The following is a 144,179-nucleotide window of genomic DNA, read 5'->3' on the forward strand; positions in this document are numbered from 1 at the left end:
GCGTCCGACCTTAGCTAGATCCTCCTGCTGTTGTCAGAGTGTGTGTTGTTGGTACCGTCAATCTCAGTCCAGCCTTTTACAGGTAGACCCGTGCTGCACTCTGCGCGTACTAAAATGGTCGCCCACCAGCTCCAGCCGCACGGCCTCCAGAGACTGCAGTTGTCACATAGAGGTCTTTTGAGGGCTGAGTGCATGGATGACAGTTCGTGGATACAGCCACAGTGGGTTGGGGTCGTGTATGTGCGGGAATTGGTACCTGTGCCAGCGTGATCTCACTTGATTCGTTTGTTTTCCCCCCTTGGTTAAAATGGCGGTGCACCCTCTTGGCAGCGTCTTCAAGAGTTGGTCAGGAGGCGAAGCGCCGTGAGCTGGCAAGCGGTTCTTGCTCGACCCCCCGGAACCAGCAATGACAGGGGAGGCCCTTCGCATGTGCCTCCGTTAGCCTCCGGTATTCTCCCACTCTGGTGCCTCACTTTGAATCAAATCAAATCAAATCAAACAAATTTGTAAAGCGCGCTACTCGCCCGCTAGGATCTCAAGGCGCTGGAATCAGCACGTGCAGTGAGGTATTGCACGATTTTAGTACAGCGCTCTCCGGATGCAATTTTTCTCTGACCGGCTGTTACCTGGCGCAGTCCTTACTTTCCTCGTCCGCTCCGCAGGCGCTCACCTCATGGGGATGCAGCAGTATTTCTGTGGTAGTGCAGAGTAGCAGGCCATTGCACCCCTCTCGTCCGGAGGGCCCGTGCGACCACGGACTGTCCCAGTTTCTGTAGCCGCCGTTCCGCACCAGGCCTGAGCAGCAGTCGTTCACACAAGAATTCACCAGCCTCTCATTTCAAAGTGGTCTGCTCCCTTTGCCTGAAAAACACATCGCTGTCAACCTGTCCACCCGAACCCTAACACCCGAGGAGGAATCGCTATTAAAACTGGGTCTGTCATTTTGTCCAACTATTAATATGAACTATTTGAATATGAGAATAGATCTATTCCTCTATGTAAAAAAATTGAAACAATTGAAGATACACAAAGTGAAGAGATATCATGGCAATGTCGGTAGAAAAATTGTATCAAATATGTCAACTGAAACATCCACTGACTTTACTTTGCAGGATATTGGTTCCATTCTAACAATCCATGAATTAGAACTGGACCAAAGGCTTGCTGCTAGCAACAATGTGAGTGAAATGTTAAGGGCTCTGGGTTTATGTCTGATATGACACAAAGTATTGGTTTGAAACCCACATCTAGTTGTAATCCCAATGTGTCTTTTGACAATATTTTGGCTTTCCATACAATCATGATGTAGGAATTGTTGAAACTATGTAACGAGCACAACTATAAAGTTAGAGATAACTTAACTAAAGAACAAAGGACTGCTCTTACAAATTTAGTGAATGATCCCACCCTAGTCATAAAGCCCTAGGACAAAGGAGGCAACAAATTCCATATGAATTTCAATGATTATAAAATGGAGGCTATACGGTAATTGCATGATTCTGTCTGCTATGAAGTGATTAATTGGGAAACTTATGGATCATCGATACATAAGTACAATTGAATGTTGAAAGGTTAAGTGTTGGCCTGTTAGATGAGGATGATTAACAATGTCTCAGAACAGACAATCCACGGATACCCTGTTTGTACCTTTTACTGAAGGTACACAAACTTCCCACTAGAACCCCAGGGAGACCGATTGTATCTGCCAATGGTGGTCAATTGGAAAACACTTCTATCATTCTTGATCATTTTCTAGCTCAGACTGTCACAAATCTGAGATTGTACTATTTTGACAGCACAGATTTCCCAAGAGGGATGATATAAAATGGGAAAGTACCTTTTGTATGATATCTCTGGATGTCTGTTCTTTTTACATGAGCACTAATTAGAGAAAGGGAGTGGACGCGTGCATGTAGTTCTTTCAGAACAGACCCATATCAATGTTGGATCACACAAACATGTTGAAATCAATGATGTTATATTGTTTCGAACAAAACATTTTCCTCTTTGATAAGACAGTGTATCGAAAAGATCAGGAACAGCAATGGGTACCTCCTTCACCCCCAGCCTGGCAAATGTGTTTCTGGGTTGATCGGAGAAGCAGGTGGTCTGGGTTTAAGCCAATGAAAAAAATACTGAACACATATCTTTATGGTTTCAAAACATAGATAAGTTTTTCTCATTTTGGATAGGCAAGAACATCTGGCTCTTGAATGTATCAAAACTCTACCACAATGACGTGAATCTCAATTTTACACATAAGATCAGTGAAACATATTACAGATATCTGGATGTTGCAATTACTATCAAAAACAACAAACTGACTACCTCATTATTTAGCTGCCGCAGCCCGTGCAGGTAAGTGCGGTGGGGATGGGGGGGGGGGATTTCGATGGACGATGACGAGGGAAAATGATATAAATAATTAATTTACCCTTGTCATCATTCGTTGATTTCCCACCCAGCCGGCCCCACCACTCTTACCTGCACGGTTGATTTAGAAAAGAGACTGTGGGTAATAGCACATTGTATGCCCACAGCCATCACCCCACCTCACTCATTCACAGCATACCATATGGTGAGCCTTTGAGAGCACAACAGAATTGCAGTATGGAGGAGGGTTTTGCTGATGAACAGAACATCATAGCACAGAGGTTCCAGGAAAGAGGATATTTTAATAAGGTTCTATCTCAGCCTAAGTTCAAACTGAAAAGCACAAAACAGGAAGATGTTCTGTTAAAAAATGTCCTTACCCATATGAATAAACAAACAGACTCAGTACCCAGATTGATTACTACATATAATAAGAAGTCCTACAAATTAAGAACCATTCTGAAGCAACACTGGGGTCTAACTAAAGCATATCCAGTGATAGGCACAAGCATAGACAATTCACCCTTGGTTACATACAGGAGAACCAAGTCAATCAAGAGAAGCTTGTTCATAGTTTTCAGGAGACCCCCCACTCACACCACTTGGTTGGGATCACATGCAATTCTTGTAAAGCATGCAAACAAAGACATAGCTGCAAGGATTTTCTGACTTATGATGGCAGAATGACACATATCAGAATGTTTATTAGCTGCACCACAGACTTTGTGGTATATGTCTGGAGTGCCCTTGTGGCCTCAGATACAAAGGCAGTACCAACCTACCACTAAGGAGAAGAATGCTTGAGCATCAATGGGCTATAACCAATCGGGACTTCAATTATCCTGTGGCAAGGCCCTTTCATAGCACACACAGTTGCAACAATATACTAATGTCTTTTTTTGGCATAAATCATATTATGAAAAACACCAGGGGAGACGGGAAAAGCAAGTGTGCATCTTTGAGTCACGCTACATAATTGACTTGAATACTAAGATACCTAATGGCATGAACAGTGAAGAAGAATTAGCAACACACACCGGGGTATAGCATCACCTGCTCTCTTAAGTCATTGTCCTGTTAACCATTTACTGCCACATATATTTTAAATCTCACTGTACATTTTAATTTTCACAGATTGTCACAATTTGGAGTGTATAAATTATGAAGATTTATGAGGGAGGTTTTATGGTGCATATTGTTCACGGTATTGAATATTTATGAATGGGCCATTGCCCTTCTATTAATACAGCTTAAAATTATGACTGTTTTGTGGCCAATTGGCCTAGACCAGGATAAAGTGTTTGGCATATGATAAATATAGAGTGGTTCAAAGGACGTTTTCTTATTGTATAGACAACAAAGTGTTTCAATCACTATATGGAGAGTTGCTTCTATTTCCGCCCATTTTCTCAATGAGATGATGTTTTACACCCCTTTAAATAGATGGAAGGATTAAATAGTTAAAGAATGGGCACTTGCACACAATGTTATAAAATATACCTCCTCCTTATCATATGTACCTCTATCATGTGGGTGGATTTGTGCTTACGCTCACCTTGAATTAAAGTCGTGTGGTTTTCTTAAACATCTCACATAGTATGCACTTTTATATTGGGGTGATGAAGATGGAATGGAAGTTGCTCCCATTTGCCGCACTTAATCAATTATATGGATATATAGGATTTAAAGTTCTCCATGTAATGATCAAGATGACTACTACATTTTACAAGGATATAGTGAGTGAGTGATATATGCTTTATTTCGATACATAAATATCTTAAAAGCAGTACATACATTAAAAAATACATTCTCAAGGCCAAGAATAAAATACATTGTAATTTAAAAAGAATAAAACAATCGAAATCTATTACAATAAATATTTAAAAAAGAATTAAATTGAAATGGAAAAACTTTTTTAACGGATCACCCATGCCCATTTTAAAAATTTTGTAACACCACAGACAATGGGGGAGGAAGTATCAGTCAGTAAGATACGGAGGGCCACCAAATGCTGGCGTGTACCTAAAAGTCTACACAATGGTATGAGCCAGCACCTCCTTGGAACACAATAGTCCGGGCATTCAAAAAGAATGTGCGCCACCGTCTCCACCCGTGTCGAACACAAAGCACAGAAGGGCGAGGACTGGGAGGATGATTTCCACCTGGACACCAGGTTGCCTAGAGGTAAGGTACCCACTCTGAGCTTAAAGTAGAGAGCCCTGTCCAGTGGGATAGAGATAAGGTCCAGATAAGGCTCATATGCAACCACATCTTTGATTCTTAGGAATGCTGCGGTCGAATTGCAGTGTCGAGGATTGCCAATGAGTTTGGAAGATACCCAATCCCAGTATAGTTTCTTCAGGGTGGCTTTGGGAGGAGCAGAACGAGTAGCCCAAGAGTCATCCAGACCCAGCTCCCCCAATAGACTCTTAACATCCCTTAGCCATTTTATTCGGTGCCATCCCTCCATTGCGATCACCTCAGACAGGCCTGCTGCATATGAGGCTAGCTCTGGGACCCTCCACAAGCGAGCCCACAAGAGCAAAGGCCGGAGTCGCGCCTGGTCCGCAATTGGTCTGCAGCCCAAGTCGAGAAGCACTGGGACTGTGGGTGTGCTCAATGAAAGAGCAATAAGTTCTTTCAGGAATTTACTTTCCGCTTTTGCTAATACCTCAAGGTTTGAGGTGCCCCACAACTCCGCCCCATACAGGGCGGCAGTAACCCCTCTAGCTTTGTAGATGTCTATTACCGGGGAAATGCAATGTTTAGAGCATGAGCGATGTTCCCTGTGTAGGACGCCAGTCACCCTTTTGTGGCTGAGCAGCATCTTTTGAATGTGTGGGGTCCAGCTCATAGAATTACTAAGGCGGATCCCCAAATAATCAAAATCGCAGACCCTCTCCAGGGGAACAGTATTTAGAACCGGGGAGGGCCCTAGCTTTTTAGGAGGGTTCATGGTCAGGAATTTGGTCTTGTCTACATTGATCGTCAAGCCCCTGAGAGAGCAAAACTCCTGGAAGCGGTTGAGGAGCTTTTGGAGACCCTGGGGTGTCTTTGCAATGAGAAGGGTATCGTCGGCAAAGAGCCGGGTGGGGATCCGAGTGCCCACCAGGGACGGAGCATCTGCTGGTTCTTTGAGCAGGTGCTCTACCACACCATTCACATACAATGAGAATAGTGTGGGAGCTAACACACATCCCTGGCGGACGCCCCTACACACCGGGATCCTATTGGTTTTCTCCCCATTCGTGCCCCACCGCACCTGTGCATAATTGTCTGTATGAAGTTTAATCAAAAGCAACAGGATGTAGGGGGGCAGCCCCAGCCCCTGCAGAACCCTTCATAGCTCCTCCCTAGGTACTAGGTCAAAGGCAGTCTTCAGGTCAATGAAGACCCTCTTTAACATTTATGTGGCCCCACTTGCCAGACTAGTAAAAGCTCAGGGGATGGAGGTGGTGTCATACGCCGATTACACCCAGATCATGGTGTCCCTCTCCCACTCGGTGAGTACCTCAGCGCTCAGCTTCAGGAATTGCATGCAAGCTGTCTCCGACTGGATGATTTTAAACGCCCTGAAGCTGAACTGAGAGAAAACAGAGGTCTTGATCTTTGGAAAAGATCAAAACAGCTGGTCCAATGAATGGTGGCCTCCCTCTCTCGGAGCTTGTCCCGTACCGTCAAATTCCGCCCGGAATCTTGGCGTAATTTTTGACACCTCTCTAGACATGTCACTACAGGTCAATAGAACTGTTTCTACCTGTTGGGGAGTGATCAAAGTACTTAGAAAAATCGCCCACTATCTTTCCCCTCAAGCTCGCAAACAGACCGTGGTGGCCTTAGTTACATCACGGCTGGACTATTGTAACGCCCTGTATGCAGGCATCAATAAAGGCCTCATCCAATGGCTCCAGTCCATCCAGAACGCGGCTGCCAGATTTGTTCTGGACCTCCCTAACACCGCTTCTGTCTCTCTTGCAAGGAAGAGTCTTCACTGGCTCTCGATTCAGTCTAGAGTCTCTTTTAAAATCCTATGCCTAGTTTTCAGTGCCCTATCCGACGGCAGCTCTGAGGCCATAAGTTCCCTTCTGAATTCCTACGCCCCCAGCAGAAACCTTCGCTCTGCCAATAAGAACCTTCTCACCGTCCCTCGGACAAACAAGGTCAGATGGGGCGGAAGAGCTTTTTCATTTGTGGCCCCTAATTTATGGAATGCCCTCCCCTCTGAGATCAAATCTCAACCCACCATGGTTCTCTTTAAGAAGGCTTTAAAGACGTGGTGTTTCATCAAGGCCTATCATTAATCATGCTCTCTGACCGTATCATTTTATTTGGTTAGGCGCCTTGATGCCCTCTGGGGCTAAGTTGCGCGATATAAATCTTGTTTCATTCATAAAGACTGCCCCTGCCCAGCACCACCACCTTCCAATACAGGAGCATCAGCCTGAAGGCCTGTTCGATCGTCCCAGTACCTGAACGGAATCCCGCCTGAAAGTCAGACAGTATCTTGTGGTCATCAGCCCATTGGAGGACCCTCCCTAAATACACCTTCCCAGCCACCTTTTGGGAAGAGTCGATGAGACTAATGGGCCTGTAATTAGCGGGGTTGTCCCGACACCCCTTTTTGAATATCGGGACAACCTCTGCCCCCTTCCAGGAATCAGGTACTAATGCGCCCCTCACTATTGCATTTAGTAATGTCGCAACCTATTGTCCCCATTCCTTGGGATCGGCTCGTAGCAAGTCACCTGGTATCCCATCCGGCCCAGCTGCTTTTAATGGGACCAGGGACTTAATTACGGCCTCCACCTCCCTCGTGGTAAAGCCATCAATGCCACTAACAATTACATCATCCTCCAAGGAAAAAGACTCACTAAGGTCCCCTTCAGGTTGAGAATACAGGGCCTCGAAGAGGGTGTACCAGATCTGGGCGGGGATGTTACACATAACCAGCGATACATCTGGCCTATTCCTAGTTCTAACCAAACTCCAAAAGCCCCTTTCATCCTTTCCTTTGCTTGCTACCAAAAGGTCTTCCCAAAACTTCTCCTCCCACTCCTTTTTCGCTGCCCTTAAGGTGTGGGAGTACTCCTTCCTTGCTGTCCTAATTGCTAGTTGGGACTTGGATTTGACTGCCCCTATCAAGGCTTTTTTCATGGTCCTGCATTTTGTCGTAAACCATCCCTGTCTATTCATGGGTTTAGTCCTGTTAGTCGCACCAGAGGAACTACTAGGTGAGATGAAAAGCTTACTTAGGTCCCTAGTTAGGTCACAAAAAATCTGCGTGGCCTCCTCAGGCGCATGAGACAATGAGCCTAGATTGCTCTGAGCTGCAGCCATCAGTGCCCCTATGGCTGTGACTTTCTCAACAGACAAGACGAGCTTGGCCCACTTCAGTCGCCTCCCACAGTTAGATACACTAGCCATCTGAGAGTTGGATGCCGACGGTGGTTGTAATTCAGCCTTGCCCTTGAGCCACTCAGGAGATAAGACAAGAGAGAGAAGATTGTGGTAACTCTCAATGGTCTGAATAATTTCAATGTCACTCAGGGTGCTCCATAAACATACGTCGAGAAGAATATAATCTATTCTAGACGTATGTTTGGGCCTGTTGTAAGTGTGTGCACCAATCAAATCAGATTTGGACCTCCCATTGACCGCCCTCAGATCAAATTCCATATTGAGTGCGTTGATCTGCAACGCCACTTGTGACCACCTTTTAATGGGGGGCAGAGCCAGGGGCGGAATCCCCTTTCTCGAATCCTCCTCTTCTATGCCTAGCATGTCATCGAGGCCTAGGGGCTCGAACGTACAATTTAAATCACCCGCCACCAAAATGCACGATTTGTTTGGCCGCTGCCTAAGGAGGTCTTCCAAAAGAGCAATGGTGGCCGATTGTACGCCTCCCCTAGTACCTCTAGCATAGATGTTGAAGATGTCTAGGAGCAGACATCCCAGAGAATCCTTTAGCGTGATGTTGAGGATATCAGGTGAGTTTGTGGGGTGCTCCTCCACCCTACAATCTAGGGAGACAGCAACCCAAATAAGGAGACCACCCGAAGGGCGACCCCTCCCTGACAAAGGGGGGACAGCTGGAACAAAGTGGGATGAATATCCCACCTTATGACAGGGCTCCCTACCCCACGTCTCCTGGAATATACAGATGGAATATCCCTCAACAAGAGCGTTCCAGTCAGGCAACCCCAACTTCCTATCGATTCCTGCGATGTTCCAGCTGAAAATCCTGAGGACTGGATCCGACACAGCTGGGTCACCGCCAGAGTCGAGGCCTCCTCCACCCTCCAACAGGTCCTGGGTTGTTAGGCTGCCAACCCCACCTTGCCTCCCAGGAAGCTGATTACTCTCTTGTATAGGGGTGGGGACTACTATACTAAGGGGGAGTGTGCCATAATCAATGGTCAGCCCACTCAGCTCAGTGACATCACCTGAGTTACCGACTCCGAGGACCACCCCAACGATGCCGTTGGTTCAATATCCCGGTGGTTTCCACCCAGGCGATGGCCAGACTGCCTGAGGGTGGAATTGTGGATTAGCAGGAAATTCAGAATAGGCAGAGCTATTCCTCCAAACCATGCCGAATTCTCGGCCAATCGGGGTAGTGACTGATCTTGGGTAAAAAAGGTTAGGTCCACCATGCCAATTTCCGGCCCCCCGGGATTAGGTTTATAATTGCAAATGGTTTGTGCTACTCTACTATCCCTGAAATTGACCATCACGCAGTCTCCTTCCAAATGCTTGTGACCATAACCCACCCATCCCACCCTTCTGACTCCTATAATTGATCCATCAAGGCCCCTAGGAAGGGGTCTGTTGGACTCTAGCCAGTGCAACATTTTATTTTTTAAGGCTTGAGGGGATTCATTTTGATCAGCCTTCAGGGTGGGTACATTTATAAGGACAGCAACATACAGATGACAGTCTGGGGGCAAGTTCACAGGAGGAGATATTGGAGCAACTTTGGATGATGAAACTTTTGGGGCAGCTTTTGTTAATAGTGTTTGTGGGTGGATAAGAGCAGGATTATTATTTGAAGTTTTGGCTGAACAAGCCTGACTAGTAACTTTACCTTTACCCATCCCCTTTGGAGTTCCCTTTGGTTTAGCAGGACCACTCCCCCCCTGCAACTCAACCCGGCCCGGCTTCGTACCCGGGCCTTTGGGGGACTTGGGGATACTTGAAAGGACTTGCGCTTTTTGGCCAATGCTCCCGGAAGTAGCCACAAGCGGCACTAAGGGAACTTTGGGCCCGATTCACAGGACAAACTTAAGACTCAATCCTAAACTTACTACTGTTTTGGTATTCACAGATTGCACTTACTACTTTTGGTATTCACAGAATGAACTTACTACTTTTGGCATTCACAGAATGCACTTACTACTTTTGGCATTCACAGAATGAATTTACTCATTTCGGTATTCACAGAGGTTAGGACTCTTAACTTAAGGACTCCTAAATGCCTTCTGTGAATACCGAAAGGCTTAAAATTAGGATTTTTCTCAATTTAGTAGTAGTAAAGTTACGACTCCTAACTTTAGGACTCCTAAATGCCTTCTGTGAATACCGAAAGTCCTAAAATTACGATTTTTCTCAATTTAGTAGTAGTAAAGTTAGGACTACTAACTTTAGGACTCCTAAATGCCTTCTGTGAATTCCGAAAGTCTTAAAATTAGTATTTTTCTCAATTTAGTAGTAGTAAAGTTAGGACTCCTAACTTTAGGACTCCTAAATGCCTTCTGTGAATACCGAAAGTCTTAAAATTAGGATTTTTCTCAATTTAGTAGTAGTAAAGTTAGGACTCCTAACTTTACTACTACTAAATTGAGAAAAATCCTAATTTTAAGACTTTCGGAATTCACAGAAGGCATTTAGGCGTCCCAAAGTTAGTAGTCCTAACTTTACTACTACTAAATTGAGAAAAATCGTAATTTTAGGACTTTCGGTATTCACAGAAGGCATATAGGAGTCCTAAAGTTAGGAGTCCTAACTTCTGTGAATACCGAAATGAGTATGTTCATTCTGTAAATACCAAAAGTAGTAAGTGCATTCTGTGAATGCCAAAAGTAGTAAGTTCATTCTGTGAATACCAAAATTAGTAAGTGCAATCTGTGAATACCAAAACAGTAGTAAGTTTAGGATTGAGTCTTAAGTTCATTCTTTGAATCGGGCCCATTGTCAGTCAACTGAGGAGTTACCAAAATAGCCGCAGTGGGTACAACAGGCAGAGCCTGCTGGGGCTCCGTTGTTTTCCTGTTTTCAGTGGGCCCTACTTGACCCTCCTCACTTAACCTAGAGTGCAGTTTAATGAGTGCTTTCAACAGGAAAAAGCTATCTAGGGTTGATTGTTCAAACCTGTCTAGGCTATCACCCAGCCCTGTTACTCTGACAACAATCGGGGACAACAGTGTTTTCAACAACTCCTCGATTTGTGCAATAAGAACAGGGACACAGAAAACTGGTGGTTGATGGCTGGGAAGGGAGCTGCACCTACTTTTTCTAAGATGGGACCACTCCCCTTGGTAGAAGAAGAGGAATTTATCGTGCCCAAGCCCTCACCCGTTTTGGTACCTATGCCCTTGGTCCCCTGTTTCCTTGGTTTCTTAAACAGTTTCAAGGAACTTCCTTTACGCGGGCTAGCAATCCTTTTCCTTTTAGTGATTACAGGGATCTTAGGAGCCGACAGAGTGGTGCCCAATGTCTTAGGATTTTCCACTGTGGGGGGGGGGGGGGGGGGGGGGGGGGTGGCAGACAGGGCCTGCTATGGAAACAGGGGATACAGTAGGAGACAAGGCCGGATTGCCACCATCCTCAGAAGGAGGTATGGATGATGCAGCCAGGCTCTCCAATCTAACGATACTAGCCCTCAAAGATGCAACCCGCAATTCGTCAGACACATGAGGTGTGGCTAAAAGGGGAACAGGGTTACATACAGGTGACACTGCCTGACCTAAGAGGCCCATGGATGATCTTTTAGACGGGTGATGTTCCTGCGAAAGACGCCGCTCCGTCATTACAATTTCCTTCTCTATGACGGCTGCAACCCGTGTGATAAATTTGTCCATAGTACCTATAACACTACTAGGTCCCACCTCGCCCCCTCCCCTCAAGCTCTTCCCCGAGCGGGTAGACTTTGGCACAGACTGTTAAGAGAGAGCAGGTACCCTTACTAGCGTTAATTTGTCCACCGGGTCTGGAGTATCGGATAACGATGACAGAAAGCGTTGCGGGCGGGGGGGAGTGGTTTCAAGGGGGCGCGGCCAAGATCTCCGGGGCTTTGCAGGGACTCCTGGACAAGCGAGGCCCTACCTCGCACCGCCCTTCACGTTGATCGCCGAATGCTCCTCCTCTCCCCCGTGGCCCGCCACAGGAGCAACACCAAAGCACTCGCTTCAGCCCGCGAAGCGGCACCCGCGGACTCCTAACTTTACTACTACTAAATTTAGAAAAATCCTAATTTTAAGACTTTCGGAATTCACAGAAGGCATTTAGGTGTCCTAAAGTTAGTAGTCCTAACTTTACTACTACTAAATTGAGAAAAATCGTAATTTTAGGACTTTCGGTATTCACAGAAGGCATATAGGAGTCCTAAAGTTAGGAGTCCTAACTTCTGTGAATACCGAAATGAGTAAGTTCATTCTGTAAATACCAAAAGTAGTAAGTGCATTCTGTGAATGCCAAAAGTAGTAAGTTCATTCTGTGAATACAAAAAGTAGTAAGTGCAATCTGTGAATACCAAAACAGTAGTAAGTTTAGGATTGAGTCTTAAGTTCATTCTGTGAATCGGGCCCATTGTCAGTCAACTGAGGAGTTACCAAAATAGCCGCAGTGGGTACAACAGGCAAAGCCTGCTGGGGCTCCGTTGTTTTCCTGTTGTCAGTGGGCCCTACTTGACCCTCCTCCCTTAACCAGAGTGCAGTTTAATGAGTGCTTTCAACGAGAAAAAGCTATCTAGGGTTGATTGTTCAAACCTGTCTAGCCTATCACCCAGCCCTGTTACTCTGTCAACAATCGGGGACAACAGTGTTTTCAACAACTCCTCGATTTGTGCAATAGTAACAGGGACACAGAAAACTGGTGGTTGATGGCTGGGAAGGGAGCTGCATCTACTTTTTCTAAGATGGGACCACTCCCCTTGGTAGAAGAAGAGGAATTTATCGTGCCCAAGCCCTCACCCGTTTTGGTACCTATGCCCTTGGTCCCCTGTTTTCTTGGTTTCTTAAACAGTTTCAAGGAACTTCCTTTACGCGGGCTAGCAATCCTTTTCCTTTTAGTAATTACAGGGATCTTAGGAGCCGACAGAGTGGTGCCCAATGTCTTAGGATTTTCCACTGGGGGGGGGGGGGGAGGGGGGTGGCAGACAGGGCTTGCTATGGAAACAGGGGATACAGTAGGAGACAAGGCCGGATTGCCACCATCCTCAGAAGGAGGTATGGATGATGCAGCCAGGCTCTCCAATCTAACGATACTAGCCCTCAGAGATGCAACCCGCAATTCGTCAGACACATGAGGTGTGGCTAAAAGGGGAACAGGGTTACATACAGGTGACACTGCCTGAACTAAGGGGCCCAGGGATGATCTTTTAGACGGGTGATGTCCCTGCGAAAGACGCCGCTCCGTCATTACAATTTCCTTCTCTATGACGGCTGCAACCCGTGTGATAAATTTGTCCATAGTACCTATAACACTACTAGGTCCCACCTCGCCCCCTCCCCTCAAGCTCTTCCCCGAGCGGGTAGACATTGGCACAGACTTTTAAGAGAGAGCAGGTACCATTACTAGCGTTAATTTGTCCACCGGGTCTGGAGTATCGGATAACAATGACAGAAAGCGTTGCGGGCGGGGGGGCGTGGTTTCAAGGGGGCGCGGCCAAGATCTCCGGGGCTTTGCAGGGTCTCCTGGACAAGCGAGGCCCTACCTCGCACCGCCCTTCACGTTGATCGCCGAATGCTCCTCCTCACCCCCGTGGCCCGCCACAGGAGCAACACCAAAGCCCCTCGCTTCAGCCCGCGAAGCAGCACCCGCGGAGCGGGTACGGCGAGAAGTTGCGGGAGTCGCGGTATCCCTCTGGGGTGAGGGATAAAGGGCAGCCCAAGTCTCCAAGCGGTACACAATCCTCATGGGTCCTCACCAGGTAAGCTGTCCCACCTGTGTCCTGGCGTCACGGGCCTTGAACTATCAGCCGGGCGGGGGGGTGTGGTTTCAAGGGGGCGTGGCCAAGATCTCCGGGGCTTTGCAGGGACTCCTGGACAAGCGAGTCCCTACCTCGCACCGCCCTTCACGTTGATCGCCGAATAATCCTCCTCTCCCCCGTGGTCTGCTGCAGGAGCAACACCAAAGCCCCTCGCTTCAGCCCGCGAAGCGGCACCCGCGGAGCGGCACCCGCGGAGCGGGTGCGGCGAGAAGTTGCGGGAGTAGCGGTATGCCTCTGAGGTGAGGGATAAAGGGCAGCCCAAGTCTCCAAGCGGTACACAATCCTCACGGGTCCTCACCAGGTAAGCTGTCCCCTCCATTTTACAAGGATATAATGAATTTGAATTTATAATCACGGCCTAGATAGTGTGTCTACTATGTTCTTTGGAAAATAATTTAATTTAAACTGATTGTTGCCTTTAACATGATCAAGGATTTATTATTTTATTTAGATGTGTTTATCTCTTAAAAGAACATTTATAGGTTTTCAATTGTTTGAAATCTTTTCACTTTGGAGGAATACTTATGTCTATGATATTTGCACTGAATTTCTAGAGTGCGTGAATCACTTTGTGTAACTTGCCAAAGGCTGTCTCGGCCGAAACGCACTGTTTTGTGCACAATAAACACTCATGCATCGGCTTGGCTGTGCTGTTTCCTTATGTCCTTTGGACTGGATTATTGTTTGAATATATATATACATGTATATATAAACACACACACAAAGATATATACTTACATTATCAATACTCACCAGGCATGATATAGACGTCGGTGTGGTACAGGCATGCGCAGTATAGGCATATGTGTGGTACAGGCATGTGTTGTATTGGCATTGCTTGGCAAAGGCTTTGTAGTACAAGCTATTTCCTGTTATGTGCCTGGGTTAGGCCCAAGTAACGGAGCTAAACATTTTTCTTACATTGTCCTAATTTTGCACAATACAATTTCTGCTGTAACCTTTTGCACATATTTGGGTGTGTGACAATGTTGGATTAGTTTCTCTGAAACTACTTTGTTTACACATCTAGCTTCCCATTACATTCATGATGCCTTGAACATCATTTACAAGGCCTCTTGACGCACTATGTACAAATGTTGTTCTATCTTCATCCGCGGGGTGACGGCTATCTACATATCCATAACATTTCCAATCTATACGCACATCACAAGGATGCTTTCTATTATAAATAATCAGCATCCCAAAACATTAGCAGAGGTGGCACTTCATCTGACACCAAAGGTCCCTGCGTGCTGAGACATCACCATGCAGCAGCCTGACATGTCCCTGAGGGGGTGTACAGTTTGTGACCAAGACGGGCCCCTACACTCTCTCTTGCCAGGTAATCGGGTGGATCGTCCCTTGAGGGATTCTTGGCTTCACACCCACGCATTCTCTAGGTACACGTAGAGTTTTCATAGTAGGAGTTTGCCTTATTACTGCCTTGTTTATATGCCTGCATATATAAACTGTTTTAAGTACTGTGGTAGAACTACTATTCACTCTTTTGGTGCTTGTAATCACTTTCTTCTGCATCTGTCTACTGACTATCGCAGCCATGTATTATATACAAGAATACCATTGGATCAATAAATATATTGAAATCATACCACTGGGTATTCTGTATATTTCTCTGAGCACAAGTAAGCATGAGTGACTGAGCAAAAGGTTCTCATCTGTTTCCACGATCCCCGAGTGGTCAGGGTTGTCATGTTCAGCGGCTGCCAGAAACCATTCGCTTCCTGGTAAGGTTAGGTTGGCTTTTGGTGGCACTATGAGCAAGCTGGTCTCTAGGCCAGCATATCCTGCGAGGGTGCCTGGATTCAGTCTAGGCACCTCACTCAAAGTTTATGTTGTCCAACAAACGTGCAGGTCCTATGGATTAGTGGTTACTACACAACATTCCCCTGGAAAATATACCAGCAATGGGACTGAGACCCAAATATACAGGCTCTCATATAACATAATAGTTAACCCACAACACAATGTTACCAACTAGACATGACAACCTTAGGGTATAATAAACAGATTACTTCTGGGTAACTGGTAACCTTGATTACTCTGAGTCTGGCCCTCATCATCACCATCCTTAAGCTTGAGGTGAATTCTCAAATAGGAAATATGCAAGTCTCTTGGTTCTGCACAATTTTTTTTTATATATACTCCACCTGCTTCACTCTGGTATAATGACATGCAGGCCTATGATTACACCCTATAGTCCCTAAGCAAGTGAACCAAGGAGGTAACAGCTGAGGAGGAGAGAAATGAACAGAAATTGACGAGGCAGGCTAGACACCAGGTATTGAAGAGTATTAGTAAGTAATTAGGATAGCACCACCTGGTCCAATTCCTTGTCACAAAAGTGGGGCAGAATCCTAAATAGTGAAATATACCAAGCAATACAAAAAGACCCAAGAGCAGCAACCATCCCCTCAACACAACAGATTACCCCATAAGGAGGAAGAAATAACCCATGGAGACATAAAACCAAAATCCATAAAATCCATTAGACCACAAGCGGACCCCTGTACAAAAAGGTAAGGAGAAACCCCCTGGAACAAAGGAAAGTACCAACGTGGGGGCAAAAGAGAATAGACAGAGTCATAGCTTTTTTTTAGCTAAGAGAGTGAGTAAAGTTTTGTACAAACAGTATTGCTACATGTGTGCACTGATTGGTGGTTCCATCTGGTGTTTCTATTGGATTAGGGTTTGTGTTCTCATTGGTTGGGTATTTGAGGGTACTAATTGGTTCCTGGGTCAGTGATTCTATTGATGTAGAGCTTAGGGCCAGTGATCTGATTGGTGGATAGGTTTAGGGCTAGTGTTGTGACTGGTTAGGGCTAGGGTTCCCATTCGCGGAAGGGGTCACCTGATTGCTAACGCTATTTAAGGCCAGGGTTAAGGGAGTCGAGGCAAAGGGTAGAGAGAACAAGGGCAATTGCCTGATGTAGCCTGTTTGAGACTGGTCGGACTAGGTGTCATGAACTGCCTGGCTGCACGTAAAACGCCTACATGATTTACACGTTCTGAAGCAGGAAACATTGCCAAAACACGTAGTGGACCACATACTCCATACTGCATAGCGATTGGGAGGAGTTTGGACAGTTACTTAGGTGGCCATTTCCGGGTTGCACGTTGTACGTGATTTTGATACCCGAACGTGAAACTGGTTCCGATCCTTGTTCGAGTGTTCTGATGTTTTTATTCAGCGGCTGCTGAACCCCCGAGTTTCCTGAGGAAGCGTTGTGTCCTGGCTGTAACATAAAGGAGCTGTGACATTTTGATTTGTTTCCTGGCGTCAGGCGGCTGCCGAGCGGCGGAAAAATCTCGCCCGTGTTTTTCTGTTGACACGAGAGAGAGTGTTTGGATTTCCTTGTGAAAGAGACTTGCGTTCAGGTGGCTGCCGAATGCACATTTTGGAATTGCTTCTTTCCTTCGGACAAAAGAAAAAAGAGCGGAAGGTTCTCAGCTGAGACTTTTTGTTTACTGGAGGAAAACGGAGTCCCAGTGGTTTGTTAACCTTGTGGTCTGTTTTGACGGAAATACATCACTTCGTGAGTACAAGCGCTAATGGATGAGATGTGTTAAAGACTTAAGTTGCCTAAATCAGGATTAAGATAACCCACAACACAGAACTTGGCTTTTGTAGTAATTGGAACTATATTGAGGGAAATGAATTGACTGTCAGAGGATAAAGACTTATTTGTTCCTCATTTCGGATTGGATTAGTTTGGCAAGACTGTTGGTCAGCATTGGATTAATATCAGAACTATTTTTTGTTCCATTTTTGAACTTTGGTTATTCACAGGTATTTTCTCCATCAAAAAAGGGAAGGCTGGAAGGTATGAATGATTCTGTCGAGAGGTGAATGTTGGGACATGTTGTGAGATCTTCATGGTTGATCATTTCTTTGGTTTATGTATTTCAGAATTGGTTGCTAGGGTATAGAGACGTTTATCTGATACCTGCCACGAAAGAGGAGGAGAGCAATCCACAGTTAGATAAAAGTGGTAGGTGGTGTTCTAGCGAGAATTGAATGAGCGTAGTCAGTTAATTCTTGTATTTACCTTTATGTGTGTTCTTCTTTTCTCGTTTCAGCCTCCCTTCCCGTTCCGGTCCCTTCCTTACCTTTTCCCTCGCCTGATTTCCTTTATGCTCTGTGTAATTATTACAGTCGGAGTATAGGGCAATCTGGAGGTGGACCCCTTTTAAGCATCACCTGATCCTGAGGAAGTGTGGTCGTGACAGAATCACGTACCCAAGTATTACTTCCTCCCGGTCAGGGGTGATTAAGAGATGGCTACCATGGATGATGTACTTCACGCCTTAGGCTTAGTGCAACAAGAGCTAGAAGCGTCGAGGGCGGAAACGGCAGCGCTGAAAGAACGCATTGGATAGGCAAGGGAGAAATCCTTTTGATGCAACAGCCAGTGGTTCCCCTATACAGGTCACTGTGTCCCCTCCTGTACCGCTAGCCAGTCCAGAGCGTTATGCTGGTGATCCTAGTAAGATTCAGACATTCTTAACACAGATAGCGTTGCACTTCTCATGCCGGCCAGCCTCTTTTCCTACTAATATATCCAGAGTGGCCTTTGGTGATCTTGGTGCGTAACGACGATCCTTTACTGACAGACTGGGATGACTTTCGCAAAGAATTTGAAAGAGTTTTTGACAGGCGCGCTACCACGCTGAGTGCAGATAGGGAGCTGTTGGGGTTGCGACAGGGTAAGAAAGAACTTGTTTCTTATATGACGGCATTTAACCGGTTGGTGGCTGAAACATCGTGGCCCGAAGAAAAGAGAATGGCCTTGTATTATCAGGGATTAAACGATGATATTAAGGATGTTTTGGCGCAGATAGATCCTCAGCCCACCACTTGTACAGCCTTGATAAATCTCACTCTGAGATTAGATCATCGCATGTCAGAAAGATGAGGGGAGCGTAGGAAGGGTGATAGAGCGGGAGGAGGTTTGGATACGGCAGGACGCGCAGGACAGAAAGATGTGGGTCCTGAGCCTATGGAGATAGGGGCCGTTAGACCTCCCTTAACAAAGGCCGAAAGAGAGAGCAGAAGGGCTCAGGGCCTTTGTATGTATTGCGGCAAAAAGGGGCATTATGTTAGGGACTGCACCATGAGGCCTAAGAAGAGTACTCCTTTTGTTCCTGGTAAAAGAATAGCAGTAATGAAGGCCACTGACGTCCCTGTATGTCAGCAAGACAGTACAGATAAACTGACAGTTCTTCCGTCCTCTCATGAGTGGAAAATCCCCTCCTTGGAGGTGTCTACCTGTAAGAAGACGGAAACACACATAGTGTTGTCCATGTGGTTGTGCACCACACAGAGTACTTTCCCTGTGTCGACAATGATCGATTCCGGTGCCACAGGGAATTTTATAGATCAGGGTTTAGTGGACAGACTAGAGTTGGTGAGAGTGCCCACTCTGGTACCTGAGGCAGTATTGGCAGTGGATGGCACGCCGCTGAAATCTGGACCTATTGTAGCTCATACTGAGGAACTGGATCTCGTATTGCCTGGGGGGACCACTGATCATAGGGAAAGGATTGTGTTGAACATTATTGCTGCTCCTCAATATGAATTGATTTTGGGCATGCCGTGGTTGTGTCAACACAACCCTTCTATGGACTCGAAGAACAAATCCATTGCATTCGAGTCTGAGTGGTGTATGGGTCATTGTCTGCAGTCTTCTGTTTCGCACGTTTTCTCTCTGGCCCAGGTTTTTACCGCTGCCACTGCAGCGGAAAAAATGGTTGAATTGCCTTCGGCATACGCTGGACATCTGGATGTGTTCAGTGAGGTCATGGCAGAAGGCCTTCCCCCGCATAGGGAATATGACTGCCGGATTGATTTGGTGGAGGGGGCAGTGGTGCCTTCTTGTAAGGTGTATGCCTTGTCGGTTTCGGAAACTGCACATTTGAAGTCATACCTAGAGCATTTCTGTTCAATAGGGTTCATACGTCCCTCGCGTTCTCCTGCTGCATCGCCGCTTTTTTTCATTTCGAAAGCGAATGGAGAATTGCGGGCTTGCATTGATTATAGGCAGCTCAACAAAGTTACCATCCGTAATCGTTACCCGCTTCCACTCATCCCTGTTCTGTTGGATCAGGTTCGGCAGGCAGTTATTTACACCCGACTGGACCTGAGAGGCGCCTACCACCTGGTCCGTATCAGGGCGGGCGATGAGTGGAAGACGGCGTTTAAGACCTGTTTTGGACTCTATGAGTATTTGGTTATGCCGTTTGGGCTGTGCAATGCCCCGGCGGCATTCCAATTCTTTTTGAATGATATTATGAAGGAGTATCTGGACCGTTTTGTTGTCATTTATATTGACGACTTGTTGATATATTCTGAGTCCCCAGCACAACATGTTAGTCATGTACTCCTAATCCTGCAGAAGTTACAGGAAAACAGCTTGTATTACAAATTGAGCAAGTGCGAGTTTGACGTGAGTAAGGTAGAGTCCTTGGGAGTGATTCTCAACCCGAGAGGTTTCAGAATGGCGGAGAGAAAGGTGTTGGCGGTCCTGGAGTGGCCAGTGTGAAAGACGTCCAGTGCTTCCTGGGGTTTTCGAATTATTACAGGAGGTTCATTCCTCATTTTTCGCAACTTGCTTCTCCAATCACTCGCTTGTTGCGTAATCCCTGTCTTTTGATGTCCCTGATGTCCTGCCTTGGTGGCAGGACATCAGGGACATCAAAAGACTGTTCATGCGTTGAGACGTCACTTTTGGTGGGAAGGCATGGTCAAAGACGTGCATTCATGGGTGAACCAATGTGAGACGTGTGCACGAGCGAAGAATGTTCAATCAAAGGCTTCGGGTCTGCTCATGCCACTTCCTACTCCCTCCCGGCCATGGCAGGCCATCGGCTTGGACTTCGTGTTGGGGTTGCCTCTGGATGCGGGTAATAATGCCATCTTGGTGGTAGTGGATAGCTTTACAAAGATGGGTCACTTCATCCCCTGTAAAAATCTCCCGACAGCTTCCCAAACCGCTCAGCTGCTGTTAACTCAGGTGGTTCGTCTTCATGGTCTCCCTCAGGTTATTATATCGGACAGGGGTCCACAGTTCATTGCCAGGTTTTGGCGTACCTGGTGTAAGGCATTGAATATATCTGCTGCCCTTTCAACAAGTTTTCATCCACAATCTGATGGTCAGACTGAGAGGTTGAACCAAACCTTGAAGAAGTACCTGCGTTGCTACGCAGACGAAGCGGCTGACTCATGGGTTTCCCTGTTGTGGCTGGCGGAACTGTCATATATGAACCATCCCACGGTGGCTGGCCAAGTGAAGGCTCTCCTGAAAATACACAGGAAGGTTCAGTAACATCTGGAGAAGGCCAAGGTGTTGTATAAGACATGGGAAGACAAGCATAGGAGGGAAGGTCCTGTGTATCAGGTGGGAGATCGAGTGTGGCTTTCCACCAGGAACATTCGATTCCGTATTCGAAGTATTTTCCATCCTCGTTTCATCGGGCCATATGTGGTGCTGCGCAGGGTGAATCCGGTTGCGTATAAACTCAAGCTCCCTGCGACATTGCGGATCCATCCGGTGTTCCATTGTAGCCTGTTGAAACCGGCTCGATCGGCGCGCAGGAAGGCGGTGCCTCCGGTTCTCCGTGATGGGAACCTGGAATATGAGGTCCGTCGGATTCTGGATTCCCGGTTTCCGCAGGGGCGCCTGTGGTTTCTGGTGTCGTGGAAAGGGTATACTGCAGAGGATAATTCGTGGGAGCCGAGCTCGGGGGTCCATGCCTCTCTTGCAGTACGCAGGTTTTACGCCAGACATCTGGAGAAGCCTGGTGCTAGGAGGCGCTAGGGAGAGGGACGTACCGTCATGAACTGCCTGGCTGCACGTAAAGCACCTACATGATTTACACGTTCTGAAGCAGGAAACATTGCCAAAACACGTAGTGGACCACATACTCCATACTGCATAGCGATTGGGAGGAGTTTGGACAGTTACTTAGGTGGCCATTTCCGGGTTGCACGTTGTACGTGATTTTGATACCCGAACGTGAAACTGGTTCTGATCCTTGTTCGAGTGTTCTGATGTTTTCATTCAGTGGCTGCTGAAACCCCCGAGTTTCCCGAGGAAGCGTTGTGTCCTGGCTGTAACATAAAGGAGCTGTGACATTTTGATTTGTTTCCTGGCGTCAGGCGGCTGACGAGCGTCGGAAAAATCCCGCCCGTGTTTTTCTGTTGACACGAGAGAGAGTGTTTGGATTTCCTTGTGAAAGAGACTTGCGTTCAGGCGGCTGCCGAATGCACATTTTGGAATTGTTTCTTTCCTTCGGACAAAAGAAAAAAGAGCGGAAGGTTCTCGGCTGTGACTTTTTGTTTACTGGAGGAAAACGGAGTCCCAGGGGTTTGTTAACCTTGTGGTCTGTTTTGACGGAAATACATCACTTCGTGAGTACACGCGCTAATGGATGAGATGTGTTAAAGACTTAAGTTGCCTAAATCAGGATTAAGATATCTCACAACACAGAACTTGGCTTTTGTAGTAATTGGAACTATATTGAGGGAAATGAATTGACTGTCAGAGGATAAAGACTTATTTGTTCCTCATTTCGGATTGGATTAGTTGGGCAAGACTGTTGGTCAGCATTGGATTAATATCAGAACTATTTTTTGTTCAATTTTAAACTTTGGTTATTCACAGGGATTTTCTCCGTCAAAAAAGGGAAGGCTGGAAGGTATGAATGGTTCTGTTGAGAGGTGAATGTTGGGACATGTTGTGAGATCTTTATGGTTGATCATTTCTTTGGTTTATGTATTTCAGAATTGGTTGCTAGGGTATAGAGACGTTTATCTGATACCTGCCACGAAAGAGGAGGAGAGCAATCCACAGTTAGATAAAAGTGGTAGGTGGTGTTCTAGCGAGAATTGAATGAGCGTAGTCAGTTAATTCTTGTATTTACCTTTATGTGTGTTCTTCTTTTCTCGTTTCAGCCTCCCTTCCCGTTCCGGTCCCTTCCTTACCTTTTCCCTCGCCTGATTTCCTTTATGCTCTGTGTAATTATTACAGTTGGAGTATCAGGCAATCTGGAGGTGGACCCCTTTTAAGCATCACCTGATCCTGAGGAAGCGTGGTCGTGACACTAGGGCCAGAAATGCTGACCATTTTCATATAAAACAACACCCACTCTACCACATCTACACTAGAGTGACACACTCACAGCACATGTACTCTGTTCATTCACTACAGACTAACCCAAGACAAAGTTCAGTGTCCCAGCAACCACTACAAAACTCCAGAAATCAAAGCTATACATCCTTCTATCCCAGATACTGCATATTTCCACCATCACATACAAACAGTACACAACTCTATCTTATGAATGAATGAATGAATGAAACGAGATTTATATCGCGCAACTTAGCCCCAGAGGGCATCAAGGCGCCACTAACCAATCCACTCATCACTCACACAACCCAAATCCACACCATATTTAACTACATTGCATCCAGACACACACTCCCTGCTCAAATTACTCCCAACAAACCACTTTTTGTCACTAACAACCCTATACTCAGCCTTCCATAATTTCAGCAACCAACACCCTACTCTTCTTTCTACCACAGAAACACAATAACACAACCGCACAACACTCACATTCCACTGCACCGCACATATTACCTTTTGCAGCAATCAAGTCAACGACAAACACTCTTTACTCTACTTCATCCTCTATTACACACACCATACACTCTACTCACAAACACATTACCACCCCCTTTACCTTACAACCCCCCCTCACAAACAATACTAGCAAATCCATCTCACAAAACAAATACATTATCACCCCTATTCACTACTCCTCAAAAACAAAATATAACATCATAACATACACACCAGCACAACAAAACTTCTCAAGCGCAACACGTCATAAAACTTTCCATCACAAACTACAAACATATACACACCTTCCAGACTACACAAATCAACAAACTCCCATCCCACGTTTTTCTCTCTTCAGCCACACTTAACACATATACAGCAAAACAGCAACTCTCTTTTGACCGTCTCTCATCCATTAGATCATTTTGAACCCTTATACATGACTCACATGCTGCACCACCACCCTTAACTCATACACCTTCCGCCTTATACAGACCAAACAAAATAAGCAACGTGCAACACTGCAAAATTTTACTTCTGTCTATTGCACAAGGTTTCACTACAAAAATAACACAGCACATCAATTCACTCTCAACCACTGTCTCCACCACCTACACACACAGACCCATCAAAATGCCTTTTTAGCCTGCTGGACGAGGAACACGATACAGAACAGCCACAAGATTGCCATCCTCATACAGCTAATACCAACACTAAGGACACACCTGCTGAAAGCCCACAAAATACTGCTCACTCTTCAACACAACAAATTCACACTATCGTCAAAGAATATTCTCTAAACTGCCCACTAATAAATGCTGATCGCTCTCTAAGAACAGACATCAGGACTACAACCTTGTCACTGACACAAAACCTAACTATCTCTTCAAAACTGCATCATAGTTGAGAGATGACATGGCTTCAGTCCTGTAGGCTATCAAACTATCACCTAAAATCCTATAGAGAAAAAAGGAGGTGGCCTAGCTTCTGTGTTCAGTCAAACATTACATATCATTAAAGCTGACGACATCTCCATAAAAGATTTGTGAGGCCCTTTTCACCAGATGCATCCTACACCGTCTTCCTCCTGTAAGGTCCTGCTCTTTTACAGACCTCCACCTAGCAATGCAACATTCCCAGACACACTTCTAGACACAGTTTCAAACCTGGCAACACTACACTCCAACCTATGTATTCAGGGTGACCTCAACATTTGATTTGACACACCAAATATGCTCCATCCTAAAACAATCATCGCCAGCCTAAATGCACTGAACCTACATCAGATCATCAACAAACCCACACACATCACTGGACACATCCTAGATGTCATTTTTGCAACTACACAACTAGTTACCTTTCAAAGAATGACTGCAGTCACATGGTCAGACTACCATTTGCTTGCTTTCTAACATAAAACAGCACTAAACAATGCACCAAAAACCACCTTACATGCATCCACCTATCAACCGTGGAACAAACTCATTTCATTTTCATTTCATAAAGCTTTATTCAGTTCATATAAAAACGACCATAAAAGCACATAAGACATAATACATAATGGTACAAATTTGAAAAGCCTAGTACAGGGTTAATCATCTATTATAAACCACAATTAAAATGTCATACTTTTTCTGGCATTAATGGTTTCAAGTAAAAAAGTAGCCGTAAAAAAGCAGATATCAGGATCTTGCATATTAAAAAGCAGCTTCATCGCTGCATCCACAGTAAAAATACCATATTTTAAAAACATAGGTTTTAGGTAGACAATGCGGAAATTCATATAGAGATTGCAGATGAGGAGAAAGTGCAATGTGCTTTGTTTGGTTTGGCCATCACAAGGGCATGGACCTACCGGGTGCTTTTTAGGATGTGGAAAAGCCACCAGGTGATGCGTCAGCCCAAGACTTAGTCTGGTAAGAACATATCTATGTGAGGTTCTTGTCACCTGGCTCAGATAAACCTGGTAGCCTTCACAGTCTAGATATCTATCATAAAACAAACACGTGATTAATTGCCCGCTGTAGTTCGACCGCTTCTTTACTCTGTATAACATGAACATATTTCTCATCACTATTTTGGGCATCTCTACTACGGCGTGAGGATCATCCAGAATATTTCAATCATAAATTTCTTTAAAACTATGTATGATATATTTTAGCCATGGTATCCTAAGATAGTTGTCCAGATCAAGGCAATCTTTAATTATTAGTCTATTAAAAGCAGTCTTCTCTTTTTGCCAAATGGATCGCCAAATCATTAGAGGCCTTAAAGATATCAAATCTGACAGATAGTTAATCCCGACTTCTCTATGGATTAATTTTGTTGGTGCTGAAGTTGGTAGGCAGAGCAGTTTTTTGAAGAAATTATTTTCCTCAGTTTGTAAGCTGCTATCGGGATAATATCCCCATACCCCAGCCCCATATAATGCGACCGGAATGCATCTATTTTTTTTTTTTATTTGTTTTTATTGCAGAATTAGAAACCATTGCATACAATAAATCAACCAGCACACTCATGGTGTCCCCCCGCATGGATAAAATAAACCATAGATCGTACACAGCCATTCAGCCCGTATCCCGGAGGCCGGGCGGCGTGGTAATCCAAACTTCCAGCAAGAACATCACAGTGAGCATCCCTGAGGGACAATTGGTCAATAATCGCTTTGTGTATCTGCATTTTACCCCCCTAAACACCTAACCCTCCCCCAACACCATCTAGCAGTCACTAACATTCCAGTTACGCAGGCGATACTCATAATCCTGAACCCCAGTCCATTCGATGGTGGGCCCCTATCATGTCAGTCTCATGTGTCCCTGTCCCTTCCCCAACGCCTATCCGGGCTCTCCCGTCCCGCTGGGGGCAATTCAAACCCCGGGAATAACTGCTGCCTCCTGACCTGGGCCTCGGTGCCTAACCCCCCCCCCCCCCAACAACCCCAAAACAACCACTCCCCCCCCCCTGCTACCGCTAACGATGTGGGCCATGTTCCTAACGCTACTATGGGTCTCGCTACAGATCGATTGATACCTTTATACTCATAAGCCTCATGGTGCCCGCACACACAAATAATTCAGTCTTCGTCCTCCACCATGGAATCACGCAACGCCTGGACTATCATCTCCCACGCTCTCGCCATTTCTAGGCTTTTTTCATTGTCAATCTTGACTGCCTGTCTCATACGGAGCACACTCTCACATTCAGACCATCTCAACAGTTCATTCACCCATCTCCTTACTGACGGTACCTCCCTGGACTTCCAATGCCAAGTAATTTCCCTCTGCGCCAGTATAAGCCCCAGATCAATGAATTTACTCGTCACCTTTGTATTCTTCGTGTGTGGGAACCAGAGCAACAAACATGCCGCCATGTCAAAATCCACCTCCCGATCGGTCACTGCATTTAGGAGTTCCCCAACCTCCACCCAGTAAGTCTCCAGCTTCGGACAGCCCCATAACAAGTGATCTATATCAGCCTCCAGTGCCAGGCACCTCGGACATCGCGCCTCCTGCACCTGGAAATACCGTTTAATCTTCTCCGGGGTCAGGTAAGCCCTGTGCAGGATGTAAAAGTGTACCTGCTGAAAGCGTGCATTCCTTGTTCCCTTCCACGTGCGCTTCAGGATATGACCCCACACCGTGTCCGGAATGGGCCTACCTATGCTAAGTTCCCATTTCGATTTCAGACCTAGGAGCGGGTCCAACCCCTCATGCAACATCCTATTATGGAGGCAGGTCACCGCTTTAAATGTACCTGCGGCCATCACAACATACTGGCAAGCCATAGTCGTTTCCGGTTCAAGGAGCCCCCCTTTCCAGTGCTTCTGCATTGCTGCTACCACAGCCGCATGCAAGAGGAAGCTCCCCTCCGGCAGCCCAAACTGTTCCTGCAGCGTCTGGAAGGGGACCAACGTTCCATCACTATACAGATCACCCACCACTTGCAATCCCAGCTCCTCCCATTCCAGTAGCGGAGACCAATCGCCCCCGTGCGGCAGCGCAGTCAACATTCCCAACGGTATCTCCGGCGCATAAGGTCGGGACGCCTTCGCTCTCTTCAAACTCCTATGCCAACACAACCTGAGCGTCGTCTCCTCCATAGTGAGGCCTCGTAACTCCAGTTTTTGCTGCATAATAATGTAAGCCAGGACATGACGTTGTATACCGTGCCCTCGTTCGTGTTCCGGCCCTCTGAATACCCTAGCCACGTGCTGCGTGAGAACCTGAAGCTGCGCAGCCAAGTAGTACAGCTCAAAGTCGGGGACTGCCATACCCCCTCAAGCTTGGGTCGAAGCAAGGTATTCAACGCCACTCTACGTCGACCATGCCCCCAGAGGAAGTCGATTATCATCGTCCGCAGGCCCTTAAAGATCCTCTGAGGGATCCAAAGGGGCAGCGTGCGGAAATAATAAAGTAATCGTGGGAGCGCCACCATCTTCAGTAGAGCTACTCTACCCAATACTGACAAAGGGAGGGAAGCCCAAAAGGACATACAGCCTCTCAGTGCTCTTATACATCGCCCAATATTACCCTCCAACAGATTCGCGACCTCGTGGTAGATGCGGACTCCTAAATAAGTGAAGCAAGATGGCTCCCAGACCACCCCTATAGCACGAGGGGGGCACGGTGTGTCGCCCTAAGCGGAAAAATGCAAGTCTTCGTCCAATTAACCATGAGGCCCGACAACCGACCAAACTCGGACAACATATCCATCGCCCCCTCCAGAGCCTGCTCCGCATCCGCCATATACAGCAGCAAATCGTCTGCATATAGAGATATATAGTGCGATTGCTCACCTCTTTCGATCCCCGCGTACATGACTCCTGACCTGGCGCGCGCTGCTAACGGTTCCATCACCAGTGCAAACAGCAATGGGGATAGCGAACACCCCTGTCTCGTCCTTCTACAAACCGGATAATCCACGGATACCAGAGTGCCCAGGCGTACCCTCGCTGTGGCCGAAGAATACAACACCTTCGTCCATCTACGAAACCCCTCGCCAAGGCCAAACTTCATCAGGACTTCTTCTAAGTAGACCCACTCCAGGCTATCAAAGGCTTTCTCGATATCCACAGATAACATCGCCGGGTCACCGTCTGCGTCCGTCGTGCCGTCCAATATCCCAATTAGACGGCGAATATTAAGCGCTGTGTTCCTCGTAGGGATAAACCCCGCTTGGTCCCTGTGCACCAACCTGGTCATATGTGGGGCCAACCTGGTGGCTAGAATACGGCTCAATATCTTGTAGTCTACTGTCAACATGGACAGCGGCCTATATGACCGTACATCTGACGCTTCTCTGCCGGGTTTCAGCAATGGCACTATCAACGCCTCCCTCATCGAACTGGGTAGACTCCCCAACCTGTTAGCCTCCCCGTACACCACCAGTAATCTAGGCGCCAAACTGTCTACATACTTCTGATAGAATTCAATCGGCAGGCCATCCACCCCGGGCGTTTTGTTCCTCGCCATATGTTTAATGGCCGCCCTGACCTCGGCAAGCGTGATAGGCCCTCCCAAGTCCTTCGCATCGTCGTCATCCAGCACAGGAAGCTGCATCGGTTCCAAGTAATCACTGATCTCCCAGGCCTCCACCCCCAGTTGGCACTCATACAACTTCGCATAATAGGTCCGAAAACATTCCATCACCGCTGTCTGTGAATAAACCATCTCCCCGATGCATTTTTTATGCTCAGGATTGGGCAGCCTCTGATTTCAGGATTAGCGAGCCTGGCCAGGAGCGTGCCTACCTTATCCCTTTCAGCATGTGCTTTGATGGCGTATTGTCTATAATCATAGCTCCGCAGCCGTTCCGTTTCGGTCGCCACTACCTCCTTGGCTTCCAATAACCGGGCTTGTAAGTCCGGTCGGTCCAGTCTACGCTGTTCCAGAACCCTCAGCCTCTCTTCCGCTCTACCAAGCGCATTCAACACCGACGTTCGGGCATTCGAAAACCTACCCATGCACACTCCTCTCACCACCACTTTCATTGTATCCCATTCAGTGGACCTACTATTAGCTGTTCCCTCATTTTCGTCAAAATATTGGTCTATGCCCTGTTGGACCGCGTCACTAAACAACGAATCTTCCAAGGTGTCGGGCCGAAGCCGCCATATTGGAATCGCGGATCTCGCACGTTGCCATTGTACGTGCACCAACAAAGGATTATGATCCGAGATGGTCCTGGTCAGGTACTCCGTATGGGTGACCATTGTAGCTAGGGAACCACTGCACAGGACCGAATCGATCCTGACGTGTAGAGCATGGAGGGCCGAGGAAAAGGAATAATCCCTACTATCTTGATGTTGCTCTCGCCACACATCCAGCAGTCCCCACCTTTCCTGCCAATCCTTCCTGTGTGCAGCTAGTCTACGTACTGGGGAATCAACCAGTGGAGGGTGCGACCTATCCAATGCCACGTCAGTGATTGAGTTAAAGTCCCCTCCCAGAAGCACAGGACCCGTTAAGAAAGAGGCCAGTGAGCACGATAGGCCATCAAAGAAGCGAGCCTGGTCAACATTCGGGGCATATACACAGCACAAAACCACATCCCGGCCATATAACCTTCCCTCCACCGCCACGTATCTACCCTCAGGATCTACCAACTGATTCAACATCTGGAACGGTACTCCCGCTCGAACCCATATCAGGACCCCTCTAGCGAACGCGGAATAAGTAGTTCCAAAGACCTGACCTCGCCATCTCTTCTGTAGCGCAGTGCATTCCTGTTTAGGTAAATGAGTCTCCTGCAACATTGCAATCTGAACACCCCGCCTCACCAAATAAGCATGCACTTTGTGGCGTTTGACCATAGTGCGCAGTCCTCGGACATTCCATGTTAGGCATTTCAAGTTAGGTAACGTCCCCATGCCAATCCATAATGATCCAGTTCAGGTGCAGCCAATCATTACCCACATCGTAGCAGTTGCCCCCCCCCAAAAGAATTGCAGAAAAAACTCCCCAAACCCCACTCCCCAGGACAGAGCTTAAAAACCCAGTTTCAGCCCTGATCCAAACCTTAAACTTAACACACATCAGTCTAATCTGTGGTCGCCACCACAGAAGGCCTTAAGGGCCCCGAGGAGGTGGATTATCGCCGACCCCGGGCAGGAGTAGCCCGCGCCCCGCGCCTTCCATCCCGCAGTGCTAATGCCACACCCTACCTGCCAGCCCTTCTAGTACCAACTGAATATGTCTCTGCGAGAAGTACAGTGTCACAAGTCCCATATACGAGTCAGCCATTAAAGATCCCGTCAGACGTCTGTGGGGTGACCGTCGGGCCCTTCGAGCTCTCCGCCTCCGATAGTTCTTCTACGGTCCTGCCTCCGTCCTCACCAGAGTCCGATACAACCAGGTCACTCTCCTGTTGCGTCCGTGTGATGCTCGCCGTCGCTGCCAGTGCCCCTCTTTTGTCTGCAGCCATTTGAGCTTCCCGTTTCGCTCTTTGAAGCTTGTTGCGTGAGCGGATCCGTTGGGATTTCCGGACCTGAAGCGGTTTAGGCCTCTCTCGCTGACTTTTGCCAGTCCTGTCCGTGCCGGCACGATACAATTCTAGCCACGGCCATGCTTCATCAGGAGTCTAGAAAAATTGAGTGTTCCCATCCAGGATTACTCGCAGCCTAGCCGGGAAGAGCAATGAGTACTGGATGCCCTCCTCCCTCAGCTCCTTTTTCACTGCCAGGAAGGAAGCCCTGTTCTTTTGAACTTCCTGCGTATAGTCCGGGAAGATCGTGACTCGGCTATTCTCCACCTCAAATGGGCCCGATGCTCGAGCCTTCTGGATTAACAGGTCCCGATTTTTATAATGTAGGAGCTTCACCACCATCGGTCTAGGAGGGCGGCCGAGCGCCGGTGGGCGAGCTGGCACCCTATGTGCCCGTTCCAACGAGAAGAAGGATGAGAGGCCCTCCGGTGCCACCACCGTCCGGAACCAGTTCTCTATGTAAGCCACTGCATCATCCCCTTCGATTCTCTCCGGCAGACCTACGACCCGTACGTTGTTCCGTCGATTACGGCTATCCGCATCCTCCGTTCGTCTCTCCAGTGTGTCCAAACGGTTGAGGATGTCCGTAATTTTATGTTCCGCGGTCACCACCGCCGGTTTCAGGTCTAGAAGCAGCTGCTCATGGTCCTTTACTTTGTCCGCCAGCTTAGCATGATCCGCCCTCAGGAGACCCAGCCCCGTGGCGACCTGCGCAATGTCCTGTTGCAATGCCTCCTTAGTCGAGGTTATGGCCTCTAGAATAGTATCCAGGCGCTGGTTCAACCTCTGCTCCTGGTCCATTATCAGCGGGGAAGCTCGGGCCTCACCGATCTGAGATAGCGCAGTTGTGTCCTCCCGGCCCTGCTCCGTAATGGCTGCCCCACCCGCAGCCGCCATCTTAGGTGCCTCTGGCATCGTCACACGGACACTCCCGGTCTTCTCCAAATCCCGATATCCTCTGCCCGGGGAACGTGCGCACTAACAGTTATCGTGGTGGAGTACCTCTGCCGCGCCGGCAACTCAAATAACTAGGAGTGCCAGGGCCGCCCGCTCCACTATCACCAGGGCCGGGTCGGGGGGGGGAGGGGGGAGGTATAAACGGGTGCGTACAAATTGTACACCAGTCCAACACTGACCTCCAGACCCCCAGCTTCACCCCACAGGTCCGTGCGGGCACGCCCCCGTAACACCAATCTCGCTGAAGGCGGGTCACCCCGCAGGCCGATGCCAGTCCACCTCGGCTTCGGCTCAGAGACCACCGTCCCACTCCGCCGCCATTTTCTTCTCACTCCGGGCAACACCTCAGGCTTCGTCTTTTAGGGTCACGGCGGCACAAGCGGTCTCCCAAGAGCTCTCAGCCGCTTTCCGATGGTTCCCCAATGCCTCGCAGACAAGTTGCACCGATCAGGGGTCTCCCCGGGTGTAGTTTTCAGGAGAAATAGCGGGACCCTGCGCGGAGCTGCAAGCTCACGCCGCCATCCCGATCGGCGTCCAAGCCACGCCCCCACCGGAATGCATCTAGACTGGTAGATCTGCGTCATGCCCCTAATGCGTCTATCGCCTAATTTAGCTGCAAATCTGAAGACTCCATGGGCACTTTTAGCCATTTTTGCCCTAACGTTTATTATTTCGTGCAACCACGTTCTGTCTCTGGCAAAGGTAACCCCTAAATAGCAAAAGGTATCCACTTGTTGGACTTTCTGTCCATCAATAAAAAAGGAATAGGGTTTATTACGACTGCTACCACAAACCATTGTATAGGTTTTACTCTTGTTAATCTGCAATTTCCTATTAGTTATAAAATCGGCAAACCTATCTATTAGTCGCTGGAGGCCAATTGGGGTCCTAGACAATAACACAGCGTCATCTGCATAAAGCGGTACCGGTACATCTATCCCTCTTGCCTGGGGGGCATCTGATTTTACTGACTGTAATGCTGCGTCCACCTCATTAATTAAAAGGGTGAAAAGGAGAGGGGCGAGGACACAGCCTTGTCTGATGCCACATTTAACATTAAATTTAGGCGTACACTCCCCGCGCACCCCATATTGGACAGAAGTTTGTAATCTTTCGTACAGCCGCACTAGAAAATAAATTATTCCCTCTGGGGCCCCAAGCTCTAGTAGCGTTCGCCAAAGGATTGAATGATCCACTATGTCAAACGCACTACTCAAGTCCGCAAAGCAAAGATAAGGAGAACCTTGTTTGGCATAAGTATATTTCCCAATTAGCAAGTCTAGGTTTATGCACTGTTCAAGCGTTCCACGCCCTTTCCTAAAACCATACTGAGTATTAGCTAAAATCCCGTTGGCCTCCGCCCACTCTTCTAGCCTAACTAACAAAATCCTACTCATTATTTTGACGGAGGAATCTAATAGTGAAATTGGACAGTAGTTTTTAGCGTCCGATTTATCCCCCTTCTTATAAATAGGGATAATGATAGATTCTCCCCAAGTGGGTGGGACTCCGTTAATTACAGCGGCATTAAAAACAATTGTTAGTAAGGGGCCCCATAGCGATGGGACGGCTTTGTAAACATCAATTGGAACCCCGTCCGGCCCCTGAGCCTTTCCCCCCTTACTTGCTTTAATGCCTTGTTCAACTTCATCTAGAGTAAAATTTAACTGTACCACTGACTGCGGATGCACCACTGGAGTGCCCTCATGTGCCAGCATGCATGGTTGCTCAACAGTATGCAGGAAGCCAACAGGCCGAGCAGGCACAAGACCTTCAGGACTGGAACAGCTGTTCCATCTTGAAACATTGGAATCATAGCCTGGATGCCTATGATCCTCTGAAAAGGCGGAAAGCACGACTCACAATACTGTCCAGTACTGTCCCTATGAACTGGTTGCACTGAGAGGGCACCAGGTGAGATTTGAGTACATTTATCGAAAAGCTCAAGTCGAACAATAGCTGAGTTGTCACATGGAGATGATACAGCATCATCACTGGTGACTTCACTTTGAGCAGCCAGTCATCCACATAGGGGAAAACAGGAATCCCCGACCTCCTGAGATGTGCAGCTACCACCACCATCACCTTTGTGAAAACCTGTGGTGCAGATGTAAGACCGAACGGAAAGAAAGCAAATTGGTAATGTTGGGATCCCACTGTAAAATGGAGATTTTTTCGATGCGAATTCAGGATGGGAATGTGAAAATATGCATCCTGTAAATCGATCAACACCATCCAGTCTTCCTGCTGCAGCACCAGAAGAACCTGAGCTAGGGTCAACATCTTGAATTTCTCCTGTTTGAGGTAAAAATTCAAGATCCTGAGGTTTAGGATCTGTCTCAACCACCCATCTTTTTTGGGGATCTGGAAATACCGGAAGTAGCATTCCTGACCTCTTTCCTTCTCCGGAATTACCTCTATCGCACCTTTCTGTAGCAAAGATAGAACTTCCTGCTGCAGAAGCAACAGATGGTCCTCCTAACACCAACCCTGACAAGGGGGAAAAGGAGGGTGAAACTCCTGAAAAGGAAAGTCGTATCGATTTTCTATGAGATCCAAACCCAGGGATCTGATGTAAAACATTTCCAATTTCATAGAAAATGGGACACCAGACCTCCTACGAGCTGCTTCCCAGTGCGGAACCAGTTGGGGGAATAGGAAAGGAGGAGGAGGAAACTTGTTGGCGAACTGAGCCTTGCAGGAGACCTTTACCTTTCCCTCTGTATGTTCTATACAGAGGGTTCATCTGCTGTTGTTGCTACTGTTGCTGATGTCAGGCTCAAAATGGATTAGCCTTTCTAAAGCCTCGAAATCTTCGGTAGCCAAAGCCCCTAAGTTGAAACTGCAGGCCTAGGGATCTAGCGATGGCTCTACTGTCTTTAAAGCGCTGTAGCGCAGAGTCCACCTTGGATCCAAAAAGTCTAGAGCCATCGAAAGGTAAATACAAAAGGGTGGACTGAACATTCGGAGAAAAGCCCTACCCCCTCAGCCAGGCGTGCCTCCTAGTGGCCACTGAGGAACCCATCACTCTAGCAACAGAGTCAGCCATGTCAAGCCCAGATTGAATAACCTGACGGGCCGCAGCTTGAGTTTGAGTGTCCAACAGCATCTCTGCAAAATGGCCCTGGACATCCTCTGGGAACTTAGGGATCACCTCTTTAGCTGAATCCATCAATGCATGGATGTAGCTTCCCAGTAGGCACGTAGCATTTGTCGACTTTTAAGCCATACTGGTAGATGAACACACCTTTTTCACGGACTGCTCCATCTTTTTTGAATCCCTATCTCCAAGTGTGGAAGGGAAAGAGCCAGAAGATTGATTCGAAGAGCATGATGCCTGAACCACCAAGCTCTCAGGAGACAGGTGTGTAGATAAAAAGCTGGATCCCCAAGCGCAGCTTTGTACCGCCTTGACAGCAATTTGGACACAGCTGGGGCAGACATAGGCTTTTGCCATACTTCTCAAATGAGCTCTGTCAAAGACTCATTAAATTGGAGCAGTGGCTCAATCACTGATGAAGGAGAGTGAAGAACCTCTGTTACGATGTTTGATTTAGTCTCCGCAGTAAGCAACTGCAAATCTAAACGATCAGCCGCCTTCCTGGTGACTGAGTAGTGGAGGAGACCTCCTGTGAAGGAAGGAAGGAAGACTTAGTAGAAGGAAGTTCGCACTCTGGCAAAGTGTCCAGCCCACTAACTTCCTGAAGCCCTTCAAACTGGGCATGCAATCTACCTTTCCCCCTTTCTTAGCCTCTTCCTGCTGCTCCTGAACTGTGCCATCTTTCTTAACCTTATCTTGGATATCGGCGGCGGCAGACAAGGCACCGGTGACTTCAGAGACGGCATCAATGGAGGCCCTTCAGGAATGGCTGGAGGAGCTGCGTGGACTCGAGACAGCAGAGGACCAGAGCCCGACTGCACCAGAGAATAATCCATCCTACCGTTCTGGGATGTATCAGCGTTGAGAACCTCGGCATCGGGAGAGGCTAATTCAGGGTCATTGGCATAAATGGCATAAAAGGTGCCTGGGCATAATGAGGTGGTAAGCCCATGTTGCATGACAGCAGCCCCACGGGGTCAACAGGTGCACTCGAAAAAGTAAGCCGCCCTGGCAAACATGCCATACATCGCATTTAAAAAAGGTGAAGGATCCGTACCTGGAGCTGGAAAAGGTGGGTACGGATCCGGAACTGCCTGCCCAGGAACAGCCAGAGGTCATAAGGTGGGGTCTGGCTGTGGCGCCAGAGACACCGGAGCAGGGAGAAGAGTGGTCAAAGATGAAAGAGTCGCTTCCCTGGGCGCCGGAGAGTCCCTCGGAGTTAGAGAATGAGCCGGAGTCATCTGAGGTGAAGGGCAAGGCAAGACTTCATCCTTCCTGTGACGAAGTAAAGATGGGGACCCCGACTTCAGTGACTTGTCCTTAGAAGAGCAACGTCTGGAGCCATGACGCCGCTTCTTCTTGTGCTTCCTCAACAACTTTGAGGTGTGTGGAGACGGTGGCTTTGACTTCAATCTTATTCTTCTCCAGACCCTCTTCTGCTTCTTTGCCCTGGCCATGAACAGTTTTGCTTCCCTCTCCTTGAAGGACTTCGGATTCATCCGGCTACACGAAGAACATCCCTCGACGTCATGGTCGGACAACAGGCACCAAAGACAATCATCATGGGGCCCTTGATGGACATATGACCCCTGCTTTCCCAACAAGGTTTAAACAGAGGCGCAGAAAAAAGGTTACTGACGCCAGCACGCCGACGAGGTCTTCTTGGGGCTCCGATGATGTCATGTGGAGTCACGAGCGGAGCAGTTCCATTGTGACGTCCTTGTCGATGTGGGAGAGCTATGAAAAAAGTTTAAGTGAAATGGTGGCAAGGGTTAATTCCAAAGGTGAGGAATTCACAGGCAGATGTATCCATCAGAAGAATCAGTTTCACCTCACATGCTATACCTATGCAAATGACACAGAAATGCTCCTTCAACTGGAATCCCCCAAAGACATTGGAAACTCGCCAATTTTTCTGTTGTCTCAGAACTGTGGATCAATGGATGAAGTTGAGCCATCTCAAATTAAAGGCTTCCAATATAGAAATACTCACGTGTGGTGATTGGAAACATTAAGACCTGATCGCTGCGTGGCCTGATGATCTGGGAACATCGCCTAAAGTATTTAAGGAAGTAAGAAACCTCGCAATGAAAATGGACTCCAAGCTGTCGATGAATGCCCAAGTGAACAAACTAGCAAGATCAAACTATGTTATTGGATTTGTATAGCGCATGGTTGCCCCAGCGACGGGGCGTCCCAGCGCTGGATCCACAGATTACCAGACCAAAGTGAGAAGGAACCACGGAGAATTATTCAGAATCTTCCCCCATTTGGGATTTCCACGCAAGGGCCAGGCCACCATTTCCCTTGATCTGTCCAAACTCGATTATGCCAATAACCTCTACCACTGATCACCTTTAACAACCATGAAAAGACTACAGCAGATTCAGAACTTGGCTGCCAGACCACTCTTACATATAAACCCGCAAGACCACATCTCCGTTGCCTTGAAAGGTCTGCATTGGTTACTGGTTGCCAGATGATCCACCTTCAAGCTGCTTTGTATCACCCACAAAGCGATACATGGAACGGGACCGCTCTTCATCAGGAATAAAATCACCAAATAAAGGAATCTCCGCTCTAGAATGGCACCTCCACTCTAAATCCCAACGTACAAGAAAAAAACCAGGGGTGGCACAAACTTCTCTGTTCAAAGAGTCAAACTATGGCGCTCTTTACCCCCAACATGAGATCCACGGCTAACCACCTTATTTTCAGAAAACTACTCAAGAATTGGCTCTTACCCATATAACCACCATACACAAACAGAAATATACAGCATATCCCTCTGTATATAAGCATTTGTTTGTACCATAATTATGTACCTATATACGTATATTGCTTGGTTTAAACATGTAGAATAATTATGTTTAAAAAAATATAGACATTCATTAGTTCTCCTTAACAAATGCACATTTGATTTTTGATTTGATTTTATGTTTTCTTAAGCGCGCAGCTACCCTGGGGCATCCCGGCGCTGAAAAAGACTACGGAACTGAGGGAAGGAAAGGTCAGGAGGTGAACTCAGGGGAACAGTAGAGTTTTTAGGCGTTTCCTAAACCTGAGGTAGTTGTGTTCTTGCCTCAGGGAAAGGGGGAGGGCGTTCCACAATCTAGGAGCATTATAGGAGAACAGGCGACCGCCTGATCTGGCCTTCCTGATTCTGGGGACATTGGCGAGGGAAAGAGAGTTGGACCTCAGATGGCGACTCGACTGTTGTTGGGTCACCAGTGTCCTGAGTATGGGAGGGCCCTCATTGTGCAGAATTCTGTGGGTGATGCACAGGGTCTTAAAATTGACCCTCTCCTTCACTGGCAGCCAGTGCAGACTTCTGAGAGCTGGTTTAGCTGAGTTCCTCGTAGAAGTTCCTGTGAGGATTCTCGCCGCTGCGTTCTGAGCGCATTGGAGTCTATGGGTCACCGATGCTGGGGCTCCCAGATACAGGACGTTTCCGTAGTCCAGTCTGGAGTTCACGAGCCCTTGCAGCAAGAGTTTCCTGGACTGGAGTGGCAGTAAATGTAAGATCTTCCGAGCCATCTTTATCAGGCCGAAGCAGGTTCCCGCCGTTTTTCTCGCCTGAGTTTTAAAGCTTAGATCCTGATCAAGCCAAATCCCTAAGCTCTTGACTTCGGATTTGGGGATGGGTGGTGTTCCCATGCACGGAGGCCAAGGAAGGGAAGTGGGAATTTTGTTAGCCTTGATTCGCACATCCATTGATGCACCCCCTCTAGACAGCTGCTCAGGTTGGACAGGGCGTTGTCCGCCTGGTTAAGGGAGACGATCAGCTGGGTGTCATCAGCATACATTATTGATTTAATGCCATACGGCTTTACCACATCCTCAAGGGGAGCCATATAAGCGTTAAAGAGTGTGGGGCTCAGGGAAGATCCCTGAGGCACACCACACCCGAGAGGCTGAGCAGGGGAGACGGAGTACCCGTCCGCTACTTGGAAAGACCTGTTTTTGAGGAAGGATGATATCCAGGCCAGGGCGGAGTCGGCCACTCCCATTAGGCCAAGGCGCTGGACAAGGGTTGCATGGTCCACCGTGTCGAAGGCGGCACTCAGGTCGAGGAGGATCACTGCCACTGATCCTCCTGCGTCCAGTATGCCTCTGGCTTCCTCGACAACGGCTAACAAAGTGGTGTCAGTCCCCTGTCCTGGTCTAAAGCCTGTCTGGGACATGCGAAGAAGATGGTTGGACTCTAAAAAATCCGAAAGTTGCCGATTTGCTACTCGTTCGGCTATTTTACTCATAGCTGGAAGCAACGAGATTGGTCTGAAATTGGAGGGGTCTGAGGGATCCAAGTGTGGTTTCTTTATGAGGGCCTTGACCGTGGCTTTTTTCCAGTTCTCCGGGACTATGCCATTTTCAAAGGAAGCATTGATCAGTTTAGTAAATAGGGGAGCAATAGTGGAAGCAACTAGCTTCAATTTACTAATTGGGGCTGGGTCTGATGGGGAGCCACTTTTGACTTTCTGTAAAACGTTAAGGAACGTTTCGATGGAGATTTGGGAGAAAGAGGTTAGTCTCGGGGTGTCTTGGAGAGGGGAGGGGCCTGGCAGTGCTTGGATTGTCAATGGGGTTGGAAGGGAGGTTAGGATTTTGGTAATTTTTGCCGAGAAGAACTCTGCCATTTTATTGCAATTTGCACCGTCCACGTCAGGGGAGGATGGAGGGTCTTGTATTTTGGTGAGGAGTTTCACAATTCTATAGGTCTCTCTCGCGGAGTTAGCGGCTGAAGCTATTTTCTCCTCAAAGAAGTTGGCCTGTGCAGTTTTTAATGCGTTTTTGTACTGTCTAATATGAGTTCTATAGTCGCTTTTATCGTTTGTATTCCAGTTTTTTCTCCAACGGCGCTCGAGCTTTTTTCCCTTTCTTCTTAGTTCGCGAAGTTCCTCTGTGAACCAAGGCAGTTTGGACGATTTCCTACTGGATGGGAGAGTTTTAAGAGGTAAGACTGAGTCGAGGGAGTCTTTTATCCAGTTATGAAGTTGGATTTCAGCTGACGAGGGGTTAGGGTCTACTAAGGGGGTCGTAGCCGTCAGTGCTTGATCCCATAAGGTTGTGTCCAGTTTTTTCCAGGGCCGAGAAGGGGCTCGGGGAAGGGGAATGTCAGGCAATTTGCCTGGAAGTTGCAGTTTGAAAGGAACCAGGAAGTGGTCTGACCAAGGGAGGGGAAGAGGAGTTTGTACAGTAAGAGTGGAGAGGTTGGAAAAGATTGGGTCAAGTAGTCGACCTTTCGTATGGGTGGGTTCTTTGTTAAGGAGGTGAAGATTGAGGGAAGCCAGATCGGCTTTTAGGTCAGTTGCAAGTTTGTTGCTTTGATCGTTGAAGTGGAGATTTAAGTCTCCAAGGATTGTAAAATTAGGGGTAACGCAAGCCCGAGAGGAGATGGCGTCTGTGAGTGAGTCTATGAAACCCCCTACCTGTCCCGGAGGGCGGTAGATTAGGGCACCAGAGAGTGTCGTAGATGGTGGCAGGTGAAGGGAAAACAGAGTGTTTTCACTATCCAGAATGAGGCGATCTTTAAGTTGGCATGAAAGATTATCCCGGTAGATGATCGCAATCCCTCCACCAATACCCTTCGGTCTATTTAGAGATTTGATAAGGTATCCGGGGGGGAGTGCTTGAATGATGTCTGGATCTGTACTAGGGGAAAGCCACGTTTCTGATTCATATTACGAAGAGTTACATCAGTCTATGTTTTTAACATTTAGATAAGTGACTGCATAAATAAGTAAATCTTTAATCATAACTATTTATCTACAATTGCTTCACTATTGAAATACAAAAAATATATAAATAAATAAATAAAATTAATTTAAAGCACAACACTTGAAAGTCAGAGTTTATTTAATGCATCTTTAATCAACATATACTACTTTCCTTTATGCATCTATATACCTTCCATGTACTTATGGATCTATATATTTATTACTTTTATTCTAATTCAGCATATCTAATGCACTACACTATTTCTCACCCTACACCACTCTCAATATATCCTCTACCTCAAATTTCTGACTCAACTCAAACCGCTTTCTACTACTCTTTCCAATGCACTACCCTATTACTCACACTACACCTCTATCAATATATCCTCTACCTCCAATCTCTCATTCATCCCAACCCCCATACCACTACTATGATACCCCAAATAACCCTTTCTAGACTCTTCCCTACTCTGCCCCTCCTTGCATCATCTGATACCTCTTTTACTATTTCGATCCCCCAAATAAGCCTTTCTAAACCCTTCCCTCTGAATCTTCCTCTTCCACCTCCCTTTAACTCTTCCCAAGCCTCCTCCTACTGCTTTGAGCTCTGAAACATCCCTCCACTATCCTTTGCAATCCAAATAACATACTAACATGTCCACCACCGAAATTAATTTCATGTTTCACTATACTAATTCACCACTAATCCTTTATGCGTTCGGGAATAGCGTGCTACTTGCTGAAAAAGAGTTTTAACGCCTCATTTGGTGTTACACAAATGTGGTCTATAAGGTTGCTAGCACATACATAATTTTCAGGAAAACAATCTTAACACATCAACAGTAAAGTGTGCACAATGGAAAGAAAACACTATGTCCCCTCGATAGTGTAAAGTAAATCAGAGACAATTCCCTGATATACAAAAAACATGTATTGGATGTCCAGAACACCACCAATTAAATTGTAAATATGCCATCAATTGGACAGGTCCATAATTGTAAGACAGACAAGAGATCGATGATTCCATTCGTTTTAATGAGTTATTCCATTTCCTTACAGAGTTCAGTTTGAACAACAGCCAACACATGTTTAGTCCTATTCTACGACTTTTTCAAGGCTCCAATAAGTAGTCAATGTACAAATGGTTAAATCCGTGGAAATGAAAGATTCAAATCCTAGTCCTTCGAGACCCGAGGACCACAAGTAAGAACACTCTGTGAAAATATTACTTCCCACACAAAATTTCACAGTTAATATCCACGCAATGATATCCAATGAGAATCATATAGTTTATCACACAAAAGAAAAGTCAATAGCAAAAATATATATATGAGTCTGTTCCAGCAAGAGCCCTAATAAGCCCGAGTCTTTGTAATGGTGGACGGGGTAGTAAGCACTATATAAATGCAATTACAATACCATAGCAAACCATTGGACATAGAGGTACCAAAACCAATTTCAACACCCCCAATTTGTAAACAAAACAAGTTGAAGACGTACAGGATTAGAGGCACTGGAATGCAAATCTATATTATATGGAAACTGGCAGATAGAACATGATCCAAGGTAGCAGGGTCAGTGGCCAAAAATCACCAGCCCAAGAACCAAAGTCAATAGAAAAGCCAGGCCCAAAATTCAGAGGAAAGTGCTAGACAGCATAGAAAACAAAGCTTAAGCTAGCACTTACCTGACAATGGCACAAAGAGACACCCAGGGGCTTATTTACAAGCCCCTTGTGCTGCCAGTACATCACTTTTTCCCATAATAAAAAGGATGAACCGGCTGCGCAAGGGGCTTGTAAATAAGCCTCCTGTCTCTAAAGGAGGTAGAAAAATTGGAGGTGATAATAAGCTAACATGACATTATCAAACATTCAAAAGATGATGAGAGGAATGGCAGCAAATAGTCTAACCACTGGCATTCACTAGGGGTAGCATTTTAACTCACTGTTATTTTTTCCACTATGTCACCTCAGATTAGACTCAGTCATTTGCAAATCAACCTTGCTCCAATTGGAACAATCCAGCTCGAACTGCCAAGCCAGATCCTCTCTGAACCAGAAAAAAAGGAGCCCAGGACCAGTTTTGGCCTTGTTGTATCTCTTCAGTTGGGCCCACTGGGAGGTGTGGCTCACTGGTTAGAGGCGGCAGGCCCGGAGGCTGAGAACGGCCCGGGACCAGGGTTCGATTCCCGACGCGGCAGGGTCGAGGACCAGGGTCAGCGGACTGATAATTCTCGCCTCGGTGCCCACTTTGGGCAGTGATCACACTCGGTAACTCTGGGCATTAAGCTTGCCTCATCTCTACAACGGCCCCCCACAGACGCCGGGGATGCCTGGCTTCACCTTGGAGATACCCAGCATGGGACCATCTGACAGGGAAAGCCAGGACGGGTTCCCCAGCGGTCATTCGCGCCAGGATACTCCGGTAGTAATTGAGCGCGCTACAAAACACCTTACATTTACATTTACATTTACATGTTCAGGCCTTTTTCTGGAGTGGCACAATGGGCAAAAAATGCTGTGTTGGAATGCTACCCAGAGTGGTTGTCAGCAGTTAGACTATTTACAAGCATTATGCTCACTGTAACATAAGATCCAAGCAATAACTCACTCATGAGGCCTAACAAGGCTGAAATTGGTTTTGGTCCCTTCTGGAAGGGGATTCGCCTCACAGTTCTGAAAGTACTGTTCCCATGAAAACAGGATCAGTACCGATTTGCATAAGGCAGTCATTTGACTAGAGTGGTACAATAGGTTAAAAATGATGGTTTGGAATGCTATTATAATGTTCTTTTCCTTGAAAACCCAATAAAAATAATTTGAAAATAAAAACAAATGATGTTCTGAAATGTAAGTAATTGCAAGTTATACCCCAAAAAATGGCGGTGTTAAAAAAACAAAAAATAGTTTAGAGTGCAAGAAAATATTCATACCTTCATGTTGAAATATCATCTCTTACACAAGGAGACGTGATAATTTATTCCTGTGAACCCCCATTCAATTTTTTTTTTCCAACCACCTTTTGAAAATCAAGAGGGAGTGACTGGTGAACAACGAGACATCTACGGAGGGAACAGAGTATCTATGTAAACAATGTTAGTAGATGTTTTATGGCTACTAGTTCAGCTACTGAGTCTATATTCCAATGAATACGGAATTTGGATGGAGGGTCCCAAAATAACATAATAAATCCAAAGCTATACTCAACTGTAGATCTTCAAAAGTAACTGGACTAGCATTACAGTCCTGCCAATATTTGTTAGCACATGAATTGAGAGAAGACCAAATTACCCTTTTGTATGTGTATCCCTCTCAGAAAACCTGTTATAGCAGTGTGAAATAATGATTTGTTGTTGGGACATATGACATTCCTAATGCAAAATACACAAATATATTGTTTCAATAGATACCGCCATGCCTTCAGAAGATCACCCCTAAGCAGCAAAAAAGTGTTTATCCGTGTGATGCTCATCCATCCCTAAGATTTAATAACTTAGGGCTCGAATTACTAACTGATTGTGCAGTTGTAAAGGCAGGAACATTCAAAATCATAGGTTGTGTAAGTGCAGAACTCCAACTCGCTATGTTCCAAAGGCAGATTGCAAGTCAGCTATGAGTATGCAATTGTCCCTTGTGAATCATTGTAATTCAGAAGGAGGTGAGGGCATGGAAAAAGTCCTCCTTCCGAATAGCGATGCTATGTTTTGAGGTTTTCCAACTGTAGTTGTAAATTATTGTTTGGATACTGATACCCAAAAGGACATGGCACCCATTTGCAAAGTGGAAGCTGTCCAATAGCAAAAACATATTAGTGATTTGTTCTTTATACTTATATAATTTAAAGTCTGTTATGGCTAGCTACACTACACCTAATTGTTGTATTGTGTAAAAGAAGTCAAGGTAACCGCAGAGTAGGTTTGTAGATTATTTTATTAAATTTAGTCACAAGGTAACTTCCAGGTAAGTGAGTAGATGATAGTAGATAACCCCAACAGGTGCAGCCTCCCTGCTGCTCAGCCTGCACACTCCAAATGACACTCAGCACATCACCAGGCACTAATGCATTCTATGAAACCACCACACATTCAGCATTCCTCTCATCAACAAGCACTCCAGCACTCACACTGGCTGAGCAGTAGGGAAGGTAAGCCAAGGAAAAGGTATGGCAACACTTAAGTCACAACACTAATGCTCCACCAAGACCACTCAAATGGCATCATATGAGACTAATAAGAATGAGTGATATCCCATATGAAACCACCCTTGGCGTCCTTGGTTACAGCATCAATGCGACATTCCATGTGCAGATTAAAAGGCTGCAGTTCCACTGACATCGAACATTTTATCTTAGACATTCCGGAGAGAATAGGGGTTTCTCTTCATCTCACAGCCAACAGATGTCCTCACAGAGTTTCAAAGGAGATTATATGTTGTGGTTCGTCTGATAATTGACAGACAGGCTACACTGTCATTCCTAGACATTATTTGAAAGCATTAGGCTGCAGTTTCACTGACTCCCACCAGATGTCCTCACAGACATCTCACCAAGAAAAAAAGTGAGTTAAGGAAAATCATAGTGTCTGTTTCCACTGACAGTCAACAGTACCGTCACCAGTGATATATATGCTAAAGAAATGCCGCAAGACTCCCAAAAGGGTTTCCTTCAAAAATTGTTACCACCAGGCCCCAAAAGCAATTAATATCAGCTCCTCCACAATGGCGGAGGAGGGTTGTCCACTGCCTGGCTCAGAGCCAGCAAATGTAAAATAAAACACTGTTGTTGCTTCGTTTTGATTTACATTTGCCCAGCTCTTAGCCTGCGGTGTTAGTAGGGACGGGGCTGAGGCATGGGAGGGGGAGGAGGAGTACTAGTGCACTCCACTCCCTAAGTGCTCATATGTGTTTGGCCGGCTGTCTCAGGTCAACCAAAACACACATGCGCACTTAGGTTTTCTCCAGCCAAGCTGCATAGAGCAGCCGGGCTGGAGAAACCCCACAGACTCCCGAACAGGGTGTTTTTCCGGCCTGCTCAGACCAATCCCCACCCTGTTCTGCAGCGCAGGGATTGGACAGGGAGTCTGTCCCAGGGGCTGCTGGGACCAGCAGTCAGGTAGAGGAGAGGGGAGGCGGCGCGACGAGAAGCGACGTGGAGCAACCGGACGCACAGGGTAAGTTTCATTTTTTTTATATTGTATTTCCCCCCGCCTGACACCTCCCATGCGACTCTATCCGCCCCACCACCCTTCGTTTAGGCGGCCACTGATGGAAGCATCACTGCATTAACACTAACATCACAATCATTAAGCATGATGATATACCTGTGAGATGTTGTTCCATGCTATATTCCCATAAAGTGTCATCATAGACAAATACAATTGAATTACATACCACAGCAGTTAATGCACATGCTTATATATCCAATCATATGTGAGACGAACAAGTTACTTGCCTTCAGTAGCACTTTATCTGGTAGAGACTGTAGGAGAGTGGGGTCTGCAATCCTATGGTCACCCCCGATTTTTGCTTTTTGCTTCACTGGTTTACGACTTTCCCTGGCTGTGGGCCTGCTAATCAGACCCACAGCCTAGCTGTTCTCTCTCAAAATTGACAAGCATGTACCTTAGGTGCATTTACCAATTGGTACTGGGCCACCTTATCAGTCCCTCTACAGCATACCTTAGGTATCCAGGGCATAGGTGTACTCAGGGCCTACCAGGGGCTGCAGCATGTATTATGCCACCCCTGGCTGGCCGTCCGAATCTGACACAACTGCTGCACGACAGCTGGGGCAAGGTGGTGTAATCACCCTTTGCTTTAGATATAGTATTCCTATATCTAACCCTAAAATGGACACATATATTCCTATCAGTCACTCCTATGGCAGGCCTTATCAATCCTGAAGGCAGAGTGCTTGGAATTATGTGAGATGGTGCTCTGGCATGAGCTGAGCCCGTTTGCAGCTTGCGGAACAAAGTCCTAATAGCTGTTCTATGATAACGCTATACCATATACTCTTAAGTGCATTATGAACCTCGCGGTCAAATGCTAACTTTGGTATAACATTATCAAAACATGTCGAGTAAGGTGTCATACGAATTGGAATACTAACCCCTCGCCAATTCTGGCGACGGGGTTAGCATTCCACCCTTCTAGAGGGACACGACATGTATGTAACTGTGAACCCCGGTTAAAGTTAACTCGAGCCTCAGCATCACAAAATGGATGCTGCCACCACAGACACAAGTCTGACCTCCTGCTGCTGGGAGTCCTTCCAGCGAGGGAGGCTGAGACAAAGGGTTTCCTGCCTTGGAAGGTGCTAGCACCACCCCAGACAGGATTTTGTGTATTAGGTAGGACAGGGCTCAAAGGAATGAGACATGCCTGGGGCACACAAGGTGCCCCGTGCATACACCGGTCAGAACCAGTTCCTGGGGCACTCCAGCCCCAGAGCTGGCGCAAGACCGGACAAAGGAAAGGGGTGTAACCACCCCCCTTCCTGGTCCCACCCAGAGGAGGGACCTAGTCGTAGTGCAGCCCCCTTTAGCCGAATAAAGGTAGGAGCTGGTCCCATTCCAAATCAGATTATCTTGAACAACTTCCCAAGAAGAAACTCTGGACTTCGACGTTCTGCTCCCCAGAAGACTGAAGATATCTCCCTTGTGGGCAAGGAGTGTCCACCCTGCACCAGCAGGCACCATCAGCGTACAGAGGCTTCCCTTTGTCGTTTTCCTGCAAGGATCCAGACTTCATAGCCCAACGAGACCCGGATTCCCAGACCTCTCCGACCTCTACCCACATCTGCAGCACAGCTGAGACCCGTGGGTGCGACGAGACACGTGGGACCGGCCATCTTGGAAGAAGAAGCACTTCGCTCCAGCACGACTTTAGAGGCATCCTCGTCCAAGTGCTTTGGGGACTGAGAAGCCCCGACCCCGAGCAGCTCCTGCATCAAAGATCAGCCCTCCAGCATCCACGAGATCTGCGTGGGGCCCTTCTGCCTGGTTGCTGCTCGACGCATTGTCTGGTCACTTGCCGGCTGGCTGGTGACCTCCTAGACGACGAACTCCGACAACTTTGCTGCTGGTCTGGTTGCTCCCGACTGTCCCTTGCTCCCTTCCAAAAGAGGAGCACCCCGGACCCTCCTGGTCCACTCCAGACGCCGTTTCCACTCACCGCGTGGGTTGCCTTTGCCAAGGCCTGTTGAACCCGAATCCGGAGACGACACCGTCGACAGCGAGAGCCTGCGTGGGACAGCTCGTGCCTCCATCCTGGTTGTCGAAGACACCACCTGGTCCACGTGGCTGCAGAGACAAGCGTCCACCTTCACCTGATCGCGACGACGACATCTGGTTCCACTCCAGTCACTGGCTAGTGACTTTGAACATTGTCCCCTCTGCTTTCAGGTTCTCCTCTTCACTGATCCACCCTTGGATCACACCGGACATCTTCCTCCTGATCGCCTGCAGCATCTTTTCCTCCAGGCTCCATAGACTTCAACGCCGGAACCCGACACGACTTGGCACCTAGGCACCCGCAGCCTGTGGGTGAGGTAACACGAGCATTTCGGTGCTCAAGGCTAGCTTGACTCTCCTAGTGTCCAGTTCCACAGTCGTTTTAGTCCTATCTAGTCAGGGACGTCCGTACTCACCTTTTCTTTAAACTGTACTGTCCATAGACGATTGTACGCATCTCGTGTGTGAGTTCACACTCTGCACACGCGCTCCGTGGGCCTCCTATTACTTACCTCCAGTTAGGGTAGTGTGGTCCCAGCGATCCTACAGCCTCTGGACAGCTCCATTCCTTTGATTGACTTTCGCATTCCATTTATTTAGTATATGGTTTGTTGCGCCCCTCAGGCGTTCTTGTAAATACTGTGCGAACTCGTATTTCCTTTTGAGTATTGTCATGTGCTTAGCCCTCTGACCTCATAAAGAGTTCAGAGGTGTATGTTAGTTAATAAATATCTGTTTATTTTCATAACAACCTGTGTGGTGTCCTTTCACTTGGTATTCAAGGGGTTATATGTGGTAAAACAGCTGGCTTCACATGCCATGCAGAGTTTAGCCTAAAGACTGCTTTTGTCCACGCTACTAGGATAGCTGGTCTATAAGGTTGACTTACAACCAATCACCATAAGGGTTGTTTGGACTGATACAAGGTGATCACTAGAATTAGTGAGCATCATATATCAGGCCAACTTCTCACAGAGACTCTATCTAGTCATAGATTCCATACCTTAGAATTTTCCCCAGGTGTTATACTGGATGTGGAATTTTTTAGTGAGCAGTACTGGTAGTTTTGCTCAATGTGGCATCATCCGGGCTGAAAGTGAAGTGTGTGGTGCCTATATAGGCGCCAACCCTGTGTGCTGACGTCAGTGGCTTTTTGCAACTTTCCACGACAGGAGTGTGGAGCCACGAAGAACACTGACCACTTGTATGTGGAACTAGGGCTCTGAAAAGGGAGTAGCCCCTTAACTATAAATCCATTCACCGAGTGAGGAGGAGGAGTGGGTTGGTTAGGAATTTGTAGCTAGATAGAGTCTCTCCTAGATAAGGCATTAACTAAGGTACGAAACTTGCTCATCTGATATAGACTTCTGGCACAGATTCCTTCCCCTAACATAGATACCCAAGTAATACCTGTCTGGAGGTGGTTCTGCGAACTTGATTTAGACTAGGACATCCTGCAGGACTGAATGGACAAAGTGCCCGTCCCAATGGACCTGAATGTCCAGGCAGAGGTGCTTGGTGAACTTATGCAGTGAGGCTAAAGTTGCTGCCTGACAGATGTCCGGGACCGGAACTCCGCATACTAATGCAGTGGTCTCAGCCTTTGATCTGGTGGAATGAGCACACACTCTGAGGGTTGCGTCTTGGCCAATTCATAGCAGATCTTAATGCAGAGTACGATCCATCAAGAGATGGTTTGTTTCCGCATGGCCTTCCCTTTTTTGGTCTCGACTTATCCCATGAAGAGTTGATTGTCCACCTGGACGGTTTTGTGCTAAGGACCAGTTTGTCTTGGAAGAAAGAGGTACTTGGAGGTTGGAGTGAAAGCGTCTGCAGTTCACTGACCCTCTGGGTAGATGTAATTGTCACCAAAAAAACTGTCTTGATGATGAGAAACCTAAGAGTACAACTATGAAGCGGCTTAGAGGGAGCACACATTAGACAAGTAAGAACCAAATTAAGGTCCCATTGAGGAATCACGAAGGGAGCTGGAGGAAATAAGTGTTGTAAAGCTTTAAGGAACCTATTTACAATAGGAGGCGTGATGAGTGAAGGCTGATCTGTCAGCCGCAGGAAGACAGAGATGGCAGATAAATAACCCTTCAACTTGCCCAATGCAAAGCCCTACTGGGCTAGAGTAAGGATCAACAAAATAACTTGGAAAGGGGTGCAGATATAGGGTCATCCTGTTTAGCGCCGTACACCATGTTACAAACTTGCTCCAACGGCCGACGTATACCTTCCTGGTGGAGGAACACTGAGCTGCCAAGATAAGAGAATGAAAAGGAGAATGTCAGAAAAGGGAGGCAGACAAAAGGTCGATAGACCGTTCTGTACAATATTGACAACATTTTTGCCATAGCAAGCATATATTGATTTAGTAGAGGGACGCCTGGCTGCCAGAATAACATGGCATACTTCAGGAGGAAGGTTGAATATTCTCAGTTGTCGCTGCTTAGTCTCCACGCAAGAAGGCGGGCAGTTGACATGTTCAGGTGGAGAACCCTCTCCTGCTGCTGTAAGAGAAAGATCTTCCTGAAGGGGCAGCCTGATAGGAGGAACACTGGCCATGCTGAACAGCTTGGGATTCCAGACTCTCCAAGTCCAGTCTGGAACCACAAGGATGACTTGGGCCCGGTCATTCCTGATCGTCTTGAGAACTCTGGGCAGGCGTAGTATGGGCGGAAAAGCATATACGAGGCCGGAGCTCCACTTGAGACAAAAAGCGTCTCTGAGCTAGAGCCGCCTTGGAAACTCCAGTGTACAGAACTGCTGACATTGCTCATTTGCGGCGGTGGAGAACAGATGTAAACAAGACTAAATCCACTGCTGAAAGAGACCCTGTAACACCTCTAGATGGAGATCCCATGTGTGAACCGCTAGGCATCTTCAGCTGAGTTTATCCGCTTTGGCATTCAGAGATCCCAACAGGTATTAACCACCAAGGAAATGCCCTGACATTCCAGCCATGTTCAGAGGCATAAGACCTCTTGACAAAGGGTCTATCCCCCCTTGCCGCCCTGTCTGATGCCGTACCAAGGGGCGATAGTGTTGTACATGAACATCTGCACTAGCCTTGCCTTGATGGAGGGTAGAAAAACTTTTACTGCCAGTCGGATCTCTTGGAGCTCCGACAGGTTGATGTGGAGTCCGGATTCTGTCAGAGATCAGAGGCCTCTGATCTCACCCTCTCCCAGATGGCCACCCCAGTCAAAGAGTGATACATCTGTCAACACTGTCAGATTTAGCTGGGAAAGGGAAAGGGGTCTGCTGCTGACCCAATCGCAGTTTGTTAACCACCACTGTAGATCTTTTGCAGCGCCCTCCAAGATCTGGACAATTTTAGAGAGATTCCCCTGATTCTGCGTCCACTGGAAATTCAGGCCCTACTGCCAAGCCTATATATGCCAGTAGACATGTTTCACAAGCAGGATGCAGGAGGCCAAGAGCCAAAGAGTCAATTTTACCTAAATCCAGAATAGAGACTGAAATGTCGGTATCATAGCTTGAATATCCTGGACTCGCCATTCAGGTGGATAAGCCCAAAACTGCACTATGTCCAGAACAGCTCTGATGAAAGGGAGTGTCTTAGAAGGGGTCATGTGCAGATTTGGCATGTTGATAGTGAACCCAAGCAAGTGAAGGAGGTCCCCCGTAGTTTGGAGTTCGGAGATTACCACCTGGGTGAGCACACCTTCAACTGCCAATCATCGAGATAGGGGAAGACTGGCACCCCTGATCTCCTCATATAAACTGCAACTATCGCCTTGGGGAACACCCGAGAGGCACTGGTAAGCCCAAAGGGTACCACTGCGAATTTATTGTGCTGGTGGCTTACCGTGAACCGGAGGTAACATCTGTGGGCAGGCAGGACAGTGATGTGGAAGCATGCGTCCTGTAAGTCCAACGCTATCATTCAGTCTCCCGGGTCCAGGGCAGACAAGACAGGAAGAGGGTGCAGGTCTATTATAGGACAAAGGCCTCTGTACTTCTTGGGCACCAGAAAGCAGCAGGAATAGCAACCAAGACCTACGTCTGATGCCGGCACCAACTCTATGGCTCCCTTGACCAAGGGAGCTGCCATTTCATGGTGGAGCAAGGATGTGGTCCACTGTCAGCATGTCGCAAGTGGGTAGTATGGTTGGAGGGCTAGTCATGAAGGGGAGGGAGTAGCCTCTTTGGACAATCTGGAGGACCCAGCTGTAGGATATTATCGGCCTCCAGTGGTGCAGGTGATTGGCATATCCAGTCTCCCATTGAATGCCTATGAGGGTTGGAGGGCAAACTAAAGAGGCTTGGAGGCTGTGACTGCCAGGGGGTGGTGGACTAGTCCAACCTCCGGCTACCTGACCCATGAGGTCTGTGAGCACCGCATCCTCAGACACGCAGGGGCTGCGAAGCTTGCATGCTGTGGTGGCTGGGAGGGTAGCGACATGGCTGGAATTCCCATCTGTGGCTGCAAAAGGTGGACTCGGGTCGGCGAGGAGCCATGGAAAGGACCTGTCCATAGCTCTACTGTTGTTGAAGAGTTCTAGCGCTGAGTCCACCTTGTCTCCAATGAGGGAGCCATCAAAGGGCATGTTCATGAGTGAGGACTGGACAACCCCCAGAAGCCAGTGGTTCTCAACCAGGTGCGACACCTAAAGACCACCAATGATGAGATTGCTTTTCCTAGTGAGTCAGTGTTATCCAACCCACAGCATATGGCAAACTCAGCTGCACCACTTTCATCAGCAAAGGTTTGGAAGACTATGGCTTGTGCCTCCTTAGAGACCATAGGCAGCTACTGCACAACCAAGTCCCAGAGCGAATAGTAGTATCGGCCCAAAAGGCATGTGGTGTTCACTGACTGCAGTGCCAGGCTGGCGGAAGAAAACACCTTTTTTCCCAAGGTACACAACCATGTCTCTACCCTCCCAGCCACCAAAGCTTGCAAGATTCCCAGCCCCTGCGTCCTATTAACACCAGCCCCTATGCAGGGCTTGTACCAGGCACCTAGTATGATGTCCATGAGGGCTTCATTAAACGTTAGAAGGGGGTCGTAAAGGATGACTCACAGCTGAAGGAACTCCATCAAGATGTTTGTCTTGACAGCCACGGAGGGCAGCTGAAGGTCCAGGACCTCGGCCACCCTCCTCACCACTATAGCAAATTAGTCTCCCTCCTCCAGAGCCATGGTAGGAGGATGGACTAAGCCAGTATGTGAGGAGGAGTCTGTTCCACTGGCATTGGCCAAATCCTCACATCAGCATTCCTCAGTGTTATCTAGGGACTGGTATTCTTCAGGGTCTAGTGGCCCCACACATTTATCCCCAAGTATAGGGTATAGGCTCTGGCCTGGAGGGAATGACACTAGTCGGTGCAGAGTATTCTTCTGACGACAAGGCCCATCCAGCTCTGAGTTGAAGTCAAGGAGAATGGGGATGGCACTGCCAGTGGGTGCTGGGGATGTCAGCAATGGGGCAGGCGCAGGCTAGGTCGGGGTGACTCGACTGGCTCCAGTCCAGATCCGTCCATAGATCCAAGGGTCCTGACTGGTGCGGGGAGCGAACCCGCAGGTGGAATACCAATAGAGGCCACTCCCGAACCCGCGGGACCCAAAGGCACTCCAGTGGGGACCGGCTGTCCAAATACTATGCTAGGTGCTACTATTGCTGAAAAAGCCAGGTCTTCAGCTGTTTCCTAAATTCCAGAAGAGAAGGAATTTTTCTGAGAAGCAAAGGAAGAGCATTCTATTCTCTAATAGTGTGAACAGTAGGACTTCTCCCCCCTCAATTCATTTTCTTTACCCTGATTGCCCGCATCAAATATGCATTGGCTGAACGTAGAGGTCTGTTTGGTGAGTACCAATTGAACAGTTCCTCTAAAAATGTTGGTCCTTCTTTATGTAGCGCCTTGAAGGCCAGACAGAGAGTCTTAAACTTTATCCGCTGACATACTGGCAGCCAGTGAAGTTCTTGCAATGCTGATCTTACGACTGATATTTTGGAATATCCAAAACCAGTCTCGCAGCCGCATTTTGCACTGCCTGTAGCTTCCTCAGAAGGTTGGCATGCACCTTAATGTAAAGTCTGTTACAATAGTCGATTTTTGACAAAACTAAGGAAGTTACTACTGACTTTCTGCATGTTTTTGGAATAAAAGGTAACATTTTCCTAATCATCTTAATCATAAGGAACGAAGAGGAAACCACCTTGGAGACTTGAGCTTTGAAGCTGAGCTTTCCATCTATCATGCCGCCTAGGTTTTTAGCTTTTTCGACCGGGGTGGGAGCGGGCCGAGGATATCTGGCCACCAAGCTGGTGACCAAGGCGGAAAAAGATTACTGAACAAAATCACTTCTGTTTTGCTTGAGTTCAGTTTCAATCAATGCATGCTCATCTAGGGCCAGATGTAGGTAAATCGATTTTACCGAGTCTAAAATACCGAATTTTACCGAATCAGTATTTTAGAATCGGAAAATGGTATGTAGGAAAAAAATCGGTAAAAAATATCGATTCAGTAAAATTCGGTATTGGACAATCGGAACTTACCGAATCGGTATTTACCGAATCGGTATCTACCGAATCGGTATTTACAGAATCGGGATTTACCGAATCGGTATTCCCTATTCATTCCTATGGGCCAAAAGGCCCATAGGAATGAATAGAATACCAATTCGGAAAGCAAACAAAAGTGAAACTCAAGTAGGCAGCCAATCAGGTGCTACCACCCTCCCCATCCCTACCAGGAAGTGGCTACACAGGCAGCTGCAACTAATTAGAAGCTTCTGGAAAGGCAGTTGGAGCTGAGTAGAGTGCAGGGGCAGCAGAAAGGGGTTTGAGCACTTTTAAAAGTGAAAAATGACAAGCAGCCAAGAAAAAGAGCAGCCTGAGAGGAGGAGGAAACTGAATTTCAGCAGCATGGAGCTGCAGGTCCGTGTGGAGGAGGTGGTGAAGGTGCACCACAAATTGTTTGGCAGGCAGTCCCTCACTGTGGGTGAATCAGCCAAAAGAAAAATCTGGCTGGTCATTAAGGAGAAAGTAAATGCCGTTTGGGTGACCACCAGGGACACAGAGGACCTTAAAAAACGTTTTCATGACCTGAAGAGCCAAACCAAAAAGAAAATGGCAGAACATCCCAAGCAGGCATCAAAAACAGACGGAGGCAAGAACCCAGCACCCCCCTTGACTGACCTGAATGAGATGGTGGCCTCAACCATAGAACCAAACAGCATCTGCGGACTAGGAGAAGTAGACAGCTCGGCCAGAGCTGCAAGCAAAAAAGGTAAGACAAATGCACTGCATTCCCCCCAATACCAACACCCCTACCTGTACCCTTAGTGGGAAAGTGAACCCAAGTCCAGTACTGCTAGCAATATACAGGGCCAATGCATGATGCGATATGTAGACAGGAAATGTAAGGACATGTCATACAGCACACCAACCAACTAGTTCATGTAATGACTACATACAGAACATGGCCAATGTGATAATTATTTAATTGTAGTGACTTTGAGACAGTAGCACTTAGCTAATGTACGCTCATATGTCCACAGGTGAAACATCTCGCAGGCGTTCGCAGGAGGCTGAAGGGGCACCACCTGAGAGGGAGGAGAGTCAGGATGCAGGACAAAGTACCCCCAACGTACCACAGGACAAAGCTGCATCAAGTAGCCATCCACCTGCCCAAGACACAGCAATAGCCCAAGAGTTGTTGGCGTCCCCTAGCAGATCTCAGTCCCCTCTCCTGCTGTCATCACCAGAAATGCCAGCATCACAGCATGACGTGATACCCCTATCACAACCAGGCAGGAGGCATGTCGAGGGTCCACTCCCCGATTTGGAGTCCGTAGCAGCTGACATGGAGGGTGACGGACCACAGAACTTGCCTGTAGCAGTGAGCTCTGGCACAACACACTCCAGTGCAGGGATGGGCCATAGTACTACAAGACGCTGCAGAGTGCAGGAAAGGCCAGCAGATGCACCAGTTGAGGGTCTAAGTGTGTTCCTTGGTCTGGAGGGGAGCATGGTGCGCATACAAAGGATGCAGGGAAAAGCCATCTAGGCATGCCAACGACAGCTGAGGTCCCTGAATAGTAACATGGGAGAGATAGGAAAGGGCATCAGTGAGTTGGTACAGGTCAATAAGGAGATGGCAGCAGGGATGCGGGAATCAATAACTCGGTGCAGCTACTATGCACAAAACTAGACAATGATTTTGCTGCAAGGCACAAGGATAGGCATCGTGCACATGTCCAAAGTACAGCCATCAACCGCCTGGCCACTGCCACATCCCTGTTATGCAGGAGAAGCAACAACATGGAGGAGGCCATGACACAAAACACAAATTAGGTCACTAGGGGCATGGCCAGGATGACCAGTGCTCTTGAGGTGCTGTTGAATGCACAAACTGCACACACAACTGCTCTGGATGTGCCTGTAAGTGAAGAGATTCAGAAAAGGGGGTGGCCCGGCTTGCTTGAATCCTGATGGTGCAGTGAGCAAGGGACTCACATCTGAGCATACCCTTCCACGCCGGGCCGAAGACGGCTGTAATGCCAGAAACCGGTCTACGGAAGCTTGTTTCCTTTCCAGTAAAAGAATTGGCCTGGTAGTTTGGTCTGCCCTGTTCCCATGATGCACTGGGCCAGGGACAGACTAATTTGCATGTAGCCAGGTTCTGAGCTGGGATGGTGCAGTGAGCTAAAAAACGGTGATGGATCAAGCCCTGATCTGTTGACTGGGTATGAGTGTTCTGCTTAGTTCAGATACTCTGTCCATCACTACGCCCCTTTTCTGAATGTAAGTGAGGAGAGCACGAGCAGGAGCAGCATTGGAAGCACCCTTGTACCTGAAACTAGGAGGAGCAGGCGCCATGCTGAGGCCACAGGCCAACAAGAGAGTGATCAGGTTGAACCACCTACTAGTGTTACTGGGAAGCGAGCACGGAAATAACTTTCACAGTTCATGGTGAAGTTAACCAGAACTGAGAGCATTGCAGTTATATGCTTTTTGTTGCACTTTTGTGCTTTAAAAAAACAACGTCATTACAAAATGAAACTAGTGTTGTAGCATACTACGCCTGTCTTTGTCTCCTTACTTATAGTTGCGTGTTACCTCTTCCCATCTGTGTCTGCCAACAGTTGATGTTGCTCCTCCAGATGTGTGTGGTTCAGGCACTGCTTCCTCGTCGTCATGGTCCTCGTGATCTGAGATTTCCACTTCTGTACCCTTCTTGACCGCCAGGTTGTGCAGCATTGCACAGGTTGCAATCATTTTGCAGCAGGTGATTGGTGTGTACTGGCGGGCCCCTCCACTTTTATGGAGGCAGCGAAACCTGCTCTTCCACATGCCAAAGGTGCGCTCCACAATGTTTCTAGTTGTTTTGTGTGCCCTGTTGTATCTCCTCTGACTTGGTGTTGTTGGGTTGAGGTAGGGTGTGAGGATGAAGGACCGGAGGGCATATGCACTGTCCCCTATTGGTAAGAAGAAATTAACATTAATGACATGCTCACACACATCCACCTGTAATACGATTCAAGTGATTCTAACACAGTGTCTCACCTAGCAAGTATCCTTCACCGAATTCCCCAGCAGTCAGGCGTGTGTAAATCCCACAGTTTTGGAAGATGTAGGAGTGGTGGGTACTCCCTGGGAATTTGGCTACTATGTCAGTGATCACGTATTTTGCATCACAGATCACCTGTACATTTATGGTGTGGGTGGATTTACGGGTTCCGATAAATGTACTCTGTGGCAGCAGGTGGGCATATTGGTATGTGGGTACCATCAATGCAGCCAATGATGGGAACTGCGCCATCTGATAGAAGTCTGTCTTTGTCCTTAGTAGTTCTGAATGCGTTGCTGGGAAGCTAATGTAGTGCTGCATTCTCTTCAACATGGCATCAAGGAATTTTTGAAAGAAACGGGACAGACAGCTCTGGGACACCCCACTTACCTCAGCAACCACACTCTGGTAGCTTCCAGATGCAAGCAGGTGTAGGCTGCACAGCACCTGCACATGGGGTGGGATGGCGTGCGCCCTTGGGGTAGGATGGTCCAAAAGTGGGTGTAGGTCCCTCATGAGGTCCAGGATTGTTTGTGGGGCCAGCCTGTACCTCTGTAGAATCTCAGGCTCAGTGAGCTGGAATAGTGTGATCCTCTGCCTATACACCTGCTCCTCCCTCCTCCAGACACTCTCTCCTTCTGCCTGGAGCCGTAGCCGCCTCGCAATGACATAGAACACTGCCATTCTGGTGTAAGTGGTGCATTTTGGGGCTTTTTTTATAGCCTCCACCTGGTTACCACCTGATTTCAATCCATGGTAAATACCGACTCTTAAATACCGAATTTCATGCAAATTCGGTATTTAAAAGGGGACCTACATCTCGAAATTCATTTTTACCATTTCTTATTAACCGATTCGGTAACTTTACTGATTCTGTAACTTTACTGATTCAGATACTTTACCGAATCGGAAAATATACCGAATTGGTAAAGTTTCCGATTCGGTAACTTTACCGATTCGGTAAATTTACTGATTCTTTTACCGATTCAGCTACTTTTTGGTCCCCTACATCCCGAATGACCAATACCGGTCGGTAATGGCCGAAATTACCAAATTTCGGCCGTTACCGACCGGTATTGGGCCACCTACATATGGCCCCTAATGACTTAAGGAGAGCATACAGTCATAAAGCTTAGATGCGTGATTAATGTCCTTATCCACTGCCGAGTACACCAGCTGGGTGTCGTCGGCATAGGAAGTTGGGATCAAATGAAAACTTCTTATTAGTGGTGCTAGTTCCGCTACATAGATATTAAAAAGTGTAGGGCTCAGCGACGAGCCCTGCGGAACACCACATGGAAGGGAAAAAGGTGCTGACTTAAATTTGCCCAGATGGACTGATTGAGTCCTCTCTCCTAAAAACGATGTCAGCAAAAACAGGGCTTTACCTCCTATCCCAGCTTCTTGTAGATGACAAATCAGTAGCCTATGACCTACCGTATCAAATGCAGAGGATAGGTCAAGCAGCACCAAGGCTGCTGACCCACCACTGTCTAATGAACTACGGATTTCCTCTGTGGTCTTAATTAGAGCCGCTTCTGTACTATGATTATCTCTAAAACCGAACTGGCTGTGGTCTAAGATGTGAATGGTTGCAACAAAATTAGAAAGTTCTATATTCATGGTTTTCTCAATTATCTTTGCCGGAAGTGGAATTCTCGAAATCGGTCGATAGTTAGCTGTATCTGAAGCATCCAAATTATTCTTTTTAAGCAGAGGCAAAATGCAGGCCTGCTTCCAGACAGTGGGAAAGCTTCCTTGTTCAATCATCTGGTTGAAAATCTTTGATAGATGGGGTCCTACAAGATGGGAAATACTTTGTAAAATTTTTGGGGGACAAGGGTCTTCAGGCGAGCCAGACTTAGCCAGAGAAATCAGCTTAGTGATTTGCAAAGGGGACGTCAGAGAAAAATTGAGTAACTGAGGTTTTTCGCCAATAACTTGTTTAGTTTGATTAACTTTTGGTGTCGAATGAGTAAATTGATCATAAATTTGCTCTATCTTTGTTCTAAGGGAAAAGGCTAGGGCATCTCAAAATTCTTAATTAAGATTTTAGGATTCATCTTTTTTAATAGTGGTTAGATTTTTTACAGTACGGAATAGTTATTTACTAGCACCACCAGCATTTTCTATCTTTGCTGTAAAATACTGAGTTTTCTCTCAAATCAGCTTCTTTTTAAAATCAGAGAGCATGGATTTATATCTGTTCTGTTCTAGAAGATTGTAGTTTTTACGCCAAATCCTTTCTTGCCTTCTGCAAGCTTTTTTATCTATTCTCAAGGCTTCGGAGAACCAGGGAGCTGATGGAGCTTTCCTATTTTTATTGATCTGCGTACTAGGAACTAAGATTGCAAAATTAGACTCAAGCCAGATGGTATATTTTTGGGCTGAGATTTCTACCACCTTCTCTACCTCCCCTTCGCTGTTTGCCAACTGGTTGACCAAGGTTATGCGATTGATTTTTTGCCATGCTCTACCCAAGGTTTTTAAATTTACATTTTTACAAATATTCATATGTGGGAATTTATATTTAAAAAGAATTATATGATGGTCCGACCAAACTAGAGGGAGAGTAGTTGGATTAGATATGGCCGGGTTATTAGTAAACAGGCGGTCCAACATGTGACCTGCCGTGCGCATAGCACCCTGGATCCTCTGACTGAGACCGTACTTTGAAATTATATCTAACATTTCCTCAGTATCTCTATTATTAGTTGATTCCAAGTGGAAGTTCATATCACCCAGTAGCGTAAAAAAATTAGAGTGAAGACTAGGCTCCAATGGAGAATGAAGGTTGGCTAAGAAGTCAGCCCTAGGGCCTGGGGGCGATAAATCAGTAGACCTTTAAAGGAGTCTTGGTCACCAGAAGTGATTTTAAAGGACAAGGCTTCACAGTCAGGTGTATGTGTCATGCACATCCATGCCACACCCGGAGACAATGTCTCAAAAAATCTTTGACAAAAAGTTGAAAAAAGGTCAGTCAAAAACTGACTGGGGTAGCTCTTATCCGGATCTGTGCTGACAGGCGCAGAAAGAAGAAAACTCCAGTTAGGGTGCTCGGATGGCACCTATATAGGCACCACGCATGCCAATTCTGTGTGGATGAAACCATGCAGAGCAGAACGACACCACTTACCAGCATGCAGAGATACTGCTCATGAAAAAAATTCCAGATTTAATCTGACGCCTAGGGATAATTCTAAGGTAAGGAATCTGCGGCTAGAAGTCTCCATCAGATAGTGTTATTCATATTCATAGCACTTCAGTGATGGCATTGGTGATGCAATTGGTGTTGTTATATGCGATGTTCCCGATGATGTTATCAATGATGTCATTTATGAAGTCCTCTGTGATATAATTAGAGATAAGTTAAATCAACTAGAGAGTGAGGGTATGAGTGGACACTCCTATACCCCTATCAGTATATAATAAACAACTAAGGAGTGATCCAGTGACAAAATAAAAAAGAACAAGGGGAAAGAAAAGGGGAGATTATTTCTGTGTGTTTTGTTTATATCCCTAAAAGCAAACCATAGTTAGGAAATACCTAGAAAAGGCAACCTTAGCCCTAGTGCAATTATAAGAAAGGGAAAGACAAGTCTTTCTCTTTTTAAAAGGACCCTCACTCACCACTAGTTGGTGACATGCTTCATCATAGGGTGCCCGCTGGGGCGGCCGAATGCCTCCCCAGCGTGCTACAACGCCTGAATTACAGCGGAGCGGGATGGTGGTGTGTGCAACAGTGCCCTAAACAATATGTGAGTGCAACTGTGAGTGTAAGGTTAAAAAATACACGGTTGAAACCTGTATAAAATGTTAATAAAGGACAACCCGTATTAAGTTAAAGTCGGTGCTAAGCGGACAAACTCGGTTCTGTATTAGGAAACCTGTGTCCTTTAATTAGATGGTCAACATGTTTCTGCTGCTAATAACGCAAAGTCGCTCAGCATTCATCAGGATCTAAAGTAATTTAATATTAGTCCTCCGGTGGAATGCGCGCGCAAAGGCGCACCCTCCCGTGAGGCTCTTAGTGTGAAAAGCTTACTTTGCTTTAAAGTGTTACGGTTGATAGCTGTGGCAGCTCACTGCAATTCACAGGAGCAAAAAAACTGTGAAAGTAAAGGGAAAAGACAAAACACAAAGACATTTAATGACAAACACTGACACATAGTTAGCTTCTCACTCATGTCAAATAGCCCATAGCGACCTGACTTGATAAATACCAAATATATAGATAAATATATGTAGCATGCAAAAGCCAGTGCTCTGTGTCAGTATCCTGGTATTCGAATTGCCCAGTGGTAGTGTCCTGGTAGCAATATTTTAATTGTCCAGTGCAAGAATGTAACCCACCTAGATTTGAAAATAATCAGAAGGAGGGGTGCATTAACGCTATATTCAAGCGACTGTGCATTATCAAGGCAAAATATCATAGAGACTTTCTATAATAGTCCCATCATTGTGGTGCCCCAAATAAAACCAGCGTAGCAGTAGCAATCAAATGTCAATATTAGTGGTCAGTATTTTTACGCTTAGTGACCAAGCCTCCATCGTCTAGACTCAGTTTACACCCAAAGGAGGAGAGACACTCACGTATTGAGAGACGAGTACTCTCTTCATGGGTAGAACGGCGTGGGATATCTTCACGGGGTGTCAATTCTATGTAAAAAGTCATGTCAAAACCAGTTTAGCCGTCTGGCATAATCCATGCCGAGGATTTGTAAAATTACGATCATTCGATCGTCTTAGTGTGGAATAGCTACTTACTTCAGCACACGCGACTCCCCGCAACAAACCTGCATTCGGGTCTGCCGTCCGCCCGGAAATGAGAAGGGCCCGCGGGAAACCCTGATCATGAATCTCTCTTCCTATAATCTCAGTGCAACAGAAAAAGATGTCCTAGAGAAAGGCCTGGGTTTTATACCTACCCCTTGCCTAGACCTGTTCAAATTGCAATGTGAATTGAGCGAATTCTTCAGAAAACTACGAAAGCTTCATTTGTAAAGCAATAAGTACCTCTTGCACCGCCCATTGCTGTGCAGTCATTGCTGCAGTCAGCTCAGCCAGATACTGTAACAACACAACTCACCATCACACTCCTACAAGTGTAACAATTCTGACTATTCTACACCCTGAAAGCTATAAGAATGGCTTTGTCGACTGGTGTTTGTAATTTTTAATGTATATTGAATTAATAAACAACTATTGTTGTGCTAGTCTCTAAATTAGGCAAACAGTGCCACGAGAGAGAGACTTCCGGGAGAGTGAGAGAGAGACATGGCGGCGGCAGGCTAACGGCTGTCGCGGAGCTCCCTGCCCGAACGCACCGGAAAATCAGTTTTAGATGTTCCCGCGGAGAGAATGGGTGATAAGGGAAACCGCAAGGCAGTAACGCGGTAAAAACAAGTTTTCTCTCTTTTTCTTTTTGATAAAACGAGCGTAGTAGCGGCGGGGACGGAGACGGCGCTAGGACCCGGGGGGAGATGGTAAATCTGAACTCGCGCCTGGAGGACGAGGCGGGGTTGATTCGTGTCAGGAGAGACGCTGGTTTGGAAGCGGCCCTAGGAGCAGCAGCCGAAGTGTTGGTGTCGGGCGCTTCGGTTTCCCCAAATCAGACACAGACAGAGAAGATAAGTCCGAGATCTGGGATTGTGGTTTGGGGTTTGGGCGCTGTCAATTGGAAGTGGGAAGCGTGGCAATGCACAAAAGGAGCGTTTTCGCATCATTTTAGAGGCCCTGTGTGCTGGGGGCACTTTTCTGCTACTAAATACTTAACCCCAGTCAAAGGAAGTGTTCGTATGGAGGCAGCTCTGCCAGTAGGAGCTCCAGTTTTGTTTAGCCAGCATCAAGCAAGCTCTGATACCTTGGCACCAGTAGAGACAAATCCGGTAACAGTGATTTCAGAGATAGTGGAGAAAGAACAGACTGGTATTAAGCAAACTAAAAGTAGAGGGGAGGTGGTTAGAAATAGATACCAACTGAGGTCGAAGCAAGAACTAAAACAGCAGGGGGTTTGGGACTCAGCAGAATTGGGTGAAAAAGTGAGACCTTCGCCACTTACACCACACAAGAGTAAGAGGAAGTGGTGTGCTAAGAAGAGTGTTAGTAGTAAACCCTCCCAGCAGGTTTCAACACAAAAGAACACCCCCTCCCTTAAAAGTTATTTTAAAGTGATGGAGAAAATGAATTCCATAAAGGAGGGAGTAAGTGTAGAAGTGGATACACAGTCAACCCAGATAACTCAGACCTTTTCTCAATCTGCTTTAGTCTTGGAGAACAGGTACTCCCCTATCGCGGAAATACAAGCTTAGGAGGTGTTAAGAGGATCTAGAGAGTCCGGTTAGTCTAGACAAAGACATTTTGATGAGCAGCAGCAATAGTGTGACTGGAAACACTTCAACCCATCAAGATTCTACGATCACACTGATGTCAGAAGGTGCAGTGTGTAATCACCCTGATACCACAATGACCTTAACTTCTCAAACTTACGCTAGATCTGAAAAGGATACAGCTCAGTCTCCTACTTCCCCCCCCCCCGAGCTTGATAAAATAGGGCTTTTATTCCATTCATTGAGGAGTGATTTGCTTGAAAAGTTTGAAGTCTCCGAGGCAAATCAGAGAAGATTACACAATAGGTTTGACCTTTTGGAAGCCAAATTGGAAGGAATGGAGGCTCGGACGACCACACTTGAAAAGAAGGTCCCTACCCTGTCAGTCACTACGGCAGAGAACTCCATGGATCTCTGTGTGTTAAAAAGGCAAAATAGGGCTCTAATGATGGACATGGAAAGGTTGGAGACTCACTCACGGTGGAACAATCTTCGCATATTGAAGATGCCCGAGGGGGAAGAGGTGGGGGATATTAAAGCCTTTGTCTGCAGACTCCTGAGGGAGGGTGTTTTGAAAGATCGTTTAGATATAGATCTAGAAGCAGAAATACAGAGAGTCCATAGAGACCCTTTCAGACTACACCCAGTCCGTAAGGGACCCAGGAAAATTCTGGTATATTTCCAGACCTATAATGTTAAGGAGCTGATACTTAACAGATCATTAGCGAGCGCCTCTCTCCATTATCGGGCCAATCCATACCAAATTAGGTCTGATATAGGAGGAAGAACGGCCCAGAGACAATGGGAACTAGGTTCGAGAATGCCTGAACTCAGATCATTGGGGGCGCGAGTACAGATGAAGTTTCCAGCTATGCTTAAAGTTATGTGGAATAATAAAATGTACACTTGCAACCAGCCAGAAGAAGTAGATGAGCTGTTATTGAATATGAGGGAGTAGGCTAGTTTGGTTATTTCTAGCCTTCACTACTGCCCATATATTTAAACCTAGCTTTTGCTAGCACCTGATGTTTATATGAATAATGAACATGGTATATCGGAGATACGGATCAGTTCTTTTGGAGAAAAAAAAGGGGGGATAACACATTACACTTACAAAAAAAATAAAAAAGGAAACAAAAAAAAAAACTTTGTAAATACACCAAATCACACATATAGTAGATGGAAGGGATATGATTTAGGGTGCTGAAAGACGGGGAGTTTCACAGGGGCGAGACAACGCCCAAGATGAAGGGGGGGTTCCTCAGGGAGGGAATGGGTAGGGTGGGGAGGGAAGGGGAAAAAAAGAACAAAAAGTCCTCATTTGACCACAGAAATACAATACACAGCTACTCAGATGCTGCATTTTTTCCGGAGGGTTGTTGGCTGGGTAACATTTGGTTATGGCTATAAATTTACATATGAGTAGTAAGATCATTTCCTGGAACCTTAATGGAATAGGAAGTTTCAAGAAACAGCAGAGAGTTTGCGATTTTTTAAAGAACCTGGAGGCTAATATACATTTGCTGCAGGAGAACCATCTTGAGGCAAAAGTGTGTAAGCAGGTTTTTGAGGGAAAACGCTGGGTACAGGATGTTTTATGCTCTAGGCAGAAGGGAATTACTAGGGCAAACAAGGGAATTAGTGTACAGAGTTGGGACACTGACCAGTCAGGGAGGTGGTTGGTGGCGGTCCTTCTGATCGCTGGTTCACCTTACACATTTGCCCAAACGAAGATAATGAAACTTTTCTTCGTAATCTCGAGAGGATTCTAATCTTGAGTAAAACACCTCTTATTCTCGGGGGTGATTTCAATCTTGTTTTAGATTGTCAGCTAGACCGCACCTCTAGAGCAAAATATGTTTCGCCCAAGAGGTCTCTCTCAGTTCTTAAGAACATAATAAGGGATTTCAACTTGTTGGACGCTTGGAGAGCCAAGAATGGTTACTTAAGAGAATACTCTTTCTATAGTAAAAAGTACAAACAATTCTCAAGAATTGACTTGTCACTGGTAGACCACACCTTCGAGTCTGCTCTGACCTCAGTTGCCCATATTCCAGCGGGCCTTTCAGACCACTCAGTTGTAGAATTAAACATTAATTTCAAAAATATTGTCTATGAACGCAGATGGACTCTAGATAGAACTATCCTACTAGATGATAGTATTGGAGTTAAAATTAAGAGCAGTATAGTGGAGTTTTTCTTATTCAATATGGGTTCGACCACAGAACAAACTGTCATTCAAGGCTTTTCTTAGAGGCTTTTTGGGATACCAGATGAGACAAAAAAGAAAAGAGATAAAAGAAAGAGAAGCTATAGATTTGGACTCTATTAAGAAGAAAGAACAGGAATTACAGCAGGCAGCACTAGGGGAAAGAGAGAAGATCCCAGAACTAGAAAAGGAACTTCTAGAGCTACAATCGAGTTTTAAAGCTAAAGCAGATAAGCTGATCCATGATAGATAGGAGACCCGCAAACTTAAAATCTTTGAATATGGGGAAAAGTGTGGGGCACTCCTAGCGTGGAAAGCTAGATCAGATAGGACCAGGAATAACATCAATACCCTTTCCCAACGAAATTCGGGAAAACAGTTGACTAAGGACGAAGAGATTAGGGCTGAAGCCAGAGGTTTCATGGAAGAGCTATATCAGGAAAATATATACATTGGGACAGAAGAATTGGAGAAGAGGTGGAGCCTAAGGGTACTACCTCAATTGAGTGAGGCAGATATCGGGTGAGATTACTGAAGGGGAAATCAGGGTACAGTTAAAAAAGATGAGTAGGAGTAAGGCCCCAGGTCCAGATGGCCTACCAACGGAGATCTATAAGGTTAATGTGGAAGAGATTCTTCCCTACTTGCTGTCTCTCTTTAGCAATATATACCAGCAAGGAGGGGGTATTCCACCTTCATGGTTTGAGGCTACTATTACTTTAATAGCTAAACCTAATAAAGATCCCATGAAAATAGAGTCTTATAGACCTATCTCTCTTCTGAATTCCGACCTTAAAATATTCTCTGGAATTCTGGCTGAGAGACTATCTAAAGTTATTCAAACCATTATCCATCCCGATCAAAGGGGTTTTGTGCCAGGTCAACAATTAAATGAGTTGACTTTTCAGGTCATCGGAGCAATAGATTTTGCAGAAGAAAAAGGACTGCCATTGGCCATCGTGGCAATTGATGCCGCAAAGGCCTTTGATCAGGTCAATTGAATGTTCCTTTGGGACACACTGATCAGGTTTGGCTTTCCATCATCCTTTATTCAGGCTGTTAAAATATTGTACGGGAACCCACGAGCAAAAGTCTTGATTATTGGTGCCTGACGGACTGGTTTGCAATATCGAGAGGGACGAGACAGGGTTGTCCGCTGTCTCCTCTACTTTTCGATCTGTATATCGAGCCCTTTGTTTCATTGTTGAGATCAGATCCAACAATCATTCCTTTTAAAATGGGTGGGCTGGAGCTAAAGACTGCATTATATGCTGACGATTTGTTGCTGTATACCATCAATCCATTAGAGGCTATTCCTAAATTATTTCAACTTGCAGAGGAATATGGAGCAGTCTCGGGATACAGCATTAATAAGAGCAAAACAGATATAATGAGTTGGAATAGTCCTGCCCCCATACCAGGCGTGAAAACTAAGATCAGGTATCTGGGTATTTACATTACGCAAAAATTGATGGATGTCTCCAAAATAAGCTGGCAAACAGTGGTTAAAGATATAACTAAACTTTTACAAAGATGGTCCGGTCTACCTCTTAGTATATACAGTAGAGTCAATGTAATCAAAATGGTAGTATTGCCTAAAGTGACTTTTCTATTTAACAGTATTCCACTGACCTTCCATAACAAAGACATCTCCAGCCTTCAGGGCAAGATAGGCTCATTTATTTGGGCTACTAAGTCACTAAGAATTGCTTGGAGGAAGTTGAGAAGAGGGTTGAAAATAGGTGGCCTGGCCCTCCCCGACTTACTTTTTTACAGTTATGCGTTCCAGTTAAAAAATTTCAGACTCTTGGCTAACAAGTTGGATTCATCTTCACATGGCCGTCTATTCCAAGCAATGCTATCCGACCTTCCCCAGGGTCTTGAATTTTTCTTGTTTAAATTCGGTGCCCAGAAATTTTACAAGAAAGTCCGCCTAAAAATCCTACTTACAGCTTGTGGAGCGGGATTTAGGGCGGGCCGGAATAACAGGCGTGGAGGCCGTATGAAGTGCGCTATGATTAGCGAAAACTTTATTGTTCACATAAACGAAACATAGGTCGTGGAATGAAAGGGTCCGGGGTCGTAGAGATGAGGTATCCCTGGTCCGGGAGGGTTCCGTGGGGATGGTTACGGCTGGGCTGTGGTCGTCTTTTCGTCGTCGTGTAGAAGTGGTGCGTTCCTCGGAGGAAAAAGAGAACGAAAACAGGGCGGTTAGTTCAGAGGTAACAAAACTTCTCTCAGTTCTATCACCAGCACCTGGGTCGTGAATGGAAGGGATTGGATAGGACGTGACGGGTTGGGGTTGCGGGAAGAGGTGAAAGGGTAGGGGTGAGCGTAGGCGTGAACGAGACGGGAAATAGTGCGAAGTACTATACAGGGTCGGTGCACGTTTATACAGTGAAAGTGCTTCAGGGCGCTATTTACACTATGTACACCTCTACCAGTGGAAATAGGGGAAAATGGTAACGAGTTACTCACATGCCCCGCCGTAACTCTCCTATGAGTTACGGCCGCTCTCCAGCCACCTCCTGAGGACGCCACCAGTCCTCACACCAAACGTCTTCCTCGTCTGCTTCTTCGTTCCGGTCCTTCGGTCCTTCCGCTGCTGGTTCTCCGGGGTCTGCTAACTCCTGCCACGAGCTCGCTGTTGGGAACCCCGAGTCGTTTGGGTCGTCGGCTTTTCTACTCTCTTGCCTGTATCCGGTTGAAGGACTTCCGGGGTTAGGCGGGTTCACTTCCGGTCCTTCGCTAGTGACCCAACTTCCGGGGTCATGGAGGGACGTTTCCAATCTGTCCCGATTCGGAGTTATCGGTGGAGCCTGTGGGAAGACAGAGAGAGGAGTAGTTCCGGAGGGGTAAGAGTCCATAGCGCTCCGTTGTGCCCCCGATGTAGGGACCAACTCTTCACACAGCTCTTAAGTTGTGGCAAGCAGTCTGTAAAATCTGGAAAATTCCTTACTACAACTCCCTAGCACCAATTTGGGACTCCCCCGGAACACCGGAATGCTTATTAGATCGCCTTTCTTCCTCATTGAGAGAGGCAGGCTTTGTAAGATGGGGAGACCTGCATGACAATCTAGTTCTCCTAGACTGGACATCCTTATCTAATATGACAGGAAGATCCTTTACAAGATTTAAATATGATCAATTATCATCTTGGTGGGGAAGCCAAAACTGGGCACTAGAAGAAGAGGGAAGTGAATTTCTAGAATTAGCCAGTAGACAAAAAGGATGGAAGGGGGAGGCCTCTTGGTACATTTTACTAATAGGGGCAAAAGATAGACAGGAGGAAGAAATCTCTAAACTCTGAGGGGACTTATTGGTAGATAGTACTGAAAAGAAGCTGGAGGTTTGGATATATTCATTTATAATATCCCAAAAAACAATACAACCTGCTAATCTCAGAAGGAACCACCTCTACACAGCACACAGGATCTACTGGACCCCCTCCAAATTGTCAAAAATATCTGGAGAATCATATTTCTGTCCTAGATGTAAGCTTTTAGCTGCAGATGACTTACACATTTTTGTAGACTGCCCAGAAATTAAAAATTATTGGCAACAGGTCTGCAGCTTCTTGGAGGTGGTATTGTCAAGACCAGTTACCTAGCGCCAAGAAACCGTCAGGTGCACGCCGCGCTCTACAAATGTTTTAAATTAGAAATTAGAATTAGAATTACCTGCAGCCCAAGACTGATTTTTTTGGGTTTACCATTTGATTACAATATTAGAGACAGTATCATTCAGTTTATATTTTATGTGATTGTCATCGCTAGGAGGGAGGTGTGCAGAGAATGGAAATCTCCAACCCCCCCAAGGTTTGCAGACTGCCTAAGAAATATCATGGCCATAAGTAAATTAGACCTGATGTGTAGTGGAGAGGGTGCGGCGAAGATCTGGGCTCCGTTGATAAAATGGTCGGACAGATAGACGATGAAAAGTCCAATGATTATGCCAGCGGTTTGTGGTCTGGTCCTCCCTGGGGCAAGGTTTACTGACATTGAATATGGGAGTTGGACTAGTAGACAGCCTACCTCTGGGAGATCTTTTAACCGCCAAGCACAAAATTCCATGGCGCACAGTAATGTTTAGTGCCGGCGTATTTGAGAGATCCCATCTAGAGTCATACCATCTGGTGGCATATATGAGGACAAAAAAACAAAACAGTGCCACGATTTCGCATACTGTCATAAGTGCCCATGTTGACAATTAGGTGCCGGTGTCGAATACCGGAAACCACAGGCTAAAATGAAGCACTGGGCGTAAGTAATCCTAATAGGGTAACTTTATTGTCTTGGGATTTAAAATTATAACGTCTATAAAAGAGTACGCTTTTTTGCAGGGGATTTCTCTATCTTTTTTTTTACTTTCATTTGTCTGAGATTTGTTGAAATCTATACCATCCTTTTGTTTCAGGAATTTTTTGTGTGACTTTATTGGGTTTTCTTTCGATTAACTTGTCCATCGCCTACAGAACTCCTGGGACAATCACTGAGCACAGGGCCCTACCTTGACATGGCCCAGTTCTCCGTGCCACCGTCCACAACACATGGTATGCAGTGCCCACACCTACAATGCCCCCTGGGCATGGTTAGTGAATGGGCCAATCTAGAACTGTGGTGACTGTCCATAGGGCAATTGCCTGCACCCATACCCAGTGGACACTTGGAGTAAGTCGTGTCTCTGGACCCGATTCACAGAACTAACTTAAGACAAAATTCTAAACTTACTACCATTTTGGTATTCACAGAAGGCACTTACTCATTTTGGGATTCACAGAAGGCACTTAGGGCCAGATGTAGGAGCCTTAATACCGGTCAGAAACGGCCGATTTCGGCCGTTTCCGACCGGTATTTGGCTTTTGAGATGTAGGGGGCATCTGATTTACAGAATCGGTAAATTTACCGATTCGGTAAATATACAGAATCGGTAAAATACTGAATCTGTAAATTTACCAATTCTGTAAATCAATGTGTAGATGGCACTTCACAGAGTGCCACAGGCCCTTTAGGAGTCGGTATTTACCACCCAATCCTATTGGGTGGTAAAATACCGAATTCAGGTGTGCATGCACATCTGTGCATGCACACCTGTGCCATGTGACACACAGACATGCCCTTAGGGCATATATGTGTGCCACATGTCACACAAGCCTGTACTTGGGGTGCTAGAGGGTGTCAAAGTGACACCCCCTGCACCCTTGCAGGATTCGGTATTAACCGATTCGGTAAATAACGAATCAGTATTTCCCATTGGGATCTATGATGTTACAACGCGTTATTTTACAGCGCAGGCTGTAACATCGCAACTTTTACAACGCAGGTTCCATTACATCGGATGCCATTACAACGCAGGACATTACATAGCAGATGCTATTACAACGCATACCATTACATCGTAAGTATAGGTAAGTATATCTTTTTTAAAAAAAGGAAATTAAGTTAATTTAATTAATTTAATTTAACAAATATAATGAAATTAATTTTAAAATTGTAAATAATTTAATTTATTTAATTTAGTTTAAATAAATTTAAAAATTGAATTAATGTAATTTAATTAATTTAATATAATTTTATTATTTTAATTTAATAAATTTTATAATTGTAATTATTTTAATTTAATTAATTTAATTTAATTAATATAATTGAATTAATCTTAAAATTGTAATTAATATAATTTAATAAATGTAACTACATTTAATTAATTAAATTAATTTATTTAATTAAAGTCGTACTTTAAAAAAAATAAACCCTAAAAATACGCCTGTACCCCAAAACCCAAACCCAGCCCTGAAACCTAAAAATACCCCTGTACCCCAAAACTCAAACCCAGCCCTAAAACCTAAAAATACCCCTGTACCCCAAAACTCAAACCCAGCCCTAAAACCTAAAAATACCCCTGTACCCCAAAACCCAAACCCAGCCCTAAAACCACCCCTGTACCCCAAAACCCAAACCCAGCCCTAAAACCTAAAAATTCCCCTGTACCCCAAAACCCAAACCCAGCCCTAAAACCTAAAAATACCCCTGTACCCCAAAACCCAAACCCAGCCCTAAAACCTAAAAATACCCCTGTACCCCAAAACCCAAACCCAGCCCTAAAACCTAAAAATACCCCTGTACCCCAAAACCCAAACCCAGCCCTAAAACCTAAAAATACCCCTGTACCCCAAAACCCAAACCCAGTCCTAAAACCTAAAAATACCTCTGTACCCCAAAACCCAAACCCAGCCCTAAAACCTAAAAATACCCATGTACCTCAAAACCCAAACCCAGCCCTAAAACCTAAAAATACCCCTGTACCCCAAAACCCAAACCCAGCCCTAAAACCTAAAAATACCCCTGTACCCTAAAACACAAACCCAGCCCTAAAACATAAAAATACCCAAACACCCCAAAACATATACCTCAGTACCCCAAAACATATAGTCCTATACTCATACTTATTTTAAAAAGTACTTAAATTAATATATTTAATTTATAATATTAAAAAACATAAATAAATATATTTATTTATAATTAATATTAATTAAATTAATTAAATAATATTAAATAAAATAAAAATAAAATTATATACTTACCAATACTTACGATGTAATGGCATGCGTTGTAATAGCATCTGCTATGTAATGTACTGCGTTGTAATGGCATACGATGTAATGGAACCAGCGTTGTAAAAGTTGCGTTGTAACAGCATTCCGATGTAAAAGTTGCGATGTAACAGTAACATACCTTCCCATTGATTCCTATGGGCTTCAAGGCCCATAGGAATCAATGGGCAATACCGATTCGGTATTTACCGAATCGGTAAATACCGAATCTTACAGACTCGGTAATTGTGTTTTAAAAATTACCTACTTCTGCCTTCTTCTAATTTACTGATTCATAAATACCGAATTGGTAAAATTCGGTATTTATGAATCGGTAAATTAGATTTACCTACATCTAGCCCTTACTCATTTCGGTATTTACGGAAGTTAGGAGCCCTAACTTTAGGACTCCTAAATGCCTTTTGTGAATACCGAAAGTCTTAAAGTTAGGATTTTTCTCAGTTTAGGAGTAGTAAAGTTAGGACTCCTAACTTTAGGACTCCTAAACTGAGAAAAATCCTAAATGTAAGACTTTCGGTATTCACAGAAGGCATTTAGGAGCCCAAAAGTCCGGAGTCCTAACTTTACTACTCCTAAACTGAGAAAAATCCTAACTTTAAGACTTTCAGTATTCACCTAAGGCATTTAGGAGCCCTAAAGTCCAGAGTCCTAACTTTACTACTCCTACACTGAGAAAAATCCTAACTTTAAGACTTTCGGTATTCACAGAACGCATTTAGGAGTCCTAAAGTTCGGACTCCTAACTTCTGTAAATACCGAAATGAGTAAGTGCCTTCTGTGAATACCAAAATGATAGTAGGTTTAGGATTTTGTCTTAAATTAGTTCTGTGAATCGGGCCCTACGTGCCCAGATCCATGCTTCCTGCATGTGCTGTGCACAGGGCAGTGACTTCATCCACAGACTCTGCTTAGTACTCCTGTCCAGAGTGCCCACTGGTAGGGCCTGCAGTTGTACGCAGTAGGCACAGAGTAGAGTACCTTGAGTAGCCAGGTTATGCTCTTCACCTACAGCATTTAGTGTAATCGCTCAAACACACAAACACACACACAAATACATGAGTATATACTATGCACTGTACCTCTGTTATGCCACTGAGTGACTCTGGTAACAAACATGACAAAAAAAACACGAGGCCGGAGGCTCAAACGCGAGATACGGTAATAGTAGAATTATAAAGGGAGACGGACTCTTTCACTTGGAAAAACACATAAGTGTGTAAGTTCCCTAGAGCCAGGCAGACTGCATCCTGTGACAAAAAGGGATCGATCGACTGACAGCCCCGAACAAGTCAGTAATTTTCCCCTGCATACCTTGAGGATCCATTGAATCGAGCCAGGTGTTGTTGACATGACCTTTGTCCCGCCGTGACATTGTGCTGGCGCACACTAAAGCATATACAGCTTTTGCCCTGCGCTGGGACGTTCTGTCCCCTCTGAGCCCGGGATGGGCTGCGGAGGGATCGTCTGCAGCACCTGGACCATTTGCGAAATCACAATTGAAAATATGAAATTTCCACAATCAGGAACAACCCGCGAAACCTGGCTGGTGGCCAATCTGCTGCTTCAGCATGCAGGTGAGTAGACAGGTCACAGCCGCCATCCCCTCCTTAGAGACTTCCGAGTCCCTGCTGAGGGTTCATAATTCACTTGGGCACCTAATTAATTCGGTTTAAATAATCTCCGTGAAGTATATGCCTTTCGGCGCTTTAATGACTACTCAGTTCAGGATACTACTAGTGGTGTAAAATGGCGCTAAGAAGAGGTAGTTGATACACAGTGCGCAGAAGACGCACATAGACAATAACTGCAAGATTTCAGACTCATCTTCGGCGATCTCCACACCCAGGGGCCAGCCGAAAAAAATCTAACACTTACTGTGAAGACAAGGCGAAGCTCGGACATCTGCCAAGCGTAAAATGAGAACTACTCTCTCAAGGAGCAGAAGACTACTCTTTCAGAGAGGGGGTTAGAGTATTGTTCCTGAATAAAATAATGAAAGACAAAAATTGAAAGGTAAGTATCTATAGATGTTCTACACCTAACTCCACATCTATGTACCTTGAAGGTATACAAATATCTTGAAGGTACATAGATGTTCAGAATAGTAAATCTATACCTCTTCTGAGCTCTTACCTTTCAATATTTTGTGATATTTTGCCCACGATTTTAGTGTGCCATGATATTCTTGTACTCAATAATCAAGAGTACAATCGTAGATTGGGGTTCGACTGTCGAGGCGCTTGTCTACGTTGCATACAATTTGGATTACTTCTCGTGGATGGACAGGGAGCGAGTGCTTTGAGTTGGGCTTTTACTTCATAGATAATCACGAAGAAGGCCTCTGAATTTATGGCACTTGAGCTATGGAGTTAGGAGGCGGTATGCATAAGGGTCTCCAACCTTTTCTGTGCTGAGAGCGTTGGCATTGAGAGCTACTAATAATATTAGTGTTGTATAATTGCAATTTTTGTAAATGTAGAATAATTCAACCAAGCAAAAGCTTTCTAATTTAATAAGCTGGGCTGCACACAGGTGAGCAACTCAGAGGTAGCTGGGGAGCTACAGTAGCTCAGGAGCTACTGGTTGGAGATCCACAAATGCAGCCTTCGAGGAAACCAGCTATGCCTGGGATTCTAACTTTTTGGGGGGTTCAAATTAAGTGTTTTTCAGTATTCCACCAAAATATTTATTTTTAAAAATATTGGCACTCATTTACACCGATAGCAGATTATCGGCTGCTATCATGCTGTCAAGATAAGTAGGCGTGGAGATAAAACATAACATCTATACTTCCTTATGTATGCTCACTTTGGTGATATGCTGGTAATCAATAATATGGCATGTACAGAAGTGCGGCACGAGATTACTGACCTATAGTGCTTGACACAAAACTGTGCTTTACTTGGCCTTGATTACAAGAGCCCTTATGTCGGTGTGATATTTAGTGTCCCCCAAAAATAACGATACACTGGAGACAGGTATTTATGGAATGCAGTATAACTATTGTAAATTATATATTTTCCCTGTTAAATTGGAAAAAAAACATGCAGCTTTTGATGCCTTCCGCGTCAAAATCTGCGTGTCCCAGTAGTTTCTGTCCCCACCCTCGGTAAATATCAGCGGATTTGACCTTCTATTATCTAATCATTCCGTCATCTCTGCAAACAGGGGATTGCACGGGATCTGGAATTAACGGAGACATTTGTAATATAGGCCTTACTGTCACTGCGTGGAAGCCGTGCAGAATTTGACAGATCTACATTTTTTATTTTTCACGGTAAGATTTTCATTGAAGTGCTTGGTGAAGGAGCACGTGAACAGAAAAAACAAGCATTTGCAATGCAATAGGGCTCGCATTAGTAAAGTTAGAGGTATTAGTATTGTAAATGACACATTTTTTATTTATGTTTTTGTTTTGAAAATAGCGAAATTAATAACTTTGTCATTTACAATGCCAATAGTGTTAACTTTTGCAAACGTGACACCATTAGCATTTGTAATGCAATATGTGTTGTATTTACATGACTTAGATGTATTAATATTAAAAATAACAATGGGTTGTATTTTTTTCAATATTTCATACTTAAATAAAAGTTATTGTAATTTATAATGGCAATAGCTTAAACTTTTGCAAATAACTTTTTGGAAGATTATGTTTAGTGTATTTTATTCTGATGAAAATACAAGAACAGAAGTGAAATATTAACTTTTTTGTGACATTTGTAATAAAGTTTGAAACATTGAGAGAACATATTTGAATCAGTTGTTGTTGAATGGTTGCACAGATTGATGCTGTGGTGGCTCTGAATGATGTTGTGGCGGCAATGAGTGATGCTATGGCGTTCAGTGATGCTCTGGTAGCGCATAGTGATGTTGTGATGCCGCTGAGTGATGCTGTGGTGATGCGATGGATAGTGAGGGCGATAGATAGATAGAGGGAGGGCGAAAGATAGATAGAGGGAGTGCGAGAGATAGAGGCAGGGTGAGAGATAGAGGCAGGGCAAGAGGGCGAAAGATGGAGTGTGGGCGAGGGATGGAGTGTGGGCGAGGGATGGAGGGTGGGCCGGGGGAGGGATGGAGTGTGGTGCGGGGGAGGGATGGAGTGTGGGGTGGGGGAGGGATGGAGTGTGGGCGGGGAAGGCTGGATGGAGTAGGGTGAATGGATGGATGGATGGATGGAGTGCGGGGATGGATGGATGGAGTGGGTGGGATGGATGGATGGAGTGGGGGGATGGATGGATGGATGGATGGAGTGGGATGGATGGATGGATGGAGTGGGATGGATGAGTGGGATGGATGGATAGATGGAGTGGGGGGATGGATGGATGGAGTGGGGGGATGGATGGATGGAGTGGGACGGATGGATGGAGTGGGATGGATGGAGATGGATGGATGTAGTGGGATGGATGGATGGATGGAGTGGGATGGATGAATGGATGGAGTGGGACGGATGGATGGATGGAGTGGGATGGATGGAAATGGATGGATGGAGTGGGATGGCTGGATCGATGGAGTGGGACGGATGGATGGATGGATGGAGTGGGACGGATGGATGGATGGAGTGGGATGGATGGAGTGGGATGGATGGAGATGGATGGATGGAGTGGGATGGATGGATCTATGGAGTGGGATGGATGGATGGAGTGGGGGGATGGATGGATGGATGGAGTGGGACGGATGGATGGATGGAGTGGGATGGATGGAGTGGGATGGATGGATGGATGGAGTGGGGGGATGGATGGATGGAGTGGGATGGATGGATGGAGTGGGGGGAGTAGGGGGATGGATGGATGGAGTGGGGGGATGAATGGATGGAGTGGGGGGATGGATGTATGGAGGGGATGGATGGATGGATGGAGGGGATGGATGGATGGATGGAGTGGGGGGATGGATGGATGGATAAATGGAGTGGGATGGATGATTGGAGTGGGATGGATGGATGGATGGGGTGGGGGATGGATGGATGGAGTGGGGGGGTGGATGGATGGAGTGGGATGGATGGATGGAGTGGGGGATGGATGGATGGGAATTTACGAGAGAAGCCGGGGGACAGCGCATAACAATGTGACTAACAGATCTGAGACATTCTCATGTGTTTTTGCGGTATGATTAAGCATCAAATGAAAAGAGCCTATGGAGCGCTACAGTAGACTTCACGTTAGTTCGAGATAGAGACTGGGAAGGAAGGAAAAAGCACCAATTAAAATCAGGTGCATGGGGTCTCTGTGAGAAAGCTAGGCAGCGTAGAGTAAAGGGGCACTTACCTGGAAGGCTGAATTAAAATGCCAGTATCTTGAAAAACAGCTATATTGTTCGGGTTTGAAACTCAGAGCCGATTAATCTATTAAAGGCAAGTGAAAAAGGATCAGGTGGGCTCAAGTGTTCGGAGCCACACTTGTAGCAGAGGCGGCAGATTTGCTTAATATTTTAGGATGAACCCAGGTCACTGAATGAAGGCCCAGGAACGGAGAGTGGAGCGTTTGCTGCTGCTACGGCTGCCTGCGCTGAGTGCGAGGAGGAGCCAGTGTGGGGGAAGTTAATTAAGGCAATTACAGATGGAGGGGCAATCAGAATCTCACGGGCCGTGACATATCATAGCACTGCTCTGCCCACACTGACGAGGGAGGGATCTAGGGCAGAGGTAGCAGCGCCATTACAATGGTAAGGGAGTGACCCTCATGGGTATACCCAACAGACAGGAATGCCCCAGCAGTTCGCAGAAGGTGAGGAAATGTCCAGAAAGATGGACACTGATGGCCAAGAGTGGAGTGGAGTGGAGCATGAACACAAATTGCGTGTGCGTTCACCAAGGAAATCCACACAGGATATCACACAGATCCTGCGCCAGGTACACTCACATGGATGGTACGTCCCAGCCATCTGACTGCAGTGCAGAGCCGAACTACCTGTCATGAGCAGTGAGTAGCTGCGAGCAGTCAGAAAATAGGATGCAGACCGCTGCTGAAGATTGCCAGCCAGCCAGAATTTTATTATTTCTTCTATTATTTCTTCAATTGTATTTGAAGCCGTCTTATATGAAGTTGAATTAAAGCCAGTAGATGGCGATGTTGCTACACAGTCGACAAGGTTACAGTTGAACAATGGAAGTGTGAAACAGCAGGGATTAATTAAATGTAATTAGCGCGCACTGGGGTGAATGCCTGAGGCCCAGCTGCCTGATGCAAGGAGGCTGGGAAGCAAATGGAAAGCTCGTGCATGAGCACATGCACTCTTGAAAATCCGGCCGATGGTTTGACGGCTATACTCTCGTCCTATTATCCCTTGCAGGATTAATAGGACCAGCCCTAAAAACGGGAGATGGTGACAGACCTACCTGAGGGATTATGGGTGTGAGTTTACCCTTAACGTTGTGAATGATCCAGGAGTGTATCCCTCTTTGGATCACAACTGAACGTGTCCATGATAACGCTCTATTATTTCTTTTTTTAACATGTGCGCTACAGTGGCCCTGTGCACGTGGTGAGCGTATGGTGTTCACCTTAGAATGACCCCCCCCCCGCAGCCAATGCTTGGCTGAAAGACCTACAGTAGTTCACCAGTAACCGTTAGGCATGTCCCTCTCATGAACTCTAGCACTTATTCGAAACCCCCACACCCGTTCACACGCACCTTCACCTCCCAATCACTTGGTTGCTATGCCACGCTGCTGACGCCACCTGTGCACTTCCACTAGCAGAAGGGCGACAGTGAGGTGCGCTCTGGGACTGAGGAGGGGTGGGATGACACAGAAAGAAACATAGGAGGAAGCACGTGGGAGAAAAGTGAGGAGCCCATGGGCGGGTAACATGAGTGAGATCAGGGCTTTAAGTGGGATGAAAAAACTGGGGGGAGGGGTGGCCTGTCAAAGGGGAGTGGCCAATGTAATTTAGGGCGTGGCTTGAAAACACCTACGCGATAAAATCTGTGCCTACCATAGGATGCCTCCCGACTGGTATTTTGCTGTTTCTGTAATTGCATCCAGATATGTGATACAACAGGTAACATCATACCTACAACAAGTCAGGCCTGTCGGATTTGTCAATGGTTGTTAGTTGCATGAGATAAAATAAACTATCGGTTCGTTGTACATAATACTGAAAGTTCTACCGTTCTGAAATGAGACTGAAAAAACTAAAACCAGCCTCTTTGAAGTTACATCAAAGGCAGTGAAGGGTGACACGGCTGCAGAGGTGAGATTTTTTTTCACCCTGAGGGTAAAAATAGAGAGGCCTATAGGGAACCATCTCCGCATTTGCATTTAGGAACTGCCAGCACTGGCAGGACCCAACCCACTTAAAGCCATTGGCAACACCACAACGATGTGCTGCTCCTGAGTGTCAAAAAGAGAAGATAAATCCAACAATAAAATGACTCTCTTTAAAGGATTTCCCTTTCCCTACAAGGCTCACCTGGCATGACGTCATGCAGTAACTTCTCCATTAGTGAGCAGTGTGAGCATGCGCACATCGATGTGCCTGCTGTCCGGAAAAAAACGAACCGCCTGTGCCAGGGCACAAAACAGAGCCCGATAGGGACCCGTTTCGAGGCCCCCTTTTAAAAACTGCTGGGTTTGAACAGCAGCGAAAGTGGAAAAACTTCAAAGACTGACAAAGTAATGTGACAACGTGCACATACATGTCCAAGACCAAGGTTGTAGCTAGAAAACGAAAATCCTTCCACTTTAAACCAAAGCGCTAATGGTTCCATGCAAGCGAAGCAATGAGCCTGACCCTGCCTAAAAGAGCTTCCTTAACTCTTTCATCAAAGCATCTATCCGTTCACCCTTTCACAAACTTATCCACCAGCTGATATCCAGCATTTCACCTTTCTTTTCTGTCATCCATTCATTCTTTCAACCATCCTTCAATCTTTCACAATACCATCAATCCATGGGCATGTCCATCCATCATCTGTGCATGTACCTATCCCAACATACATACATTCATCCTTTAACTTTTCCATCCATCAATAAATCCATCTAACCATCATTTGATCCTTTTGCTCATCCATCTATTCACCCTCACCTTTCCATTTACTCTGGAATTATATATGCGTTGAAAAGGGTGGTGGCTGAGCGATGAACCTTGAGGGACTCCGCAGATGAGTTTGTGGGCTTCCACGGAGTATGCTGCCACGCTGACAGCTTGTGTTCTAACTGTTATGAAGGAACAGATCCAGTGGACAGCAATTTGTTTGATGCCAATCCTGTGCAGGTTAGAAGGGGTGGATGACCCAATATACCCTTGCGGGCTCGGGCAAGCAATATATATTAAAAAAGGTACCAGCAAGGGTTTTATTTTGAAATTCAAAACTTTCAGCATGATAGGGTCTGTATTACTAGAACTCCTAAACTGACATAATCAGTCACTGTCGTAATTCTTGGCACAGTTTAAGACCTCAAAGGAGCTACCACACTAGCCCTGAGGAAATCAAACAATTTAGAAATGACAATTCTGTTCACCAAATGAAATTCAAAAAAGAGGAAGAATAATGAAAAGCAACACAGGAATTATATTTCAAAGAAACTTATTGTTTATATCTTCAAATCAAATTCATATCTTACAAGGGTACATAATCAAATTAATTGCAAGTAAATCTTAGGTATAAGGAAGCAACAAAATCATTCCATAAATACACAAGATTGATAATCCAGTCTGTATACTAAATGAAGAAATGACTCCTTGTTGGAATAACCAGAAAGTCAGATGTCGAATGTAGACATGGACTTGTGTGTCGACGTTTCGGTCTTATGCGGTTTTATCCTAAGACCATCATCAGGACAGAGAATTTAGTGCAGTACGGATGACCCTTATATTAAAAAAACACAGATTGCACTGCGAGCATTCAGTAGTGCAGTTCAGTATGTAAATTCATACCCTTAGGGATTCATAAATTTGTCCCTTTGATGGCGTTCAAATAATGATTTAAGCCAGGTTGTGTTTCACGATGCTTAGAACCGGAAACGTTCTTGATCGGGAGAGAATGGAAGCAAACAGCCGCACGCGTCGGGTCACCTTTCACCCATCGCGTGCGGCTGTTTGCTTCCATTCTCTCCCGATCAAGAACGTTTCCGGCTTAAATCATTATTTGAACCGCATAAGACCGAAACTTGCAATTAATTTGATTATGTACCCTTGTAAGATATGAATTTGATTTGAAGATATAAACAATAAGTTTCTTTGAAATATAATTCCTGTGTTGCTTTTCATTATTCTTCCTCTTTTTTGAATTTCATTTGGTGAACAGAATTGTCATTTCTAAATGGTTTGATTTCCTCAGGGCTAGTGTGGTAGCTCCTTTGAGGTCTTAAACTGTGCCAAGAATGACGACAGTGACTGATTATTTCAGTTTAGGAGTTCTAGTAATACAGACCCTATCAAGCTGAAAGTTTTGAATTTCAAAATAAATCCCTTACCGGTACCTATTTTAATATATAATCCTGTGCAGGTGCATGATGAGGATGGGTGTCAGACCGTGTCAAATGCTGCTGAGAGGTCAAGGAGAATAAGGGCTGCAGTATCTCCTCTGTTAAGGATCGTGCAGATGTCATCTGTCGCTGCAATGAGTGCGGTTTCTGTACTGTGGTTGGCATGGATTCAGACTGCGTGGCATTGAAGGGCTGGTGGTTGCTGAGGTGGTCGGTGAGGTGTCAGTTGATTAGTTTCCGCAAGACCTTTGCCGGGCATGGTAGGAGGAAGATGAGCCTGTAGTTGGGAAGCGTAGCTGGGTCAGTGGATGGATTCTTGAGCAGGGGCATGACGATGGCATGTTTCCCGGTGTCCAGGATGTGGTTGAGTCGATGGGAGGCATTCAAGATGGGTGTTAGTGCTTCACTGATTGGTAGGATCCCTTTGGTAAAGGAGTGGTGGCGCAAGAGTCAGATGAAGCCACAAGTGGATGGTCTCATAGTAGCAGCGATTTCAACAGTGGTGACGGCAGGACATGAGTTTGAGGTTCATTCATCGGCCGTGATGGGCAGATGAGATTCAAAGGTAACTGGGTCCGATTGAGGGTCAAAGTTGCTGTATATGGAGGTGATTTTGTTACAGAAGAATTCCAAGAGCTTGTTGCAAAGGTCTTGTGAGGGGGTGATGTTGCTGGAGGCTGCAGGAAGCGTGGTGAAATCTTTGATGATCACAAAGACTTCCTTGCTGCTATTAGTGCTGAAGTCGATGTGATCTGCAAAAGCTGTGTGCTTGGTGTTCTGTATCTGCATCTGGTAGCGCATTAGGACTGATTTGAAGATGTCTTCAACTATGATGTCTTGACTTGTTCTCCATTTGTGCTCCAGTTGGTTGCAGTGGTGTATCATCACCCTGAGCTCCTCTTTATACCTGCTGGCCTTTGTTCGGACTCTAGCCTTTGGGTTGCTTTTTGAGGGGAGACAAGGTATCGGCACATGTGGTGATCCAGCTGTTGAGGTCTTTGATGGCTCTCAGCAAGACTCATTGTGCTTGGACCAATGCTCAGGGAGGGTGGAAGCCCACTACTCTTCTAAGATGCTTTTCCAGCTCCATTGGGCAGTTCATGTGGTGGCAGGTCTGTGATGATGTGGAGTTAGTACACTGAAACTAACAAGGGCGTGGTCTGTCCTAGTCATAGTTGTTGGCTTGTCGACTGCAATGTTACTAATTTAGCAGAAACAGGGTTCCGCCCAATGATAAGTTGACTCTGATATGTATTTTGAATGTGAGGTGGCCCATGTAGCTGGTGGAGGTGTCTATGTTGGTGGTGCAGCGATGTCACTTCCTGTGCAGATGGATGATTGGACACTGAACGGTCAAATTCCTGGACAAGTGAAGCATCACATGTGGAGTCCTCTTGAAGAAAGTGACATAGATAATGAGATGGCCATCTTGAAATATATTTTGAAACATAAAATAGTTCCTAGCCGTCCAGATTGTCCATAAGTTCACTGGAAAACAAATTAGCGGAACTTTAGCTTTAAATGGGATCAATGTTTGCAGGGAACAAGAAAGAACAATGAAAGTGCAAAGAGGAAAAGGGCTAATTAGATTGTCTGCCTAAAATATATATTCATGGACGAACCATAGTTATCCACAGTTTTTAAATGTTCAAGTACGCATTACAATGTTTAATGTGTTTTTGACCATATGTTTGACTGGGGATATCAGAGGGGTTCAACCCAACTAGAGAAGGAAGCAAGATGGAAGGGGATGAAAACATATGTTGGATGCCTAGGGGGGGTGCTGAGACAGAATATCGAGTCAGGAATGTCGACTTACACAAATATTGAGTTTGGAAATATCGTGATTCAGAAATATCGACAGCAAGAATATCGTGGTAAAAAAATTTAGTTTAAGGTAAGAAATATCGCTTTTAAAAATATAGAAGTCATTAATATTGTTTGCAAAAATATAGATGTATAAAATATCGATTTTTTAATTAGTGTTATGTATTTTAGTTTATATTTTAAATGTATGTGATGTATGTGTTTTTGTTTAAGTATTGTTGAACAAGTTACTTACTTTAGGTAACGCATTATCTGGTAAAGACTCTATCTAGCTGCAGATTCCTTACCTTTGAATCTCCCAGGCGTCAAATAGGATCCGGAAACGTATGCTGAGCAACACCCCTTTCGTGCAATGTCGGGTGGCTCCATTCGGCTCTGCGTGACGTTGATGGCATCAGTAGAGTCGGTTATGACATCACAGTGCCTACATAGGCACCACCCAGGCGCGCGGACGTCAGTACTTTTCATATTTCCACGCCATAAGCGCAGAGCCACGAAGTAACTGACGTAGACGTGTGCAAAACCAGAGCCCTGAAAAGGGGGTAACCCTAGACCTAGAACATCAGTCCGCAAAGCGGGGAGGCATTAGTGGGGCTGTAAGGAATCTGCAGCTAGATAGAGTCTCTACCAGATAATGCGTTACCGAAGGTAAGTAACTTGTTCATCTGATAGAGACTTCTAGCTGCCGATTCCTTACCTTTGAATCAGATACCTGAGCCATACCATCCCGGCGGTGGGTTGTGGACTCATGGACTAAACTAAAAAGTCTTGCAGGACTGAGCGGGCAAAGTGCCTGTCCCTGCGCACTTGATCATCATAGCAATATTGTTTTGCAAACGTGTGCAATGATGCCCATGTCTTGAACTAGGACAACCCAAGCCAAGGCCGTAGTTGCAGCTTTTCTCCTGGTGGAATGGGCGCCTAATCCCTCAAGGGGCTGCTTCTTCGCCCAGGTGTAACAGATTTTAATGCAGAGAACAACCCAGTGAGGGATGGTTCTTTTCTGCACTGCCTTTCCCTTCTTTGCTCCCACATACACCACAAAGAGTTGATCATCCACCCGGAACTCTGTTGTGCGGTCAAGGTAGAACGACAACACTCTTTTTGGGTCTAGTCAGTGGAGACGCTTCTCTTCCTTAGAAGGATGTGGGGGAGCAAAGAAGGTGGGCAAAGTAATGTACTGACCCAGTTGGAATGGGGTCACCACCTTTGGCAAAAATTATGCCCTGGTGCGAAGCACCACTTTGTCCGGAAAGGACATAAGATAAGGAGGCAAGCTGGATAACGCCTACAACTCACTCACCCTCTGGGCCGATGTAATCGCCATTAAGAAAGCTGTTTTGATGGTCTACAGGCGGAGGGAACAATTGTGCACAAGTGCGAAAGGAGCGCACATCAGGTAAGTGAGGACCAAATTAAGGTCCCATTGTGGCATAATAAAGTGCGTGGGTGGAAACCAGCCCTTTAAGAAATCTATTTACAATAGGAGATTTAAAGAGAAAAGGCTGATCAGGCAGCCACAAAAAAGCAGACAGAGCAGAAAGCTAACTCTTGAGAGTTCCCAAGGCAGAGCCCTGCTGGGCATGGGTCAAAATGAACAAAAGGACAGTAGAAAGAGGGTCAATAGAACTTTCTGTACAGTATAATACACATTTTCGGCAGGCGCATACCGACTTAGTGGAGGGCCGCCTGGTCTCCAAAATAACATTACAGACTTCGGGACAAAGGTCAAAAGCCATGAACTGCCGCCCCTCAATCTCCACGCATGGAGGTGCAGAGTTGACAGGTTTGGGTGGAGAATACTCCCCTGCTGATGCAACAGAAGATCCTCCCGAAGGGGCAGCCTGATCGGAGGATCAACACTCATGCTCAGAAGCTCTGGATACCAGACTCTCCTTGCCACAGGATGACTTGGGTCCGGTCGCTCCTGATCTTCTTCAAAACCCTGGGCAGGTGTGGTATGGGCGGAAAGGCGTACAACAGGCCTGAGCTCCACTCACGACGAAATGCGTCGCCAAGCGATAGCTGCCTTGGAAACTCCAGTGCGCAATACTGCTGACATTGTACGTTCTCTTCGGAGGCGAACAAATCTAACCAAGGTTCTCCCCCCTGCTGAAAGAGACCTTGCACCACCTACGACTGGAGATGCCATTTGTGATCCGCTAGGCATCGACGGCTGAGATTGTCTGCCCTGGTGTTCAGAGAACCTGCCAGCTGGACTGCTGTCCCAGCCATGTCCAGAGTTGCAGGGCCTCTCGACAAAGGGTCCAAGACCCCACCCGCCTTGCTTGTTGCAGTACCACATAGCGGTGGTGTTGTCCATGAACACCTGCAGTAACCTCCCCTTGACAGAGGGAAGAAATGCTTTCAATGCCAAGCGAATTGCTCGAAGCTCCAACAAGTTTATGTGGAACCCCGTGACCACTGATCTCCATCTCCCCCAAGTGGCTGCCCCACCCCAGCAGTGACACATCCTTCACAATTGTGATATCTGGTTGGGGAAGGAGAGAGGTCTGCCTTTGACCTAAACTCGGTTGTTAACCACCACTGCAGATCCTTCGCAGTTCCTTCCGAAATCTGAACCACATCAGTGAGATTTCCCTGTTGCTCTGCCCATTGGAACTTCAAGTCCCACTGCAGAGCCCGCATACGCCATCTTGCGTATCTTACCAACAGGATGCAGGAGCCCACGATGCCCAACAGACTCAGAGTCAACCTCACCGAAATTCAGGATAGAGATTGAAATATCAGCATCACAACCTGAATATCCTGGACTCGCAGCTCGGGCAGATAAGCCTGAAACTGCACTGTGCCCCGAACAGCTCAGATGAAAGGAAGTGTCTGAGAAGGTGTGTCAGTCAAACCACTTTAATCGGTTAATAAAAACAGTAAAAATACCATACAATAAATCGCAATACAATACATATAACACATACGAGATACAATAAAAACACATACTTTACACAGAAAAATGTCATAACCAAATCATCAAAGATAGGGCACCTTAAGAACATTTTTGAGGAAAAAAAAACAATTCATGAAGTTCATAGAATCTTGAATGTGATTAAAACGATGTAAAAAAACAATTCATCAATATATTACAGGAAATATTTACTAAAACAGGCAAGTATTAAAAAAAAACACTAACATGAGCTTCATCGGTGCTCTTAAATTAACGATGAGAGCCAAATTTTTCTCAGCCTTACGGCTGCAACAAGGAAGCTCACAATATTAAAAATCTCAGGTGTGACTTTGGCACGTTTATAGAGAACCCCAGCGAATGCAGGAGGTCCACCATAGTCAGAAGGTGGGAGACGACTGTCTGGGGCGAGGACACATTCAACAGCCAGTCGTCGAGGTAGGGGAAGACTGAAACCCCTAACCTGCGTGGATGAGCTGCAACCACCGCCATCACCTTGGTGAACACCCGAGGGGCACTGGTAAAGCCCAAGGGGAGCACCATAAACTGAAAGTGCTCATGACCTACCTTGAATTGCAGGTAACGCCTGTGGCCCGGCATGATGGGAATGTGAAAATACGCATCCTGCAGGTCCAACACCACCAACCAGTCTCCTTGGTCTAAGGCAGATAAGACCTGAGACAAAGTGAGCATCTTGAATTGCTCCTTTTTGAGGAAGAGTTTGACGGTGCAAAGATCCAAGATGGGCCGAAGCCCCTTGTTCTTGGGAATCAGAAAGTAGCGTGAATAACAGCCACTGCCTACTTCTGAAACTGGAACCCTTTCTATAGCGCTGTTGGCCAAAAGAGCTGTAACTTCCACTTGGAGCAGCTTTAAGTGATCCTCCACCAGCCGTTCCTGACTTGGCGGAATAGTAGGTGGAAAAGAAAAGAAAGGAAGAGAATAGCCCTTCTGGACGATCTGCAAAACCCACTTGTCTGATGTTATAGATCTCCAGCGGGGAGATGGTGACGAATTCTCCCACCCACTGGAGTAGTGTGGTCCTGCACAATCATCCTAGGAGTGCTTGGAGGTTGGGGCTGCCGGGGGGACAGTGTGGTAGACAACTTATGTCCTCCATTGTGAGGGTGGAATGTACTGCGTTCACGTCCATGTACGGCTTGGGCAGTCTGTGCGAGACAATGGCTAGGATAGGGCTGATGCGGCTGGAAACCCTTTCCGCTGCCACGAAAAGGGCGAAAGGAAGACTGGCCACGAGGAGTGGAGGAGAGGCCAAGGATCTGGCCCTAGCTCGAGAGTCCTTGAACCTGACCAGGACCAGGTCTGCCTTTTCCCCAAAAAGGTGGGTTCCATCAAAGGGCATGTCCATCAAATTGGCCTGGACATCTCCAGAGAAGCCAGTTGTGCGAAGCAAGGCGTGGAGCCTCAAGGACACTGTCATTGAAATAGATCTGCCCAGCGAATCGGTCGTATCCAAACCACACCGTATGGTGAATTTTGCCACATCTCTCACATCCTTGACAGCTTGGAAGAGCACAGCCCGGGCCTCCTCCGGGAGTTGTGGCAGCACCTGCGCAACCGTCTCCCAAAGAGAGTGGTAGAAACGGCCAAAAAAGCATGCAGTATTCACCGACCACAATGCCAGACTGGAGGAAGAAAACATCTTCTTCCCAAATAAGTCCAGTCTCTTGGATTCCCTATCCGGAGGGGCAGAAGGGAATGCGCCCTGGGAAGTTGAGGCCTGCACCACCAAACTTTCTGGGGTGGAGTGTTGACTGAGAGACTTTCGGTCGCCCGGTGCTGGGCGATGATGGCGTGCAATGGTTCTGTTCATAGGAGCCCCTGTGCTAGGCTTGGACCAAGTTCCTAGAAGGACGTCTGTAAGTACCTCATTAAAGGGCAAAAGGAGTTCAGAGGTGGAAGCCCCAGGTTGAAGTACTTTGGCCAACAGATTAGTCCTGACCTGCACTGAGGGCAGTTCCAGTCCAAGGATCTCAGCTGCCCTCTTAACCACCATAGCATAGGACACCCCCTCCTCTGTAGCTACTGTAGGTGGAGAGAGCCTGCCTGAGTCTGGGGAAGTTTCCAGACCACTGTCTTCCCCAAGTTCCCTATACCAGTCCATAGTCTCCTCTGAGACATCCTTGTTCTCTAATGGGTCTCCAGAATCCTCCCATCCCTCTCTTAAGCCTAGCACATCCACAAAGTGCTCAGACGACAACATAGAACCCCTGTGTACTGTTGACGTCGGCATTGGCGTCGCACGACGCCGTTCTGGCTCCGTGTCATCAGGGATGAGGATGGGGCTTGCGCCACCTACAGCCACCAGCGACGTCGAAGGCACCCTGACTTCAGGTTCAACACCGAGGAAGGTCGTGTTGACACAACCGGCGTCTAACAGGATACAAGATCGGATCCCTGAGGCCCCACCGGCACCGTGGCCGAAGCTGATTGCATCGAACCCGATGGGGCTCCATCTGACCCCCCGGGGCTCACCAATGGGGTGGCTCCGCTCAATTACACAGCGCATGACCTCGTAAAAATCCTTGATTTGAGCTGGAGTCGCTCCGGCTCCAGGAAATGGAGGGAGGTGCAAAGTCGGCTCTGACTCTGGATCTGCAGAACCGTGCCTAGAGCGTCGGTGTTCCTTACCTCTTTCGACGACGGACGCCAGTTGGACTGCCTCTTCCCCGAGTGTTCAGATGACCTCGAATGGGAGGAAGAGGACTTACGGCTCCGTGAGCAATCCTGTGACCTCGGAGTCTCGCTAAACAGTGTCAACTGCCAGGCCGTGAGTAATTTCATCGCCCGCACCCTCAAGGTCAAATTTTATATTTTGTGCAACTATATTTTTTACATAGATATTTTTTCTCTCAATATTTTTGTACTTACCTGTTTAAGTATAGGGAGTTGATATTTTTGCATTCTACATTTTTACATCAATATTTTTTACTTCTATATTTTTACCTCAATACTTTGTCAGTGAACTGCCTTGGGGGACCAGAGTTAAGTCTGGATAGTGGTGGAGTAAAGCCTTGCCACCAAGACAATGCAAGAGCACAAGGTCTTAAAGAGCAATTCTAACGTCGCTTCTGGGATATACAGTTTCAATTGCTTTAGTAAAGAGAGTCAATACCAAGAACTCTTGGTTTTATTGGTGATATGTCCCTGGTGAATGAGTTTGGAGTCAAAGGAAAATTGCCATTTGTCAATAGTTGGTGTTTAAATCTGTCCAGATCCATGTCAGAGAGCCAGGGTTGGACTGTTTTTTGCTTCATGGCGAACAGGAGAAATTTGGTTTTGGTGTTCAGGTAAGTGTTGGACATCTGAATGTGGAGCAGGAATTCTTTCAGGTGTTAGATGTCTAGAATGGTGGAGGTTTTCATGTAGAGCATAATTTGCAGCCAGTTTGATAGTCATACAGGAGATGGTTGATAGTGATGCGATCTTGGAGCTGAGCTTAGACTTGTTTTTCAATGATCTTACTTATGAAACCTAGGTGGGTTATGGACTGAGTAGAGTCTAGAGTGGGTTTCTTAAAGAAAGAGAGTATCCAAACTGGCCTATCATGAGAGCGCCTGCAAAGAACCCTTGAATGAGGGAGGCATTGATGATGGTGCATATGAATGAGAGAGCTTCTCTAGAGAGGGATTTGATGATGGATGAAGGGGCAGACATCAACTTCATAGGAGATGGTTTTGAGGGAATAACGTTTATTGGGTAATTCTACAAGAGGTAGGGGTTTGAAGGATAACCATTGTACAATGTAGCGTGGATCAGTAGGCATAAGAAGAGAAGGAGAACTGAAGCATTATTTAGAGTTTGGCAGGCAGAATACTCCATCACAAAGGTGAAAGATATACTATCTACCTTACTACAAATGTATGGCACTGGAATATGGCAGGTAGGATATCCGTCACATCTGTTTTGTCAAACTCTTGGTAGTTTGGATGTGCTATCAGTGCTTCTGCTTTATCATTGAACATAAGGTTTATAGCAATACACTTTTCTGTAGAATGTGGGACTGGAGGGTCATTGAGGGAGATGATGCAACGCTTGAGAGCCTTAAAGAGCATTATGTTTCTGTTGACTTCTTCACTGGAGGAGTTGGCTTGCTAATGGGATGAGCTGTCTGTATTGAAGCACTTATGAAGTGTGGTAGTGCAAGGTCATTGGCAGTTCAGCTTTTCTTCAATTTTCTTAACTGCCTGCATGTGCAATGTTTGTTGTCACCAAGGTCTTTTGAGTACCAGGATGCTAAGGGGTGCGACTCGCCCGTACATATTTTAGTTAGAATGTTAGTGAACGTGCATTTTCTCTGGAAAGAGTTGAAGTCTTTTAGAAGGGAGTTAATGTTGGATGTTAGGGGGTCGTGTCATGTGTGCATATTTTTTATGTAAGTTTGATAACGCTATATGTGTCATAGACTTTGGCACATATTAATATGTCTAGTTTGTGCACTGAAAGGTTTTCTTTTTAACTATGTTCACTGAAATTTCACATGGACGAAAAATCACGGCACAGTACATATGCATTGTCTCAATTATGTCAAACATGTTGCAGCTACCACAGAGCAGTGAAAAACATGTCACACATAGTGCAGAGGATTTCACAGCGGCATTGAGTCTCCATTTGGAGGGAGCGACCCATCAATCCCGAAGCGGGCGAGGTAGGTGGCAGTGACCCAGTGTTGCGCGGCATATAGAGACAAAATGGTGCCCAACATATTGATGACTGTCTCAACATATTGTTCCGACATGTTCTGACTGTAAGCAGCATCGCATAACCATCCACTCAGAGATGGCACCCCCCTTCTGCATTCATCTCATGTCCACACATATTTTGACTAGAACAAGAAGAATGGGCAGGTTGGTGGTATAAGGGGGAGGAACATGGAAGTATCTGCCAGTAAAGCTGTCTGAGGAGAGAGGTCAACTGGAGACTCCACAATCTCAGAGAGCTCCAAGAAGGCACCCGCCAATACGCGGCAAGTCCAGGACAGCTCCAAGCTATGGGAAGAAAGTTTGCATTAGGAAGATCACATCTAACACATTTGATTTCTGTGCCCCCACTAAATTTAGTAGTGCGCTCAGAGGTGTTGTAGAATTGATGCATATTTTTAAATTGTATGAGTTTATGCTTGTAGGAGAGCAGTGTGTTTTTTACTTGTGTACAGAAGTATTCTCATGTTTAATCAGACAGCAGATGCCCAAAGAGGTCTCCCATTTAAGTTTAGCTTGTGGTAGCTTATCCACCGCAACTGCTAGGAATGCAGATAGAGATACAAGATTGAGTGTCCTGCTTCAACCCCATCTATGTATGTTGTGAGGAGCTGCATGTGGGGCAGTGGTGCAGAGTATGTGGAGAGGTTAGCTCTAGCCGATGACTGGAGCCTCAGATAGCAGTAGGATGTCAACAAAGTTGAATGAGAGTGGGCCCAAAAATTACTATAGGAGATAAATGCGTCATTTTCAAACAAGTCGCCAATGGTGTGTATATCTGCCCTCTGCAGTAGACCATTGACAGCCTTCTTACTAGTAGAAGGCAATAGGGGATTATCCGGAGCTGGGAGCTTTGAAGAATAGGGAATATCATAATGCACTTTTCAGGCAAGCTCCCACCATGCCTTGATTGTCAAGGCAAGCACATCTATATCTTGCTGTGCCACTTGAGGTGGTACACAGATATGGCCAGCAAGGAGTGTGTTCGAGCTAGCACTTGTGCAGCCCTGACATGCATGGGTGTGTCATTAGTTAATGCCCAAAATTTTAGGTAATGGGCCTGCTCTACCAGATAATATATATATAAAAAGTTGGGTAACCCAAGCCTTCCTCTCTGCATAGAGGCATGGCCATGGCCTAGACGTAAAAGTCTACTTATTGAAAAGCCAAGTTTTTAATTGTTTCCTAAATGACAATAAAGTAGGACTGGCTTTGATCTGAGAGGGAAGAGAGTTCTTTAGCTTAGCAGTTACAACCACAAAGCTTCTGTCACCCCAGTTAGTTCCGTAAGTTCTTGGGACAGCAAGCAGGTTAGCACTTGACTAACGCAATGGTCTGTTGGGAGTGTATAACTACAGTGAATTCTTCAGAAACTCTGGCCCTATATTGTGGATCACCTTATAGGCAATATACAATGCTTTGAATTTTTTTCTGCTTCTTATAGGCAACCAATGAAGTTGTCTAACCACTTTGGAGACCAAGTGAAATTTCGGTTCGCCGAAAGCATCCTGGCGGCTGCGTTCTGTACCAGCTGTAAATTATTTAAAACCATTTCCTGTACATTCATCAATAAACTGTTGCAATGATCAACTTTGGACATAACCAAAACGGATATTATCTTTTTCCCTGCATCATCCGGGATGAAAGGGACATTTCTTCACCATTCGGCGCACATAAAAGCAAGAGGAGACCACTGATTTGGCATGACATTTAAAAAACAACTTGTCATCTAGGATGACACCCAAGTTCTTGGTTTTAGTAACCAGTTACCAGGATGAGGGTGGTCCCAGTTTATCTGGCCACCAGCCAGAAGACCAGACAGGAGATAGATTTCCTAAGACAATAACCTCTGTCTTGGAAGAGTTTAATTTGAGGCAATGTCTAGACATCCAAGCGCTGATGGCCAGCATTCCATCATGAAAGTTGACCGACACAGTGTCCCCGTTCCTATGAACAGACATCATTATTTGGGTGTCATCGGCATATGACATGAGCGCAAGGCCAAAAGATTTGATCACCCGTGCTAATAAACGTTAACGTGGGGCTAATAGTAGAGCCCTGCGGAACTCCACAAGGGAGTGAAAAAAGGGGAGTCCAAGTCGTCCAAGCTGACTAGTTGAGTGCAGTTCGATAAAAAAAGATAGGTAGGTAACGGGAGATGCACACTTGGTCGATAGTTATTAGTGTCCGTTGCATCCAGATTAGGTTTTTTTAGTGGTGGAAGAGTAGAGGCCTTTTTTAATTGAGAGGGGTAGATGCCTGAGCTGAACATAGAGTTAAAAAATACTGGCCAGGTTAATACCAATAAGGTCTGGAATCCGTTTCAGAACAGAAGGAGGGCACGGATGAAATGGTGAGCCGGATTTTGCAATACTCACCAGATCAGTTATCAGATGGCACTAATTCCCTAAAGGAAAACATATTTGATAGCTCAATGTTCGAGTCCAACTGACTTGTGGCAGCAACAGGGGCATTAAAGTTAGAGTAAATTTGATCCACTTTAGCCTGAAAGCTAAGGGCTATGGAGTCGCAAAATGCTTGAGTTGCTACGTGAGCATGGCTACTCGAAGGCGCCGCCAGTTTGGACACCACCTGAAACAGTTGTTTAGTAGAGTCTTGAGCAGATTGTATTCCCGTGTATAGTAGCTGCTCTTCTCTTTTATTAAGAGGCGTTTATAGTTAGCCAATGATAACTTATAAAGAGATTTCTCCTGGCTGTCATACTCTTGACGCCAAAGCCTCTCTTGTTTCCTGCACCATTGTTTCTTCAGCCTCAGAGCTACAGAAAACCAAGGGGCTGAAGGAGTTTTTTTCTTTTTGGAGGCTGTTTTGTAAGGGACTAGTTTAGCAAAAGAATCTTGAAGCCGGTCCGTATAACTCGTAATGGCCTGCTCTGGATCTGGAGAAAGTACTGGCTGAGTGATGGACAAATGCTGTCTAAGAAAAGCATGATCTAAACTACTCCAGGATCTAAATTACTTAGGGGGTTCAGGCCTGGTGTACAGAGAAATTTGTTTCAAAATACAAATATCAAATAGTACTGCGTGGCAATCAGACCAGGCCAATGGGAGGACCTCTTTATAATAATCTGCTCATTATTAGTAAATAGACCAGTGAGAGGGAGTACCTCCGATTTCGACCAATGATATATAACCCAAAGTAACTCCCAGAGCAAATTATTTCTTGGACAATACATGCTAGATTGATCTCCGGCTTCTGCATATACAGGATGACATGGTGAGCGTATAAGGAGATTATCAGTAACGTATTGCCTAGGGAAAGTCTGCAATGGGAATGCAACTTCTGTATGAAGCAGGCTAATGATTCTATAGGCAATGCAAAGATAAGAGGGGAACACCCTTGTCTAGTGCCCCTGCTAATTGCAAACAAATTAGAGTGTAAGTTGTTAATACACACGCTCTCAGCTGGGGTTGTATATAAGTTGATAAGTGATAAGAATTATCACAAAACATCCAATCTGCAAAGTGCCTCCCTTAAAAAAGATCAGTCTAGCGAATCGGACGCTTTCTCAGCATTTAGAAGTACAGGGGTTAAGGGGAGCTGACGCTCTACTCTATGTAATATAGCCATTAGGGAACGGAGGGTGAATGCAGTAGGTCATTGTGGGGTGAAGCCTGACTGGTCGGAAAGGACTAAAAATTACATTAATGGTTGCAGTTTCTGAGAGAGAATTTTGGCAAAGATCTTGTTGTCTGCATTAAGCAGGGACAAGGGCTGATAGGAGGAACACTGAGTGGGGTCTTTGTTGGGTTTAGGCAATAGTGATTGATTGATTGAAACAAGCTTTATTTCGATATATAGTACATATCTTAAAAAGCATTACAAAAGCACATATATATTAAAAACACAATACAATGTTAAAACGTTTCATTTCATTATTTACATGGAGACGATGTGGACGTAGGTACGGGGTAGGCAGCTAGCTATTGGGGTACTATAGGTAGCTTCAATGATCGGATCCGCCATGCCCAAGCCAAGAATTTAGCGAGGCAGATAGCAAACAGAGGGCGGGGGTCAGATCTTAAAATTCGTAGAGCTTCAAGATGGAATCTAGTTTCGAGACTCCTACACAAAGGCTTTAACCAGATGCGGCGTGGGGCAAAATAGGCTGGGCACTCGAAAAGTAGGTGGGGCACAGACTCTATCCTACTGCTACAAAAAGGACAAAAAGAAGATGAATGCGACGATGCCCTCCAGCTGGCAATCAAATTTCCCACTGGCAGTAACCCCAACCTAAATTTGATGTATAATGCCCTGTCCCAAGATTTAGTAATCAGATCTAAATATGGTTCACAGTAGGGGACATCCTTGATCAAGACAAATTCGACAGAAGTTCTACAGAGTTTGGAATTACAATTTCTGTTGGCCATCACCCATGACCAGTATAGCGACTTTATTGTCTGTTTGGGCGGGGCGGATCTGTTAGCCCACGCATCCTCGAGGCCCAGTTCGATGAGAAGATGCTTGACTTCCTTGAACAAGCGGATTTTGGACCAACCAGGTGTTAAAAGTAGTTCCCTTAGACCATCAGCATAGCTAGACAATTCTGGTACCCTCCAGATACGTGCCCAGAGGAGGAGGGGGCGCAACCTCGCCTGATCCCCTATGGGACGGGTACCTGAGTCTAGGAGGATTGGAAGGGCAGGAGTGCTGTGCGGCAGGCCCATAAGGTCTCTGTGAAATTTGTTTTCCGCTCTGGTCAAGAGTTCTGTGTTCTGGGTGCCCCATAGTTCGGATCCATAAAGGGCTGCGCTCAGCCCCCTTGCCCTGTAGATGTCCAATACAGGACCAATGGGTTTGAGAACCGAGGTCCGTTGTTCTTTCAAAAGTGCCCCCACCACCTTCTTGTGGGCCAGCGATGCCTTTTGTAGGTGGGGTTGCCAGCTCATAGAATCACTTAGGCGAATGCCCAAATAGTCAAACTCCTTTACCCTTTCAAGTGGGACAGAGTCCAAAGATGGTGGGATGACAGTTTTCTTCCGGGCGTTCAGGACCAGGAACTTGGTTTTGCTCACAATTATTGATAGACCCCTTGCGTCGCAGAAGTCCTTAAAGCCAGTGAGTAGGCGTTGCAGACCTACTGGTATTTTTGAGATCAGGAGGGTATCGTCTGCGAAGAGGAGAGTAGGGATTTTCCTGCCAGCCAGGGAAGGTGCGTCAGCAGGATATTTAAGAAGATGCTCCACCACTCCATTAACGTATAAAGAAAATAGAGTGGGGGCAAGCACGCAACCCTGGCGGACTCCCCTATTCACAGGGATACGAGGTGTTTTTTGGCCCTGGTCTCCCCACCTGATCTGAGCAAAATTGTCCTCATGTAGTTTTATGAGCATATTTAGTAAGTGCTGGGGAATGCCCATTGTGACCAAAATGCGCCACAGTTGGTCTCGTGGGACTAAATCGAACGCAGTTCGTAAGTCTATAAAGGCAAGGTACAAGCTGCCCTTACCCAGGACAACCACTTTCCAGAGGATCATTAGGAGCCGAAATGTTTGCTCGATAGTACCAGTGCCTGATCTAAACCCCGCCTGATAGTCCGAGAGGATATTTTCCTCCTCAATCCACTGTTGAACCTCCCCAGGACTACTTTGCCCGCTATCTTCTGCGTAGAATCAAGCAAGCTGATTGGGCGATAGTTCGCAGGGTCGTCCCGAGTCCCTTTTTTAAAAATAGGGACGACCTCCGCTCCCTTCCATGAGTCCGGGAGGGACCCGCCCATCAGAACAGCATTCAGAAGTGCGGCGATTAAACTGCTCCACTCAGTTGTGCTGACCTTTAGTAAGTCGCCTGGGATTCCGTCGGGCCCCGCAGCCTTATTCGGTCTCAGACATTTGATTGCCCCCTCAACTTCTTTGGTAGTAAAAAGAGCAGCCTCATTGAGTACTAAGCTATTAGGGTGAGGGTGAACGCCGGGCAGTTGGACCATGGGGCTGGATGTGGGACCCCCAGTTGGGGAATAAAGCTGGGAAAAATGAGCAAACCACACCTCCCCAGTGATGTTACAAGTAATAAGGGAGTCTTCGGGTTTGTTTTTCAGTCTCACCAGGTCCCAAAAGCCCTTCGAGTCTTTCCTGGAGCTTGCCGCTTTTAGGTCAATCCAGAATTGAGTTTTGTGCTCAAGCTAAGTCGTGATTAGTGCCTTCCGATAGCATTTCCTGGCAAGTTTTATGAGGTTGGCATCCTTGGATTTCACTGCTCTGATAAGTTCACAATTTGCAGAACGACAGGAAGGGGTGAACCAGGATACTCCGCCTTTTGAGGTGCTTTTTCCCTTTCGTCTCCCATCTGCTGGGAGGACAGTGAACAGTTCTCCCAGAGCTTTAGTTGTTTCGACGAAAAGGAGCGGGACATCCGCGGTACCAGGGCTCATGGCATCAAGCCCCGCTTTGACGTTGGACATTATGGAATTTGCCAGGGCCATCTTTCCTTCGTCCGTAGCAACTTTTCTCCATTTAAACCTCCTTCCACAGTTTGAGGGGCACACATCGTGCGTTGATTTCCATAAGTGAGGGGGAGGATTTAACTTCGAACCCCTCCAAGGGGATGACAGTGACAATGCTAATTGGTTGTGATCACTATCAGTTGTTGTTAAGACCTCCATGTCAAGCAGGTGAGCCCAAAGCTTGTGGTTAAGGAGGATATAATCGATCCGAGAAGTTTGGCCAACCCTGTTATTAGTGTGTGCCCCATTGGGATCAGATTTGGATCTGCCGTTGGTTGCCCTTAAGCCAAATTCCATACAAAGGGCATTTAGATCTATGGCCCCCTGTGACCATTTTTTGATAGGGTCGAGTGTTAGTAAGGGGATACCTCTCCTAGTGTCTTCCTCCTAAGTGTCTAGGATGTCCTCACTGGAGAGAGGTTTGAAGGAGCAGTTAAAATCCCCAGCGAGTAGGACAAGAGAGTTAGCATTACAGGTTCCAAGTTCTTCCTCTATACATGTCAGTGGCAACGTGGAGACACCACCCCTTGCCCCCCTAAGGTAGATGTTAAATATTTCCACATTTTTCCCCCCGGCCTTCTAACTGATATTCTCTGTAGATCGGGGGATTTTGTAGGTAGGTGCCTAATAGAGAGGCCCAGAGAAATACTAACCCAAATTAAAAGGCCGCCTGATGGGCGCCCTTTGGTGCCAGATGGTTGTGATGCAAGGACAAAGTAGGTAGTATAACCCACCTTGTGACGGGGTTCTAAACACCAAGTTTCCTGTAGTATGCAAATCCCGAAGGATTCAATCAGGGTGTTCCAGTCGGGGATATTAAGATTGCGAACAAGACCAGCTACATTCCAACTCAGGATCCGGAGCGCAGTGTCTGATACAGTGCTCCCAGTAGCCCTTACTCCCAATGTTGAAACATTTACAAGGGGATTGGGCTCAAGGCCCAGGCTCCTAACTACAGGTGGCGACATAACATCCACTATAAAATTATCCACTTTGGGATATGACCCCACCCCGGCTATAGGTTTGCCTACCGTGGGAATGGGTACAAGGACTGCCTTATCACTATAAATAGGTGCAAGTGTGGGTGACCATGATGGTAAGTTAGACTGGGGCGAGATAGCTAGTGCGTGGGCTGCCTTGTGGGTGGCATTACTCATCAGCCCCATGTTAGCTACGTTTTAGAAGGAGTGAGCGACCCGGAATACCCTTGAGGGCTTGGGTAATGTAGTTGAAAGGGTAAATTTGCCTTCAAGGGATTTGTTCAAACTATATTTTGTTTAATTGAGATTATTTCTGAAAAGGATCAATCACTTATCCTTAAAATGAATCCATCAACAATTTTGTAATTCAGCACGAGCAATGCATCAACATATAACATGTAAACATGAAGACAAAGACACAAGGTGTATACGAAAAATATGATTTTATCAAATAGCTTAATCAAGGAAATCAGCTACATATACAGATCAATAAGCAAATAAAATTAGGGCTGTAGGTACACATATAAGTAAATTACAGAGTGACACAACAGAACCTAAATAAGACACCTATCCCAAATCACATTGAACCAAACAAAAGAAAGGGATAAGGTGTAAAGTCGACGTTTCGGTTTCTCTGACGTTAGTTTGCTGAAACCATCCTCAGGACTGTTATTGAATTATGGTCTGTAAAGAGATTGTTATCTGTATCACAGGAATAACTGCATCCCGTAGATAGCTTGTCGTCAAAATGATTTAGCGATTCTATACGTTATTGATTGGGAAACTGTATTTGATAATTCAGGCTGTCGACGGGTTGTTCCTCATCGATATTCAAGTAAATGCAATACAAGCAGAAAAATCCTGTATGTATGAAATTGTGGTTTCAAGATATCAAATTCGGATAAATATCGATCGGAGTCGATGATCAATGGAGCAGTAATTAATCCTGCATCACCTAGAATTCGGGCGGAGCAACCTCAAAGCACGTCTCGTCTGTACGGACCAACAATGTTAGCTACGACATCTAGGATTGGATAGTCAAATGGGTGGCTATTAGGAAGGTGGGAGATTGGAGCGCTAGACAGTGACCTAACGGGCTTGTCTGATAGAGACATAGCAGGTCTACACCCAGTTAGGCTGCTCTTAGGGATAGAGGGAGCTACGGTTGCTGGAGGCAATTTAACCTTTGCCTCATAGGTTAAGGTAAGAGGCAGTGGGAGTCAGTCTACCTCTTCTAGACAGCCGAATCTATTGGCGGTTGCTACTCCGTGCCACCTCCTATTAGGACCTTGCCAATCCCCTCTCGACCCTCCACGAGCCAGATAGCGAGGATGTGACCAATCGCCCCCATAGTTTAAGGCAGGACGCGGGGGGTAAAAGAATGTTAAGGGTCTTGCAGCAATAGATGATTTATCCTCCCCAGTGTTCCATGAACAAATGTGTTGTGCAGTCTGTGGGTCCTCAAAAGAGACTACAATGCAATCGCCTTGGATAGTTTTACGTGAGGGTCCTATCCAGGGAACTCTACGCACCATTAGGACTTTGCTTCTCAGATGCCTTGGGATCTGCCTGTTAGTGTTCAACCAGTGGATAACCTTGTTTTTAAGGGACCAATAATTTTCTTGGTTGGGACTCCCCAGTTCGGGAACATCTGCTAATACTACCACATAAGGACTTGCATCCGGGGGTAAATCTATATATCCCCCACAGAAATTTTCGGCATGACGTGGGCCCTGCTTGGTTGTTTGATTGTACTTGGTGTCGTTCGCCCTTTGAGCAACTGCCTCTTTGTTTGGTTTAGTTGACTGTTGTGAGGGCTGCAGGGGTGGCTTAACAGGGGGATTGGTGTGTTTGAGTTCAAAGCCCTTTGTGCGTGGTTTAGGTATTGGTTTACTGGAGGGCAGTACAGTTGGCATAATAATGGATGTATCCTCTTCGGCTGTGGCGGGCCCTTTGGTATTTTGGAGACTAAGGCTTGCTAGGATTAAGATGCTTTTTTCCACCTCTAGAAGGTGGTTTTCAATGCGGGAGAGTCTTAGATCTAACGGGGTAAGGAGCTTCTTTAGAGAGTTCCAAACTATTCTTAGAAACTCCTCGTCACTTCCCCCAACCTTACTTGGTTGCGCCCCAGTATTCGCCTGTGTGATGACAATATCATTGGGGTCCAGGCTTGGGCGGTTCTCAACAGGGCTTGGGGGGACCGGGTCTTGGACAACGGTTCTTGCTACTTCTCCCTGTTTAAGTAAGTTGGCGTTGGTTGAGCAGTGTACCCTGGTAATTTTGGCCTTCTTACGAGAGTAAGCAGAGCTTACAGTACGTTTCCTTTTGTGAACTGTGCCCTTAGAGTGGGAACCCTGGGGATTAGCATACTCCTCAATGGAACTGGGAGAGATCGGGATTGGGACTGTATCAGTATGAGAGGCAAGATCCGGGTAACTAACATGCAATGGGGAAGTTTGGCTATTTTGCAGATGGGAAAGACATGAGGTCACAGACTTCCCGGGCGGTAGGAGTGGGGTTTGATGGACCTCGGCGTGTGTTGTAATAAGGCGAGGAATTAATGGGTGCTTGGGGCTTTTTACTGTTGCTATGTGACCTAGGGAAGATTTCTTAGACATTGCAATGTTTTGGGACAGTCTTCTAGCTGCTTCTAGGTCCAGAGAGACACGTTTTTGCATTTTGGAAATTTCGTGGTCGATAGTGGTGTTTGTTCTAGTGATAAAGTCATCCAGCGTTCCATTAACCATCTTCCCACCCTTCGCGGTTTTACTTCGGCTAGCCCGTGTGCACATAGTACTAGGTTGGTTCTGATGAGGCTTACTAAAAAGATGTATAGTGAGGATGGGAGGTGTACTAGCGGGAAGACTGAGGAACCAAGGGGATGGGGTCCAGTCCAGGCTCTCCGGTCCTCGAACGGCCTCAAATGGCCCGCTCTTTGCCCTGTCTTCGCCCCGAGCTCCGTCCCGCGCGCGTCCCGCGTCGCGGAGGAGGTGATGTCAGTAAAGTAAGTGTAGGTGGTGGGCGTGACCGCCGGGGGAAGAGGCACCAGCTGGGCTTGACTGTGGAATGCTGGGCCTCGCAGTCCCCCCGGCCGTTACCCTTCACGCTAGGGCTCGAGCCTCAACCTACAAGATGAATGCTGGGAGCGATGTCGGGTCCTGCCGATTGCAGGACACGCTCACACCAGCGCTACGGTGGGGAGGCTATTTCCAACAGATGCAGCACTTTAAGGGAAGTTCCAGCCGGTCAGCAAGCAGCAGAAAGGACACTGTGAGGAGGCCTAACTTTACTACTCCTAAACTGAGAAAAATCCTAACTTTAAGACTTTCTTCATTCACAGAAGGCATTTAGGAGTCCTAAAGTTAGGACTCCTAACTTCTGTGAATACGGAAATGTGTAAGTGCCTTCTATGAATACCAAAATGAGTAAATGCCTTCTGTGAATACCAAAATGGTATTAAGCTTAGGACTTTGTCTTAAGTTAGTTCTGTGAATCGGGCCCAAGGTTCCTAAATGTGTATATATATATATATATATATTTGTAGGCTCGTTCTCCGTCAACTTCCCCTCACTCGCGACCGTGTGCTGTTGAGGCGGGGTGATGGACACCACGCTGGTCTACCAGACCTAGGCTATAATTCGTACAGAAAGTACACAGCACTCGCAAGGACGAGTCGAATAATTTTTATTGGGCTAAAACACTTGTAAGATGCGTTTCGGCTACCGCCTGTGAATACCGAAATGAGTAAGTGCCTTCTGTGAATACCAAAATGAGTAAGTGCCTTCTGTGAATACCAAAATGGTATTAAGCTTAGGACTTTGTCTTAAGTTAGTTCTGTGAATCGGGCCCAAGGTTCCCAAATGTGTATATATATATATATATATATATATATATATATATATATATATATATATATATATATATATATATATATATATATATATATATATATATATATATATATATATATATATATATATATATATATATATATATTTGTAGGCTCGTTCTCCGTCAACTTCCCCTCACTCGCGACCGGGTGCTGTTGAGGCGGGGTGATGGACACCACGCTGGTCCACCAGACCTAGGCTATAATTCGTACAGAAAGTACACAGCACTCGCAAGGACGAGTCGAATAATTTTTATTGGACTAACACACTTGTAAGATGTGTTTCGGCTACCGCCTGTGAATACCGAAATCAGTAAGTGCCTTCTGCGAATACCAAAATGAGTAAGTGCCTTCTGTGAATACCAAAATGGTATTAAGCTTAGGACTTTGTCTTAAGTTAGTTCTGTGAATCGGGCCCAAGGTTCCCAAATGTCTATCTAGATAGATAGATAGATAGATAGATAGATAGATAGATAGATAGATAGATAGATAGATAGATAGATAGATAGATAGATAGATACACATCAGAACTGAAAGTGGAAAAAAATCAGAGGGCGGCGTCAAGCTCAGTATTTTCTGTGTTCAGAGAAACCACTTTAGCCAGTCTGTCTCATTCTTGCATAATATCTACCAGTCTTCAGCTGTATCTTATATAACAATATCATAAACTTCAGCAGTATTCAAGTTTAATGTAGAACATCTAATTACAAGGTGTGACAGAGCTATACATCATACAAAACCACAGAGACACCAATAATCATATGTTAGAAAGCAATCATTTTCTATGATAGCAGTGGTGCCTACAACATTAGCCCCAGGGCTAGATAAGGCTGAAGACGATTCTCCCTGCTATGGGATATATTGTTCTATAAACTCCAGGGAAGCACTGGGATGGATAAAGAAGTGGGTTTTCCCTTTAAATTCCAAGTGTGGCTTGCTGTAAATAGCATAGAATACTTAACAGACTGGCTAAGTAAGATCTTCTTGATCGCCATAAAGGAGCGCCAAGCTTCTTCGACTGTTGGTGTAGAGTCAGGGTAAAAATATATCCTTGAACCTTTGTAATACAGTTCAGGTGCGTCTAAGTTTAGTCACAGTATGAAGTCCCTGTCCCTATAGTTGAACAAACGTGCAATGATGGGGAATGGAGATTGGCCAGGCTTAGGTTTGGAGGCCAGAGTGCAATGCACCCTCTCTTCAATGAAAGCAATGGAGAACCTATTACAGCCTCAGAGAGCTCATAGCAGTTCCTCAGCAAAGGACTCCATAGTGTTACCAGTGACTGATTCTGGGACCCCTATGATCCGCACATTATTTCGAGGCAACCTGCACTCCAAATCTTTGTACTTTGCTTTAATGGCCTTTAGCTTATGTAGGTCACAATCTATTTCATGGTGGGATTCCTCTAGGTCAACGAAATGGGTCTCTGCTTGCGTTACCCTAGTGTCTTGCCACTCCACTCACTGTTTAAAATTATCAATCCGGGCAGAGAGCATGTTCATCTTGATATCAATAGATTTTAAACTCTGTTTGAGTTCCTTAAACATTTCTGTCACATTAGTACCTTCCATTTCTGTTTGGAGGGAGTTTGTTGTTTTGTTTTAATGTAGATTTGTGCTTATCAAACTGCAGTTTGGCTTGTCATTGATCCGTCTTGGCAAAACAAAGTACTAAGGGGCAGATTTATGTTGGGAATGCGCCACGTTTGCGTCACGCAACTGCGGCGTAAACTTGGCGCATCCCTACGACCGATTTACAACGTGACGCATCTAGGCAGATGCATCACGTTGTAAAGCCCTGCGCCGTTTGTGGGCGTTCCGGTGCAGGGTGGGCGTTCCGGGGCAGGTGCGCCTCGCAAAAGTGGCTGAGTGAAATCTATAAGATTTCACTCAGTCACTTTTAGGCCAATGCTGTGTCAAAACCCTGCGCATGCTTGAAGCAGGCGTAAGGCTTGATGCAGCCTTGGTCAGATAGGGCACCCCCGAGCCTTGCTGGAGCTGCGTTGCGCTTGCGACGCAACTCCAGCAATGCGTCACTTTTACGGCACAGATGCGTGACTCATCTGTGCCGTTTTTGCCCCATGGTGCGCCGCATTGTAAATGCGGCGCACCATGGGTGGCGGAGCTGCGGCGCACGATAACTGGCGCATCCCTGGGGATGTGCCAGTTATCATAAATCTGCCCCAAAGTTGGCAGGGAATGGTCAAACGTGTGTACCTTGCTCACTTTGCCACTGGATTCAACCTAGCCTGGCAGATGAGGGCTGTTAGCCAAGAACCGGTACCAGTATGCTTGTTTCCCGTCCAGGGAAGACATGGCTTAGCAGCTTGTGCTGGAAAGTCCCCATGAGGCACAGGGTCAAGACTGATTTGCATATAGCTGTGTCTGAACTGGGGTGGCGAAGTGAGCTAAAGAACGATGATGGATTCAACCCAGATGTGTGACTGGGGGTGAGTGTCTGAAAAGTTTCACCGCTCCATCCATCTTCTCCTTGTGTTTGCAGTGATCCAACTTGCCCATGATATTGGAGATGCCGACTGGACTAGGCCCAATGCAGACCCACCACCTCCGGCTAGTACAACTAAGCAAGGGCATGTCAAGGCCCAGAGCCAGGGAGGCAGGTGCCCAACGCAGCCAAGGAGGATCACAGAAGAGCCATTATCAGCCAGCTGGGACAGCAGTAATGAGGAGCATATTGAAGATTGTATTTAGGACCAGGGCCTCACTCAGAGCAAGGTTTACCAGGGCTGCCAGTTATCCTGTCTTCGGTCCTCAAACTACAACTTTTTGGAGACCTTGTTGGCATTCCGCAGAAGCAGATATCTGCCGTACATCAAAGGGTATGTGCAGTGCCACTAGGGGGTAGTCGTGTGGCTCCACAATCTGGGGCCCTTAGTGCCGCTTGCAGCAGTGGGGCGAGCGTTATGGTGCAAGGAGCCCCGCATCAGCAGGTGAAGCTATGTGAGAAAGTGCCCCCCAAAATATCAAGAGGGTATGTGGATAGCTGTTTAGGCGGACCCAATATGTTCCAGGCCCCAGGTCCTGTCAAACCCCGAAACAGCCACCCAGGAGGCTTAGCTGTATAGGCAGCTGGCCATGGGACAGTGATATAGGCACCAACAGGCCCCAGCCCTAAATGAGGAGTTGCGTCTTCACTCAGACAACGTCTAGATGCAGTGGCCAGGCCCAACCCTGAAACCCGGGCCCGCCAAAATACCTCATCACAGCCAAACTGGACAGCAAGAAATCTGCGCGATAGCTGGCCGCACAATATCGGTATGAGGCCCCAAAAGGTACCGCTCCCACAATCCCACCCTCCGTGGCACCAAGATCAGTCTACCCCCACTGGGGCAGGCCACAGCAGAACTTGATGGCAGGGATGCTGTGTGGTGGTGGGCTGTATAACAGCAGTGAGAAGCCTCAACAGGTCCGGACCTCTCTGCCCCACTCCCGCAATGCCAGAGTCAACCCTGCCCCCACTGGGGCCGGCCACAGCTGGACAGGATGTCTGGGAAACCATACACCGGCTGAAAAGAGTAAGAGTCCCCTGTAGGCCCGGCCCCGTAGCCATGCTCTCTGCAGCACTAAAAAGCTGCTTATCCTTGCCTGAGTCAGCGATCTGCCACCACCACTCCGGGTTGGAGAACGTCAGAGTTGATGTCTCGCCTCCACCGCCGGGTCCACTCTCCAACCCCAGCTGACCTGAGGGACAGGCCTCGCCTTCGCCATTGGGTCGGCTTCAGCTGTTGTGGACTAATTTCCCATTTGAGCTGTTGGTTATGAGCAACAGCCATCTCACCGCCCCTGCCCACCAACGGCCAGAGTGGAGCCATGGAGTGAGGCAAGGATGCAGTTTTTACCACTCTGGGTAGCCGTAACTCTCACATCAAGCAGCCATCTAGGTAGGCGGCTCTCTGGCACCCCGACCGAAAGGGTTTGAATGAATGAATTAGACTCCCAGGCCTGATTCCGGCTTTTATTAATCTGAGAATTGCAGATTAATTTCTCAAAAAGCTCATATGGGTTTTAATATTTTCCCAATTGCGACACGTTATTTTTGCGCATTGATTTTTTAAATTAAAGTCACAGAAGATTTTTTTAATTTTCTGCTGAACAGTGGCTAAATCATCTACTTGCAGAGTTAGCCAGGTCAGAGGTATTAAAATGATAAAATAAAGCAGTTACTGTATGCTTTCTAGGAATTAACAAAAGCATTGCTTTTCATCCAATGGCAAATGCATGACCCAAGCGCGAAAGTGCCCTCTCTAGCTCCATACTTTTTTAATATAATAAAGGATATAAAAGAATTTAAAACAGGGGTGGGATAAGCAGTCTCACTATTTGCTGGAGACAGATGCTGAATATTGAAGTTCAATTTGAGGTCCCACTCTCTCTACCTTTAATCTCTCTGATTTTCCTCAAGTTGCTGTATCTGCCTATCTCTTGCTGCTTTTACATCTTTCCAATTCAGCTAATTTCCTACATTACCCCTTGTGGTACTGTATTCTTCTGCCTCTCTGTACATTTCCTTCTCCTTGTCTCTATCTCTATATACCTCTGGCCCTCTCTCTAAAGCCATATCTAGCTCTGTACCTCTCTTTCTCTACCTATATCTTCCTCTTTCTACCTTTTTCTTTCCTTCTGACAACCTCAACTCTCTCCATTTACCTTACTTCTTGCCCAGATTCCCATATTTGTCTATATCATCTCTTGGACCTATCCTCTTCTTCGACCTACTTCAAATCTCCTGCAATATTGTTCTCTATATGTGAACATATATAAAGAGGAGAAGAGGGACAAGGTTGGGAAATAGAAATTAGGAGAAAAATATCAGTTCTTAACTTATCGACTGATGACAATTCTCAGACCAGCGCTTTGATTTTCATTATTGCAGAAAGAACTAAAGCTACAGTTTCAAGCACTTTGTGCATATGTCTTATTTCAATATGATGCACTGTTTTGATTCAATTCACTAAGCACCTACCAAGTCACCCTTAGCAAGGTTTCCCTACAATGGATGCAGTAGCAAGCTGTTTAGACACTGAAATCCACATAAAATGTTGCAATAAAATAAATCTAGATCCAAGCTAAAAAATCAATGGCTTTAGTAATGCTTGTTCAAACTTTCTTTTTGTACTATTTGGCTGGCAGACACCAGGTAGCTTAATTTGTTGATTGTCCTTGTTTGCCATTATTACTGAAAATCTTTTTTTTTTAACTTTGTTGTATTGATTCTTAATGCAGCATTCAAGTTATTTTGCACTCCAAGCAGGCATTGCCATTGTGCATTCAGACAATAATTAACTGCCTAGATTAGTATATCAATGCAATATCAATGAAGAAAGCAAAGGAGCCAATTAAAATAAAAAGAAAATAATAAGCAAGAAGAACATACAACTAAACGCTCATCATGCAAGGCATGGTCTAGATCAAGGTAAAGTAGCAAAATCTCTGAGAGGTGGGCCAGTAAAAATTACAAGAATATGCAAGTTTACATAACGTAGTAGACTTGACTGACCTATGTCAGTAGTACTGTGGCCTAGAGTAGCCATCATTACGCATTGGAGCTTAAGTTATTAACAAGGCCTAGGCCATTCCATTTTCTACTGATATAAATGTAAAGGCAGAGGACAATAGGTCAATGAGATAATATCGATACATATAATATCAAAACAGGACAATAGCGGAAATTAAATATATCAATAACACAAATATTGACTTCCTATACTTAACTAGAAAAACCACAAATATTGAGAACACAAATATCATTGTTAAAAATATCAATTTTTACATATATCAGAAACAAAAATATTGTTACCTTTAAATAAACATATATGTCAACAAAGATAGATTCACACAATATCAACTACAATAATATTGTCAAAATAATTAAATAATCATTAATAAGCATGACAAAATAAGTTTTACATTAAGTAATTATTGGCAATAAACCTAAAACATTTTTATAAACGTTTAAATAAATATAAATATAAACAACATCTATACCATTCAACCCAATAAATGATATACCTAAAATAATAGCACTACAACTCAAAAATATGTTACAATTAACTACAAACATTTAAACAACAACCTCAATGATAATAAAAATGTATATAAATACATGTATATTCAAAACTATCAAACTTTGTATTGTACATTGTATTGTACATTAAAAATCAAACCTAAATTAGCTTTTACCACAGAAGGACAAAACTGATAAAGAAATTCAAACTAACACTAAACCAACCAATAAACCATCCAATAAAATAAAAGTATAAACAACTTTAACCAATAAAATCAGATAAACAATTAAATCAACAACAATATAAAAGTCACTCTAATTTAAACAACTAAACACTTCATAATTGACAAATGCTGCAAGATGAAACTCTGCTGCATTCTCTCACTAGGCCATTAAAGAAGAAATATATACATCTCAATAACTACCTAACCAAATATGTAAAACATATATTTAAACTAAAATGTGCTTGCTAATAAACGCAAAAACATAAAATAAATAATTAATAAAACTCTCTCAAATTGTATACCTTTGCATAGACTTTCTATTAGGCAAAACTGCAACTTGAAAAAGTGATAAATTGCCACACACCAACAAAATATATAACAAAGTAAGTATACATAAATTATTTAAAAACTATAAACTCACCCAAACAGCAAGTAAAAATAAACTTAACAACCTCAACCTCTACAAACCACCAACAAATTAACATTTAAAATGAAACTGGGATTTGTTTTCATCCAACAAAAAATAAACCACCTGCTCTACATTAGAACAGCACTATTGAAAAAGCTGCAAACCCCTGTGAAACATCTAAGCAGAACATATATATATTTGTATACAAAATAGAAGTATTTGCATAATTTTACACATAAATAACAAATGTAAAAACTTTGAAATAATGTATATACTTATAGTGTTACACTACTTTCAGATACAATGACAGAGGCAGTAAAGTATATAACTTTGCAGAAAGAAAAGCAGTTACTTAATCACATGGGCTACACCTACAACAAGAAAATGCATCAACCAAAAAATATAAGTGTGAAAAGTACCAAATATTATACTAATGCATGGCGTGGAAGGGCAGCTACAAAACATGATGTTGTAATTCTATGGCAGGACCGGAGGCTTCGGATTATGCTTTTCTTCCTTCACTTATTTATTATTGATACAAAACACAGCAGCCTTAGAAAAACTTCAAACAAATGCTTATATGCAGAAAACAAAGAAGCATTCAGATTAAACCATCTCATGTCGAAAGACAAAACTACAACTCCCATGAGTCCGCTTTAACAGTCCATAATGTAGTCCTTCCACCATGTCCATTAAAGGTAGATATTCAGTCCCTCTTCACTCTTCTTCCTCTTTCTTCGCTGCTCACACAGCCAGTTAAGTGCCTTATTGTTTTTTCTTGGTTGTTGATGGTTATTGTGCTGTTCTCACAGTCTGTTTGGGGAGGGGGGACGGGGGCTCTGTTGTGCCTTTTATTCCTTTCGAGAGCCCCTCAGTCGCGGGAGCATTTTCGCTCCTTACGCAACTTTTGCCCGGTTTTCAGGGCGGTGCATAAACACCCACTAGAGGGCGCTCGCACGTCTCGTTGGCTCCTCCACGCACTCTCCTCACACAGAGGAGCCGCGCTGAGGAAACAGTTCGAGCCTGAGCCTTACCCTCACCGCCCCACTGTACGCCTGGTTACCGGGTCTGTATTTAGCTCCGGATTTACGCCCTTCGGGGTCTGTACTGCGGTTTGGATCGCGTTAATCGCCGACAGGTAGGAGTGCACCGTGACCTTGGTTGTGTGGTGAAACGTGCGGTGGGGCGGCAAGACCCGGTCCTTGAGAGGAGGGTCGGCATGTTTTGGGGGTTGGTGCAGCCCTGATAGCCAGTGGTTTGGCCCAAAAGTGAATTGTAGCCCCTGTGGTCTGCCCATAACTAATACTGACACCCTCCATTGTGGGTAGTGATTAGGGGAGCACTTGGGTCCCATTCCTCATAGGGAGCCATGGACCAGGATGGTTATTATGAGGATGAGTCACACTCCTATTTAAATGATGAGGAGTTTTACCAGGCTGTAGACAGTTCCATATACCGCTGCGTGACTGAAGTGGTGGGGCCCATGGAGGACCGCCTTTCAGCGCGCATTGTAGAAGAGTGCGCTAAACTCGCGCAAGCCCATACAGGAGTACCTACAGGTCTCCCAGGCCCCTTAGGTGAGGGTCCTCCTGCCCCGAAGAAGCCCTGCAGGGCGAGAGCACCAGAAGGGGGGCAGGGGGTGGACAGAGGCGCCTTTGAGCATCTCAGAGACGCTTTATTGGCTAAGGCGACTGCTGTCCCCTCCGCAACACTTTCGGCGCCTGAGCCCTCGGCGGCCTCAGAGACTGCTCCTCCGTCTCCGGGGGCAGACTCCCTCGACATAGATAATGATGATGAGGAGTCGGTGCGCTCTTGTAGCCCCTCGGCCGCGGGGACAGTTCAGGTACGTTGGACCCGGATGAGATCATGCATCCGCGGTCCGCGGCCTGGACGCTGTCGCAGGGATTCCGTTCTCATACATAACTGTGCATAGAGACTTTGAACCTCAATGAATTAGGATGTGCCAAAACTCACCTTAGTACCCAAAATCCCCTACCAGACTAGCTACAGTGTCTCATTGGTGATCACAAACCCCCAATGCTTAGACAAACCAGAACATGGACTTAGTACACCTCAGGTAACATGGAACACATGAACACTCTTTTGTTATACAATCATTACAATCCAGAACAAGGAGTAAAAGAGGACACATGCATATTTGAAATGTTTATTCACTAATGCAGTGTTCTCAAACGCAGTATCTTTGCTAATACAAGCAAACATATTATAAGAAACACAGTAATCAGCATAGTTACTAGTCCATAAAACACAAAAGGTGAAAGCATGGTAAAATGCAAAAACTAATAGGGTTCAGTAACACCAAATTCTCCCCCTCCATAGCTAGTATATTATATTATATCTAAGAAGGTCTCTTTGGGTTTTTAGCAGGGCGGCCCCATACCTCAAGATCCTAGTGGTAAGGGATCATCACATCATCTTCCACCAGCTCTCTGCATGCAAAGCACCATCAAGTGTGTTTGTATGCTCTTGTGCAAAGCAATATAAAACGCGTCTAAAGCCAGAATTTGGCCGCAGCTGCATGTGTGTTATGTTTAGGAACGTGCGAAGATCAGACCTCATAACAACCACTGTGTTGAGATATCCTTGAAGGTTTCAGCACTCACTGTAAAGACACAGCTCACCAAGCAAGGGTGATATCAGAGTAACAACATATTATTCTTGCGTGAAGCAAAACACTCTACTAGGCTTAAAGCTAAAGCAGCAGAAAGGTAAAATGGCGTTAAAACTCCTAATAAGCTCATGCTAATTTAACAAAGCATATGGGCAAAGCATATCTATATTACACCCTCCCATGATCCGAGCACGGATCAGATGAGATGAGATAAGATAAGGGACTCAATTTTGAAATGCAGAGTTCAAGAAGCACTCAGTTCAAATTTGAGCAGGTGAGGAAAAATATTTTTGTCAGCCAAAAAAACAAAATCTCACCAGCATGACAATTTAGTGTTCACTGTAACTAAAGTCAATAGGTCCGTGACTAAAAATGTCCCCCATAATTTCCAAAGAAAAAAATCGAAAAAGCTCTATGATATCGAAGGCCTCGATAGGACTCAGCCTAATACTGAGTATGCAAAATAAGCAGCAACAGCTTCCAAAAGGAAGTCACTGTTATCATCCGAAAACAACTCAGCCATCCAATTTAATAATGAGAAAGAACATACATGCTCTTCAATTACCGGAGCCTCTAGTATCATCAGAGGACAACTCAGTAGGTTCTCAATGAAGCTGTGTGCCAAGAAATCTTGCGCCGCTGCGAATATATTCCAACGACCCAGTATTCCATGCATTGCTGCAAAGGCCATAATCCCTCCATCAGAACAAAGCAACTCAAGTGGAACTAAGAGACTCATGAGATGATTAAAATCCACTTCAGCAGACACCATATTGCAGAGACACAAATCCAGGGCCCAGTCGAAATCGCAGCTCAGGCAATGAAAGACAGGCTGGACACAGGTGAAATAGGAAAATCGAAACAATAATCCATATGCTGCACTTAAGGTGGCGAGTGGCAGCGTACCATAGTATTCAAGCATCCTGTTGCGAAACAGTGCTAACCGCGACTGCTCGTCTTGGAACACAGGACGGGCATCCATTTTGATTAAAAGAAAATAGCACTAGAAAGCCTGCAGCCAGCGCCAGCAAAAACAGGAAATCCACCAAATAGGCTGGAAAAGATCGAATGGAAGAAAGCAGGAATGACTCCAAATATCTTTTGGAAAGAAGTCACAAGACCACTGCTCACTACTTTAAAAAAGTGCACCAGCCCCGATGTGGAGGATGTGTTTAAAATATTATGAATCAGCTCACCGAAATGCAATGGTAGGTCAGTATTTAATAAAGCATGCACTTCTGTGCGGGTGTTAGCTACGTGAAGGACAAATGTTTCACGAGCAGATGTCAGGGCAACTTCTTTTTGTGACAATAGGGCTCTTATTCGACTCATCTTAATGAACTCTGCTTTCAAGGTCGGAATCCTCGGCCAGATGGAAACATCCAAGTTCCCATGCGTGGGTGGATACAACACATTTTTACAGCAAACCACACGCTGACTGACTGTAACTACATAAGCTATGCCTTTCAATAACCCACAGCAATCTTCATTATTTAAAAGTAAATAACTACTGTTTGCTAGAAAGTGAAAGTGGGGACAATAGCGGGCACAGGTGTACCTTTTAAAACACATGCTAAATTAGGCCGTTCCTGATTACAAGAGCCATGCAATTGTATGTGTCTACACATTAATGAGTGATCTGGTGTTTCAGTGCACTCCTCACCTTTCAGATAAACCGCTTTACCGTCCCTAAGGCAACTGTAAGTGAAAGGGAGCGACCAGGCTTCATGTAAATAGGAGCTACCAAGAGGCTCGTACCTACCAATGGCAAAATATTTCATGCAATTTGTAAACTGGAAACATGCAAATGGTAAAGTTAATAACCCATGGATAAGCCACGTAGCAGTAGTGGCCTCTGCCACTGAGAAAGGTAAAGACTCCAATCGCTGAATGTGTAACATGGAAAAAGACGCATCTCTCATTGAAAGCAAACGTTGCTTATTAGTTAAATTAAATGGGGAAAAAAGAGACGTGACATTCATGTAATTCCAAGGCACTTTCCCGGCCTTCAGCGTCTGCAGGGTCCATGCAAACTGCATAATCGAATGCAATTGATTTTGACCATGGTACAAAACAGGCACATCATCCTGTACAATTTCAACAACAGATGACACAATATTATCCAATGTGTTAGATGCAGGAGGAAAGTGTGTTAATGCTGTTATTCACTACTGCAAGCACTTTCTCTAAATTAACTTGATCAATAGCCCTAAGGCGGGTAGCTGCTTCAATCTGTGATGTTTTCCAGAGTTCATTATAAACGGCATATATCCATCTTCTAGATCTACCTCTTGCCGGGCCTTTTATGAAATCATTCAAATCAACATTGTCAGTTAGTCTAGACAAATGCAGTTTGACTGAAGCCAATGTAGACTGTTTGAGCCAATTCTGACACAATTTGCTCACTGAATAAGCGGTTACAGAATGGCCACTCTCAAAACAGGGATCTACCATGACCTCTTTAAAGCCATCAGCCAGACTCAAAAAACGAAGCTGGCACGAGTCTGCACTTCTGTGCCACATCAACCAACCCTTGGGATCCAAACTGGATATGTTAAAGGTCGAATTTTGCAATAGAGATTGCAACTCTCTAATCGAAAATTTTGTAGAATTTTCCCAACCTGAATATTCTTCCAAATCAGGGAAGGAAGGAGTATTTAATTTTTTAGAAGTAGCCAATCCAAAGCATGTTGTCTGTGAGATGGTAGAATTCAAAAACAACATATGATTTGGGATGAGACATGCACGGTGCAAAGCCTCAGTGCCTTGTACCTGCCAACTTTTAGAACCCCAAACTGATTTAAGGTCAATGGTATCCTTCCACAACTCGTAGCCTCCAAAAGCTAGCTGGTCTAGAAAGGACTTTGAGTACAGTAACGTAGTATCGGTAAGTCTAACTTTGGACATGGATTTTTCTGTCATTCTAAAATAAAATGAAGCGGGATTGGACTGATTAAAATCAGTAAAATAAGTGTACTTTTTCAAAAATGTATTAGAGCTGCCTCTTAAAGGATCTGGGCAATGGTCCCACTGTGTATAGTTTACAGTACTCCTCCTGGAATTAGTTTTATGTAGGCAGTGATTGCCAAAATGTTGAACGCAAAACAAATCACCATAATTAGCAGATTCTAAATATAAATCTTCAGCATCAAAGGCAGCATAATATTTCAAATCAGCAAACAAAGCCTCTACGGCCTGAACATCCCAATCATCAGAACGTATCTTTTGTTTAACCACATCCCCCATGTTAACTCTAAGCACATTAGGAACATTAATAACTTCAGTCGGGCCATGGATTTGAAATGTAACAGCATCCCAGACTATCCCCTCCAGGACAGGCCAAGCAGTGATGTTAACAAAAGCCAAGTCTATCTTCAATCTGTGGGCAGAATGTGACGAGGAATCGGGCGCCAATTTTCCATTCAGATGTCGAATGCATGTTCTCTCCTCGACATAGTGTCCATTGATGAATCGGAAAAAATAAAACACAAAACCAATTGACATAAAAAGGTAAAGTGAAAAAAGCCCCAACCAAATGTAAATCCAAGGGGGAATAAAAAAAAGTTTTTAAAACAATTTTGCATAGGCCCTAATCTTTGTGGGCTTTCCTTGAAGTGCGTGAAACAGTGTCAAATGAAAATCTGGATTCTGTGGCTAAACGAGTTTGCAAATCAGGCATCGACAAGTCAGTTGGGTAGGTGTAGTCAGTTTCATTAAGTTGAGTACCAGGCAATGCACTCATTAAAGGACTAGAAACTGCAGGCATCTCAAGGGCCACTTCCGGCTCATGATCCGAAGCAGTGGCCAATACAGAATTTCTCACCATCGAAGGACATGAGACTGCCGGTGTCATGCTAAGAAGAATCGGCCACTCTGTGTATCCTGACATTGTCACTGGAGATATACCTGTTTTCTTTACGACCTGGAAGTGGTGGTAAAATGACTGTTCTTGTGCCCTTCACAGTCAAGCACGGGAACTGGAGCACGGTATGAGGGACCAAACTCCTTCTTGTTATTGATCTTCTCCCGAACCAGTTCTCCAACTTGGGGTAGCCAGCCAACTACCGGGATCTGCAACGCATCATCCGAAGTGGAGGGCAAATGTTCCTTTGCAAGACTGTCTCTGGTCTTTTGTAGAATCTGTAAAACATTGCACTGCTAATCTACGTCAAAGGAGGCAGCAGCAGCCACCGAGTCTAGACAGTCAAGGTCCGGTACATACATCTTGATACCAAAGAGCATTTCGTATGGGTTCCGCCCACCCAGAGACCTTCTAGGGAGATTATTAAGAGCACGCTGCACGCCATTAACATGGGCCAGACAGTTTCTGTCAGTGCCTATAACTCGAGCTGTCAGTGATTGCTTTAAGTCACAGTTCATTCGTTCCATAACACGATTACCCTCAGGTCGGTATGGAGACGAAAACTTGACTTGGACCCCCATCGAAGCCATGTCATCCCTATACGCCTTAGAGGCGAAAGCAGACCCTGATCCGAATGGAATGTACCACAGGAAAAAATCCCTACAAAGACACGCAAATCCCTTATGACAGTCCGTGAATCAGCGCTGCGATGAGGCCACACCCATACAAAGCGCGTGCATGAATCAACTGCTACTAAGATGTACTTATACGCAGTATCAGAAGAAAAAGGACTGCAGTGATCTAAATAAACACAACCTAATGGTTGAAGGCTTAATCTGCTGGCAGATGTCACAGTGAAGGACATAGTCACGCGTCTGTTTGTACAGTCCCCACCACCAAAACGTTGTTGTAACTGAGACACAGTGGCTGAAACACCCGCATACACAGACGCAGCACCTTCATGGGCCGCTGTGATTAGTGTATCTCTGTGATCCGAGTTGGGAATCAATCTCTCCACAAATTCAGGTATTTTCACATAAGGAACCTTATCGGGACTTAAGTGGTATGTGTACTTCGAAGGGAACCCCGGAGGATATTTACCTCCCTTCTCAGTGGCAGCAACAGCTGGCAAGATATCATCATCAATCTTACTTTTGGACTGTGTAACTGCTGCAACTAAATATGTCAATACTGCTGATTTCGCTGCTTCATCAGCAAGCGAGTTGTCAACAGCGTGGACTCCCACGGGCTGATGACCGAGAGTATGAATTACAAACACGAGTGGCAACTGCTCTTTAAGCTCAGCCACTTGGACCCAGATCATTTTATGTTTTATTGTGCTACCCTTGGAATCACGAAAATCAGTCTGAATCCAAAAGAACAAGTTCTCATTGTAAGACTGGACACAGTAGTAAGCATCACTTACAATTAAGGTCGTCACACTAGGATCTGCGTACTCCAATGCAAGCATCAGAGCACGAAGCTCCGCTAATTGTACGGTGCAGTCCCCTAGAGTCTCCGTGTGCACGACTCTGGACTTGAACTCATCGTTCACCATGGCACCTACCACAATGGCGCATGCAGAAACATAGGCATGTTTAGAACGATGCGCAACCTGCGCTGAACCATTAGTGTATATGATGCAATGGAAATCCTCCAAAGGCCGCATAGCCAAAGGTGCAGGATGAACAAATTCATATTGCAAAAACTCCTGCGACCTTAAGGAGGCATCAAAAACAAACGTGACATCCGGAGACGTCAATGATGCTGTCCATTGTATCCACTGAGGGAGAAAAGCTTTAGAATTAGGTACACTGGCCTTCGTAACTGCTTCCAAAGCAGGACACGGGGTAACAACCAACATGCGTTTTCCCTGTGACAGAGCGCGTTCCTACAGAATCGCCATCTGTACAGCCGTCAAAACTTTCTCAACAGTGGAAAATCGCATTTCAGCCAAAGTGTACAAGTGAGACTTGTAAGCAATAGGTACTGTGTCTCCTTCATTAAAGGTAAGGTATGTGAAACCCACCGTCCCAGGGATGATTCTTATCACCAGGTTGGTGCCGTTGTCACGAGTCAATAAGTATTTAGAAGCAAGCAGATCAGCCTGCAAAGATCGCAGTATAGCCGAGTGCTCTGGCAGCCAGTTTGATTTGGTAAAAGTTGGTTGTATCAAAGCATACAAAAGCTTGATACGCTGGGCATATTCAGGAATGTATGTCCTCCCAAAATTCAAAAATCCCAGCAAAGACTGTAATTTTCTCAGAGTTGTCAGAGCGTGCAATTGTGCGCATTTCTCCAAGAAGTGAGGAGTTAATCCTCGATCTTCATTGTTGAGCTCGTAACCCAGAAACAACACTGTGAACTCCGCAATGTGCGATTTTGCAAAGTTGAATTTGTAACCGAAGTCCGCAAAGCTACAAATTAAGCGGTCAACTCGACACAGATGCTCCCAAAGTTCGTCATCTGTGAGATAAATGTCATCCACATACGAACAAGCATCTAGTTCAACTCTCACCAAGAGAGAGACTATGCGGGCAGCAAACACCCCAGGTCTATTTAATAGCCCATCTGTAAACGTTTGAAATGTTTTTTTACACTGCCACAAGTAAAGGAGGTTCATTGGGAACTCATCCAAATGGTGGGCATAAAAACCGTTGGAAATGTCAAGCTGGTTTTAAACCGCTTACGCACAAGACTATCCACTAAGGCAGAGCTGTGAGTATTCTGTACTGCACAAGTACGGCAATGCGAGTTTAAATGCCGGTAATCCAATACCAAACGATATGAACCGTCAGGCTTGGTGACAGTAAAAAGAGGGTTATTCATCGGTGACACACAAGTTTCAATCACTCCTTGATATTCCAATTGTTCAAGGATTTCCGCAACAGAAGCCTTAGCTTCGCGTCTTATGGGTTTATTGAGGTTGAGGCTGTGGCATAGACCGCAAAGGAATCTCGTGGTGTGGGGAAAATTTATCCCAACCACAATGCGTACAGTACAGAGCCGGCGCAAGGGCTTTAGCCCACTCTTCTGCAAAATTCAGGGCATGCTCCTTCGATACAGTGTGCGCGAAACTAGGGAGGATCACCTCCTCCCCTCTTGGAGCTGCGAGAACAAAAGGTGGGGGCCAGTCAGACTCCGCTAACAAAATGTCATAGGTAGTTGTAAGATTCTCCCAAAATACCCCTTTTATGGTTCGCTGAATGTCACCTTCAATGAATAGGACTATTTCATAAAGTCTGTCAGGGGGAGCTACTCTAGTGTCAGCTGTCTCCACAACAACATAACGGTCATTCGCTGTCACCTTCAGTAGTGGACGCAGGGCCTCTCGCACTATGGTAATCTCCGCCACGCTGTCCAGCAAGGTCAGAGCCCATGTCCGATTCTGAAGCTGCGTTCTCTCTATCTGTGGCATATCTCGCTGTTAAAGCTGCGACTTTCTTTTTCTGAAACTGGGGTCTTTTCAGTGTAGAATCGTCCTGCTTGCCTTTACCGTCTTTCGGGCGGGGCTGGAAGAATTCTGGATCCAACAATTCCAACAGTGAGTGTCATCCCTGCAGATCAGGTTCTCATTGGAGGTCGTGTAGCGGCCATTTACGAGGAATGGGTGTCGCTTACTGCAGACGCTTGGGTCTTGCAAATCGTACGCAGTTTCCACATAGAGTTTTACGATCAGCCCATTCAGGTGGGATCCCCACGTCCTATAATTTTTTCCGAGTCCGACGCGCAATTGATAGACGAGGAGGTCTCAGAGTTGCTTCGCAAGGGTGCCATTCGTCGATCAACACCTCACCCATCTGGTTTCCTCAGCAATGTTTTCCTGGTGGACAAGACGGATGGGGGCAAGCGTCCGGTAATCAACCTCAAGGAGTTCAACGGGTGGTTGGTTTACCGACATTTCAAAATAGAAGGGATTCATCTCCGGAGGGACGTGCTCCTTCCTCGAGATTGGATGGTGCGGCTGGACCTCAAGGATGCTTACCTGGTGGTTCCCATACACCCTCCCCACCGTCGTTTCCTACAGTTTTGCTGGAAAGACAGAGTGTTCGAGTTCACCGCCCTTCCATTCAGCTTTCCTCAGCCCCTTGGTGCTTCACGAAAGTGTTGCATCTGGTGGTGGAATATCTGCGAGGACAGGGTATTCGGATGATTGTCTACTTGGACGAGATCCTTCTGACGGCCCAGTGCCCAGTAACCTTGAATTCTCAACTCCAACAGGCGGTCTCGCTTTTTCAAAAGCTAGGTTTCGTCATCAACAGTTCCAAGTCAGTCCTGGTCCCGTGTCAGAAGCTTACCTTTCTGGGGTTTGTCATAGAATCCGTCGAGGCCTCGCTCAGTTTACCCTCGCGGAAGATGGCCAAGATCCGGCTTACGTTACGGCAGACGATTACGAAAGACCGGACTTCTCTGAGGCAGGTGGCCAGGGTGGTGGGACTCCTGTTGTCCTCCATCCAAGCAATTTTCCCAGGGCCGTTGCATTACAGAGCGCTCCAGCGGCTCAAGGCCCAGCATCTTCGGAGGGGCATGTCCTACGATCAAATGGTACCCCTCTCGGCGGAAGTCAAGGAGGAAATGTCGTGGTGGCTATCACACATGGAAGCGTGGAATGGTCGGGCGATCCGACCCCAGCCGGAGTCCGACGCCAGCCGGTCGGTTGGGGTGCCCGATGCGGGTATTTCTCCACAGGCGGCGCTTGGTCCTCCGAAGAACAGCAGTTGCACATCAACTGTTTGGAGCTTCTGGCGGGGTCTTTCGCAGTACGCTGCTGGACCAAGGATTCAGCGAAGTCCTGTGTGCTCTTAAAGATGGACAATGTCTCTGCAATTCGATACGTCAACCATCTGGGAGGGCCGCGTTCTCGGGCTCTGGTGAATTTAGCGAAAGAGTTCTGGGACTACTGCCTAACGCATCACATATCCGTGACTGCAGAATACTTCCCCGGTCAAGCCAAACAGGTGGCGGATTGGCACTCCAGGTATCTGTGAAATTCCAGTCAGTGGATGTTGGACGTTCAGGTTTTCCAGTGGCTGAACGAACGGTGGGGTCCTTTCTCGGTGGACCTGTTTTGCATCTCGGCTGGATCATCAGCTTCTACGGTTTTTCAGTTGGAGACCGGATCATCTGGCGAAGGCCACGGACACCTTTCTACAGGACTGGAGTCAGGAGAGGCCTTTTGCGTTTCCCCATTTCTCGATGGTGGTGCGGACGGCTGCCCAGGTTCGCCATCAGGAGGTGTAGATAGTGTTGATAACACTGCTCTGGAGGTCTCAAGTCTGATTTCCAGTTCTTCTGGAACTTTCTTGGGATTCTCCAATCCTACTCCCCCTGCTTCCTCACCTCCTGCTCAATCCGGATCGGGAGCCGCATCCTCTCATCGTTCAGGGCTCTCTCCGCCTCATGGCATGGAGGCTTTCCGGCGACGCTGGTCGCTCCCGGGCCTTTCGAGGTCAGCTGAGGGCCTGCTGTCCAAAGCCTGGGCAAACAGTACAGCGAAGCGCTACAAATCCGCTTGGACTAAGTGGATGCGTTGGTGTCTTCGAAGGGACTTGGATCCCCTGGTCGCAGGAATCGTTCCCATCTCAAACTTTTTAGCCGAATTGGCAACCAAGGGCCTAGCATACAGAACAATTAACGCTATGCGTTCAGCGATTTCTGTGGGCCACCATCCGGTGGAAGGATCACCGGTAGGAGAAAATCCATTAGTTTGTAGGCTCCTGCGAGGCATTCATCTCTTGTTGCCTCCGTAGCTTCGGTATTCGGTCCTTTGGGACGTTAATGTGGTTTTGAACCTCTTTTTGTCCTGGCAGCCTAACGCGTATTTATCTCTGAAAGAACTTTCAGCTAAGTTGGCTATGCTTTTCTGTCTGGGATCTTGCCGGAGAGTGTCGGATGTCCGTGCTTTGGACGTTTCAGCACAGAGTTTTTCCCCGGAGGGGGTTACTTTTACGGTAGGACACCGCACAAAATCCGCGTCACGGACTATCTCGTACCCGGCCTTTGTGGACGTTCCCAAGTTGTGTGTCGTTCAGTGCTTGAAGGCTTACGAGGACATGACTCTAGATATTCGACCTCCAGGCGAACAACAACTACTAATTGCCTTGCGAAAACCACACAGTGCAGTCTCCTCCCTCACCATTGCCAGGTGGGTGCGATGGGTCATGCAAGAAGCAGGCATTGACACTAAGCGTTTTGGAGCTCACTCTGCCAGGGGAGCCATGGCTTCTAAGGCTTTCTCTGTAGGGGCTCGCTTGGAGGATTTAATGCGGGCAGCAGATTGGTCCTCAGATTCCACGTTCAAGAGGTTTTACTTTAAACCAGTGGTGGATCTCGCTCAGTTAGTGGTGAGTAAGCTTTAAACTAGCATAATCCGAAGCCTCCGGTTCTGCCATAGAATCGAAATTTGCCTAGCTAACGTAACAGTAAGTTTCAATTCTATTAAGGACACGGAGGCGAGGATTATCCCACCCAGGAGTTCGCTGATTAAGAACCCACCCGTATGGCAGTAAGTAACTAGGTTTACATTTTGTTCATGTATCATGCCGGTTTTGGTGCTGTTCCTCTGTTTGCATGACTGTAAGTGGGGTTATTGTACAACGCTTATGCTGTCATTTTTCTGCTCGGAAATGACGGTTCTAAACAAGACCAATGAGAAGGGAGCGTAATCTATGCGAAGAAAGAGGAGGAAGAGTGAAGAGGGACTGAATATTTACCTTTAATGGACATGGTGGAAGGACTACATTATGGACTGTTATAGCGGACTCATGGGAGTTGTAGTTTTGTCTTTCGACATGAGATAGTTTAATCTGAATGCTTCTTTGTTTTCTGCATATAAGCATTTGTTTGAAGCTTTTCTAAGGCTGCTGTGTTTTGTATCAATAATAAATAAGCAAAGGAAGAAAAGCATAATCCTTGCCTCCGTGTCCTTAATAGAATTGAAACTTACCGTTACTTTAGCTAGGCAAATTTCGATTCATGTAAGAAATCCAAACCACTCTTCAAATGTAACAGAAATAAAAATTAAGGGCAAAATTATAGGAGATAAAAGGGGCAAGCACTATCTCCCAGGAACCCACAGCCAAAACCTTAAAAGATATCAGTATATCATCAACAACTTTATTGTAGTCGATAGACCATAAAAGTGCAAAATAAGCAACGACTCAAAAACATTCCCAGATACATGGACTTCAGACCCCAGAGTCCACGATTACAGCTGCAAATTATTACTATTAATCACTCCCCGATAAATTGAAAAACTTTATAGCAGCACATACAAAAAGACCGGTTAGTAAAAAGCATGTATAACAGTTAGGGACAAAAATGTGCTGATTAATTTAATAAACTACAATATTGAAAGAAAGACTCAATAAAACCACATATAAAAAGTTAGGTTTAGAGAAGAGGGAAAAGGGGTGCCAGCCCAGCTAAAAATAGGAGAAGTTTTGTCAGCTATGCCCTATACAGACATATTTTTTTTAAAGCGACCTACGCACACACCACATAGATAGTAAAAAACGTGACACTGCAAATACAATAGGAGCTAAAGTGTTATCCTTCAGTAGCCTAAATACTTCTATACAGCATCTGGTACCCAAATTTCTACAGAGCTCCAGAGGCGCCTAGATTTTCTATAACCAGGGCAAAAGAAGAAAACATGTAAAGATATACTGTCTAATGTCCCCGAACCCATAACAGGCCAACTATTACCTATACCTACTTTGAAATGTTTAATTGCACAAACTAAAACCACCACCAGCGATTCTCCTCCTGCCCCTAGAAGATAGCAAGAAATACACATCCCAAACATTTAACAATGACTAATAATGAAGAGCCTTTCCTTTTAAATGACAACCTAAATAATGAAAAACAAATTCTAATATTCTCTAGAGCAAATCATTTATTAAAACTGAGCCAATGTCAAACGTGGAAGATGGATGGGACCTTCAAAATGTATCCCAAACCGTTCACTCACATATACACCATACATTGTGAATATCAAGATACAAATATCCTTTTTACATTTGCCTAAATACCAAATGAATAAAGCAGCACTTACTATGATAACTTAAACCACATTAAACATAAAACAAATAACTACTACCCCCAAAAAAGAATCATAGACTTTGAGCGAGCCATGATTCAAACCATTTTGAAAATGTACCCCCAAGCAGCTATACAAGCTGTTACTTTTATTTCAATCAAAGCATATGGAGACACCTCCAAAAATATGCACTAGGGGTCTGATTATGAGTCTAACAGTCCACGGACTGCTAGACTCACGGAGGCGCGGCGATGGTGGTGGTCCAGCCAACTCCACACCAGTGGTCCGACCACCCCATTAAAAGCTGGGCGATCGGCCGCCACTGCAATACCGCAGCCACCAGGGAACACAGTGGTCAGGGCCTGAATAATATGCTGGTGGTGCCTCCATGAAAAGGCTGGAAGTCCTGAAACTAAGTGGGCCCTACAGGGCCCCCTGTTGCCCATTTGCATGGGGATGCATGCATGGGGGCACACCATGTGCCCCCCTGTGCGCATGCACCCCAGTTCCTGCCCAGCATTAATTTTACAATCTATGCTGTGTAAGTACTGATTTTGGCATTCCTACTGCGATACCCATTTTCAGAGGCACCACTATGGGAAAACCAAAAATAGCCCACCAGACATATGGAAACTCATAATCTGGCGGGAGGTCCAAACATGGGTTTAGTGGTGCCGGAGCATGGTGCCAGCCTGGTTCTTCACTCCTGCACCGCCAAACTCGTGATCGGGCCCTAAGGGTAGAATATTCAACAAACAACCAATTTGAATATGAAATTTAAAAAAAATATTGCACTAGCCTATGTCCCTTTAGCCAACCACTACAATTTACTGATAGAAAGCTCTTCGTACCAATAAAATGAAGAAAAACTAAGCTTCCCAATGGATTATTCCAAAGACAGCAAGGTTGGCAGACTGCATCGCTCAAGACACAGACGCCAACCCAAATTCAAAATTCCATGGTGGAATGTCTATGACAGCACCTTGGCACAGGAAGCCAAAACAAACAACGCATGTATGTATGAAATTCCACAATTTAAAGTTAAACTTTTCATAAATAACAAAGGAATACATTTCTTAGAAATGACAGCCAAGAGCATATTATCAAATAAATATTAACCTACCAAAGTCCTAACAAAATGTATGACTACATCTAAACCAACATAAAAAACATTTTTATTAAAAAATAAATATAATATTTTATTGTGTCAGTCAAAATATTAAATAAAATTCCAATGTTAATGACAACCGAGATAACAAATTAATATATAAATTATTTAAAGAAAAAAATGTACCGTCACAACCAGGAAACTAAAAATAATCTCAATCCATCATATAAATTAACTTCAACGCAAAAACTACACAATTCCAAATAAAACTCACATAATATTTAAACGAATAATAAAATATCACATTTCCAACCCAAAAGAAATGAAATAAATAAAACACACTGTTCTGTAGCAGTAGATATTCCTCTTTATCCATGTAATCAAAAATAGTAATTCACCGAAAATGGATAAAATAATGTCCAAAACACCTCAAAACTTAAAAAATAAAACAAATTCAATAGAGATCCCTCGAAGCAATCCAAAGTATCTATGAATTATAAAAAAAAAAAGAAAGTGTTTAAAAAAGAACCATTCTAGTATGATAAAAAATAACTGGACATTAAAGAAAAAAACATTGGTTAATTATAAACCAAAAATGATTTCCTTAAAAAAAATATATAACCAAAAAAGTAAATTCCCAATGCCCATAGGACACGTTTGTGGACAAATAAATATAAAGTAAATTAGTAAACCCACCCGCAAAACACATTACATTCCCAGAACTTCATATATCACACTTAACCATCAAAATATAAGTAGCAAAACACAATTTAACATAACGATAAGTTTCTAAAATAATGTACGAAAATAAAAATCTACAAACTAGTAAATAAGACTACTATTAATACATCTAAATATAAAAAAGCCAGCCACAACCAACACTATAACTGACTTGTATGCTTCCCCCTAAACCCCCCTACCCTCAAAACCCTTTAAACCAACTTGAAAAAGGACTTACCTGTTCCAACAAATAGCAGCACCCCTACCACAACCCAGTTCTAGGAAACATAGACTAAATATAACACAAATATATTATAAAATAGAAGGTAGTAGTAGAGATAAAATAGCCACTAAATTAAGCTAAAAAAATACTTTGTCCCAACGGAAATCAATGGCAAATAATGTAAAAATGTTGAATAAATGTATGAAACCAGATAAACAATTATTAAACATGTAAAATATGTCACATAATGTTAAAAATGTGAAAATATTGTAAAGTATAGATTAAAAATATTATAAAATATATACAAATATTTAATACTTACTGAAAAAATATATATTAAAATGGTGTTGCAAATATGTACATGAAGCAATTTAAGTACCAGTGAAAAACTGTTAAAAAATAACAAAAAAGTGGAAAATGTACAACATACAATAGTAATTAAATATAATTAACATTTATTATATAAAAAATATTTAAAATTATAATTTAACTTTATATAAATGTTGCTTTCTAAGTTGAAAAATACGTTTTTAAAAATGTACAATAATAAACTTTACAAACATAAATAGAATGAGAAAAATGTGTTACATCTTTAGTCTACAAAATATTGTAATTAATCTATCATTGACTACAAACACATGAGTAACTATTTTTGTATCATATTTCTAAACACCAACAATACTAATAAAAAAACACAAACTATTTCAACTACATACAAATAAAATTAAAATAAAGGATTTCAAACAAAAATTATAAAATTAAAGAGTCACACTCTAACATAAACCATTTTTGAAAAGTGTTAAACACTAACATTGTGTCATTTACAATTCCCATTCTAGTATAAACCAATTAGTTGAAGGTTTTGGCAACTAAAGGAGTGATATTTTCTATTCCCACTCTAATCGTAACTAATTTAGGGAAGGTGTTGGACACTCTGGGCCGTATTTCGAGTTTCAGAGGTGCAGAGGCAGGCAGTACTCCACCTCTGTGCCCCAGCATCACCGAGACTCACCACCAGCCGCCCACCTGCCAGATTACAAGTATTTGCAGTCTGGTTGGCGGACAGTGTGGCGTTCCCAGGGAAGTGCGTCTTTCAAAGGCCCCGGTGCCTTTCGCAATGGGAACACTTCACAAGTTTCTGAACGGCATGAACTGCAAAGTCTTTGCCGTGCAGGAACTGTTGTGCATGTACACAAGGGGCACACATTATGCCCCCTTGTGCATCCATAAGCGTAGGAGGGACAGCTTTGTTTCCTCCCCACCAGGGTTGACATGGAGTACAAACCACCATGTCAGCACCGGGGGAGAGGAAACTCCTAATATACTTGGTGGGACCACCGCATGTTGTGGTCTCTGACTGCCGCACCACCTCCAGGGAACTGCAGTTCCGTGGCGGCGCCGGAGGTCCCAGGGAGGTCCGACTGCCCAACTAGAACAACAATATTGATGAAAGGTGTTGGACACTAAAAGGTAACATTTACTATTATTCCTTCAATCTAACCATATTGGGGGAAAGTGTTGGACACCAGAGGGGTGACATTAACTAATTCCACTTTAGTCTAACCATATTGGGGGAAGGTGTTAGACACTAAAGGGGTGACATTTACTATTTCCACTATATTCTAACCATATTGGGGAAAGAAGGGGAAAGAAGTTGGACACTAAAGGGGTACATCTACTATTCCCACTCCAATCAATGGCTATTTGAAGAAGGCGTCAGATGCTAAAGATGTGAAATTTACTATATGCACTTCGATCAAAAACATTTCAAGAAAGGTAATATAAATTAAACATTTTATATTGTAATTATTATTCCATACTCACACACAATCTTTTAACTATCAAATGCAGTCAAATGTAATCCAAAAACACACTATCCAAAACTACAAACCTATATGTACATATTTAACATAAACTTATTTTAAAATATTTTATTACAATTCATTATTCATATCATTATAAAAATATTTACTTCCTTTCCTAAACTTTATACCATAAACATAAAGTATAAATTCATAATACAAAATTAACAACCATAAAAATAAAATGATTTAAAACCAATGTTTTATTTTTTAAAAACGAAAAATATTATTTTAATATAAAATTATAATTTTAAAGCACAATAAATATATTGTTCTATTTGTATTATTATTGCACAAATTTCACCATGAACATACATTGCAAAGCGGTCCCTGATCGGTGACCCTCATGGTGAGAAGAAAACAAAAACAAGCCATACAACACCCCCAACCACCCACCCCTCTCCCACCCTCCCCCTTGTAGTCACTCCACCATTAAGCATCTAAGAGTCAGTCGTCCTTCCCACAGCTGGCATCCCATCACATGTCCACCTCAAGCTCATCTCCTCTCCTATCTCTGTCAAGTGCAATAAGCGCAAATACTTAGGGCAAGTCAATTCATAGAATTTGATAGACAGCAATGAGATAAATGGTAGTCACAAGTCTCGGTAAGCAGCTAGCTATCTCTTGGGGGCCAAATTAACAGTGAGGTTTGTGGCCGATGGCCGCACAGGTGGGGGCGGGGTCAGGGGGCAGGGCTAGAGCATTAAAAAAACTGTGACCATGAGGTTGCACACAGGCCCCTGCAACAGATGCGTTCGTTCACTGAGCCCCCAGACCTGGCATACACACATCTACCTATCTCTATTTATCCATCTATCTATCTATCTATCTATCTATCTATCTATCTATCTATCTATCTATCTATCTATCTATCTATCTATCTATCTATCTATCTATCTATCTATCTATCTATCTATCTATCTATCTATCTATCTCTCTATATATATCTACCTCTCTCTCTATCTGTCTCTCTATCTAACTCTCTCTCTCTATCTCTATCTATCTCTATCTCTGTCTCTCTATCTCTCTCTCTCATGCTATCTATCTCTCTATCTATCTATCTCTCTCTCTCTCTCTATGTCTCTGTCTGTCTCTATCTGTCCATGTCTCCATCTGTCTCTCTCTGTCTCTCTATCTTACTCTATATGTCTGTCTCTCTCTGTCTATCTCTCTGTGTCTGTCGCTCTCTGTCTCTATCTCTATCTGTCTCTGTCTCTATCCATCTCTGTCTCTAAATGTCTGTCTATCTGTCTGCCTCTATCTCTCTCTGTCTCTGCCTGTCTCTATTTGTCTCTAACTGTCTCTATCTATCTCAATCTCTTTCCGTCTCTGTCTCTATCTGTCTCTCTCTCTCTTTGTCTCTGCCTGTCTCTATCTCTCTCTCTCTCTCTGTTTGTCTCTCTGTCTCTAGCTCTGTCTGCCTAAGTCTCTATCTGTCTCTATCTCTAACTCTCTCTGTCTGTCTGTCTCTATCTCTCTCTGTCAGTCGCTGTCTCTATCTGTCTCTGTCTCTACCTGTCTCTATCTCTCTCTGTCTCTATCTGTCTTTGTCCCTAGCTGTCTCTGTCCCTATCTGTCTCTTTCTCTATCTGTAGTTGTCTCTATCTGTCTCTGTCTGGCTCAGTCCCTAACTGGCTCTGTCTGTCTGTCTCTAGTTCTATCTGTATCTGCCTGTCTCTGTCTCTATCTCTATCCATCGCTATCTGTCTCTGACTGTCTCTGTCTCTGTCTGTCTGTCTCTATCTTTATCTCTATCTGTATCTGTCTCTATGTCTCTATCTCTGTCTCTATCTGTCTCTGTCTCTATCTGTCTGTCTCTATCTCTCTATGTCTGTCGCTCCGTCTCTATCCATCTCTATCTGTTTCTATCTGTCTCTATGTCTCTATCTAGCTCTGTCTCTATCTGTCTCTGTCTCTATCTGTCTCTGTCTCTCTGTCTGTCTCTGCCTGTCTCTCTCTCTCTCTCTTTGTCTCTATCTACCTCTATCTCTGTCTGTCTCTAGTTGTCTCTATCTCTCTCTATCTCCTTCTCTGTCTATCTGTATCTATCAGTCTCTGTCTCTATCTGTCTCTGTCCCTATCTGTCCCTATTTGTATTTGTCTCTATCTGTCTCTGTCTCTATCTGTCTGAGGTAATTGAAATTTTTATGGTCAAGTATGTCCCCTAACGTGTACCCCAACGTCTCCATGTACGTGCTTAAAATACATTTGCGTCCAACGTTAACATGTCCTCTTTCAGATCCACCATGAATGGATCGATAATTCAGTTCCTAACCATACCATGCCAACGTCTTTACATGGTACACTTTTTTTTTCTGGCTCTGCCGAGCTAGGCCCTGATTTCTGTCTCCGAACCCTTTCTGCTTTCTGCCTCTGAAAGCTGCAGCATGGACACGTATCCCTGACCTCTGCCTTACTTCCTGCCAAGCGAAGCGGTGCCTGGCTCAACCTGGCCTGCCTGCCAAGACAGTATTTTGCCTTCAAGTTATCTGTTCAGTCTCCTCGAAAATACATTCCTGTCTAGTGATTTAGGTAAACATATCCCCGGCTGCAGAGCAAAGAGCAAGCCTTCCTGTTTCCATGCAAGTAATTCATAGCTCCCGTTGCCATAGTAGGCCCTTGGCCCCGCACGTAGACACGTAGACACATATGCACGCACTAGCATTCAGTATAGAATAGCCTCTGCCCGAGAGACCTTTTACTTCAGATTAAACATCCCCCAAATACAAGATATCAGATATGTTATAGGAACAGGTCGATCTGACATGCCCGACTTTTGTCTCCTCTACTAGTACTAAAAGTCAGACCCTCAGCTTTCCCCAGATACACGTCAATCACACGTCATACTAATTGCGCGCGCACCCAGGTCATAGGTTTCAGCTGACTCTGCAGAATCCTCTACGCACCCACCCACTTATGACACTTTCTGTGACGTTTCCAGCACACGCCTCCGTGCACACCCTTGTACACGCCTTTTTGCTACGCACATGTGTTCTTATCATATACCTTTCACTTGTCACGCCTACTGTATCCATTGCCATTGTACAGTTTTACTATATATGCCATGTACTGTTAATAAATTGTTGACATCTTTTTGCCATCATTGCATATACCCCCGAACCCTTGTATTGATGGAACTGATTTCCATGGCTCGAGCCATCCCGATTAAAGCCCGTATGACTCAGATACCACGGACTCTGCCTCTCATTTGATTGAGCTATTCCTGTACTTGTCAGTAAATATACGGAAAAATAGTACGGTAAATTATATTTACCACATGTCTCTGACTGTTTGTCTCTAGCTCTGTCTCTGTCTGTCTCTGTCTCTATTGGTCTGTATCTGTTTCTAGCTCTAACCATCTCTAGCTCTATCGGTCTCTATCTCTAGCTGTCCCTGTCTCTATCTGTCTCTGACTGTCCCTCTGTTTCTCTCTGTCTCTTTCTATCTTTCTCCCTGTCTCTATCAATCTCTATCAGTTTTTGTCTTTATCTGTCTCTGTCTCTGCCTGTCTATATCTCTATCTGTCTGTCTGTGTCTGTCTCTATCTGTCTCTGTCTTTCTCTGTCTCCATATCTGTCTGTCTGTCTCTATCTGTCTCTGTCTCTACCTGTCTCTATCTGTCTCTGCCCCTATCTGTCTCTGTATCTATCTGTATTTGTCTCTGTCTCTAGCTGTCTCTCCCTCTATCTGTCTCTAGCTCTATCTGTCTCTGTCTATCTCTGTCTCTATCAGTCTCTATCTGTCTCGAGCTCCATCCGTCTCTATCTCTATCTGTATCCGTCTCTATCTCTATCTGTTTCTGCCTGTCTGTCTCTATTTCTATCTGCATCTGTCTCTATCTGTTTATGTCTCTATCTATTTATTGTCTCTATCTCTATCTGCATCTGTCTCTGTCTCTATCTGTCTCTGTCTGTCTGTCTCTAGCTCCGTCTCTGTCTCTATTGACACTAAAGGGGTGACATTTACTATTCCCACTATATTCTAAACATATTGGGGAAAGAAGGGGAAAGAAGTTGGACACTAAAGGGGTACATCTACTATTCCCACTATCTGTCTCTAGCTCTATACGTCTCTATCTCTATCTGTCTCTGTCTGTCTGTCTCTATCTCTATCTGTATCTGTCTCTATCTGTTTCTGTCTCTATCTGTTTCTGTCTCTATCTCTCTCTGTCTGTCTCTATCTATCAATCAATCAATCAAGACATTAGAGCACGCTACTCACCCGCGAGGGTCTCAAGGCGCTGGGAGGGAGGGATGGGGGGGGGGGGCGCTACTGCTCGAAAAGCCAGGTCTTGAGGTGCTTCCTGAAGGAGAGATGGTATCTGTCTCTGTCTTTACCTGTCTCTATCTGTCTCTGTCTCTATCTGCATTTGTCTCTGTCTCAGGCTGTCTCTGTCTCTATCTGTCTCCGCCCCTATCTGTCTCTGTCTCTATATGTATTTTTCTCTATCTGTCTCTGTCTATATCTGTCTCTGTCTGTCTCTAGCTCTATCTGTCTTTGCCTATCTCAGTCTCTACCGGTCTCCATCTGTCGCTAGCTCTATCCGTCTCTATCTGTCTCTGTCTGTCTCTATCTCTATCTGTCTCTCTCTGTTTCTGTCTCTATCTGTCTCTGTCTCTATCTGCATCCCGGTCTCTGCCTCTATCTGTCCCTGCCTAAATATGTCCCTGCCTAAATCTGTCTTTGCCCAAACAGGAAGCTTCCCAAAAGGTCCTTTAAGTCAGCTGTGAAAGCGCTTACAGCTGACTTTTAAAGAGCCTTTTGGGAAGCTTTCCCACGGTGCCATGAGGTCACCGAGGCCGGCAGTAAACACAGAAGATGGCTGCAGGAGCATATGTAGGGCCCGATTCACAGAATGAACTTAAGACAAAATCCTAAACTTACTACCATTTTGGTATTCACAGAATGAACTTAAGACAAAATCCTAAATTTACTACCATTTTGGTATTCACAGAATGAACTTAAGACAAAATCCTAAACTTACTACCATTTTGGTATTCATAGAATGAACTTACTACTTTTGGTATTCAGAGTGGATTTACAACTACTAACTCTACGTCCGCACTCGGGCCGGAATTTCCTCATCCGGAGCGGGAATTCCGCTTACAGGCCGTAATCTCCGCTTTTCGGCCGAAATTTCCGCTTCCGGGCCGGAACTCCCAATTTTCTGCCAGAATACCACCATTTTGGCCTAATGAACGTTTCAAGTGCCATCCCCCCCACGCTCCAGCTGAAGTCAATTAACACTAACTGCAAGACCAGCACCACCAAAACATATAAAAGCAGCACACATTGAAGGAACAGGTTTGGCCACAGAAAGTTTGTGTTTCCAATCGCTGTACATCGCCAGAGGAAAATGGAACAAATGAGGAGGAAGAAGAACTTTACCACTGAGGAGACCACCATGCTTGTGGATTGTGGAGTACATAATGAGGCACCACAAACACCTATATGGACACCCACCTTACTGCACCAGTGGCACACAGAAGGCAGCCCTATGGCAGCAATTAGCCACTGCTGTCACTGCTTTGGGGGAGGAGAGGCGCACAGTCCAGGATATCAAGAAGAAGTGGCAGGATGAAAAGCAGAGGGTGAAGGAGAAGTACTCCAGGATCGAATTGAACAGGATCCTCCCTGCCCCACACTCCGGAACCCGCCTCCATCTCACCCCACTAGAGGAGGATATCCTCACCACAATCCACCCCCACATGCTCCATGGGCTGCCTGTGAGTGCTGTCTTCAACGTGGTACCAGGAAAATGTAATGACAAGAAAAAGTGTATGAAAAGATTGTCTGTGTTGCACTGACATTGTGAATAAGGAAGTTGTACAAGGTGTATATAAAAATATAGTCAGTCAAAGACTCATGTGTTACCCTCTGTATGTTGCACCACAAGTCCCAGAATCCTTTGTAATAGAAAGGGCAAATCCCTCTCCCACTATTGAAAACATGGGCACAGTACTGCTGCTGTATATACCTAACCCCGCTAAGTAGCAATTGACAATGTGCCCTTTCCACGCATCCAGATGTGTCTGAGTCAGTCAAAAATGTAAGGGGTTGCGGAGCATATGAAAATCAACTGACAAATAATTTGGGACAATACAAGGGGGCAGATTTACAAGGACTGGCCCATACCTGCATATTAGCAGGGATGTGCCAGCACCAATGCGACACGCAATTCTACTCTTGCACCACCACGGATGTGTCGCATTAACAATGCTGCGCACCGTGGCACAGGGATAGACAGATGTGTGTCTCTTCTGATGGAGTAAGGGCGGCGCTTTGCTGGAGTTGTGTCGCAAGTGCAATGCAACTCCAACAATGTTCATGGACCCCCTATACTTAACGTGCTGCACCACTCCTGACGTCTGCTTCAAGCATGCGTAAGGTTTCGTTTCAGCGGCCTACGAAAAGTGACTCTGTGGAATCTTGTAGATTTCTCTGCATCACTTTCATGAGGCATTTCACAAAGAAATGCCCACCCTGCTTACATCTAACCTGACGCAGGTTTAATGTTGTGCAAGGGTACACAACGTGACGCATCTCCCTAGATGCGTCACATTGCAACTAAGTCGCACCATGGCACATGGTTTCCGCCACCGCTCTGTCACAGAAGTGATGCAGCAGCTGCTTAAATATCTAGCAAGGGGACTGTAAATCTGCCACAAATTATCCAAGAAGTAACTCACCCTGTGCCTGCAAAAATCACAAAGCAGGAGGTGAGAGAATCCTCAGAATATATTTCGATGTTCATTTCCCACCCTGCCACACCATTCCATCCCCAACTCCCCACTGCACCTACCCGCCCCTTCTTCTGCAGAACTTCACAACACTGTTAGCATGTTGAAGATATGGGGTAATGCCTCTAAAGTTTCACATGTACATTTCCAATTTGGTTACTTTTGTCTCTTCTCACCTATTGACATATTCAGCCAGAGCACAGACAACCCCCGTAGCAGAGGTCCCTGCATCTTCTGGGAGGAAACGACATCGCCCAGAGCTAGGCATACCACCCTCACAAACTGGTAAGTCAAACTGGTCAGGCGATGGTGAAAAGGCATACATTGTCAGGAGACAACAGAGGGCCATGTAGTGCCCGAATGTGAAAGGTAACCAGAGATGAAAAACTAGCTTAACAACGATTGGATTTGTCAATGGACATTCACCTTTAGCAAATGACATATGTGAATAGCGAAAGATAAAATATAATATGTCTTGGCTCATCATACCGTTGTAATTGGTGAACATAACATGTATTCCACCAACAATCCCAGACCTGGGTATTCAATCCTGCAATCGAGCCACAACAAGTCAAAAGGGTGTCCCCACTATGGGCCAGATGTAGGTAAATTTCATTTACCGATTTTAAAATACCGAGTCATACCGAATCGGTATTTCATAATCGGAAAACGAGATGTAGATAAAAAATCGGTAAAAATTACCGAATCGGAGTCAGACGGTATCCCATATCGGGATTTACCGAGTCGGAATTTACCTACTCGGTAAAATCTGATTCGGTAAAACCCAAACACACCAACGGCTCCATGGCCCATAGGAATGAATGGGCAGTACCTAGTCGGAAAATACCGGCTCGGTAAAAACCGACTCGGTAATTCCCGAATCGGTAAAATCCGAGTCGGAAATTTGAAACTGACAAACATGTGAGCCTGTGAACCAATCAGGAACTCCAACCACACCCAAATCCTAATCCACTGGGGAACCAACCAATCAGATCCAAGCACCCCTCCCCAGTACCTGGGACTGGCCACGCCCATGCAGGTGCAGAAACCAACAGTCAGGAGAGCAGGAGGACTTGAGGAGGCTTCCCTGAGCTAACCAACACAGCGCCATGGAGAGTCAGGAGGCACAGAAGGATTCTGCAGAGCGCAAGAGGAAGCAGAAGTTCAGCCAGGAAGAACTTCATGTGCTTGTATCAGAGGTGACAAGCAATTACAGCAAAATTTTTGGCAAACAATCCCAGCATGTTGCATAATCTATCAAGCGCAGCACCTGGATGGAAATACAAGGCAAGGTAAATGCCATTGGTGTCACCCACCGTGACCATGAAGATCTTAAAAAACAGTGGTATGACATCCGGATAGTTACAAAGAAGAAACTTGCTAACCACCGCAAGGAAAGTGATGCAACAGGGGGAGGAAGAAACCGAGCCCCTAGACTCAGCGACATCGAGGAGATGGTGGCATCCACCCTTGAGAAGGAATGCATCCACGGCATCGGGGACGCAGACAGCTCAAGAAGAGGCGCAAAAAAACAAGGTAAGATGCAAGTACATTGTCATTTACCCATGTACCTATTCCCCTCACACACTCTGTGTGCCCAAATCAGACTCCAGAACAGGTTTAACTAGTGTCCTGCAATGCATCCTGGGAAATGTAGTCATGTGTAGATACCTCAGAGCAGTCAGCATGCATTGCAGCAAGGGGACCAGCAGACAAGTAGCATAGGCAAATGAGAGACAGGCAAAGGTGCAATAGAATTGTGTATTATCATGAGACACAGGTGAACAACTCCACTGACACAATGTCCATGTCTGTCCACAGGAGAGTCAATGCGCAGCACACCAGAGGATAGAGAGAAGAGGAAGGAAGGAGCAGGACCAAGCACATCACACGGTGGGAATGCCCAAGAGCAGGCAGCCGTGTCAGCAGAGGAGCCTACATCACCACATCCACAGTCCCCTCTCCTATTCGAGACTCAGGAGACAGGAGTGACAGGACATTCAGCCACACCCACAACACCATCCCCAGTGCTGGGAAGGGCAAGGTGCCACGATGGGCCCCCTCGTAGAATATTAGAAACATCTGAGGAGGAGGAGGAGGAGGAGGAGGAGGAGGAGGTTAACACACAGGAAACAGGCAACACCGAAGAGCTGCCCACTCCCAGAGTTACGCGGGCCAGTGTCCGAGGGCGAAGGCCACGGGAGGCTGAGGATGTGCGTCAAGGTCAGGGTGTCTTCTGCGGACTGGAGGCCACCATGGTCAAAGTTCAGCGCCTGCAGGCAAAAGCGATGATGGGGGTTCAGAGGCAGGCACACACAACAAACAAGAAACTCGATGCAGTAGGCAAGGGCATAGGGGAAATGGCAGAGAGCATGCAGTCTATGGCGTCTGGAATATCTGACATTACACAGTGCATGACTGTCCTATGTGACAAGTTGGACCGGGACCATTTACAGAGACGCAAGGCCCGTGTGGATACGAGGCAGCAGATAATGGCCTTGAACAGGTTTGCCAGTGCTACGAATGTGCTGTGCAGACGGTCAGTGAGGATGCAGGATGCAATAGTGCAGTGCTGCAACAATTTATCTGAAGGAATGGCCCGGATGACCTCTGCAATGGAGCTTGTGCTCGCTCAACAGACTGGCACTGGAGGCGACACTTGTGTGTTGGAAAGTGAGGGGTCTACCAGCAGGAGTGGTGCAAGCACTCCTGTGCAAGACTTACGTCGGAGCAGCAGGCGTCGTGTAAGTGAGACAGGCAACACTGAGATCATTGGCTCACAGCAGTCCCGCCCTGTGGTCCGTGGCCACAGACAATGACATTGCCCTCCACCCAAGGAAGAAGTCACGATGGTGTTAACCGTGACAACACAGTCATGGACTGTTTGACATTGTGTGCCCAATGTGTGCTATCAATGCTGTGGCGTAGTGCAAATTAAACTACTTACACAAATTACTCTGCCTGCCTGTGTATCATTACTCACTCAGAAATATTGCTGTGTAATCTCTTCCCGTCTCAGTCTCCCATCTGTAGCTGCTGCTGCCACCGTAGCATGGGGCTCTGCCTCCTCTGTGTCATCATCAATGTCCTCATGATAAGTGATCTCCACCTCTGTGCCTTCCTTTGTTGCGAGATTATGTAACATGGCACATGTCGCTATGATCTTGCAGCAGATTAATGGGATGTACTGCCGTGCCCCTCCACTCTTGTGGAGGCAGCGAAACCTGCTCTTAAGGAGTCCAAATGTGCGCTCCACCACGTTGCGTGTAGATCTGTGAGCAACATTGTAGCGCCTTTCACTCCTGGTGGATGGGTTGAGGTAGGGAGTGAGCACGAAGGACCGCAGGGCATATGCACTGTCGCCTAGGGGGGAGAAAGAATGACATTAATTGCATGTACATGAGACGTAGAACTGCTGTGAGTGTTATGGTGTGTCAATGTGAATTACCTAGCAGGTATCCATTTCCGAATTCTCCGGCAAGTAGGCGTGTGTAAATTCCACTATTCTGGAATATATACGAATCATGAGTACTTCCGGGGAACTTGGCGACGATGTCTGTGATGATGTTCCCTGCGTTACATATGACCTGGACGTTGATGGAGTGCGTAGATTTACGATTCCTGTAAATGTGCTCTGTGGCTGCAGGTGGACAGAGTGGGACGTGGGTTCCATCGATGCATCCTATCACGTGAGGAAAGTGTGCCAGGTGATAGAAATCTGTCTTGGTTTTTGCTAATTCTGCTGGTGTAGCAGGGAATGAAATGTAATGGCCCATCCTCTGCATCATGGCATCAAGAAACCTCCTGAAGAAGCGGGACAGGCAGCCCTGGGACACACCACTGACTGCAGCTATCACGCTCTGGTAGCTCCCAGAGGCCAGCAGGTGTAAGCAACATAGCACCTGGACATGGGGTGGGATGGCATGGGCCCTGGGTGTTGGGTGGTCCAGGAGTGTGTGTAGGTCCCTGATCAAGTCCTTGATGGTGTCAGGGTGTAGCCTGTACCTTTGGAGTATTTCAGGCTCTGTCAGTTGGAACATTGTTATCCTTTGCCTGTACACTTGTTCCTCCCTTAGCCATTCTCTCTCTCCTGCTGCCTGTAGTCTTCGCCGTCTTGCTATGACGTAAAATGCTGCCATTATGGGTGCAGAGGTGCATTTTGGGACTCTTTTTGTAGCCCTCCCCTGGTTACCACCTGCATTCACTTAATGGTAAATACCGACTTAGGAATACCGAATTTCAGCAAATTCGGTATTTTTGGGCTTACCTACATCTCCATGGCCTTTTTTTACCGTATTTTATTTACCGATTCGGAAACTTAATATTCGGTATATCTCAAATCGGTAGATTCCGCCACGGTAATTTTGCAAGTTCATATTTACCGAGTCGGTTAAATTCCGACTAATATTTACCGAGTTGGTTAAAATCCGACTAATATTTACCGAGTCGGATTTAATCCGACTCGTGTTTTCCGATTCGGAAAATTTTGGGCTCCTACATCTAATTTCAAGGATTCCGGTCGGTAACGGCCGATTTTACCGATTTTCGCCTGATACCGACCGGTAATAGGCGACCTACATCTGGCCCTATATTGTTATGGTGTCTGTAGACATAATCAAGAATTCAAATGTTAACAAATATGACAATGAGGAACGAGAAGTGAGCAACCATTTTCAGTAGTAATGACAATGCATCCACTGTCCAACTCAGAATGTTTTCACTATACATGAAATCCCCCAGTCCACCCAGCTGGTCATTTACTTCTCACACTGGATGGCTTGTTTGTTGGCCATCAGCAAAACACAATAGTGGACCTTATTTCAAGATTCGTAGTCACACTTATCATTGTAGGTACAATGAGGTCCTCCCAGAATCAGAGACACACACTGACTTCTGCTACAAGGTTGGCTATGACATCTGATCCAGGACCACACACTGGGTCGCTGCTGGGCTATGGTAAGTAAACCCAATAATAATGTACCTGAATGCTCATTGAATGTGCCTTTAATCTCCACTGTATGTTGTATGTGTTGTACAACGCTGTTGTCCTGCATCACATTATGCTCACATACGGCATTTATTCACATACCAGATCGGACTTTGGTGGCTAATGAAAGGATGATACAAAATGTATGCCAAGTGAGTGCAGAATGGACATAAAATAGTACGTATGCAGTGTCCAAAACACAACTGGCTTGCAATTCAATGATATGAAAACTTCCTAGCAAAATATCTATGGCAAAATCATATTGAAATTGGTATGGATGAGGCTCACACTGAGGCCAGTTGTGTACCTTTGAAACAGGTTTCTGGGCTGCTAAGCTGAATCTCCATGCAGTAACATTTTCAAATCACTTGGCTGAAAAGCAACACGCTAATCCAGTGCAGGCGGAAAGCATCAAATCTTCTAAACTTAGCCACAATGTGGGATCATTACCAAATGTTGCATTCAGCATGCCTCCTCTTCTACCGTATTTACATATAGGTGAGTGGTTGACATATGAGGGTAGGATGTCTGCTGTACAAGACACCATCCGTTGTCAGCTAAATACTACCATGATGTTGGAATTACGGTATACAAACAGAGGACACTCAAAGGATGAACATAAGAAATCTGTGTTCGCTCAGTCAGAAATGAGCTTTGTGACTTCTTGAGTAGGGAAGCACAAATGATCAACATTATGTACCTGACTATTGCACATCTCACACATGAATACCTTTTCACTTGTCAACAGACAACATTACACTCACGAAACCTGTTGGTCTTAATGGTGAATGTGAAATCAGTGTAATGCAGAGGAGTCCAGGTCATTTATCCCCTTCCGTAAAATTTCAGTAACCTTCGCATACAAGTTTGTCTGTTGATGTGACATCTTGTTGATGTCAGGGCTGCATAGAGGTAACAGCTGGCAACTACTGCATGTGAGCAGGGCCCCACATGTGAAGTCCATAAGGCAAACATGCAGCCCATTGTCCTGGACTATCCGGTCAATGGTTATTGAGAATGGCATGTTATCTCATAGCTACCATCTGTTGTACTGAAACATAGACATGTATGTATCATCACAGCTGCTGAGAGGATGACACCAGTGCAGCGTACACCATCCCAGTGAATGCATGACATCCTGGCTGCATCAGTGAATCCCTTTCGCACCCGTCCATCATGTAATTCAGGCGTAAAGTGTGTCACTAGCTTAGATTACTAAACCATGACAGAGATCAAGATCCCCTTCTGTATGGAATCAGCAGTTGTTGTTTACAAAGTGACATACATATTATGAGTATCACATGTGCCTGTTTGTCAATTAGTAATGCTGATCATTGAGAATGTTGTCACTTCCCTTTACAGCTGCTGGATCGTGGAAAGCCATGTCAACAACATCAATGAGCAGACAGGTTCAGCATTTGAGAACAGGGTTGATCGGGAAGGGACAGAAAGTTGTGGCTGGAGTTGGGAAAGTTGTGACTGGAGTTGGTGAGTTTGCTTGTATAATGTACATCTCAGTTTAACACCACAGTGCTATGGCATGAGCTGTCATTTGTGGTGGTACACTAACCAGGTCACATGATCCTCATCTGTTGATGCAAAGTTTAGTTAATCCAACCCTTGTTTTGAATCACATGTAATACCAGGGCAATCACTAACACGGTTGCAACCTCTGTGTTCCAGGGGATGAAGAGGATGAGGATGACGGACCTACAACCAGTGTGGGCCGACGGGCAATCAGAGGGGAAAATCCACTGATCCTCCAGGCAGTTATGTCAGCAGGAAGTACTGGGCAAGAGGCAGTGGCGTAATGAAAGTTGAAGGGGCCCTCCTGCAAGGTACATTGAGGGGGCCCCTGCTCTGGATTTAATCCGGAGCTCTCAAGTCTGAGTATTGTGCTGAAGGGGCCTCCTGCAGCTCAGGCACCCCGCACCACAGGGGACTGTGTTATGCCACTGTTCTGGTAGCTAGATCCGAACAGGAATCATTACAGTCAGTCAGTCAAATTTGGCTTTATTTCGATATACAAAATATCTTAAAAAGCGATACATACATGTTGCAACAATGATAAAAAGAGAAAAGTCTAGCCAAAAATTCAATCAATCAAAATACTATTAGAATGGCGACAATAAATTATCTAAAAATGGTCTGACAAGCTGACCTAAATTAAACAATATACAAAAGCCTTTTTGATCTGATCAGCCATGCCCAGCTTAAAAATGTCGCTATACCACAAACAAACAGGGGCCGTGTGTCAGATCTTAAAATTCGCAAGGCCACTATATAGTGCCTGGTACCCAACTCTTTGCACAAGGGTTTTAGCCATCTGTTCCGAGGAGCTTTATAAGCAGGGCATTCGAATAAAAGGTGGGGAACTGATTCAATCCTGGTCTGACAAAAAGAACAGGAGGGTGCAGTTTGTGCCGGAATCTTCCGGCGTGCCGTCAATTCTCCCACAGGGAGCACACCTATTCTAAATTTAAAATATAGAGCCCTGTCTCTAGGTTTTTAAATAAAATCGAGATAGGGTTGCCGGAGGGCTACATCCTTCACTATTAAAAATTCACTGGAGGATTTACATAATTTGGAGTCGTTATTTCTCTTACTCATTACCCAGTTCCAATACACTCTTTTCAGGATTGCCTTGGGAGGGGCGGACCTAGAATGCCAAGCCTCTCCGAGACCCAACTCTTCTAACAGGTGCTTTACATCCAACAACCATCTTATTTTTGGAATCATTACAAGGATTGAATCTAATGGAGAACTGTCTGAAAGCTCATGGGCTAGAGTATTTTTCTCTTTGCAGATTCGATGAAGCTTCTCTTCAAATTCAGGACCAAACAATTTAACCCCTCAAACGGTATTCGCAGGGCTGCATTTTGCTGTGTGTAATTAGTGTGCCAGTCTCTTATAAAACCTTTCTTCTCACAGTAATTGTTGCGCTTTCTGATAAAGGTTCTGCTCTCACAACATCCAAAGAGATGTTGGATAAATATTCAGTTTGGTTCTCCAGACTCAATAAGAGCAGCACATTCTTTTCCCTCTTGAACAGCTTTGAAAATTGTTTGAAATCCAAAAGTATAGATTGATTCGGATATATTCTATAAATAACAACCTGAACAGCAAAATTGTCCCCTGCATAATCCTTCTTTAGCGTGGAATCAGTCTTTATAAGAAGAGTCCTTAATTATATTTCCTTGGCCATCGAAGTGCACTCCACCAGACTGTTAACTAATAAATCTATTTACGCAGATTAAGGAAACTTCTTGTCAGCACCCTCCAGCAGATAAAGCTTAGACATAAAGCGATGCATAATGAATTTGTATGGAACCCTCCATTTCTTTGAACTACATCCCAGATATGCTGATAAATGATCTAGGCTGCAGTCTCCAGCAGTAGAGGTTGTACATTTGTGAAGAACAGGTTCTTTAGAAGTGGAAGATCTGTCAGATGGAAGGAAAGCCATCTTAGATCATATTCTGAAAAGGATTTCAGGCAAAATGTCCTTATAGGTGTATTTGACATTTGGATCAGAAGACTTAGATAACTTCCCCTCCTCAACATCATCATCACTTTCAGCAGAGGAGACATCCACACAACTTTTGTTTGGAGTCTTAGGCCTTCTTAGGATACCCACTGAAGTCTGCAGAAGAATTTTCTTATCTCGCTCCACAAAAGTAGTATCTTCAATCAATGACATTTATGAAGCGCACTACATACCCGTAGGGTCTCAAGGCGCTGGGGGTGGGGGGGGGGGGGAAGGGGGGTGCTGCTACTGCTCGAACAGCCAGGTCTTCAGCTTCTTCCTGAAGGAGAGGTGGTCTTGGGTCAGGCGCAGGTCGGGAGGGAGGGAGTTCCAGGTCTTGGCGGCCAGGTAGGAGAAGGACCTTCCTCCTGTCGTCGCTCTTCAGATGCGGGGGACGGCGGCGACTGCGTGGTTGGCTGATCGGAGGTGGCGTTTGGGAGCGTAGAAGTTGATTCGGCTGTTGAGGTAGCTCGGGCCTTGGTCGTGTAGGGCTTTGTGTGCGTGGGTGAGGGTCTTCAATGTCGGAGGCTCTCCTGGATTTCTTTTGAATCGGAAACTTAGACCTAGATCTTGAATTGTCAGAGGACGATTCTAAATGCCTAGATTTCCTATGCTGTTTCCGTATAACGGCAAATCACAGGCGAGGAAAATCAGGAAAGGAATCGCTAAATGTAATCAAGAAGGTACAACCCTCTTAGTCTAAAAGATGGCTCACCTACATCCAGCGCTCCTTTAAATGCACTTAGAAGGCTGTTGAAAGAAAATGAATGTAGGGGAATGAGAATGGACTAATTTAATACAGCATCCATACCCTGCTTTGTGACAGTAATCCCTCGCATGCATGTGTATTGTGTGCTCAAATCGGGAAATGTAGAAACCTATAAACGATACCTGTCATGCTGCGTCCAGCGATCAGTACATAGAGGAGTCACATAGGATCCATCCTCGAAGAACTCTGTTTGCTCAAGGAAGGTATGCCACAGCTGTGCTCCACCAACTGCAGAGCAGCAGGGAGGGGCTTGAATGGGCTCACAACCAGAAGGTTTACCACATGCCTTCTGTTTGGGAGTGGTGCTCCCTCCATGCACAGTCATATCTCACCAAAGCCCAGCAAGGCAAGCTCATAAAGGCAATATCATGACCATCACTCTTAGACCCCATGCCCGGCAGGGATCTCGTTCCAAACCT

Source organism: Lissotriton vulgaris, chromosome 1_1, assembly GCF_964263255.1.
Source record: "Lissotriton vulgaris chromosome 1_1, aLisVul1.2, whole genome shotgun sequence".
In the NCBI taxonomy this organism is placed as follows: domain Eukaryota; kingdom Metazoa; phylum Chordata; class Amphibia; order Caudata; family Salamandridae; genus Lissotriton; species Lissotriton vulgaris.